Below are 135,864 nucleotides of genomic sequence, written 5' to 3'. Positions count from 1 at the left end.
ACATCTTTTTTTTGACACCATTTTGCGGTGACATATTAGATTTCTGTGCAAAAAATCATGGCCAATAGGGAAAATTTTCACAAAAAAGTAAGGTTCCATCAAACAGAAAGTATGCAATACTACTGCCACTACTGATAATGCGTTAATTGAATAAAATCAAGTGTGAAGTACAAGTGTTGTTATGTATACATAACCCATCGAATAGATTAGACATGCGTTTGGCGTAATATGTGCTCCCGGTACGAATTTGTTTGTGTTTTGTACCGTAATGATGATGATGTGTTTGAAATTAATTATCATGAATGGTCGCCTGAGCAGTTGCTTGCGGGGTTAGCCGGCCTCCTAGTGGTGCAAGGGTACGATCTATTTTTAAACGCAATGATTATTGTCATAAACACATAAACGCACACGAGCATCCTGATAAGCACGCCACCAACATCGCTTCCATTCCATAACAATTTGATACAAACTTCCGTTTGGCGAGGTAAGCCTGGGGTCGGTCTAATAGGTTTGAAAATAGACGAAAACGGAAAGCAAAACCTCTGCAACTCTCTGGTGAAGAGTAACTTTTCACTTCGGTTTGAACACTCGTGTTTCGACCCCCGTCGATCAGTGAACAACGTTTGATCGTTTCACATGCATTACCATGAAAATGCGAGCTTTAAAAAAAAACTGCTTGGAAAACGTTTTCCTTGTCAATTTCATTGCGCTTTTCGCACAATCAATAATTGGCTGTATCGCCTATACCAAATTACCAAACAGAAGAGTGGCACGCTAAACGAGGCTACACAAATAATGCGTCAAGAGGCGGATTTCGCAAGGCGGAAGTCTCCTGTGGCAAAAGCGGCGTTTCCTACGCCTGTTTCTCCATTTTCTTCACGTTACGTGTTGCATAAATTTTCTTTCTAAGCGCGTCGGTTCGTCATCAAATTGCCGAGCGGGCAGATATACTGGGTATTGCCAAAAATAAAAATCCTACCAAACGGTCAAAAAAGCGTTGCAGCTAAAAACAGATTCGTCCAAACGGCAGGAATGATGCTGCTGGAAGCAGTTGCTTGACCCGGCCCGAACAGAGCCTGAACGGGTGAGTGATATAATTTAATTTTACCATTACCATATGATCATTACCCCCAGAAAGCAAAACGCCCGGTTTCAGATGTTTTGTTTGTTTACTCAGTACGGAAAGTTGGAGAAAAAAAAAAACGCGGCGAAACCAAAAAAGAAAATTGAAGCAATGTATTGATTTTGGTTCCGACGTTCCATGCAGACATGGTTAATGTGCTTTTAAAAGTACTATTTTTAATCGTGCAGAACCGTATGACCTAGTTCCATAAACTTTGCCAATTTTGCGCCGATGGTTACGCTCTAAATCTTTGCTCCTACCGACGAGTGTAGGACCAAATCTTCGGCAACAAATTCTGCTTTCTATCCGGACGCCCTCCCCTGTTTCTCGCTCAAAAAAACGCGTTTATAAAACAGACGCAGCTCCCCGGACCGATCTTCTTCCGATTGTGCCAGTGGTGCGGGTGTTTGCTATTCAAATTGCCAAAAACGTGATACTATGTCTGCGTCTGCGATCGACACACATGGTGCGTCTCCATTGCGCATGCTGTTGTGCGCTCGTGCGATCATTATTAAACGGTGACTTAACGCGGGTTTGCCACTTGCCCAATTTTGCGCGTGTGTGTGTGTGATGGTGTACGGTCAATCGCACACAAACTGTTCGTTGTTACTATGGACTCGATCACACAGCTGGTGGTAATACTTACACTATTATACACCTGGTAATCGAACGATAGAACCGCTCAAAACACTAAGATAAGCACAATAGTACACAACCGGAAAAAAATGAAAGAAAGACACAGATCAAAACACATAGAAAACAAAACGAAAAAGAGGAAAAAAACAACACGCACATAATGCTCCCACCCCGTTTGGAAGAAGCGAACGCAGCGTTTGGCATTGACCATGACAGTTTCGTCGTCCGGCTAGAGTGACGCGATCGCGGAAGAGATCCGCGCAGCGCACACCGATCGATACCGAGCAGCCGAGTAGGTGTACGATGGTGCCTTGCGTTTGTATCGCTTGCCGCTGGCAGGCGCGTTTTTCGGTGATCCGTTATTTTATGCATTTCGTTTCATTTTCTCTGACCTTTTCGGCTGCCACTGTGAACGGACACTACGGGCGTGCGCGATCGAATACTGTTGGCACGGCTTAGGTGAACCAGTCTTACAGTGTGCACTTTGAATCAATAAGCTTATCATCCTTTACTTTTTACGCACAATCAAACGCCGACAGACAGGCAGCCCATACGCTGTAAACATATGCTTACGGGTCGTTTGATAATGCTCGACAGTAAGGGTTCCACGATCACCGACGTACGAATGTTTGGCACGTTTGCAAAGGAAGCCGCCGATTGCAAAAAAAGAAAGAAATGCGAAAAAGAATATTTACATATAATGGTACTGTTGTTTCGACTTTCGTTTGAGCGAATTGGTTTTATTTTCCACCCGATTGGGCTACGTGAGACTTTTTTGAAGATGCAGCCAGAACTGTAGCCACGACGGACTTTTGTTTTTCTACAATTATATAAAATTTTGTTCGTCATATATTTTTATTCAATTTAATCTCTGTACACGCAATGATTGCATTGAGGGTTTAAAAAATTCAATTTCCATACACAAGGCCACTCTCGTATTTGAAAATTCGGTTAGAACCTTGGACAAGGAAGCAATCACCTCTAAAGGTATACTTTAGCTAAACAGCATCTCAAGCATAACGTATCGCCGACTCCCATTCGACCAATGCATCCCATTTACGAATTGTGTTGAATGAAACGGAACGAAATCCCGACACTATGAAATATGATTAATGTGCAGTGAATGGGTCTGTTGAGCAAAACTATACAGTCTGCAGAGAATGCATATAAGGTTAACTGACGGCGGTAGACAAAGGACATCCAAGATGCTTTTGACTGATGGAACAATGCAACCTTCCTGGTCGAGAGAACTGCGCCGAATTTGAGTACTGGGTTTATGATGAAGAACGAAAAAAAAAACGACTGGGAATTGTTCTACCCACTCATATTTAACTTCTAGAAATGTGCCTTTTTTCACCATGCAGCTCGACACACCTCTGATTCATTGTTTTGAATTCTTAGGTAGGACTTAGGAGGAATTAGGTAGGACGCAGCTTGTGAGTGCATTGAAAGAAATCAGCATTGCAGGTCTAAGAATACGAATGGGTGAAGTTGCGATCGTAAAATGGCAACCTTGTCTTTGAAACTACCTTATCGCGGGTCTTTCGAAACGATGTTACACTACTATCAGTCTTGTGTTGGCTGATATTGCTGGGTTTTTAAGATTGCCCATCACTACCGCAAGAACAGATACACCAATAGCATTGACCTGTATAGCCAAGGTCTGTACATTTTGCATGAAAATCGCATACGAAAATAAACAATCGTGTTGATTTTTTAAATCAAGCAAAAATATCTTTTTCGTACTGTTTTTTTTTATCTAACTTTGTTTATTTTCATTTTTAGTATGCTTTTACCAAGATTTCGCATACATTCGATGCTTCACGACCCTCTCTTTGAGATCACGGGATCATTAGCCATCCCAACATGTGCGAATGAGTGGTATGTCATGTACAGTGCAAGAAAGCACACATGTTCAGCGAATCAGAAATCCTTGAAATGGCCATAGACTCACCCGACCGGGGTATCAGAACGATCTAGACTACTGATCCAGTGCAAGACTTGTAACCTCAACTAGTACAGCCTACGCGAAACAAATTGGCGATAGCGTCGTTTGCATCTCCGCCTTTGTGCGATCGACGAAAGGCGTATGTAGGGAGACCTACAGGTCTCTTGTTGCCGCTGTCACGGGTGGTACGGAAGATCGATCGCCGATGAATAATGCGGCAAACAGAAGTTGTGGCAATCCTTTTATTGCTTGTTTCGCAGTCTGACTGGTACTTGCTGTGTTGTGTCTCTGAATGTTTACGCCAGTCCCTGTAACGGAGCCCTTCTGCTGTGCGAGAATGACAAATGCAAACTTTTCTGATTAATTTGTTTACTTTAACTGGGTTTTGCACTTTTGCAAGAATCTTTGCGCCGCTACGTTCCTCATCTCAATGTTCGATATAGATCTCTTATAGGTTTATATAATGAGCTTAAGGAATTTTTAAAATAACTATTCAATGCTTCAAACGATCCGCTTTTAGAGACTTCCAGGAATCCTAGTTCTCACAAATTATTTTTAAACTCGACGTGACGAGAACTTATTAAAATTTCCAATTTATTTTGATTTGCATGTAACAATGTTTCCAAACAGATGCTCCTAAAACTGCTCCAGGCTTGCCAACAATATTCAAAGCAACCCTTAAATCGTTCTTAATGCGTGACTTACAACGTTCTAGTGCGACTAGTTTCTCAACATTCCATGAGATCACGTTCGACCCATTTCGGAAGTATGTTGCGCGTATATCGCTTCCCTAGCACACAGATGTTCTCCATAATCTGGACAGCTGAGTGTATGTTGTGTGCTATCACATAAAATCAAACCGAATTCATTCACCAAAAACATACTGACCTCATTCGGACTCTCTGGTACGGAAGAAAATGAGACTCCATAAATGTCAGGCAACCGTACCACAAAACTGGACTAATGTGCTCGATGCCGGCCGACGTAATTGAAAACATGCGTGCCACTGACAACCACTGGCAGCGACAAATCCTATTTAATCGGGACCACCATGTTGGGATGACATTCCCAGCATATACGCTAACGATGCGCACGATGCTCAACCGCGCATTTATGGGACTCATGTCGATGTGTTCAATTAGTCATCGTCGATTTTCGTCATCAGCCGTTTGTCTTTATGTTCGCACGGATCAACATCTTGCTGCATCGAACTGGCAGCTGAATAAATATTTTGCTTTCGTACGATGGTATCGATGTCTTTTGTTCGATGTCTACGACTCAGTTTTTTTTCTTTTCGTTTTCTTTGTGCGAACAGGAGTGTCCAGGAGAATGTATTGTTGGAAGGTTTATGGTTTTTTTTATAAATTCTCAGCATCCTTGTACTTTCTTCAAATGGTTTCCTGGGTGTGGAATTGCCTTCAACATTTCCATTTGTCGTGAGACATCATGCGTCTCCATTTGTTATTACCATACGAAAGCTACAATTACACGACGCTCGTAATACAAACCTGCAGGGTTGATTTCTTCCAGAAAAGGCACTTTAGGTCGTACTTGTTTCGATTTTATTTTACACGACGATAAAGTGCACTTAAACCAAAATATTGCGGTTATAGGAAAAAAGAAAAAAAAGCCCATCGTCTGGCATTCCGTCGACGGAAGCGACGGATCATAAAAATTGTAGTCTGCGGTTCAGGTATCAGCCAGTGCTTTGTTCTCCATTACATGAGTGACCCACTAGTTCTGTCGACATCAACCTTTTGCGGTGCTACGACCTGATTTGCGACTTTTTGTTTTCAATCCATTTTTGAACCGATTTGTCATACCATCATAGCTGCTGCGGTTGGCGGAGCTTGTGCTGCCGAGAATCGATCATGACATAAATATTGACAAAACAATAGTTCCCTTTCGCGATCGTTCGTAGCGATCCGCGTGCATTTCGCTATTCAGCTGCAGATCGACATCTCGCACCGGGCATGTATCGACATGTGTCCATCAAGCTTAATCTGTGCGGGATGTAGGACGGTTACGAAGGTAAACCATGGGTGTATCCTTCCCGGAGGTATCCTGTTGCCTTCGAACACTGTTGGCATCAAGTTGTTGTTTTTTTTTTTTGCTCAACCTCTTTTCATCTCGTAGTTAAAGTGATGTTTACTTAAAAGCCCTCTTCGTCCGGTAGGTAATGACTCGATGGCCCCACAGCCTTTGGGGGACGAATCGACAGATTGATGATCGGTTGTGATAGGGCAAAACAAATGTTGATCACTTCATCACTCACACCCGGCATCTCCATCATCCCAGACCTCCACCAGTCCCTGGGTTTACATTTCACTACATTGAAAGTGACATTTTGTGTTGATGGATTTCACTGCATTTGCCACTACCGAATGGTTTCTTCAATGGGGCGAACCATTCCCCAACGGCCGATGTATGGCTCGATGACAAGACACAATTTATAACACTTTCCGAAATCCCGATGCTCATTAATGACTTTCCTTTCGTTTGGAGTTGCTGCGGTAGGATGCATTGGCAACGAATCACTTTCCGAAGGTCAGGACGTTTTTCAGGACGTTTTTCGCTCCGCAGTGTTGCCATCTATCACTGCCGTAAAGTATTGTACTTCTTGCGTTACGGGCACTGGGCATCGCCCTGCGTCGTTGCGATTCGGTGACATTCAGCTGCCGCTGTAAGCAATTTACACGCACGTTGCGTTGGGCCACTTAAACTGGCACCAAATGGGCCAGCGTGCGCGGGCTGATAAAAGGGCCACACAAATGTGCTACAAGTATTACGCCATCTTTCATCATCGTCGAGCCATCGGGGCGGTCGGGGTGGTTGATATGGGACGAGTAAATATGCACATGAATTATGCTTGCGCTGGTCACTTTTTTTTTGGGGGGAAAATGGGGCGTACTTGTGCATGGCAGTACCGGTTGAAGATCTGTGTGGGTTTGAACCACTTTTTTAACTTGTTGTTTTGTGGTTTTGTGAAGCTTTTTTTAATTTTTCTCTTGCAAAAACGTATGTTTGAGACTTATATAAAAATATGTTTTTTTTTTAATAATTTCCCTTGAATCTGAATTTTTTTAAATATCAGCATGATAAAATCTCATCACAAAAGCCCTGCACCAATCATCATGCAAGCGGTGCCATTTCAGAATAAGAACAATTGCATAATTGTAACGCTCGCGCCGACAGGAATGATTAATGGGAAATCGGGTTCCCATTCCCTGTCGACGGAAAAGGCGTGCGTTTGCTGGTGATTTTGGGTTCGCTTGTCTCTGCCGGACTGATTTCCATTTCACCTTCATCGCGAGTGCGAGTCTTGGAGGTGTAGAAAACCGATCAGCGAATGCCGATCCCTTGATTAATGCACTTCTCATCCTTTCGCCGCCCAGGTTCGCTTTACTTTCTTGCGTATTGGTTTGTCCGGAATGAAGGTGCGTTTTTTTGTTGTTTGCTTAAAAACATCTTGTCTTTTCACTTTCGATCAAAAACGGTTCTGCCATTACATGTGTTACTTTTGTTTTCGTGCAGCCATGAACGCGGGACACTATAAATCGCCACCAAGGCTGAATTCGGACACGGGTTGTTCCACACCCGATGTCATATTTTTCCTTGCTGTCCCCCTTTTCCCAGGTCGCACTTCATACTGGTGGCATCATGTTGCACCGTTGCGTAATGTGCTGTGAGGCTGTGACAAAATGCGCACCGGGATGTGGCTGCGGCTGGTTGGATGTAATAACTCATCGCGTTCGCACCGCCGCGGACATGGGAAAAAGTACGGCAAATAATCGCACGTAAGGACGAAAGGCAGGAAATTGTGCTAAGTATGAAAAGAAACTGCCACTATCTCTGTGCCCTTGCACTATCGGCTAAGCGTAAAAGATGAAATCCAATTCACCAATGTCAGCGTGCTAGGGTGATGGGTGTCTTTTGTTCTTCTTCTCAAGATTCCTTGAAGTGGTCCTTGTAGAAGAAGTGTCCTACCGTGGCACTGTTTGTGTTTTGTTGCGAGATGCATTTAATCGTTGCTAGCAAAATTGATGATGACATAGGAATGTCCTTAAATACGTTGGCGACTTATTTTATTACTTTCAATAAATCCATAAAACGCTGTTAATGGAAGTCAGTGATACACCAACGCGAATAGTTGTGTCTGCATTGAGCCATGTTTTTGTGCGCGTGTGTGTGTAATAAAAATGATAAATTGGTCATCAAAAACTACCGACAAATGTACCACCACCGATTTACTTCCACTCTGCTAAATTAAATCCAAAACACCCTTTGCCCTTTTCAAATGTGTTATTGATTTAGTATGCACAAAAAAAAGTTGTGAAATTTTTCTTTTAAACTTTGCGCCCTCAAAAAATAACGTTTTAGTGCGAGCGTTCCTGTGTTGAGCAATACCGAAAAAAAACCCCTAGCTGCGTGGAGAACAATAACTCACGATTATTGATTATCATCCCATTGTTGCTGTGTGACCGGAATTCAATCCAATCGCGGCATTTCTGCACGGATACCACTTTGTTGCTATTGTTGTTTCATTGAACCGTAGTGGGACGTTGGCCTTTCGGTGTAAAATATCATCAAACAAATCATCACCTCTCGATGCACCGCGAGAGATCGGATCCATCCTTAATGTGCATTGTCCTGGCTTTTACGTCTTCGTTTTGAGTTGGCTGCTGGAGACTAACCGCCGCAAAAAAAAAAAAAAAATGGTGATAAAACTTATTTTGCATTGGCAAAAGGAAGATGTCCCATGGTTTGTGGAATGTCTCAATCCATTAAATAAAATCCATCGAATTATCTTGAAAGACATAAACATATCGGTGCGTGGTCGCCAAACGGTGCGTAAGGGTGAATCTTGGTCCGATCTTGGACAGTGTCCATAAATAAGTGACCCTGTCGAGTGTATGGTACAGTAATTGCAGAATCTCACTTAATCTACATAACTCTGCGGCCACTTCAACCGGTTGTCATGTGATGAGAATGTAATACCAATAAAGTTGTCCGCCGATCCCTCCTATTGCGAGGGATTCCTCTTCTGAAGGATGTACTTGAAGTAGGAATTTTAGTGTATCAAAAAGATATTAACATAAGCCATGCTTCATAACCCTTTAGCAATCGGTGGGAATAATTTCCCAGAGTTGTTGTTCGCTCGGGATGTGTTATGAAGACAGCTTCAGATGATACTGTACGCGATGTACAGCAGCATCCTGCACTACACATTCCAACCTGACGCCGCGACGGAAATGCAGATGTGCAAGAAACCAAATGGGCCGTTTTTCTTTTCAAACCGAATCTTGAGCTAAAACACTGAACATGTGCACATGTGCAACAAAGTGTTGAAAACCCTTCTTCGAACCAAAATCCTTGAAAACAGTTGTTTCCACTCAATGTCTTTCCTGTTCAATCTGTCGTAGTATCTCTTATATTGTGCGTCGTTTCAAGTTGCGGGTGTGTGGTTTTTTCTTTTCTTTCTCGTGTCATCCGAAACATCGCAAACCGTAGAAGCTTCGACTTGATGAGAAAATATTAATATAGATGTCGGACTCACTACCGTGCCGGATGAGTTTTGGCTGAGTCGGTTTGGGTGTTCCGGAGCCTGCGCCGCTCCGGAGACATCAGGATGAGTAATAATCGTAATCTTAACGCCGACAACGTTTCTGTCCGAGGTTGGTGCGTCTGGACGGTTGCGTCTGTCTACCGTGATCTGAGGCAGGTTTGTGTGTTTTCTGCTTTCACACTCCTTCTTTTTTACGAAGGTGGCAGTGGTGACAAGCAGACCAAAAGGACATGACTTAATTTATCGTGCCGATGAATCGGCTTCGGCAGAAATTATCGAATCTGTTGAAGCTTGAACATGATCATCAAGTATTACCATTGCCGACTATCGTTGGACGTAATATTTACAACACGAAAGCGACGCATTTTTTTATCGGCAGTAATGTAATGTTGCGAAATATGTCTCGTGTCTCGGTTGTACGATCGTACGGCTTTTTTTTTTTCGTCGCAGGAATGTTAGGACAAAATTTCCAAAGCGATGTCACATTTTTTGTTGACAAAAGGAAGCTAACGGTACCATAATTATTCCGAAAAGGTTTTATGATTAATGTACAGGTAGGGATGATTTGCTGGTTTATTTGGCCTCTTGTTAATGATTTTGTAGCTCGCTAACGAAGCTTATAATCTGTCAGCACAGTTAGACGCAAAGTTAGACAAATCGTCTTGACAAAACGATTTCTCGAGGCAAAATATCATATAGACGGAAGTCGACTGACGGATTATGCTATCAAATGATAAACGATTAATTATTCTCTGATATGTGTTTTTTTGTTTGTTTCTCAACAACCTTCTATGGTTTGTGAGGTGGATATTCGTTATGATAAAACAAGCTTGGTTTCCAAATATTATTCACGTAGACTGCATCGTCCTTCTGGTATTACTCATATCTTTCCGTCTGCTAGGCTTATCACTTTTTTACAAATATAATGATAAGTTAAAAGCTTAAAAATATGCATTTGAATACTGAAAAATGCCTATACTCCATCCTTAATTTATGAGACATTTTTATACCCGTTGCTTAATGCTGCATAAAATATGAGAAAGAATTTCGGAAAACATTGGATTTATTGGTATTTTGGAGAACGTTTTCGATGACTTCGAATGGTGGATGACATTCCAAAGAACTCGTTTTGTTTGCATTCGTTAAGGCTAGTATCGCGATCGGGCGATACTAAGAGTGTGAGGAATCTTCATTAAAAAAAAATACACACTCTTCGATATCGAAAGCATTCCAAGCATTCGCATTGTTTTCGCACCGTTAACGGTGTCTTTATGCTGCCATTAAACCATACTGTCAATGGCTGTTCAGCTGTGTCTAGGGTGCATGCCAAGAGCTCGATTACACCGAGGTTAACAGCAACAATTTGGATAAAGAAAAATGTTTCAGGAATTAATCTCGTCATTTAGCGCTCTCTGTTTTTTTTTTCTGCACCTATGTAGGAATTCGGTGTGTCAATGAGGAACTTGAATGTGAACGGTGTAGATTTTCATGTGCTTTAAAAGAATAACCGACGCTACCGATGCTACCGATGCTTGGTGGAGCGAGTAGAGAAGTGGACGTTTCTCGATGCAGTATGCACTAGCGGCCAAGAGTATCCACTCATCTCGGTTGTGTAGAGTTTAAGTCTCGATGAGACCAAAATGACAGCGACTTTATCGTTAGTAGGACACTATCGTTTCATTTCATCTTCATGCAACGTACGATCGTCTATAATTCCTTTTTCTCTCTCTCGCGAAGGAGGTACATTTGAACTGTCAACAAGGTTTACGAAAAATGTCAATTATAAGCTCCCACAGTGGAACGTTCGATGACAGATTGCAACTGAAGATTTTAAAGTCCACTACTACTACTACTAGCGGGAGCCAACCAGGTAAGGGTTGCAAGCTTAACCTTGCTGTGGATATTCTTTCGCACTATTATGGAAGTATCCGATTCCGTCTATGGTCTGTACGTGCTAGACACATGACAGCCTTCAGCATTCGTAACGTTTTATCATCGCTATACCCCTATTGACCTGTCTTCGACATATCGTATCAAATGTATGGAAAGGCAGCTGCCATCAAAGTGAATAATTTCAAAGGACTTCCATCGTCTAGCTGCCAGTGGATACATATTCTCAAGAGATAGTTCCAAACTTCGTTGATCATTTCTTTAGACCGAAGGGAAATAAAGTGAAATTTTTTGATAGGTGAGATAACATAATGCTAGACAGGTGAACACATGCTTCATTCGAAAAGCGCAAACGGTCTCCAGATATTTATTCCATTACTCAGCAGGAAATTTCATCCCAGATTCATCAGAGTGCCTCGAACGTTTAACAACAATTTGAGGCTAATTTCTTTCGTTTTAAAACAATTATTGTGAAATTATTCGCCTCTCTTTATCTTCCTCTCGCTCTCTCTTTGCAAATACTTTTTTTTCCATTCGGTTAGCCACTTTTGGGAAGAAGACTTCCTGCTTACGGTGTGAAATGAATGGCCAAAACGATGAAACGATTTACACAACCGACCCTCTGATCGTCCCTCTGCTTTCCGAGCTGCTAATTAGGCGTTCTTTAGTTTCACCATTTTGCGATGCTAATTCTGCCACTTGTTTCCTTCATTTTACTCGCCAAAGCTTGAGCGCGGGAAACAAAACTCTGGGCAGCGGTGGGCGTCATTCTTGCGGGTGGACCGATAAATTTGCGGATAGGCACATTTGCCAAACTTCGCGCGGTGATCTTCTCTTGCAAGTTAAGAGGGTAGGTATAGCTATCTATGAACTGCCATCCGTTGTCCAAACTAACGTCCGCTTTGCAAGTTTTTTTCTTCTCTCCTTTCACTTCCTTCTTTTGCTGGCTTCAGGTTCGTTGATCGGCAACACGGGATGTGATCATTTCTTCCCTCGTTCCAAATACATCCGCAATCGCAAGCCGCTATCGATCGAATTAGAAAAACAAAGCAAAATAAACCAATCTTCAAATTTATTGCCGATTATCATCGATTTTGCAAATACTTTTGAAGGCTCCCCAGCGAGCGGGAAGGTGATATGCGCGTTTTGGGCTCAATCTGCATTGGGCCAATTTTCAGACTGTTTTTTTTTTGCGTAAATTTTATTTTAGCTCCCGGGAATTAAGGAGAACACGGTCGAATGAAAGCGGCTCCAATCAGCTGCAACTTAACGGCTCCTAATCGAGCATTTCCTTTTGCCATTTTGATATCGTCTAGATAATTCAAGCACCGATGCATTTGGGTTAACTTTTTTTCGAACCGGTTGGTCCGTTTCTAGAACTGACTTTGAACACCTTTCGCGAGAATGTGACTCAATTCCCCCTTGCGGCGTGCAGCAAATGTCAATGTGAGGAACGTGCGCTTGTTTAGTCACGGTGTTAAAGTGGAGCAAAGATTAGACATACTCCCAACCCGACGATCGTAGGAGTTCTGGCGAGGGGGCTGGGTTAGATGGACGACTCACCGGCGAAGGATGATTCTAAAGGCACCGTAAATAACGTTCGCGAATCGTTACCCAAATGGTGGTCGAATAGTTTGGCGGGTGGCTGGATGCGGGTGCTATACAAGATTTGCCGGTAACAGTTCGCACGCACGCCGATTTTCGTGCGCTTTGGTGCCAGTAACGAGCGACTGTTGCTGCACAATCGTCCCCGTGAGGGAATACCGCAGCGCACCCGCGCACTGATCGGAGCGTTCCCGTGGATTCTGGACAGCGGGTGGAATTAACTTTTCATAAACACCATAAACTAACTGATAGAACTAATTTATCGTGCATGCCCTCCCGGGCACGAAGATTCTTTCTTCCCTGTGCCGATGTGAAATCGGCAACGTTATGGCTAGGTGCGGCATTTCTTCAAGAGGTGTATCATTTTTTTGTTTGTTGGACAGCTGTTCGCCGACACTTCGCCGACAAGGCAAAGACGCTGGCAGTGGTTGGTGGTAGTGTATTTTGATCGTACCCGAAACCACGGACCGGTTCCACCGCGGGCTGGCGGATTATTTATGCACTTCGTATTAGTCTTCCCCGTGGGTGTGAAGTGTCAGTGCAGTGCTCAGTCCTTTCAAAAATGGCCCTTTCGGGAGTTGGTGGAACTCTTCAGAAGCAATTACTTGCATAATTCCTGCGTGAATCGACCACACGATAGCCTGCAGTTGCACATGTGTTTAGCGAATGTCAGGTGATACGGAGATCGGATTCTTTCTTTGCGTTTCCCTGGAGCTCTCGTCACATTTAACACGCGGTTTCCGTTCCTACAATGGTTAGAGCAACTCTGACGAAAATCTACAATGGTGTGAGACTGGACATATTATACATCCAGCGTGACCCGTTCCTTAGAAGCGCACTCGTGCCAGATTACTCTCGGGAATGTGCCTCAGTGTGCATATCTAGCTTGATGGGTTAAATTCCTGTGAAAATATTGAGGTCCCCGATGGTTTTCGCATTACAGTCAACTACCCAAGCGTAGGAAACATAAGACATAAGCGACATATTTGCTGAAGTATGCTATTCACAGAAACACAATGCCACCATGGTTGATCATCCGATCGTCGCTATTTACACAAACAGCTAGAAAGTTCAGAAATTTTCATTAATGCGAAACATATCTGTTAGTAGTTTGAAATATCTAGAAGGTTCATACAGTTAAAGTATAATAAACTATAATAATATGACTAGGGCTTTTGTTCCTTAGCAAGAAACCTTTGTTGAAGTTGCTATTTTAATGTACAACTGCTAAACACTGGCGAACGATCCGGATTATCGAAAATTCGATGTAAAGATCGATAAAACGATCTTTCACCGACTGGCATATCGTGGGAGTATATTTAGGCTACGGTCACCTGCCTGGTCAACCAACCATCGATTGCGACATAAACGAAAAAGTAAAAGTAAAAGCGATGCGCGATTTTAGGCCAGGTAAAGTATGATCTAAATTGATCATACACCTTACAGAAACAAACTGTCCCTTAAAAGTTTGTCAATTCGCCACATAATGGGCGCCATTGTATCTGCCTAGCGGACGCATTCGTGCAACGACCGGCTTCAAAGTCTTTCCATTTTGGGACATTCCCTGCATCATCGCGCTGTGCCTAACCCTCCAATCTCCGTCCGCGTATAATGGTACGCACTTACGCGGCTAGTATGCGAGTATGCTTCCACCGATCGCATCGAAACTACACGAATGCGCATCGACGACTGAGGCACGCAACCTGATCGACTTCTCGAGCTTCATCGAAAGCGAACGCTATTTTAAATTTAGCTCCTCACAGTCAACCTTGAAAACTCGCTTCAAAATCCTCTTGAGGTTGCCTGTTTCCTCTGACTTCTGTTTTGCAGCATCCACTTGGATTGGAGTGTTTAACGTTACGTCGAGGAAGCGGCCTGTCAATAACCTCTCTGCCAGTAGCGTGAGACGGTAGCACGCGCGGTGCGGCAGTTCGGTTGTTGCTCATTTTTTTTTTTATTACGCGCAAATTTTATTGCAGCTACAACGTTTGTCTTGTTTTGTACGTATTGTGGTCTTTCTGTAGTTTCTGATTTATTTGAGATGTCATCTTGGGGAATCTTGTTCTGTTGTCAGTGTCTGTAGCAATACCGCACTGATACGGGTATGGTCCGACACGTCCTGGATCTCCATATAGGATCTCCATCCACGATAGGATCTCCATACCCTTCTCCGATTCAATACGTTCACGGCGTACAGAACGGTAACAACGGTCTCTCCAAATATTTGAGCTTGAGTATACGGGGAAGCCCAAACCCCAAGGGAGGATGGGTTATATGGCAAAATGAAGGGGAGGGGGGGATGATTCCATGTTAGGGGCGGCTGATTGTCCCTTCTGTCCTGACATCTGTAGGGACATTAAGCAAGGATGCGTAGGCCCTCCGACGAGACAGGGGGTTGGGGGAGAGGCCTTGCAAGCGGTCTCTTCAATTTCTTGGCTTCGCAGATGACATTAATATCAAGACGACAGCGAAGGTGTGTGAAGCGTACACCCTACTAAAACGTTAAGCAGTAAGAATTGGGTTGATGATCAATGCGACGAAGACGAAATTGCCGGAGGCTCTGATCGCAATAGAGCCCGAGCGGGAAGCAGTGTGTTAGTCGACGGCGACAATCTCGAGGTGATAGAGGAGTTCTGCTATCTTGGGACTGTCGTAACTTCGGATAACGATGTCAGCAGCGAAATCCGGATACGCATTGTGCAGGGGAATCGTGCCTACTACGGCCTTCACCGTCTGCTGAGATCCAGAAGATTTCGAGATCGCACGAAATTTGAGATATATCGGTGGTTCGCCCGATGGTACTATATGGCCACGAGTCTTGGACCATCGGAACGGAGGATACAAACGCTCTTCGCGTGTTTGAGCGTCGCATCCTCCGGTCCATCTTTGGCAGTGTGTTCGAGCATGGAGTGTGGAGGAGAAGTATGAACCACGATCTTGCTGAGCTATACGGAGAACTGGACACCGGTATCCTGCCGGTCTTTGGTAACAGTAGCAAAGATCGGCAGGATACGATGGCTGGGGCATGTTATGAGGATGGCGGATTCTTGCCCCGCCAAGAAGGTATTCGTCAGCGACCTCCAGTTCGGTACGAAGCGTCGGGGAGCAAAGCGAGTTCGTTGGCTGGATCAGGTCAAGAGATCCTGTCGGAGATCGGGTGTCTACATGGTTGGCCAGGGATCAAGTTTCCTGGAAATATATTGTTGACCGGGCCATGGCACGACGACGTGCTCTTTGAAAGAGCAGGCCAACATGATAGTGATGATGAATCTTGGGGAAGTAGTATTGGTTGGCTTAACAGCCATTAAAAACAGCCATGTGGATTCTTTTGCGATTTATACGCTATCGTAATCGCGATGTCTAGCAGTTCTTGTGTGCGATAGGCATCGTTACCGTTCCGGTGACGACTTTCTTTCACCACAGACAGCGGAAAAAACACGCACGAGCATACGACACTTACCCGCCCCGTAGCAGAAAGCGAAAGTCCAAATCTTGATGGCGTCAGCATCATCTGTCAGTGCTCCGGCCCCGAACGTCTGCAACCGTAGTGGTGAGAAATGCGGAAAACATTAAAAGAAAAACCACACCGCGCGATTTAAGCACGGACTAGAGAAGGATGGACAAAAAAAAGTGGCTGTTGAAGTAAAGTAACTAAAACAAAGTTCACATACATTCCGTAAATGGGGTGGCTAACGGTGGCCCCGGAACACGGGTGCTGTAATGTGTCTAGCCGCTCGTTGGCAAGCGGATCGGTCTAAAAGTAGACTGTAGCGTATCGTCTAGCCTTAGACAGAAGTGCAGACTCGTTGCCCGTCTCGTCACACTATCGGTGGATCCTATCGGCCAGATGCGAATCTAGTTTTTTGTTCCTTTACCAATCACCCAGCCAGTCCCATCCAGTTTCCATTTTCCCACCATTTTCCTCTTTGGAGAGTGCGAGAGTAAAATAAATATTCTGATAGCGATCGCACTGGATATGTTTCCTTTTCAGTGTGGCCACGGTATTGCAAGCGGTAAGACATATGGAGCAGTTGTGCGTATTGCAATCGTAGCACAAGAATGCAATCGAAGTGGTTTGCCAATTAGTCGACTTTGTTGAGGAATGAAGTTGCTCTATTGGAGGAGCGTGCGTTTTTGATACTTCGTAAATCACCGCCTATTGATAGGTCGGACCTAAACTGTACAAAATGCACGTACAAAACTCTTCATTTTCCTTGCCACTATAGTTGTAATAGTCTTAGCTACACTGTAATCGCTAGTAGTTGTTTAAAAGAATTGCTAGTAAAAGTTTATAATTTATACATTTTTTTTGTGGAAATAAAAACCCTAATTTGTTGGTAAGTGTTTTGATTCGGACGAATGTGTGTCGATAATTTCTTACAGTGCGTTTGTTCGTCTGATCTGTCAGACCTGCAAATCGTGTGCGATGTGTGGATCAGTATGGTAAGATAGTTCTATCATCTTACTCTCCTTCTTTCTCCACCTGGCACCATTTGCATTACCTCGTAGATCGTCGATCCTCTTGGGCGTAACCTAATCTGACTTTATCTAAACATTTATCTTGGCGCCCGGAGGAATAGGAGGATCGAATTGAATAAACTTTGCGAAATTTACTCGCACGCGTCTGGTTTTGGGAGTTGTCTAACGATCGGCGATGGAATGACGATCGAAATGGAACGTGTGGCTGACTCAAACGATGTGTTTACACTAAAGTTTCGCCAGCTTTGAAGCACTGGGAGGGTGCATTTTAGCAGCAAGCATTTAGAGCAAGGAAAACACTTCTTTTGCTCCCATTTTGGCACCTGTAACCAGTGGCAAACAAATGAAACTAGTTTTAGCTGGCGCCGTCATGTTACGTGAGAAATCGGAATTCAGTTTTAAAATAGAATGTTCGTAGATTGTTTAAAATACAGATATGATTTTGACGTTGGATTGATTGTAATTAATTGCTTTATTTATTCTTTATTCTGCAGATGTCGTTTCCTTTAACTGATGCAACAGAACGAGCAACTAGCTAGGTGATTCGATTATCGGGTATGTAGAACGACAAATAATATGGATTTGGAACGAACGAGGATTTCTTTGCTTTCTAGCTGTAAGTTGCACCTTTCCGTGGTGATTCGACATATTTATTAACTAAACAGAAGCTCAAAAGGCTTCAAACAGATAGAAAGACCGTAGCTGCTTGATATTATGGCCGTGGTATAAGTGCAGCAAGGTTCGTTTAAGAAGCATACTGATCGCGCTGTACGTTTAATCAGCATACCAGAAGCTTAAATCTGTGTCCCAGCTCCGTTGTAACGTTGTTTTTTTTTTTATATATCTTTGAGGGAAGGCCATACCGTAATGCTCTTCGATATAATGTTTGCATAAGTTAAATTTGCATTGCCACTCTGGTTCGATCCAAATACGTCCAACTGCTAAATCGGTTAGCTGATTAGGTTGTTATGGTAGTCTGTCCGTTAGTCATCTATATCATTAGGTCAACCGTTACTTCTCATTAGATCGACAGCCGACGCATTGCCACTACTGTATTCGAAATCCCCAACCCAGCTCTACCATGAATGGAGCTGTTCCATTGAAATCAACCATCGAAAGCACTAATAATCCTGCCCTGTGTATGAGAGATTGTAAAACGAAGAGAAAAAAAACTAATCCTCATACCGGTCAGGGAGCTGCTGGCCTGCTGACTATCGCGTAAAATGTCATTTTACGCTTAGGTCCATTTTAGGTGCCCCTGTGTATCCTGGCAAGTAATTCCCCTTCGAAACCTACGAATGGGAACACGCACAGCGAAAAGCTTGAATGAAATGCTCAAAACCAAGGGCTTTAGTTGATTGCGTTTGAGTTCGTTTCCATTCACGAAAAACGCGAAATGTTGGGCGTTTGGTGCAGACTGCATCCCAACATTTAAACGCTAAACTGACGGGTTCGTAGCTCGTTCGAACCTTCGTCAATTTGTGTTTTAACATTGATCAGCGTGTGGCGTGGGTTATGATTTTGTAGCTACGGAGAGAAGAGGACATCGGTGCCGGTGACTTATGTTATTGCATAGTCCGGAAGACTCACGTAATCTTTAGCTACGGGCAATCGTAGACAATTTAAAACTGGAAGTTTTTTTGTGCCCAGCTCAGGAAATAGTGTCCCAGTTATCTCATTTATGGAACTCCCGCTCCCGATTTATGGGTACGTTCAATGCCATTAGGTGCAGCATTTATTACATCGACAGTAAGGCCCATAAAAACCGATGACCATCGACTTCTGATTCGATTCAATTATAGAGTCTTCTGAAGTTGTGTCACCTGGAGAAGCTTGCGCATGGGCTATGGACGTAACGAGCTCGTTCTATAATATTGATCGCTGTGTCTCAGGGGCTTAATATCGATCGCATGCATAAAGATTGTTAAAGCAGCAGTTTTTTTTATGTATCGCTTACCACCAATAACTCATTATCATCCGTACGTAGCTAGAGTTAGTGAGCTCTAGAATCATTTAGAGATCGTACTACGCAACCTACCGCAGCCTGTCGCATATTATACGGCTGCAGGTCCTGACCCGATCATAAATTACTCGATCACCGGGTCAGACCGAGTTCGAGGGCGTCGATTTGGATTTTTTTCTGCATCTCCAGGTGCCTTTAAGCTTATTTGTAGTTAAGAGTTTTTGTACTCTTCTCAATGGGTGCAAGCGTGCTAGGATGATGATCTCGCAATTGCTTCAGGACAGTTGTCTGCCTGTTGGGGAGGGGACACGTGACTGATGAAGGTTGCGCAATCGTAAACGCAATCGAATCGAAATTCACAGTACACAAAATGACAATGCATTGCCGATACGCAATCGCAGTGCCAGGAGAACTGTATTTAATGCCAAAATTAATTCGACGCCCATTTTCGGGATGCGGCAGCATCGCGTTCATCCGTTCCCGCGGGCCTATTCATTTGTGGGATGCATCCTGCCGTTTGCGTGACCCGGTACGAAGCATACACCCCACGCACTTTTGTCCGCCCCAGTTCCGTCGTCTGATTAATGCGACAATTGATGGATTATTGACGTTTGTGTGCATCGTGCGTAGGACTTTCGGATGTCGCGTGAGAAACGGTACTTTAAGCTCCGTGTGTGTGTGTGCGCGGGGCGCGTGGTTTTTTTTTTAATGTTTCCCGCATCCCACAGTTCGGCCAAAAGATCTTCAAGATTACTCTAATAAAGACACCCATTAAAGGGAGGGCGAGTGTGGGTTGAGGAGAACCGGTGGGGGGGAATGGGACCATTTATCTTCGTAGGTTTGTGCGTTGGCTGGCGTCATAAAGTGTGTACCACAACTTACCGGGGGCCACGCGTCTAGCCCGCATTTGTGCCTGCCTGGTTCCCTCCAAAAGGACTAAATCTATTCACGCCCGGGCCCGGGCGGAAAACTGACAGCGAAAGTCACGACCTAATAATTTAGATTTATCGATCCGCGCGCTCCATCCATTCAGCACAATCATTGCACCCTGCTCCTTATGCTCCGATTGTTTTCGATTTATGCTGCCAGAGGCCGTTCGTCGGCCCCGGACAGTTGTCCAACGGGCAAACCGTGCACGCATCGAACCCAACGGTGGTCATAATTGGATGGGATCATCAAAAACTGATTAAACGAAACAGGCCGGTGGTCGTCAGTTTTTGAGGGGTTGCGTTTGGGCGGCATTTTTCGCTTTGTAGAGCCGTCCCGGTTGTAGGCCGGTGCCACCGGGGAGAAGATGTCGTGCTTTCGTGTGGACGTGTTGGGAAAAAAAGTCTACGCTACCGGTTTGCCACCATACGTATCGGGGTAGCCGCTTATGGTATATGTTCACCAGCATCGGTGTGGAAGTAGCGAAACGGTAGCATAAACTAGTCGTCGCCATTGACCATCGGGCCTGCGTTAGAATTGACCGGCCTATCGGTCGCAAGCAACTTTCAATGTGTCAATTGATGTCGTGCGTTTGATCAGCTGCATGTACCGCCAGCGTTTCGTTTAAATTGATTCCGGAGTTGTGCGTGCGTAGTTGGCACCGTAGCTAGACGTGTGGCTCAGTGCGTAGATTTTAATTCCTTTAGTAGCAAACCATACAGTTTAATGATCTTGATCGCTGATCAATCCATCTCCATCCAGTTGTCAGCGCGGAGCAATCACTTAACAGGCGATTCAAACATTTCTTTGACACGATCAATCAAAGTGCGATGCATTTGGCAGAGTATATTATCATTTCACACGGCCAAATCAATCGATTGAAAGACGGCACCGTAAAGATTGATGAGCTTGGGCAAAATATTTGGCAGAAAAAATAATTCGCCTAGCATATTTGGGCTGATTCTAGTACTACAGTTGTCTATTGATCATGATCTGAACCGATCGTGGCAGCATCTTGATTGTTGCTCCACATCTTCAAACCCTTCGCAAAGCATCAGGTCCACTGACAGCTAGAAATGGTCGTAATTCTCGCAACAGTTTTTCTATCTTCACCCACCGAAGCCAACACGATGCTGCCGGACGCAAGATAATTGTGGCAGAAATAGATTCCAAGCATCACGCATCTAGCATATTTCAACGCTCGACGCAAAAATGCTTGTTAGCACTGGCCACCATACCGTATTGGGGCCGGTCGCCTTGCCGTCCTGATTCATCGCCCTCGTTTTCTCCACCCGGCACTCGGTGTCTTTGGGAGATCTAATCTATTTCACTATTTCAATTATGCAAATTGCATTTTTATCGTTCACGTTCCCGAGATGCTTCCAGCACGCGAGCCAGCCAGTCCACTGGACGCCAGTGGAAACGTTCGTCGGGGGCTTTGCGGGAAGTGGGAATAAATTATGTTAAATGTCGATATATTTCTCTATTAACCGGTCCACTCCCGGGGCTGGTCCGCGTCATGACCTATCATGTTCACCCGATACTAAACCGATCCTGAATGCATCCCAAAATGTATGCCTACGAATGAGAAACGGTGCCAGCGGAGACGGACCCAACCAACCAGCCCGGTTTGATAGTAATTCTTGGCGGTTTCTCAGCTCCAGCAACATCTTCGTGCTAGCCTCGATACCACGATTGCGGGGGCGTACCACTGACGCGCCTTCGATGCGCAATTGACGTCTGAACTAGACAACCGAGCGTACTAAATTAAAATAGATGTTCATTATTCTGCTCCGTTGCTCGGCTGACTTCGCTCCAAACAGTGCCAGTGTGTGCAAACCTCACACCGGTTGATGGGAGGAAAGTACGTACGCGTGAGCAGATCGTACCTGCGGGTTTTGCAAATTGCAGATCGTCCTCGGGATTATATACCAACCGTCCGCCGCGATGTCTGTATTTCAACCAACCAACTGACAGGCCCACGCGATGCTGGGCAGCATTTGATGAGCTGTGTTTCGGGGGGGGAGGAAGCGGTGGAAAACATAAATGCAATCGTGCGTTCGGGATAGATAGATCGTTTCGTTCAAAAAGGCATTTTGATGAACTCTAGTTCTTTCCAGTTCCTTAAACACGCCATCACCAACGTAGAGAGGCTGAAACGATCGTCATTCCTCACGTTGCACGATGCAAACTCCTTCAACAGACGATGTGTTTCGCGTTTATGACACACGTCTTTCAACAACTTTTGACTTCATTATGGGCGCGATGTTAACGTGCGAGTTTCATGCGTAGAATCGGGGAGGTTTTTTTTTCGTCAATCAAAATATGGTGTTAATTTCCTTTCAAATCGTACCTCGGCTCTGCGGCAAATGTGGCGCGTTGATGGCGGTCTTCGATCGATGCAGTTCGGCATCTGATGAGGAAGCGTTACGGGATTTATGGTGCGTTCCCGTTAGGTTGCATTGGTTCGATGATCACCTCTGGCCTTATAACTTCTCTAAGAAAGCTCAACGGGCGGGATTATTCTGCATCAAGAATGATCTTTAATTTCTGCATTCGTCCGTCGGTCGTGCATCAATTCTTCTCGGTCACTCGGCTGACCGGTCTGTCGTGCGGTACTAATGAGCTAACGGGGTATATGAAAACATATATAAACCAACTGTGACGGAAGTGGACGGCTCGAAATGCGTACCAGTGTCAGTCAGGATAATAAAACGTTGCTTTATGGTGGTTGTCGCGATGGGAGCTTTTATCACATTTTATTATCTTCCGCAGAGTTTCTAATGATGTGAACGCGTCTCATCTTTGTACTGTACGGTGAAGGTTTCTGATAGCTTACAGCCGTCATGGCTGCAAGGAAACATTTTTTTTGCTTCAAGTTTGTTGTCATTAAACAACTGAGATTGTTTACTCTGTTTGTTATAAAATGAGATACTGATTTTAGCACTTGATTCAATGCAAGTTGTACAATTTAAAATTTTACTTACAATAAAATGTGTGCAGCAAAAATGTAAATCTTTAATAATTAACGATCGTGAGTAGACATCCAACTGAACGTTGTTTTCGATCACTTACGTACGATAAATTTTCTACCATTCGACATGAGAACGTGTAAATTGTTCGTCTTACATAATTGATCGCCTGTTTTCCAGTTTTCACACCAGGTTCATTCGCATACGGCATGAAGTGTGCTGTAACTGTGTTGTTTTCATTTTATCCTTTTATATTTCTCCCTTTATTCGTTTGCTCAGGCAGTTTGATGGCTGTTTCTTCTCTTCATTTTGGAAATAATGTTTTCAGGAAGGTTTATATTATTGACAGATCCATGGGACAAATTTTTAAATTTATTTTCATGTTACTTCACAATGAACGGTGGTGACATAGATGTATAGCAGTTACAGAACTGTAGGTGCAAAGAAATATAATGCGCAATCACCGCAATTTATTACAAACTAAGGAGCAAAGTTACAAAATGAAAAAAATAATGAGCTTACTGATTTTTATTATACGATTGTGAATTTTGGCATAAATCAAACGCTAAAAATCGCATAAAAATGAACCTCAAAATGATTACTATGCAATTGAAATTGAATTCGGTGAGTACATTACAAAATTGAGTATGTCAACAATTCGTTTTCATGTTTGTTTCGCAGTTATTCTCGATGCAATCGGTGCGATACGATATGAATTTCTTCTGCATCCAATCTGTAAAATGGTACATTGTTTAAATATTAAACATTTTGGAGCAGGTAATCGTATCTAATTTCCGCCACATTTGGAACGCATCACTGGCAACTCTAAGCACGTCCAGGGTGTTGCGAAATTGTTGCAAAAATGGAGCAAAAACACAACACAACATCTCGTGTCGAAAATGTGCAACCTGCTCGCATTATTATTGAAACCATGTTGCTCACAAAACTACCGTGTGATATTAACGATCGACAAGATGTTTGGCATCGATTTCCTGTTTCCCGTTAGCGACACGTGCTGAAGACAACCGTTGCGACCAGTGTTTAGCCTACGCAATGGAATTTTTTTTCTTCTAAATTTTCTGCTTCCACGCTGGACTGGAGTACATTGTGTTTGCCGGTCGCCAGCGCTCTCCGAATGCAACAAACTCTGGTTTCATGCCGAGATATGAATAGAAGCAGTAAGCGCGTTGCAGTATAAAAAGCAAAAAGGGGAAGATCTCCCCCAGGAGGAAATATAAGCGTGTTCACAGTTTTGACAGTTTACGCTTGGCGTGTGTTGATCGACACGTGAAATTAAACAGACTCCACTTCCCAATGCATACCAACCTGCGGGAATATGGGATATGTGAAACCAGTGTATGCGTTCTTATTCCCGGTGCTCGATATATTGGAAACATTCAAAATCTTAACCCCGCTGAGTGACTCGTAGGAAGCACAAGTTTTGGTTATGCTGTCAATAGTACATAAACTATCAAACGATGGGGCTCGTAGGTCTCGCGGTGAATTTGAAATATCAAAACAGTGCCCGGGGGACCGGTTTTTTGGAGCAGTGGTGGAACTCATTCTCGATTGAAAAGCAATTTTTCTAAGCTTCTAAGTAAAAGTTGCTCCAAGCGTACAAAAAAAAAAAAGCAACTATCGTCTAGTACGACCGATGCCTACCGAGATAAAGTGAGGCCATATGCTTAAATTTTGTCCATAATTCACAAGCTCCAGCTCGAGTCAATTAAAGCCCATATGGTTTCCACATTTGCTCGCTGGAGTGCGGCATCAACCGGGGCACTGCGTCGGTGGATACGCACTTCATAATGTGGACACGTATAGCCAAGCGTAATGACATCAGTTTCGGTAAAAAGCAGAGTCAAGGTTAGTTTGCACACCACTCTTGGGCAGTGCTCACAAGTTCGTAAGCCCATTCGGTCGATTCGAGCAGTGTCAACGCGACAACATAACGCGCTCAGATACAGATATATTTATACGCATTTCATTTTCGTCCCTAATGGTCGTCCCTTCAATGACAGTTGGCGTGAAACATTAGATAAAGTCGTTTCGGGGTTTTTTTTTTTCGACAATGCTCCTAAACACATATGCCTCTAGTGTCTAGTAAGTCGGTGTAATCTAGCGAAAAGTTAAGAGGTATTGTTGCTAGACTTCAGCATATGATGGTAAATTTCTGTCCACTTTTAATTAACGCAACACATGATGAATGGATCCCGGCACAAAGAGCACAATCTGGTCCAGATAGCCATCTTTTGGCAAAGCACTTCCAGAAACCATGTTGCGACGAAATCCTTCAATCAGTGATCAAGTGTGCTAATGTATGGCAATACGTCAAAAACCATCACAAAGGCACATCTGTTCTGTTATCCATGATCCTGACAGAATCGCGCTTAGAATCATTTTCGCTCACGATCGATGGGTATGGAGGTTTCGCTAATGATCACACTAATCAATTAACGATTTTCGTACCACAGAAGCGCGAGTGAAAAAGAAAAAAACCAAAATCAGAGTCTCTGGTAATCGATCACATGAATCATAGATACGCAGCAAAAGGGATTATCTTTTTTTGTTACTAAACTTTACCTTAAACTGTGAAGCGTGAGCACTTCAAGTCGCTCTGTCGCTTGGTTGCTTTCCGGTAACGATTCGGGTACTATTTTGGATAAATGACCGCACAGCGGGTAGCACGTCCAACGTTAAAGTTTGTTTCTTTAATTTTTATTCATCCACTGTATGCTTTCCGTTTCATTCATACATTTTTGTTTTGCTTGTTGGTGGCTGTGGATTCATTCAAATATTAACGCAAACTAAACAACTCATTCACACTGTGCTTTTGGGGGCGGTGGGTACGGTGGAACAGGCTGTAATCTTGTGGGTTGGCAGTGATGAGAAGAAGCAAGATTCATGAATGGTGACATAAAGGAAGCTCCAGCAGCGTAGGACGTCTAGTGGACTGGAAGACGAAGAAGGAAGTCAGCGAACGTGTCTAACGTGCGGACCTGCGTCCCAATCGTGCAAATCAATATGAAGTACGACGAATACGTTTCACAATGTTACCTAATTGGCAACAGATCGGATTAACAGAGTATTAAAATTGATGTACCTTACGGTCGGACAGTGATTGGACATCGTTAGGTTAAATGTTTACGGATACAGCGAGCGAGTCAGCAAATTTTGTCGCGGTGAGATGGAACTTTTTATTGTTTTTTTTTATTCGATGTTTCGTGTTTTTATATTACAATTTGTTAAGCAGAAAGTCTTTCAAACATTTAATTCTGTTGAGTTATGTCAAGAAAGTATTCAACGTATCGTATCCAGAACGATGTGACACATTCTTCCGAATAACTGAAACATGCAGTACAATGCAGCACATGCAAATGATTTGATGTTTAATTCTAGATAAGCATAAAACTGTCCCTTCATCACTCGTTCCACACAATCTATTGAAACCGATTGTTCCTACTAATGCACGAGAACGCGAACCAGGCATAATCCTGTCCCGACGCCTCCCATTTCTTTTCCTTCATTTCTCCACAGCATCCGGATGCGAAAACAATCTCGCAACCCGCATACTGTGTAGCGTGGCGAACCGCATACCATGATTTACAGATGACAATGATGCGATTGCCGTATTCTGAACTCTTTCTTCCAACCGCACTCGCTTGCCCACCGTGTTAGCCTTCACAAGGGGAATGCTCTTAGCTATGTTTTCGCTTTCGCATGCGTTCGCCGCTGCTGATCCGCGCCCTCCGCGCCCGTTGGTTCGTGATTGGACTCAAGCTCTTGAACTTGAACTTGACTGGCGCTGCGAAGGCGGAGCAAAGCAAGCGTCAACGTACTCGACCGTAGGCAACCCACTGCGAGCAAACGCTATGGACCGTTGGCGGGTTTGACGATGAAAATTTCACTTGATCGTAACATCACACGAACAGCGTACGCTCCAGGATTCCGGCGGAATTAATACTTTGCAATGGATCGAAGATTTTGCGACTTGCGAGTTGGGTTGAAGAGCAGACCTTGAATGGTTTTGCTGCATGTGAACGTCGAGATCTAATGTTGTTTCCTCCTGGGATGCCTTCCAGCAATAGTTTTTTGTTTGCTGTTGTGTTAGATAATTGATTATTAATTGGCGGGAATCAGTTTTTCCATCTGGGTATTTTTCAACTCATCGAAGAATAAGCCTAACGACACACAGCTTTATATTGGTCACTGGTAGGAGGCAAAGATTCTTTATTGGTTACCGTACGTTGATCCTAATATTCTGTGAACATGCGATTGTGCGTGTAAGTATAAAGTAACGCATTTTTGATCCCAGCAGCTGGCCATTTAATTTTTGTTTGTTTCTGCCATGAGCAAGAGCATATTCGGGTGGATCAATTAGAACTTAGTGGGGCTGTACTTCTACACTCCTCCGCGTGTTGGCCCTTTCAATCGACAATCGTTTGCGTTTTTGTTCTTTCCGAAACTAACGAGATACTCTCGAACATAAGAACGAACGCCAGAGTTCCCGAACTAAACAATCCAGACCATTCTTTACCGGCTGCACTCGAGCGGAGCAAATGGTTGAAAGTGAATTGTATTCGTCGTACGGCGCCAGTCCCGTATCGCTGTCAGATTCTAACGAAATGGTTCCATCGGCTCACGCTACAAACAGTTGACGCCCTACATTTGGTGCCGTGCGTAACTTGCGTACACGCTCCGTAAGGCGTATCGAAGCGATCGTGCTTTAGTCGACTAACCTATGATGCTGAGATGGCGCAATGGCGCCAAATTAAATGTAATCGGACGACGTTAAGGAGAGTGCTCACGCTTGTTGTTGATAGAGATTCGTTTTTTTCCCCGGCTACCGAACTTTACGATCTAGATTTTGGGTACAACATGCGATGAACTCAAACAAAACCGTCGTTGTGATGTTTTGTTGATTTTAATTAAATTCAATTAGTTCTGCACTGCAGTTGATTGGACCAGGCGCGTGATCTTTGATGGTTTACAAAAGCAAAAAAAAAAACATCAATCAATTCGCTCGTACGGTTAAAATCTAATAAGCTACCGGTTGTATTGAAAGAGAATTTTCTTATTAGTATTAACAATACTACTAAAATTAAATCATCTGCATTGTTTCTTTTCTACGATCCCAAATGTTTACTCATACATCAGCTAACGATCAAGTGGTGGTTAATTGCGAGAAATGAATTAATACAGAGAAAAAAAACCCAATTCATGCGTCATTTGGATTTATTTTTAAGTTTCTAGCCCATGGCCTAGACCTTCGGCTTCGGTGACAAGTCTTTGTTGGTGGTAACCGTGCCGTAGTTTTGACCAGCGCTGCGTGAGTATCACCAGGTCGCGTGCCAATTTTTTGAGGAAATGACGCGTTCACTGACGATTCGTTTAGCTCCTTTTTTAAATGAAAGAGTTAGACCTTCGTTGGGTTTTTCGAGGAGTAAATATTGTGTCTATGAAGAATGGTTAAGCCGTAGAAGACAATTTATATTTTTTTTTTTCAATTCATGTAGAACGGCCTAGCCGTATTGCTGATAATTTATTACTTTGCATTAAGAAATTTGTTTAACTGCATTTAACATTTACAGTCAAAGTAGGCATGTCATATTTTCACATTTGTTTGCCAACTCGTGTATCCTTAATTTTTGCTCTATTTTCTCAATTTCAGTTTGACAGCTGCAACAACGATTCACGATTGGAATGCACACAGTGAAGCAAATGAAGAAAAGCCAGCAAACGTGTTGTCTACGTACGACGTGCAGTGCAAGGGCGGTCCGTCCGTCTCGACTGGTGACAAAGTGGACAGTTCCAAGTTTCGTGTTGTATATAAGCGGGTAATGCAAAAAGTGACGCGTTCCGTTGCATATTGGCACACATCGAGTGTCCGTTTTAAGCATAGAATTATTTGAAGCGTGCATAGTGATTTCGGTGCATAGTGATCCACACCGGTGCCTTTATCGGTTAGAAACGCCACCCCAGCAAGGGTTGTGTTTATGGTAAGCACTTTTACGCTTACGGTGGTATATTGTGCTAGTGTGTGTGAGTGTTTTTTTTTATATAATTGTGTGCAGTTTACTACCATTAAGTGTAAGTACACCGACCCAGAACGGTGTACTTTTCACGATTGATTGTGTTTCACTACGATAGCTTAAAGCATTATTGGCGGTAGGTATGACCAGCCGATGGCATTCATCCAGCAGGAGCATCTGCTACGTGGTGGTAGGCTGTGTGCTCATCATCATCGTACTCATACTGTTGCCCTTTATTGTGGGGATTAGTTCGGCACCTTCACCACCTAAAAAGTGGCCAAAGCAACCCACAACTGATCCGCCGGATACGAATACGACTGAGTTTATGAGGCAAAATTCATCATCTGTACGTTTTGGCTCTGCGGTGGAGTCAGAACGCGTTCGACCATTCGAGACACCGCCCAACGACACATCGCCGGGTGGCACGGTCGATGGAAAAGGTACGTATATTGTGTACTAGCTGGAAAATTCTTCAGATGCTTTTGTTCGTTTTTCTTAAGAGAGTTTATTACATCGGAACGACTAATGTTTATAACATTTCTTGAGTATCCCCGTGAGTGCCCCTGCAATCAGTCCGAATGTTCGTCTTCGCTGATCCGATCACCTTGCGTCGATCGCGCTCGCGTTTATAATAGCAAAGTAGGAGTTGAGTTTGAACAAATTGTTCAACAAACATTCAAAAATCAGTTCTATCCCAGTGTAAAACATAATCATAATCATCATAATTGGTACAACGCATTGGATCATTGTAGGCAGTGACACGCTACCAATGGTTCTTAAATGCTGCTTGTTCCTCCGAATGTCACTTCCAAGACGAATTGCGGCAAGAAATATGAAGAAAAATACAGGAAAGCAATCAGCGCTTCTTACCGAAACGCATTTAATTGCATTTCCCTCTTGACACTTAACGATCGTTGCAACCTGTTCCGACCCGGCCGACGCAAACATCGATCATCCTGCCGAATGGTTCAAACTATTTTGTCTTCGAATGTTCGAAGTCGTTCCACCCCAAAATCGTTCACTGTGCGCTGCGAACCATTTATCTTTCAATTGCAGCGCTTATACGGTGTGCGTGGTCATGTGAACTAACGCTTGACAGTATCCTTCACCGTTCCGATGTTCACCGACATCATGGTCTTCCGTATATGCCTTCCAAGCCATTAGTAGCATAAGCAGTGAGACGCGCACTGATTGGTGCAGTTTCGCTTTGCAACGGCTTGGTGTACAGTGCGTTTGGATTGTTATAATGCTTTCCGACACACTTTATCGTTTTTTTTACGCTCTCTCGTGTTTTCATCTGTATCGATGCACCAACCAGAGCAAGTTTGCACCTTCAAAGTGGCGAGGATATTCCATCTGCGCCGATCGTTACCACCGTCACCCGATAGGTGCCGCTTTTGGTCACGATAGTGCCGGCTTCCTCTGCGAGCTGCTCACGATTGCGTGATGGAGCATCATTTTATTGATTCATTAATCTCAATCAAACCGTCAATCTGCGGTCATTTTGCCAACCGGGTCCGGTCGTGATTCGAACGGTTCGGGTTTTTTTTTAAATATAAACTGAGTGCGAAGCCGAAAATCAACAATCAAGCGTAACGTAAACACCAAACATCGGCAACAATTATCATAGTTCTACGCTCGATAATGGTACCGCCGTGAAAGAAGTATGTGCCAAATTCCAGCGCATTTGCAGTGCACTCGCCACTGGAGTATTGGTTCTGTTGATTGCATTACCTGGTGATGCTTTTTCACTCGCCTTCCTTGCGGTAACAAAGTAAAATATTGCAGCTCTTAATTATGAGATGAGATTATACCGTGCTCAAGGTAACCGCATTGAATAAATAAACGAACTTCCTGCAGCGTGATGGCGGGATGTTTATCGTTGGATTTTGTTTTTGTTATGATACATGAGAATGCAATCGATAATCCAATTCAAAATTGGATAAATTGCATCAGCTCTGCTTGGAATAGAAACGATGATGCTGCATGCAATGTGCCAACCACTTCCTGTTCAAGATTCGTTAACGAGAGCGAAAATAAAACCTCTAACCTTTAACAATGCAGTTATTTTGTCTTTCTTCCTGCACAAAAAAAATCAAACATTCCAGATTCTAGTGCAATTGCATTTGCTTCAAAACGAGGAGCACAGCTCGTTAAAGAGAACGGGCCAAATAAAAACACGGAAACATAACACAGCTAAAACAATGATAAACATTCCATTCCGGGGCGGAATGGTTGCAGCTCGCACCGATTTGACCGGTGACCGGTGGCCTCACCATGGCTTCGTGCATCATTAAAACATCATTTTTGTGTTATTTTGGGCAATGACTCTCGCTTCACCGGGGCCGTAATCACCATAAACGGTATGAAATTGTGAACTGCATTCCTGCATTCCTTTCGGGCAAGTTGCTTCTTTGCACGCTGCCCAAACTGCTGCTTGTGTCCAGTTTTTGTACAATGCTGACTTGTTTTCTTTACGTCAAAAACAGTAGCAAACAAATGAGCAGTTTGTCTGCTTCAACTCTAACGAATGATCAATTTAATTGATAAAACCATTTAATGCTTTTTTCTTTATTATAAATATTACTCTTCTCTTATGTACATAAACTCGTTTTGCGACTTAAATATCTTAAAGGTTTTTTACAGCAATTTTTAATACTATTAGTTATATTGTTAAATGATCGCTTGTACTATTCAAACTTATCGGAGTCTTTTCTTATTTTACAAAATGATGTTCAAGAGTACATTGCACGTCGTAACACAACATTCCTTTGCTTGCTCATTAATCAGCCGCTGAAGATGAGAGTGAAATCCTAAATGCATAATATTATGTTAACTTTCGAGAGTTTGTTATTTTTGTTTTAAAATTCTTACCACCTTTTCCACAGCAGCCGAACTTGTTCGAAGCACCGAACAATCAAGGCCTGAGGCTTCTGCTCTCCATTTTGGGAGACGATGTGTGCATCTCATTAAAATATGCATTTTGTTAAAACAACACGGAGTGGTTTGGCGATTCGAATATTGGCACAAACATGATGTTTTGTTAATTATAGTCCTGTTTGAAAATTCTGCACCTACCCAGGAAGATAAAGGTAGGATGGGAAATTGTTTTTAGGAGTTATTTCTCGTAAAAACGCAAACAGCAGCCGCACTGGGACGGTGTTATTCGCATTCCTTCACGCCCAAAGCAATTTACCGTGCGCTTCTGCGGAAATCAATGAGAAATAAATTCCATAAATCCTAACCCACCAGTATCCGGTTGCATCGAATGATTAAAAGTATAAACCACTATTTATCACCCCCACTAGCAACCGATCGGTACGCAACTGGGCTGCGCAACATTACCAGCATGAGCTTCGCGCTCATTACCGATGCGGTCACTGTGTGTATGCGGTGTCGGCCCTGCCGGTTTGTTTGCCAGCGGAAATTGGTTTTAATTTGTTTATCTTACGATTTGAGGTAACCGTGTGGTGCTTTCTCTTTATGCATTTCCCCTGCAGAAATACTGGCCAAGTATCAGGAAGGATGCCTCTGTTTCATCTCCCCTGCGCCATAGATCATACCTTTGGCTTCCGAGGTTTGATTTAGGGCGGTATACTTGAAGCCTGTTTTGTTTTTTTCCCTTGGTGGCGTGAACTGTTAGACACAAGGGTTCACCACATCAACGGACTTGAATTTCATAATCACGCTGGTAAAAGGATTTTGTTGTTGTCTGAGATTGATTTGTAGGGAAATTCCAAAACATAAATTTTAGAAATATCAGTAGTTACATCAACAATTTTTTTTTATGTTCCATGTAGAAAAGAGCGCAATTTGTGCTAACTTATCGCAATACTTTCATAAGTAATCATTTGAATTATCGGATAATCAGGACATAATAATAATGATCACGTTACGATATCTCGTAGAAAAGGGCATTAATGCCTACGTTTGGTGTTTGCGTTCCATTCATGAATTAAAAACGACAGCAAGGCGTCGAATGTTTTATGTTGGCTTTGTGGGACAGCCTTTTTGTTTATATTCGATTTATTCATCGAATGCAACTCGCACATTTTTGCTGGCGTAAGCGTCTTTCTTATTCTATTTGCTTTTCTATTTGCTTCTTTTCTTTTTGGTCATAATAAGCATAACGAATGAAATTGCCCTTCGTCGACGTGTCGTGCTATCGAGTTCCGTTGGATATCCCATGCAAGGCATAAATGCACGAACACATGTACATATTCGAATGCAATCGATAACAGAGTCTGCCACTGGGAAAATGAACGTAGTTGGTTGATTCTTACAGCCGTTGAACTATCCTACGCTATGATTTTCTTGCTATGTTAGAGACCGTCTCATGTACTATTTCTGTAATTTGAGCTGTCGTAGCGAAGTCATCGGTCGTCCGCTTTGGTGCTCCATTTGTCGCGTATCTTATATCAGCGTTATTGATTTGGCGGAAAAATGGAGGCAGTGTTTTCTAGAAAAAGCAGCCCGGAAGCCTAAATTTCGTACTTGAGCAGCATCATGAAAACTAGGCGATATAAGTTTGGCACAATCTTTTCGTTCAAGGAGATCAAAACAGTTACAGTACTAATTAATTTAAAAAAAAATCTTGAATTTTCAAGTGTTTTTTTAAACAAAGAATATATTCATAAAAAGTGCATACTTGCTGATGAGGTCACGTGAATTATATACACTCCATATAATATGACACACGCCCCATGCAGCGCCGCTACTATCTGATGACACTGTTAGAAGAATATAATGATTTGCCTGACCATCCTGTTTCTTCATGTTGGGGTTTGATGAGCACATAAAAATAAACTGCAGTTCGTTGGAGTCACGTCGATCATCCTACACGTCTATTGCGGAGGTGTTTAAATTGCGAACGTAACGCACCCCACTTACCGAACGAATGACAGGTTGGAAGACTTCACACTTTACTTTACTATGCGTTACTCTAATGGCAAATGTCAGAACCCGGACCTGGAGCCACGCAACCGCGGTGGACGAAAAATGTAAATAAACACGATCAAACAGCCGATTACGAGCGTCGTAACGATTCTGCTGCTGATGATGATGATCGTCAAAGTGGTGGGAGACGCACGCGTAACGAGTGGGTAGAATCGGCGGCCACATAGATCTTCCATATACTGCACGTGAGGTCGATTCGCGTTTGCTTAGGAAGCAATCGATCCCACGATGTATGAAATTCCTGCAAGAAGAAACACATGGTACAAGTAGCAAAGTCAGTGTCCGCTCGGTGAGGGTATACTGGGCGTTTACACGGCCACACAAATCATTCCACGCGCGTCGCCCAGAAAAACCGGTAAGGAAGTGCGCGCGTATTCGTTAATTCGTGTGTTAGCCGCGGTGTACAATTATCACTTTGCAGAATTTATCGATTGACGGATAGTAATTTATGGAGCAAAGTTGGGTGCCACGCTAGCGCTCGACCATGGGTTGTTGTTGTTCGACCCGCTGCCACCATGGTGCGGCGGGATGCTGTGGTGCAGATTTGTACGATTCGTGCACGTACGGGAGTTAGACGAGTTGAAAAATGGCCCGACTGCAGCTCGTTGATCGGCACACAGAAGTCGTCGTGCCGCCGTGCTGTCTGCACACCCTGTGAGTAATCTCGGAATCTCGGCAGGCATCGAGGACCACCCTAAACCATTCGTAAAAGGAAGCTCGTCGACTGCGAGCTGGAATGATAATTTATTACGACTATCGGTAGTTGCACCGGCTCGACTCGAATCATGTCCGGTTCTATCGATTTTAGATAGCAGCAAGCAGTACAGTCTGTATTCGTATGGCGCTCGTTCATTGGTCTGAAGAAATTTGCTTTCAGAATCGACGAGTTCAAGTGCAAACATGAACTCTTAAGGTTACTCGTATAATTTGTTTACATTATTGTGAACGAAATTTACACTTATGATTTAATTTACTTTGCATTATTTGCATCAAAAGTAAGTAAAAGTAAGTCACAATAAAATAATACAAAATCGTATTTAAAAAATGTGCCATAAGCTGCACATTGAGGGTTTAATTTCGTCGTTGATGATTGAACGTTCGGACTAAATGAAAAATGTGTCCAACTTCACTCGACCACAACCATGTCCGATGACCGTTAATTGCGATTAACAATCGCACTGTCTCCCGCGCCGCGTCTGTGCGTACCCTTGCCACACCCCTGAATTTCTAGAAATCTTCTTCCACCATCGTTTTTTAGGCCCTTGAACTTCTACGCAAGATGTTGATCAGCAGTGGCGTGCTACAGTTTCTGACCCCCGTGCTTACTGGCTAGCAAAGGGAGCTCAGCAAAGCAATAGCATCCTCTGCACTATGCAGAAGTGAAGCAGTAACTGGTGCAGTTACCACCAGCACGGTTGGATCGTGTTTCTAAGTCCCTTGCATCTAAGTCTGATCGCGATAAGCCACCGCACAAACCTGCTTCGGTCTGGTGACGTTCGTTAAAGCTTGGGATTATTTATGTTCCGTTCGACCGTCCGTCCTTCTGGTATCGGTTAGCCCGTCGTGAGGTCATTACGATGGTTCACCTCGGGCTCGAATGTCAACAACGGTAGTTGCTTCACGTGTACCCGTTCCCTGACCACGATTAGCCCAACCGGGACGGGACCTGTCTGCTCAACAGATCTTGGACTAGCTGGAACCATATATCAGAACCAGATTACTAGACAAAACATGGCTCACGAAATGGCTTCGTTGTTCCGGGGCGATTGCAGGGTGCTTCGAAGTTTCGTTAATCCGTGACATGGTTGCCCGACATACCACAGCTAGTGAGAGTATTAGAGCAGAAGCAGGCCCGCTCACAATGCTCACAAAATGGACCGGGTGTTCCAGACATTCTTCGTTGGAAAGTCGGTAAAAGTTGCTGACTAGTCTCGACCAACTCATGTGCAGTTGCAACCCATTAGGGTTTGTAGATAAACTTTGCACCACAATCACCACCACCACCAACATCACACGGAACAGTCCGGTCGTGGTTGTTTCCATTTGCGCCACCATAACAGTGTAGAGTTGCAGTTTTCATGCAACGGGAACATACTTAAGTAAGTTATCAAAATAGCTCGCTGAATTATGGAGCAATTAAGCCGTTACTCGGCCACTGAGATGTGCCTCGGTTTGGGTCTGGGTTGTGCCGCAAATTTGTAACAACACCACAACACCGCTAGCACGAAATTCTACTTTCGTTGCATGTCGTCATTTCTGCGGTTGCCTCTTGAACTCTACCCCGTTAGCGGTAGTGCACCATCGTCTGACAAGTATCAGCACGCCATTGTATTTCCTTTGACCATGCAGTTACCCTTGGTACATGTATTGCGATGAAACTTATTTATACAGGTGTTGTAGACGCAGTGCGTCTGGCTGCATTGGCCAAGAATTATGTTCTAAACACAGCCCCGAATTATCTTCTAGTCTGTGTGTGGGTCAGGCTGTGCAGGATGACTTCATCACTTATGATGTCTGTTCCAATGCTGCCAGTGTGTGCTGGGAGATCTTTGAGGTCTTTACTTTCTGTTCCAGAAAGGAGGGAGACGTTTACTGTGCTATTCTGTTCATTTTCATCAACCAGAAGTTTACACTAGCTCGCCAAAGCGATTGCTCCTTGGCCTTAATTGGTTATTGTTCTCGTCTCGCCAGACTTAAGCTAATTTACTGTGGTGCACCAGTTCAGCGTTGCTCCTAGTGTGCCCCAGCGCAACTCGATTGAATTTAACGCTTTATTGCACCCGTAATCGGGTTGTATTTTATTTTACGAGCCAATTTCTAAGCAATCCTCCTCTGCCGCCGACGGCCGAGTGCTCAGATTTAACTAGGATGGCCTCCACTGCTGACAAGGATCAATTTGACTTCGCCTGACGCTAACACACAGTGGAACGACCCATCGCATTCTCTAATCCTGCAGAACGTGCCAACTTTATGGCAAACGACAAGTCTAGACATGAACTTTTGATCGTATTATTGTTGCAAAATAAAAGAGATCAATTTTCACCTCGTTTGTATTGTCGGATTGTGGCTTATATGACGTATTCGCTCGGGCATATCTTATCGGCGTAGCAGGCCTTTTTCTCCAGTAGCCAAGAGCTTATCGACTGTGTCTTATGTAATGTTGCGTTTTGCGGTATTTGCCATCTAAGCGCCTTGGCAAACGATCAATCTAGCTTTCTGATCCGATTAGCGTTGTGTGTCTTCCGGTGATCGGCCCACGATTCCTAATTGATACCACCATTCCTGTGTAGCGAAATGCGTGTAGGCGCAAAATGGCACCGTGTAAAAGTCCGGATTGTAGGCCCGCCGGGTCGCAGCTTACCAACCCAAATGCGGTACCCTGAAGGACCATCAGACTTTAAGCCAACTATAACTATTGGTCGCGTCTCGTGCAGCGTGCCAAATGAGACTCCAACATTATTTGTTGCCGTCGGGCAAAAATCTTCGCCGGCTAATGTTCGCCCGGTTCAAAAGTGGGTTTTCATGTACCGTACAAACGCGGGACGTGAGTGTACCGTTCTGTTTGCGCCCGTCTGTAGATTGTTTGACAACAAGAAATAGCTAGAAATGAATTCGACAACGTGCAGAACAAAGCGTGCGATGCGTTCAAAACACAATTCCGATCTTCAATGAAGCCGCTGTCAATGGCACAAATCGCGCCGCGCCAAACTGTAACCTGTTGACAATCGGATTGCCGCTTGAGCATCTTTTTTTTCGCCATTCGGGGCCAGAGCGGAGGCGATCTTGACTAATGGATATATGGTTTGTTTTGTTCGCCGTTGTCGTGACGGTGGACACGGGTGCGTACGGCAAGTCAAGTGGAACAGATTAGCGAATATTTATTGCGCGATCAACTAAAAATTGATTGTCTTTGTCCGCTGCCATCGTGAAATTGTACGTAAGAAGGATATTTCAGCATGACATTCTTTGGAGTTAATAAAAGACTTTAAATTGATTCCAATTTTTTAAATGTTTTAATAAAAATTAGAAAGAATACAAAAATTCACGTTAAATAATTCCTGCTACAAATTCACGTAAAATGCTTGCTTTCTTAGCAAATCTAAATTACATTTGCATAAGTGTTTGCATGAGTTTAATTCTTCTTCTCGTATCCGTACGACATTGTCGTCGTCTGTGCATATAATTGATGGCCGTCTCACATGCCGTGTAGAACGAGCAGAGTGGCTTCAGCTAATCGATCAACAAGCCATTTCAGCATGTCAGCACCTAAGGCTGCCTAAGTGCCCCAAAACTTTCCCACAGTAACAGTGCGTTCTGGCTTGCATCACGTTTCTGTACAGTCTGTTTCTTCCGAACGAATTAGTGCGACGCATCCATAAGTAGGATTCTGCGTTACTCTTTGCGTAATGATTCTAAGAATGGTATGCTGGTACCATTTATCAACCACAACACGTTCACGAGTGCATAGTTTTCAAGTGAAGCTTGAGAACAAAACAAAACGAGAAACAGTCGGCATTTTAAAAGCTCCGCTTCAAAAGCGGGGTAAAGAAAATTGACGAAAATTCAGCACCAGTCCTCACATCTCAGTGATATGGCTAAACATTTATCTTTAGCTTTAGAAGTCGTTATAATGTTCGGTTTCGTGTGTGGAGTCGGGTAACATTAGTGAGGTTTTAGCAGCAACATGCTGAAGTGAACGATTATGCACACATACGTTTTGTTCGGAAATGTATCATTGCATTTATCAATCGCTGACAGACGGTGTTTGTGCAAAGGATGCACGTTATAGCTCAAAGGACGCATCAACTTATGCTTACACGTTTCTCCAAGCCTATAAATATCCTATTAGTCGTTACCCATTTTACCCCATTAGCCATTACCACAGTAGTTTTCGTATCGACCCCTTCTTATTAATGGCCAATTACTAGCATGGTAAAAACGTGACTTACCTTCAGTAAATTGAGCTCATTGATGCAGTTATTCATGCCACGGGTTATGCACTATATGAAAATATTTGGAATACGGTATGTGCAAAGTTACTAAATTGAAAACGTGATAACACTACGATGTTGGCAAGTTACAAGGATTTCTTACTCACCCGTGCGCTGTCGTCCATTGCGCGATGAGATTTATGACCGATAAAATGCAACAGGCTGCACATTCCTATCGGGAGCACTTGCATCAATCACGACGCCATTAATGTCAGACAGAATTTATTATACAATTATCGGAATTAGAGCTACTTGATGCGTTTATTTATGCGTCGATGTCAAGTAGTTTTGCGGTACTGGTTACATTAAAGCTCCGTGTCGAGTGCGCTACTTCAGACAGCGAACCGTTGAATCTTCACACCTTCCGGAGGCACTGCGGGTTTCGAACGTTATGACAGGTAGAAGTACCGGTTTGAAGGAATTTTTAAAGTTGTAAAACCTTTAATAACTTTAATATCTCTTTAACGATCCTTTTCCAATACGGGAATTATAAAATCAATCAATTCTTTGTAGATGTGCTATTTGCTTTGCTTCTTACACCGTCGATGATTAGATGCAGAGTTGTACACTTGATCTTTCCGCAAAAAGCTCTACGGTTTTTACGGACTGCACATGCAAAATGCACCTAAATCATTGCTTTATCACGGTAGCCGAGAAATTATAGGCCTTTAGTTTCAGTTCGCATCAGTACAACAGGGCTAAGCTCGGAATCGGAACGGCTAAACGAACAGTCCGTCGAGCCACGAGTTCGAGAGCAAGAGTTGAACGGACCAGAACCATCCTGCATACATTAGTGGGTGCGTTGCAACATTGTCCGTCGGTCAATCTCTCAAAAACCATCTCTAGCCGACCGTATGCTGCGCACCGAGCCGCATGCTACTTGGAGTAGCAAGATTTATGTTTCTCATCGTCGCCCCGTACTTTCGCGTCGAGTGAAATCGGCAGCACTTGCATCACCGTCGGCTTCGGAATGCAGACACCCACCACAGCTGCATCGTGCCAAAAGACAAATAGTGTCGATATGCGTGATCTTAAATGGAAAGAGTCGGTAAAATAAATTGTACCGCGATAACGAATCGATTTCATTTGCATTTAGAAAATAAATACGTCGCAACAATATATCACGTTATCTATTTTAATCGGATCATTAGCTGGATGTTTGGACATGTTTTGTAAACAGTTTCCCGATTCACTATACTTTCGATTCGTTCGGAATCAAATGTATTTTATATTGATATACCAAACGGCCTCGTGGCACAGCTCATTAGTCTTCATCTAATTACGTTCGCACAAGAGCGGCTACAAAATGGTAGCAGTAACACTGTTGCTGCTCATGGAGCCTGCATCCAAGGACTTTGTGATGTTATAGTTGTTACCGTTCTAACTAGTCTCGACGGTCCATAATTCTGTGGATTTAAAGAGCTGTCCTTTGGTGGTCAGACATAAAGGTGGGTGCATATAAAGAATGTGCTAGGCTATGCACATTCAATGTCTGTTTGCCGATGTCGATAGTTAGAACGTTACCTGGTAGAGATTCATGGGTATGTCTTTTCTGACTGATCGGTCGACTTGTCTCGCCATTTTACGATTCAATTAAGCCACAATATTTGCATTGCATGCTAGTGAATGGGTAGCCTTTCTGAAAAAAGTATCAGTATATGAACATGTCTCATTAAATAATAACTATTATTGAAACGTAGTATGATAAAAAATAACTTTATAGGGTTTTCAATCGTACACAAAAACTTATCCAACAAACCTGTAGTAGTTAAGTGACACATTGTTATAAGATAAGTAACTGTAAGTACATTTTGCATTGTTATAAGATAAGTAACTATAAGTACAGTTTGATCTTGTCATAACATGCGATTATTTGTGCTAAAGTTTATAGCTCCGTTGATCGAGCGCCAACAACAATTTGAAGGCGTCTGAATTCATGTTCACTAATGCTATTTATTTATAAACACTTAGCGTGAATGACTCTCACAAACCAAAGCAAAGCACTAGGACATTGCTAAACCCAGTGCAATTCTTCGACATTGAATCATCGTTTGCATAAAAATAGCAACGCCTTTTTGTCGATAGCGGATGAGACGCGACAGCATATCTTGCACTGAAACATCACTCTACTCGTCCACATTGGCCCGGAGAATGTGGTGCACCAACGAACGCACACTCTAATTACTGTAATTTCAAAGACTGATTGTTGTCTAGAAGACCAAGTTCACTGCACCCGTCCGAGGTTTAGATGCATAGCACTGAACCGTATTGAACCGTTGGTGAAATGTGACGCATTAGGGAATTTCTGCTAGTACCGAATGTCTACGCTTTGGTGATCGAACGACATGCTACGTTAACCTTGACTTTCACGGCAACGACCACCGGCCGAATTTAGCAATTCAATTCAATGAATGAATTCGATTTTTTAACTGCTATTGTCACTGTTTCCCTTCGTTTTGCGCTGTTACTTTTGGCAAGAAAGAATGATTTTGATAAGCTGCATGTAAAAACACACAGTGGCTACAAGAAAACCCTGAATGATGCCTTTAATTTTTAATCGAGAAAAAAAACATATGCAAAAAAGTTCATGTATAATTTTCATTCAATCATCAATTTATTGAATTCACCTCTGCATTTTTTTTGTACATTTTCTGAATGCTATGTTTGGAATGTTCATAAATAATTGAAGCCTGTCATCATTGGCCTTAGTTGGCGAAAACACACTTCTTGGGGAAGTAGTACTTGACGGTCTTGGTGACCGACTTGTTGCTCATGTCCGGGTTGACTCCCTTGCGGATCTGCTGCTTGAACAGCTGGGCAGCCGAGTCGGAGGCGTCACGGCAGTGGACATCGACGTACTTCTGGATCTTCTCAAAAGCTTTGCATCCAGATGAGCAGGTCGGGAGCGCACGATTCGTGAAGCAGATCTTATCGCCCTGCTCGATGTACTGGACACGATGCTGCATGGCGCATTCCTTCTCGGTGTACTGCTGCTTTTCAAAGAAGTGCTCACGGTTCGGTTTCTGTTCCTCCGAGGACGAGTCGTTAGATTCGTCCGACTCTGACGAAGACGACGACGAGGACGACTCCGACGAGGACGAGTCCGAAAAGTCAAAGTCCTTGTAGTAGTAGTTGTAACGCTGACGTCCAGCTTCCTGCTCGCTGATGACATTGCCGAAGTAGTACTGGGGCTTCACACAGTGCTGCTCCGCCTTCTGGTGGTACTCGGTGAAGTAGGCCTGAGCCGGGCCGCTGCAGTTCATTCCAGCGAGCGCGTACGAGGCGGCAAAGTATTCGGGTTTGCGCATGACGCATTGGTCGGGAGTGATGAAGTCGTCCTCTCCCTCGCCGTTGTTGGTACCGCAAAGACCGACAAAGTTGTTGAAGTACGACTGGTCGGCGAAGAAGCGGGCACGGTATCCGTCGAACACGATCTTGATGTCGTCGTCGCGGAAGCTAATCTCCAGCTCGTTGCCAGGGAGGGCGTACACGCGGATCAGCGGTTGATCGCCACCATCATCGTTGGTGTACATTTCGACGGCGTACTTTTCGTGGATCTGCTGGGGCTTGCCGTTGATGTAGACCGTCGGGAGCTCATGTCCTTGCGGGATGATATCGATGTTGTAGTCGTTCTGCTTGTACTGTCCGAGGATGGCCTTCAGGAAGAGTTGGTTGTTGTCGCCATGACGCGCCAGAATGGTGATCTGTTCGTCCTCGCCGAATCCGTTCTTCCAGTTGTATTCGTAGTCCGAGTTCATGAAGTGCGAGTCCTGAGCGTAGAAGTAGTAGTCGGGCTTGACGGTGTGCAGCACAACATGCCAGCAGTTGCCAAGCTCGTAGTCGTAGGTCTTTCCATCGAAGGTGTTGACGAATTTGTTCGACACAACGCAAGACGCTGGAGAGAAAGAAAAATGTTCATTAGTAATCTATTGCAATACATCGCGCATACGGCAGACTTACGGTGGTAGTTTCCGCGGTATGCGTAGTTGAACATGCGCTCGTAGTAATCGAAGTCTGGGTGGATGGAGAAGAAGTAACGGGCGTACTCGCTTTCGATCGGGTAGTTCTGGATAGCAAAGCTACGATCGGTTCCGTAGAAGGAAGCGTTGTAATAGTCAAAGTACGGGGCCAGCTGGAAGTCAATCTGGAACTGGTTGTGCTTGCCCTGGAAGAAGTAGTCCTCGCTCCAGTACGGGAAGGTGAAGTAACGGGCGTAGTCGAAGAATTGGTAGGTCATGTTCTTGGCATAGTTGGAGACATCCTTGTACTCAAAGTTGAACGAGTACTGGTCGAAGTAGCCAGCCTGGCGAGTTGCGTTTTGGCACGCGGGCAGTTGGAAGTAGCCCTGGTCCATCTGCTGCTTGCAGCGTTGGCCAGCCTCAGAGATGCGCAGGAAGTGGCGGTAGGGTTCAGACTGGATCAGTTTACCCTTCATCGAGATATGCGATCCTCCCTGGCACTTCTCGCCGTATGCGAGCTCCCAGTTCATGCTTCCAATCTTGTCGAAGTTCAGGACGTTCAGGAAGTTGAGCTTGGGCATGTTCGGGTACTGGTTGGTGGCCGAGAAGCACATCTGGAACTGCTTGCCAGAGAACGGAATGAACTGGTAGAAGGCGCTCGACGAGACGTACGGGCTGAAGGAAAGGAACATCAGCAGACGCTCCTTCTCGTCGACCGGGCTGTCGGCGTAGGCGGTGGTGAACACGAACTCGGCCTTCTGCTGCTTGCCCTCAAACACAACACCGAAATCGAAGACATTCACGTCGCTATTACGAATACCGGCACCGGCATTGCGCATGAACTGCTCCTGGCGGCGCTGGCTTCCGGCGTAGTATACGAAGGGTTGGGCGTAGTTGAACTCATTGTAGTATCCAGAGTATCCGTGGCGACCCTTCGGGTGTTTTGCTTCGGCGGTCTGGAAGTCCTGGTCGTAGTCGGCCTGCTTGTGCTGCAGCACAAACTTCACATTCTTCACGCTGGTACGCTGAGCATCGTAGTACAGGTTCAGTTGATGGTAGTGGTAAGTCTCCGAAGCGAACGGATAGACCAGCGCGGACCAGTAGTCGTGCTGTTCAATGTGCTTCATCAGGTAGGCATAGTCGATGAAGTCCTTGTCGTATTTGGCCTGGAATCGCAGAGCAACACCGGTCAGCTCATGGCCGAACGAAGTCTCGAACGACTTGGTGGTCTGGGCGCGATCGTGCAGGATATGCACGCTCGGCTGCTCGGCCATCGGGCGCAGATCGGTGATGTCCTTGTATCCGGTGTACGGCCACGAGCTCATGTGGAAGAGAAGGGCATCCTTCTTGGGTTCCAGCGGCTGCACGTTCACTTCAAAGTCGTTGTTCTCAAAGTCGAAGCCAAAGTCGAAGCTGAACGGCAGGTATCCCTGGAACTTCTTCTGGTATCCGGCGACGTAACGCTGGTGGTCGAAGGGCGTGATGAAGCCAACCTTGGCATCAACCAAGCGAGAGTAGGCCATGTTCACATCGGCCGATCCGTTGAACCAACGTGGCAGATGGATGAAATCGTCGTACTCCTTCTCCGGATAGCCGGTCGGGGTCTTGTAGATGCTCGGGTGGGTGGTGGCGGTGGCCTCGAACTCAAATTTCATCAGAGTCGGGGTCTTCAGGCTGTAGGTGAAAGGCAGACCGGTGGCCAACGGGAAGGCCATGGTGACAACGTTCTGCTGGTAGAACTTGGTCACGTTGTACGCAAAACCATCTTCGAAGTCTTCGAAGTACTTCTTGACAAGGCTCGGGAACTGCTCGATGGTCTGGTTGTTGAAGGCGAAGAAGCGCTCACCGTTGAAGATCTGGAACATGAACTGACCCTCCAGCTCTTCAGCCTCCTCGGGGTCGATGTTCAGCAGCTTGGCAATGCGGGTGGTGGACCACTTCTGGAACTCCTCCTGGTTCTTGTTTCCGAACTGCTCGTAGTAGTCGTTCTGGTACTTGTGGTTCTTGCTGTACTGGCTGAAGTAGTCCTTGAAGAGGGACGGGTACTGCTTGTAGTACTTGTAGTAGTAGTCGCTAGACTTGTACTCCTGGTGCTTGTTGTAGCTGTCGTATTGCTTGTCGAGCAGATCGAAGAACGTCTCCATGCTCGAGACCAGGTAGTAGAAGGTCGAGAAACGCTTCAGACCACCCATGTTCTTGCGCAGATGGAAGAAGAATCCGCTCGGGACGTAGTGGTCATCGGCAGCGATCTGGGAGAAGTACATGCGGTACGAAAGCTCAAGTTCCTTGAAGGCAAAGTCGCGCAGGTAAGTTCCCGAGTACTGCAGGCTAAAGTCACGCGGGTTCAGGTGCTTGATGGCGGCCTGGGCGTTCTGCGAGAACTCGTAGTCGTCATCGAACTCATCGGCTTCAGAAGCACTCTCCAGGGCGGTCTTGACGGCGGCGCGCACGTATGTGCTCGGATCGTAGTGGGTCTGCTCAGCCATGCGCTGGAGCATGTATACCGGGGGCTTCGTGCGGACCAACAGATAGACTGCGGCACAACGCACCTCATGGGCATCTCCGGTGTTCTGGTACACCTTGAACAGCACAGAACGGGCCAGACGAGGGTAGTTCTCGACCAGACGGTCCAGGGCGACAATGAAAGCCAAACGCTGGAAGTGGGTCACTGGGATCTTGCCCTCCAGGTACGGCTCGAACACGTTCAGGATTTCAGGGTGACCCAAATGTCCCAGACAGCGGATGTACACCTGCACCTTGACGCTGTCACCAGCCTTGACGGCTTCACGCAGCTGATGCGCGAACCACGGCACGACCTTGTGAGCAACGATCTTGTAGTCGGCGTCAGCCAAACGGCCGAAGCTGTGCACGGGGTAGTAGTTGTAGGCAGAGCGGTTGTTGACCTGGGCGCGGTTCAGGAAGTCACAGAAGGAAATCATAGCCGTCGTGTTCAGATACTCCTGGTGCTGGACGGCGTTAGACGTCACCAGCAGGAAGTACTCGTGCATAACGGTCTCGGTCGGGTAGCGGATGGTCTTGGGCAGAGTAGCGATGACGCTGGCGGCTTCATCACCACGCAGTTTCTTCTCTTCGATCAATTCCTTGATCACCTTGAATGCGGGCGGGGTACCGGCCTGGGCCAAAGCATCACGGAAAGTGTTCCAAGCGTCACACTTCTTAGCGAACGACTCACTGTGGTTGCTGCCTTCCTCGCGCTCCTTTTGCGAGACGAACAGCTTCTGGCAAACATCGTAGATGTCTTGGTAGTGCATGGTGCGCAGAACACGGGCCAAAATGGTGAACTTGTTCAGCGTGTTCGACTTGGGGACCTGGGACATTTCCTGCAGTTCGTCAGCAATCTCGTACGCCAGCTTGTAAGCGTAGCGGGAGGCATCAACGTTACGAGCGTACTGGACGCTGTATCCCTTGTATCCGGTGAAGTAGGGAAGGAAAGGAGTCTGGGGGGCTTCCTTCATGCTCTCCGGGATCGGCTGATAGAAGTCCTCCTCGCTGCTCAGGGAGTCAGAGTCCGACTCGGAAGAGCTGTAAAAATCATGCTCATCAGACTCATCGGACGACGAGCTAGACGAGGAGCTGCTGGAATCGTCAGAGCTGGACGAATCAGACGAGCTGTTGTTTTGCTTGTGCAGACGATGCTGATCGCGCTGGTACGCTTCGTAGTACTGCTTTTCCTTGAAGGCATTCAGATCACGACGGTTGCGGTTTCCACGGTGCTCGACTTCCTTCATCTGCTTCTTGTACTGCTCAGCAGGGCTGATCTTGAAGTTTTCATGCTCTTCCTCCGAGCTAGAGCTCGAGTCCGAAGAGCTGGACGAATCGCTGGAGGAATCCGAGGACGAGGACGAGGACGAGTCATCGGTCTCGTTGGCTGGACGAACGAAGTTTTTCTTATCGTGAGCCATGTTGTAGCTGTACACCAGGTCGACAAACACCTGGCGATCGTCAGCCGGACCTTCGGGGTACTTCTCGAAGGGCTTGATTTCGTTGAGAGTCATGTTGACCTGAGCGTAGACCATGGCCTTCTGGCTGTTAACCAGAGAGGGGCTGACGACAACCTTGTTGACGGTGGACACCGACTGGATGGTGTAGTTGTACCAGTTTCCGGTCATATACATCTGGGTCACCTCCGACTTGGACATGATGTTGCCCATCTGGTTGGTGTTCGGCTTGAAGTCGCTGAATCCGCTGAAGCCAAAGTGGAAGCCCATGCGCTGCTCGCAATGATCAAAGTTGCGGGACTTGACGACATGGAAGACGTGCTGGTCTTCCTCGAGCCACTGGGGCTGAGGAACCCATTCCTTGTGGGACTGGAAGTGGTATTCCGGGACGGGGTTAACGTCGTACAGAGTTTCACATTCGCCGGTCACCGATGGTTCCATGGTCTTGTACACTCCGGTGAGGGTGTTGTTCTCCGGGAACTGGTTGAACTCCGACTTGATCACGTACGCTCCCTGAGTGTCCAGCTGCAGCTGGCTGACCCAGCCCTTGAGCATGTTCACTTCGTGGTTGGGGACGGTCTTCTCAACGTAGAAACCCTTGACGGCTCCCTTGTTGTAGTAAATACCGAAGGGCTTCGAGCTGAACGGCATCGGCTGCCATTTCAGGTTGAAATGCGCCAGTTCAGTGCGGTATCCGCGGGGCAGATACTCGTTGAACGCGGCGTACATCGGACGGTCAATGTAGGCGACGACATAGTTGTGATCCTTGGGACGGATCACCAAGTAGCCGTGCGTCACAATGCCGGTCCAGTAGTCCTCGAGGTCCGGCAGAGCGGTCATGGTTTTCGTCGTCACGTTGTACACGTACTCCCGGTTCGGCTCCCAAGCGCCGAACTCGAAGCCCGTCTTGTTGAACGGGCGGGAGTAGGGGAACTCATACTCGTACGAGTACTGGTACGCCGTACACAACCCCACTGTAAAACAAAATTCAACACGCACACACACACACATAGATTAGTAATGCTGCACACCTAATTCACGGAAACACTGGATGCATCCTTTGAATGCCGGAGCAAACGAGGACTAAGATCACTTACCAAACGTGAGGAGAAGTAACTTCGCGATCATGGTTCGGTTGTTCTCAGATGCCCGGATGCTTTGATTGCACTCCAAAGCTCGAATGTGCCTTCTGGTGGGCACAACATTGCCTTTTATACCTGAATTTAGCTGATTTCTTTTAGCTTTTCCTTATCAATAATTTCTTTTAGGAATTCTGCTCAAATCGCAGTTGAACGATCCGTATCAACAGATCTCTGCGCCAGTTATCAGTGTTTTGTTTATTATCAGTGGAAATCAGATGTAATGTGTTAAACGGAATAAGAGTAGTCTTTTTTTGCATTTTAAGATTTTCTTAAATGCTGTGTCCTTTAAGACAGCGTGACCGACGCTACTTTTATTTTTAGCACAAATCTCATGTTATACGACTGGTGTAAACGGTGTATCGGCTTTTGAAAGTCATTGCCGTGTATAAAATTGTTTCTCCGAGAAACAAGAATTTTTAGCATGATCTGTAAATTGTCTATCCCTTTTTCTGCACATATTTGTTTGCTGGTTGGTTCTCTCATTGAAAGCAGGAGGCATTTTTGCCAACATCACTTCACAATGCGATCATTCGTACGATCGGCTTAAAATAGATCACGTTCGCGTGCGGTAGCACTACTCGCAAGATTTTTCTTAGGAGACCAGCTCGGAGATGAGCGATTTTCACGACAATTCTCTCTCCTGTTTGACTACTCACGTTCTTGTTTTTCCGGCTGCGAAAATTCAGTTCAATGTGAGCTTCATGTTATATTGGTTCGTTTTTAAGGGTTACGTTTCAAAACGTTTAAAATTTGTTCAAAAATCGATAGCATACACTAATTTTCACTCAAGTGCATTCAGAAGTAAAGCAACAACGTGCAACAACAAACATCTTGCAGCTGATAAGTACTTCGTCGCAACAGCTGTTCAGTAAAAAGTATTCGTGATAAGCATACATCGCGGTCGATGGCCTAGCTGATTGGCGCAATCGAGATCAACAGTCGCTAATCATTAGTTCGATCACTACCCACCTGCGGTTTCAATGGCATCCGGTTCAGAAGACCTGCCCTTTCAGTGCAATAGTGAAACGCTTCAGTGCCTGATCTGCTTGAAGCATATTGAAGATCCTCGGCTTTGTCCCCAATGTTCCAAGCTGTTTTGCTACGGTTGCATTCGCCAATGGTTGCAAAAAGCGAACAACGAAAATGGCAATCCGACATGCCCGTATTGTAGATGTGTGTGTAATATAGATAACTTCGTGAAAATTCTAGCAGGTAGTCCACTGTATCCATGCAAACCGATTGCTAACGAAAGCAGTGCAACCGACCAATCGAACAAGGACGCAGGAAAGAATGATCCTGAAAAAGTTCTACAACGACTCGACAAGATACTGCTCGAAACACAAGGTTTCTTTAATGAAACTAATAAACGCGTCGTACAAGAGCTGGACAAGCAGCATGCGCTTGTGAAACAAACGAAAGATAATCTGATAAAAACTGTTAACTTAATGGTGCAGCAAGAGCTGAAAGATATCCACCAGCAGTTTCATGCCAAAATTGCCGAAATCAATGCATGGAGTGAAATATTGACAAACAAATTGGATAAGCATCAGTTTGACATCTCATCCGTCAAAGCCACCGTAGAGCAAAGCTCTCCTGCAGAGCGTGTCGCAAAGCAGTTTGAGATTGAAAAATCTTGCACAAAAGTCTCCGAAGCCCTTAAGTCAATTTCGCTGAACGTAAAACCCCTTAGTTTTAACAGGTATACTTTGAAAATAAACTAGTAGCAGCTAGAAAACGTGCAAATGGTTCTATATTACTTGTCCTGTATATTTTCTCATTCAGTAAACTAATTCCGGAACCATCAAGCTGGAAGTTCGCTGTGACAAGATACTCCACCATAAGACGTACTAATGAAGTACAGTACTCTGATCTTGTCACCGATGATATTGGTTCAGTGTGGCGGTTGGAGGTGCATCCGTGCGGGTTTGACGATGCCAAAAACACATCCCTAAGCATTTTTCTCCAGCTATACAATGGGATCGAGGGGCGGTATCATTATTCTTTCGAGCTGCTCGGTCCCACAACGAATCACTTCTATGAGGCGGAAGATTATTTCGAGCTACGCAAAGGCTGGGGACAAAATCATTTCATCGACCTGAAGTCATTGCAAGAATCGTTTCTTGTGGACGATGGATTCGAGGTTAAATTTTCTATCCGTTCGCTCAACCTCATCGACAAGTATGGAAAAATGAAAAAGCGAGCCGAGCTACTTACAACCGAAACGGAACAACTGAAGAAGTGAGTAAAGGAAAACAGCATTGTGGAAAGATCAAGACAGTAACGTGGCTTAATGTTTTCAGATTAGCCTATCCGATCAGTCTAGATGAAGTTGTCACCATCCGAAATGTGGTGGAAGCAGCCAAATCATCTACCTGTCTATACTCTGACATTCTGTGTGATGATATTGGTGGCCAATGGCGCCTACAAGTCTATCCGGGTGGCAATGCGGAATGCAGAGGGCAATTTATCAGCATTTTTCTGGAGCTATATTCCGGCATTCCTAATAAGTGAGTTTATGGGTAGCGAATGAATCTGCTGGTTAGTAAAGCGAGCATACATTCCTTCATAACAGGTACGAATTCACCGTTGCATTGCTGCATCAGAACGTGAAGAAGATTGTTAAAAAATCGCTAGAATATTGCATCCAGCCTTCATTACCATTCGGATGGAAAACGTTTTTGGGCCGCGAGGAGTTGATTAACAACGGCTACATACAGAAAGATTCACTCTCGATTCGGCTTACTGTGAAGCCACCTAACGCCACCCAGAAGCTTAACTATCTTCGGCAGCAAATGGAACATAACATGGAGCATAGTATAGAGCATAGCATGAACCCGACACGCAAACAGTCCGTGATCTCGAACGATTCCAAGCCTTCCACTTCGCAGGAACCACTTGAAACGCGTCTACGCAAAGCATCCATAAGTATTTATAAAAAATTTGTCACCAAATCATCCAGCACTGAACAACAGTGAGAAGATGGCTTCAAATATAATGGTGATCATGAATAAATGTAGGCTTTTGGTAGAAAATATTATTACCATATTTTAAAGTAACTACTGGTTTAATGTACCTTATTTCTTCTTGATTGTATGTACAAATTTCGTTTGAAAAATCACACAACTTATCGCTCACAGCCAACCGGTATGGTCGGTTTCAAGCTAAACAAGTACATAACTTCAAACGTAAAACAGGTAGTTTATGCCCACGTGAGAACCATAAAGCCTGCGTTACAACAACTTTAATCTCAATTTCATTGAACTTGATCTTACCGATACTGGGTAGTAGTGTGCGGCATGATCGGTGCTGCGCAAGCGTTGAGCGTAGTGTTCCGCATGCGCATTAGGCTCATCACCCGTGCATGCGAGAGCCGTGCTGGGGGGATATGCGTTGCGGAGCAAATGATTAGACGGGCGTGGTGGGAATATGAAAAGATCAACATCGTAAAAATATGTTATACGTCACGATTTTCAGAGCTCTAACATCCTACCAAACGTTAGACTTGGCATTCGTTGTGGCGTCTGTTATTATGTCCGAATCGATCGCAATCACGCGAATATTTAATTTTGCAGCCTAATATTATGATTCTGACAAGATTTGCAGTGCTGTCAACATAGCCCACAAAATCTGTATTATGTGTGTAATTGCTCGGATATTTCATACGCTCTTGTAGGTTATTGGGAGTCATGTTATCATGCTATGTGTTGAGGTTGAGTGGGAATAACTCTTTAGGGATCACTAAAAATAATAAATAACAAACGTGTAACGTGTTGTTATGAGAATTTCCAAAACAGATTGTATAACCTCTTTAAATTACGTTTGATAAATTCCAATGACGGTGGTACAGGCGACAGCAGCGCCGGTCTTTCAAAGGCAGGACCGAGGTTTAAATCCTATCCGGATCGTTACACCGCATTGAGGACTGACTATCCAACTTTCGGCAAGTCTAGTAAGCCATTCGATGAGCGGCGTGACCTAGAAGGTCGTTAAGCCAAGAAGAAGAAGAAATTCCCATAAATATATCACAACTCTTTCGGGAGCGGGCCGGTGATAAGGCGATCGAAGTGCTGGTCTTCGCATGACAGGACTGGGATTCAAATCCCATCCGAATCCGTTGCCTCCTAGCGAGGACTGCTTATACAACTGTATGTGGTATCAGCAAGTCTAGTAAGCCATTCGATGGCCCGCCCGGTTTAGTAGACCGTTAAACCAAGAAGAAAAATAACTTTTATTCCTGTATATATTCCACGAATTTAACCAACCTATCCTTCATCCATTGACAGCTGCACGGAAAGTGAAATCAGCAGCATCGGTAGGGCACGACCGCTGTCTCGTCATCTGCTCATTGATGTGTATGCAAATCGCATGTTTATTTCTTTTTCACCTCCATTTGCGCGCGTTCTGTTGCATCTAGAATCGAACGAGAAGTAAATCCGACATTCACAATCCAATCATAAATCAACCGTTTAGTGCCACACAGTTATGCAGTCCATTTGTTTGCAGACGATCTTAGGGAAGTGATTCCAGTCAGTCACGAACTGCGGCGCCTCATGAGTGCACAGACGCTTAGGGAAAACCCCGCCAGGCTTCGATGCTAGTTCTGAACGAACGGATATTTTTTGTTTGAATTTGCTCAACTTTTCTATCTTTCCTAAGCATGCCGAGACCACACACTAGAAACGTGCTTCATTTCCTACAACTCACCAATCATGCCCGCGTAATGCACCGCCTGGTGTTGCGTGTTTTAGTGACCGACTTTCCGGGTGTCAAGCCGATCACGCTATGCCATCGTTTGGTGACAGGCAGTCGGATTCGAGCCTGCCGTCAGAATTGGTCCGACTGACCTCGAAAATTTGACGCCGTACGGACACTTCTCATTTCCTCGAACGATTCACGTCAACCAGCCATAGTGGCAGGGCTGCGGTGCCTCCGGGCAAAGCAAGTTCATCGGAAACAAATTGTAATCCGACCGGGAAGGAGTAAATGACAATGATTTGCTGCATAATAATTGCATTCCGCTTATCGTGCCACAGCGTCCAGTGACACACAGCCCCACTTCGGAAATTGGAGTGTGATCGAACGCAGCATCTGGCACGGGAATCTCGGGACATGTGCAGCAACAAAGCGCCTCGATAATTTTACCATTATCCGCATTAACACTGCGATCTGCGCAGCACGACGTAATTATCATTATTTTCTCCAGCGTAAGTCGTGCTTCATTAGGGGTTCCTGAAATTCGTATAATAGTTCTTTTTTTTTCTTGCACTAACGTGCAACAGTGTACCGTTGAACGTGCTACAACGCCTCTTGAGACGCTCGACGTAGATCCACAGCTATCTGCACGACAGCACTTCTGCTCGCTTTTGACCTGACGTCCAGCGTTCAAGTAATTGATACTTCGCCGATGAAGCCTTTCCAATTGGCTGCGAACTGTGTGATCGCAGACGGTCTGGAAGGGCCCTACTAAGCTGAGAACGCAATTGAGCGGCTTTATCAGATTGAAATATTTAAATGCGAAAGCGGCCCGCGGAGCTGCCTGCAAACGCCACCTAACGACCGATAATCGGAATCGATTAGTGTCGATGATGAGGGTGAAGTAGGCTCATTTGGTGAATTCCTTCAGCCTGTTTATCTGATCGAATCGAATGGGGTGGTTTTTAAAAATGATCGAAATTCAGGGTTGAGTGTTTGTTTATGAGATGGCTGATAGCGAAATGGCTACGATTGTTTTCGCGTCGTTTTTTATTCATGTTTTTTTACGAACTGCTGCTCCAAGTGCTTTTTGAAAGAAAAAGATATTTGGAGGTCATATAAACAAACAGAATGTCCTCATAAATTCGTAAAAGGACCTAGAATGACTGTTTTAAATTGTTTTATATCACATAATTCATCAAGCTGAAGCTTAATTCGAAATTGCACAATATTACTCCTGCACCGCGCAAAAAAAAATAAAAATATCCCAATTGTATCCATGAAACAACGAACAAATATCCCGGGCCACTACTACTGTCTGTCAATCATTTCCATTTATCTGCTGCCATAAACCACCGCCGCCAATGTCAACTAACAATGGGCCTTGGAGTACCAAATGGGCATTTAAAAAAAGAAATTGGCCGTTACTCGAAGAGGAATCATCAAGTGACCCATCCCGCGAACGAGAACCGGCCTTGAACTTTTACTTCCGCCTAAGCACCGCGTACACAAAACGACGTCGCTGTTAAACGAACGACAATTTGCTTACTGTTTTATTCTCTTCTGTCGGACATAACAGTAAGGATATCGTCAAAGTTGTCTCTATAGCATGCAAAACGACTTGGTAAGAGCACATTCCGCCGTTCCTTTTCACCAAACACTACTGGACACATACCACTAACACTTCCTTACAATTCCTTTACGAAAAAGGTTAATGGGTGCCAGCTTCTCTTTGCTGGCGTGTGCCCTCGGCAGGCTTCGAACCTTCATTTTTTTTTCTTTTGCCTTTACCGTTATGGCGGGGGGTAGGTTATGGAGGATAGCAGAGGCTGTGTATGCCGAGAGTCAATGACTATCTCGCTAAATCAATAATGGTATTAATAAAAGTGGCAGTGGCAAAGAAAACGCCGATAAAAACAAGAGACATTTAAATTGTCAGGAATCTGTCGTGGCGCCATTCGTTGCTTACTGTGCGCCCCAAGAGCAGCTACAACAAAAAATAGCCCGATACAAGGGATGATGCTTGCACGGGGCGCAAAGGTGTTAAAGGGTAAGCAAACTAACAGGAAGCGAGACACTTCATATATCTCTCACACTGCACCCTTGATTTGAAACTGGCACGCTGCTTCGTGCACCTTCCCGATGGGGCGGTTAAGCCCACTTGGGCTGTTGATCCGGGAAGTACATGTGAACGCATTCAAGCGCGAAAAGGTGCATCTTGGAAACGCTGCATCGTACGCTGCTCTCGTGTAAATAATGCCAGCATCGAAAGAGCACTCCATGCACAAACGGTAGGACAAGTTAAACAAGCTGATCGTATTCGATGCAAGCTCAAGAAAAAAAAAACACACACAAAATCTCGAAGAACACGGGCGGCAACCCGTCCTCGTAGCGAACGGGAAGAGTCGAGAGAGCGATAAAGCAGAAAACCATCGCCTGGACGGAAGAGAAAACAAATCAGTATCAATTAAATACTGCCGCAAGCCGATAAGCCATTAGCGCAATTAACATAAACAATATTGATTTTCAATTGAACAACCTTATGATCACGTCCAAGCACGGCGCGGATGGAGTTACGCGTCTTTGTTTTCTCCTCTTTAAACTTTAAACTTTTCGTTTAAACTGGGTGTCATTTGATTTTGTTTCCTTTTAAATGTTAGTAACGAAATAGGTGGATCCTTGGCTTGCAATATTACACAACGGCATTAAACTGTCGCTTTGAAATGTGTTACTTATGAAATGCGTAAAAAATTTTATATATCATTTCTGTATTACTTAATTAGCAGTAGCAATGCTACTCAACTCACCGTCTGTCAACTACGCTCTGAACAATTCAATCCAGTAATATATTACACTTTTTTATTTTTGCAACTTCCTTCCAATGTGATTCCAAGTGTGGAGAATCTAACAGTTACAGGTGTAATGCTTGTCACCTCTCAAGCCACGATCCTTGAGGTTAATTAATTTTCAGCATATCACATTAATATTCAACGCCTCGCGTCAGTTCGTTTGATTAGAGTCGATTATGCCTAACAGCATTAATAATTTCCCTGGTGTTTTATGGAGTCGCTCGTGTAGCTCCGCGTCTTGTTGAGCTAAGCAGGATTGTTAATTTATTTTTCTAGCTGAGAAAAATGAGAATCATAATAATAATTCTGCCATATATCGGTAAGTTTGTAATTAATCTTTTCCCTTCGCTAACCGTGACTTTGACCTTAGTTGAATTTGCTATCTGCATTTCTGCCCTTCGTAATGCACCACCTTCTCGCTTCTTAGAACTTAAAGAAGAGAACCGTCCTGCATGAGGTGGAATGCAATCTTTCTGCAATGATTCCCGCAAGATGCACGTAGCTAACCTATCGCGGAGTCACGACCACCAGTCACCGAAGACGAGTGCACCAACCGAGTGCCTAGCCAACCGTGAAAAATTGCAAACGTTAAACGCAGCTCTGCTCAGCGTTTAAGGCGCAACGATTCACCGCCAAACAAAGTCGAAATCCTTCCTGAAGGTTCGTTAAACGGACGATCCACAAAAGGATCATGATTTCACTGCACTCCAAGTCAAAGGGGGGGATGATTGCGTGCAAAACAAAAAAGATTACAAAAACCCATTAGAAATGCTCGCAACCGCAGCCCGTCGTTTGGTCAAAATTGTTATGAAACCGAAAACGTTTTCCGCTTTTCCCCGAACGAAAAACGCTCCGTGACCGCTTAACCCGCGCGTGGTACGCAGCAGTATGGAAATGGGGAGTAGCTTCGCATGGCAGCAATGTGGTGCCAAGCATGAGCTCAAACAAACACGAGGAAAATTTAGAACTCCGGGGGAAAAAGTGCATTCTTTCGATTTGTGCTGCATGTGCTTGATGCTGACCGGTATTGTTTACGGCGCGTTTTAAATGTTGTTATGGTAATAACTTAAACTGCATGCTGCTGCACATTTACCCATCGCAACAGGCCGGTTCGGGTTACGGTTGCATGCGCTTGTTCTATGGCTTTTGTGTGGGCAAGTGCATCCCGAACGATCTCGTAACTATGGTCGGTGTTAGTCAGCGGCAATTAGTTACACGGCTTCTCGTACGCTTGCCAGTGTGTGTTTCTAGTTCGCTCGACTGGTGTAACATAGGGCAATCGGGACGAACCTTCTGCACTCTTCCTAACCCAGCCATCTAATCTTGTGGGAAAAGAACAATGTATCAATTTGCGGTTCAATTTGAAACCATCGATCGTCATTGTTACACTGTTTCTGCGATCACGTGTAGGCAGTTTAGATTTCCAATTACTCTCACCAAATTAACCTTTTTTCCTATCATTGTTCCGCTCTGTGAAGCTATCGGCACAAAAATAACCGATTAACCAGATTAAGCAAGAATGAAAATTCGTAAAGACAGAAAGAAAGTCTAATGCTCACTACATAAGCTTTAAGCGAAACAACTTAACCATTCACGGCGGTACGAAACTCAAGACATCTTAACCATTCTTAATTAGATACTATCGTTCGTCCTTCCCACGCGCATTTGTGTTTATTTACGCAATTGACGATAAAACAATTTGCATCGCACATTAGCGTCACTGGCTCTGCAAATGACAAAGTGCCGTCCAACAGCTAAAGCCACGGCGAAACACATCTGTTGAAAAGAGAAACGATGCGATGTGTTTCGTTTATCTCTCGGTTCAATTGCTTGCCCTTAATCATACGAGAGCCCACCCGTGGCGTTCGATTGAGCCGTGTCCCGTGCACGGCCCCATTCATGCTGTCGTCAATAATGTGGAGAAATTATTTTGAGCAGGAAATGTGGCACGGTGGGAGACAGTGGGAAAGATGTTTATGATTCGAATTTATGTGCTTCCCTGCACTAACAAACCTGGCCTGGCAATGGTGCGATATAAAATGATATTTTAAATGTTTGCTTGTGCCATGCCCCCCCTCCCCCCCCCCCCCCTGGCAATTGAACAAAATACTATTTTTGATGCTTAAAGTTGTCATTGCCTCGACCACCCATTACGTTACGTCGGTTCCAATGCACGCCGACAGTACTGCAGTTCAATTCGAATGCATCATTAAGCATATTTCCTTCTTTTTTCCATTGTTTCATCGCCCAGACGCCATGGAACCGACAATGTTGTATTGCTTATTATTTTAATGTTTGTCTACTCTCCTACGTTCGTCGGTATTAGTTGGCTCTTGGATCCTCAATCTCAGAGCAACTTGTAATTCTATCAGTACGGATCCATTCATGCGAACGAGCATTCTTCTTGCGCGTTACTTCGCTCTGCCCATAAACTGCGACGATCGAACGATCGATGGCAAACGTACGGGATCTAATCGAAGTTCGGTTACGGCATCGGATCGACAACATGGCAGTAATGTACAAATTATGCTAATGATCATGTTTCCCTAATTGTGTATTGTTTTTTTTTTCACATTCTAACGATTCTACGAAGATTTGAGGGTCCGGACGTGTAATCAATACGAAGAAGGTAAACGCTATAATATACAGGTTCAAATTTGTGGTAAATTACGGATATGCTTTATGGATTTTCAAAGCAAATTTTTTAAATTATTTGAAATTAGTTTTTTTTTAAATCGAGAATGGGAGAAATGTCAGAGTTTTCGTGTTGCATAAAATTGCTTAAAAATGCGTATTTTTAAGGACATTCTAAGACAATAAACGGTGCAATTTATAATCGTTTTAATTGAAATCGCTTCACTTTTGCACCGCTTAATTGACACTAACGGCAATCCATTAGCAGTCATTTAGATAAAACCTAACGAACGAGTTCATTTCTCCATGCTCCCTCAAGGAGGTGTCTATAAACTGAAGTACTCAAAGTGTGCTCGTTATATGTTGCACCCGGCAAAACCCCCTAAGGAATGCAACTTTTTATCTTCCCCGAACAGGCTGTGTAACTGCATCGTTGTCGCAAAAAGATGAAAGAAACGATCAATTTAGCCATCCAATGCTACACACCACCTAAATTGGTGGTCGTTTTGTGTGTGCACTTTGTTCATCAGGACGATTTTTCATCCCAACGTACATTTTTAATTCCTTTCCAGCATCGGCAGCCTGTGCGGACGAGCTTTTAATCTGCCCGACCGTACACCCGGACCCGACCGACGCGTAAGGATATAGGTGGTGCGTCGAGTTTTTGTTTAATTTCAAACTTCACTCTGGGTGGATGATAGACCGTGATGGTGTTTTAATTGAGTAATGTTATTACAGTTGATTCAACCCGCTTTTGAAGTCGCCCTAATGAAAACTTCGTATCACCACCGCACTCTGCATGCACGGCAATGGCAATCCTTTCCTTGCGTCTGGATCGCGGCTGACGTTCGCTGACCTTCTGTCTATGTCAGCGTTCAGATTTAAAGAACGAAAGATGGGATATTTTTTGGCAATGATTCCTGGAAGATTAGAATACCTAATCAGACCGTTTGTGATGTTCGATGCGCGCACGAGAGCCTCTGTGTGTATTTTTAACAGTTTCTCATTCTCGCTTTCGGTAAACGGTGAACCGCAGGTTTGGTGGATTGCCAAGTGCGCCAACTCATCGACCCGGTTCATCGGTTTAGCGTTCCAATCCCTGCTGCCACCCCTGGCTGACGTCAGATGAGCTGTGAAAAGATGGTAATCTTCACATATTTTCCCTTTTCTTTTACCGGTTCGTTCGCAGTTCTTGGTGTGATCCGGTTTATGACAGATATAAGCAAAAAAGCACACCAATCGGCATAGCACATTCTTCATATTGTAGCGGTACCGTCTTCTCTTTATCGGACCACCTAGATGTTAAGAAGGGATTGAATGTAAATGCAAGTTTTAAGCCGATTCGAAAATGCACACACGTTAGCATTCTCGCGAATCAGTCAAACCTTTATCAAATTCTTCGGAAGTCTGAGGTTCACGAGCTTTTGCAATTGCAAGTTTGACTTCGTTTCCTTTTATAGAAAGATTAAGAAGATTTTCTGTAGAAAATTAGATACGTTTTTCAACTTTACAAATAGAATTTATTGTAATGAACTAATAATTTCGTTTTCATTCTTCTGTATGTTTTTTGACCAGGAGCTGCAGAGCGAGAATCGACCATGCGGCTACCCGAAGTCAGCAATGGTAGTGGGAGCAGTAGCATAGTATCATCAGTATCTGATGGCCACATTAGTACCAATAGTATTATTAGCAATAATATAGATAATGACGATGAGTCGCGGGCGCACGAATTGAAGAACGGTACGATCGAATACGCGTACATAACAAAGTTGGCGCGAGACTTGCACCAAGACGATATGCTGTATGAGCCAGGTAAGATATTTTAAATATTCATCGCATTCAATATGTCTGTAACTGGAACTTGGGACACTATGAACACACAATCCCAACGTACTTTAACGGTGGCCTTAATCTAATTAATCTGTTGACATATTGTTTTCTCATTATTTTTTGCATCTCGTTCATTTAAGCATCTTTATTAGCATCCAAGCAATTTGAAACCGAATTGCCTGGTGCTTCCGAAACCGAAATAACTCACTGCATCTCTTGTTTTCCAGATGTTTCTGACGGACGACGTAACCCACCAACCCATGCCACTGGTGCGTTTCGAAGTAGATCATCAAAAATCTGGGATCCTCATCCAGAGTACGAGCTCATTGCATTCGGTATAAGAATGCATTTAAAGCTATCACACAACGTAGAATTTATTCAGAAGGATATGAAGGTAGTTACAATGTCCACTGTTGGAGATACGTTTCTACATCTTCACAGCAAAATTTACCTTCAAAGTTGTGTCTTCCCTGTAGGTGACTCATTTTTGGCCAAATGAAACACTACGTAAACCTGAGGATCACGATGAAAGCAGGTTACTACAGGGGTGTTATTACAAAGGTATCGTCGTAGGAGATCCACAATCGACCGTTAGTGTGTCATTATGCGAAGGAATGGTAAGTGGGACAGCTAATCAAGCTCATGGTATTTAACAAACATTAGATAGATTTCGATTTTTTTGTTGCATTTATGTTTATTAAACTGCTTCCTTGTCAAAGGTCAAATATGATCTTTGGTACACAATACCTTAGACGTACACACGGACCAAGCAAATGGGGTGTAAACTTCAATTCTAAAACCAGACTTGCTGCTTTCAATCGACCAGCAATGAAATCTATTTCGGTTCGCTGGATAGCATAGTATCTCGGTTATCCCATTAGTGCTGAATTTATAAACCAATATTCCAGGTGAGAGAACAGATGCAGCATTTCCTGCACCCAAAACAGACGGTAACGGCACATTCCAGATGTACAGTTTTTAAGTTACCCGTCCAGCATCTACACCTGTTTGCCAGTGCTGAAATAGTGGCCGAGTGTTTGTTTACAATTTGCAAAATGATTTTTTTCACTTCTTTCATAAGACATTGCCGCTCAATCTGAGGTATGTTTAGTGAAATCATGCTATTAATGTGTTTATGGACGGTAGGAACCACACCGACAGCGGTGTATTGAATAGCGTGCTAGTTGACGAATTAATATTCGCTTGATATCAAATATTTTATTTTTCTATTGGAGTTTTTTTTTGTATCATCTTCGAGAAACATTCTTTTTGCTTTCAACATTCTACACCTGTTTCACCACATGTTTTGATTTTTTTTATTTTATGACACCACATTTTTATTATTATTGTTTATGAAAAAATAAATTTCCCGTCCGCCATACAGGCTTAACGAGAGTACCATGTACAACATTTCCTATTGCAGTTTAATTTTGAAACTCAAGGGGATTGATTTTTTTTAAATTTAATTTTGCAAGGCCACTAAACTATTAGCCCATATTGCGGCATAATGGCACCATATGGAACGGGGTAGAAAAGTAATAATCTTTATTTTTATTTTGAGCAATTCGGTTTAAATTGGATTGCAGACAAAAAGTGTTTGCAAATTGCAAATTTGCCAACACGAGAACGAGCTCGTTTTTCCAGATAATGTCTAAAATAGCTACATGAACGTGTAGAGACCAACAACAGATTACGCTGAATGCTGAATTTGAAATCTATTTTTAAGCTATTCAAATAGTGCCAAAATACCAAATCATTCAGTCTACCACGGACAATGTTGCAAACTTGCAGCAGACATTGGCAGAATTGATTCTCTTAAAAGGTCAATACAAGAAAACAACCGAGCACGCCCAGGATATGGTGCCCTTTTACGGCTCGGAGAAGCACATGTCTCACAGCCAAAATGAAAGGAGTACATTTAATTTCTTTTTTCAAGGATTTATCAATTGTGATGAACATGACTGAATTTTCTCAATGACCATAATCTAAGAAAGAGCAATTTTTTTTTTTTGCTTTAATAAATACTCCTTTATTTTTTTGTACATTTTCTGAATGCATGTGTTTGCAAATGGTTCATTTTGTTTGGTTGTTCGAATCGGGTTTGGTTTTCTAGTAGACGTGCACGCACTTCTTGGGCAAGAAGAACTTGACGGTCTTGGTGACCGACTTGTTGCTCATGTCCGGGTTGACTCCCTTGCGGATCTGCTGCTTGTACAGCTGGGCAACGGAATCGGTAACGTCACGGCAGTGGACATCGACGTACTTGGGAACCTTCTCGACAGCCTTGCACTGAGAGGCGCAGGTCGGGAGCGGACGGCTGGTGAAGCAGATCTTATCGCCCTGCTCGACGTACTGGGCCTGATGTTTCACGGGGCATTCCTTCTCGGTGTACTGCTGCTTCTCGAAGAAGTGCTCACGGTTCGGCTTCTGTTCCTCCGAGGACGACGAGTTGGAATCGTTAGATTCGTCCGACTCCGACGAAGACGACGACGAGGACGACTCCGACGAGGACGAGTCCGAAAAGTCAAAGTCCTTGTAGTAGTAGTTGTAACGCTGACGTCCAGCTTCCTGCTCGCTGATGACATTGCCGAAGTAGTACTGGGGCTTCACACAGTGCTGCTCCGCCTTCTGGTGGTACTCGGTGAAGTAGGCCTGAGCCGGGCCGCTGCAGTTCATTCCAGCGAGCGCGTACGAGGCGGCAAAGTATTCGGGTTTGCGCATGACGCACTGGTCGGGAGTGATGAAGTCGTCCTCTCCCTCGCCGTTGTTGGTACCGCAAAGACCGACAAAGTTGTTGAAGTACGACTGGTCGGCGAAGAAGCGGGCACGGTATCCGTCGAACACGATCTTGATGTCGTCGTCGCGGAAGCTAATCTCCAGCTCGTTGCCAGGGAGGGCGTACACGCGGATCAGCGGTTGATCGCCACCATCATCGTTGGTGTACATTTCGACGGCGTACTTTTCGTGGATCTGCTGGGGCTTGCCGTTGATGTAGACCGTCGGGAGCTCATGTCCTTGCGGGATGATATCGATGTTGTAGTCGTTCTGCTTGTACTGTCCAAGGATGGCCTTCAGGAAGAGTTGGTTGTTGTCGCCATGACGCGCCAGAATGGTGATCTGTTCGTCCTCGCCGAATCCGTTCTTCCAGTTGTATTTGTAGTCCGAGTTCATGAAGTGCGAGTCCTGAGCGTAGAAGTAGTAGTCGGGCTTGACGGTGTGCAGCACAACATGCCAGCAGTTGCCAAGCTCGTAGTCGTAGGTCTTTCCATCGAAGGTGTTGACGAATTTGTTCGACACAACGCAAGACGCTGGAGAGAAAGAAAAATGTTCATTAGTAATCTATTGCAATGCATTGCGCATACGGCAGACTTACGGTGGTAGTTTCCGCGGTATGCGTAGTTGAACATGCGCTCGTAGTAATCGAAGTCTGGGTGGATGGAGAAGAAGTAACGGGCGTACTCGCTTTCGATCGGGTAGTTCTGGATAGCAAAGCTACGATCGGTTCCGTAGAAGGAAGCGTTGTAATAGTCGAAGTACGGGGCCAGCTGGAAGTCAATCTGGAACTGGTTGTGCTTGCCCTGGAAGAAGTAGTCCTCGCTCCAGTACGGGAAAGTGAAGTAACGGGCGTAGTCGAAGAATTGGTAGGTCATGTTCTTGGCATAGTTGGAGACATCCTTGTACTCAAAGTTGAACGAGTACTGGTCGAAGTAGCCAGCCTGGCGAGTTGCGTTTTGGCACGCGGGCAGTTGGAAGTAGCCCTGGTCCATCTGCTGCTTGCAGCGCTGGCCAGCCTCAGAGATGCGCAGGAAGTGGCGGTAGGGTTCAGACTGGATCAGCTTACCCTTCATCGAGATATGTGATCCTCCCTGGCACTTCTCGCCGTATGCGAGCTCCCAGTTCATGCTTCCAATCTTGTCGAAGTTCAGGACGTTCAGGAAGTTGAGCTTGGGCATGTTCGGGTACTGGTTGGTGGCCGAGAAGCACATCTGGAACTGCTTGCCAGAGAACGGAATGAACTGGTAGAAGGCGCTCGACGAGACGTACGGGCTGAAGGAAAGGAACAGCAGCAGACGCTCCTTCTCGTCGACCGGGCTGTCGGCGTAGGCGGTGGTGAACACGAACTCGGCCTTCTGCTGCTTGCCCTCAAACACGACACCGAAATCGAAGACATTCACGTCGCTGTTACGAATACCGGCACCGGCATTGCGCATGAACTGCTCCTGGCGGCGCTGGCTTCCGGCGTAGTATACGAAGGGTTGGGCGTAGTTGAACTCATTGTAGTATCCAGAGTATCCGTGGCGACCCTTCGGGTGTTTTGCTTCGGCGGTCTGGAAGTCCTGGTCGTAGTCGGCCTGCTTGTGCTGCAGCACAAACTTCACATTCTTCACGCTGGTACGCTGAGCATCGTAGTACAGGTTCAGTTGATGGTAGTGGTAAGTCTCCGAAGCGAACGGATAGACCAGCGCGGACCAGTAGTCGTGCTGTTCAATGTGCTTCATCAGGTAGGCATAGTCGATGAAGTCCTTGTCGTATTTGGCCTGGAATCGCAGAGCAACACCGGTCAGCTCATGGCCGAACGAAGTCTCGAACGACTTGGTGGTCTGGGCGCGATCGTGCAGGATATGCACGCTCGGCTGCTCGGCCATCGGGCGCAGATCGGTGATGTCCTTGTATCCGGTGTACGGCCACGAGCTCATGTGGAAGAGAAGGGCATCCTTCTTGGGTTCCAGCGGCTGCACGTTCACTTCAAAGTCGTTGTTCTCAAAGTCGAAGCCAAAGTCGAAGCTGAACGGCAGGTATCCCTGGAACTTCTTCTGGTATCCGGCGACGTAACGCTGGTGGTCGAAGGGCGTGATGAAGCCAACCTTGGCATCAACCAAGCGAGAGTAGGCCATGTTCACATCGGCCGATCCGTTGAACCAACGCGGCAGATGGATGAAATCGTCGTACTCCTTCTCCGGATAGCCGGTCGGGGTCTTGTAGATGCTCGGGTGGGTGGTGGCGGTGGCCTCGAACTCGAATTTCATCAGAGTCGGGGTCTTCAGGCTGTAGGTGAAAGGCAGACCGGTGGCCAACGGGAAGGCCATGGTGACAACGTTCTGCTGGTAGAACTTGGTCACGTTGTACGCAAAACCATCTTCGAAGTCTTCGAAGTACTTCTTGACAAGGCTCGGGAACTGCTCGATGGTCTGGTTGTTGAAGGCGAAGAAGCGCTCACCGTTGAAGATCTGGAACATGAACTGACCCTCCAGCTCTTCAGCCTCCTCGGGGTCGATGTTCAGCAGCTTGGCAATGCGGGTGGTGGACCACTTCTGGAACTCCTCCTGGTTCTTGTTTCCGAACTGCTCGTAGTAGTCGTTCTGGTACTTGTGGTTCTTGCTGTACTGGCTGAAGTAGTCCTTGAAGAGGGACGGGTACTGCTTGTAGTACTTGTAGTAGTAGTCGCTAGACTTGTACTCCTGGTGCTTGTTGTAGCTGTCGTATTGCTTGTCGAGCAGATCGAAGAACGTCTCCATGCTCGAGACCAGGTAGTAGAAGGTCGAGAAACGCTTCAGACCACCCATGTTCTTGCGCAGATGGAAGAAGAATCCGCTCGGGACGTAGTGGTCATCGGTAGCGATCTGGGAGAAGTACATGCGGTACGAAAGCTCAAGTTCCTTGAAGGCAAAGTCGCGCAGGTAAGTTCCCGAGTACTGCAGGCTAAAGTCACGCGGGTTCAGGTGCTTGATGGCGGCCTGGGCGTTCTGCGAGAACTCGTAGTCGTCATCGAACTCATCGGCTTCAGAAGCACTCTCCAGGGCGGTCTTGACGGCGGCGCGCACGTATGTGCTCGGATCGTAGTGGGTCTGCTCAGCCATGCGCTGGAGCATGTATACCGGGGGCTTCGTGCGGACCAACAGGTAGACTGCGGCACAACGCACCTCATGGGCATCTCCGGTGTTCTGGTACACCTTGAACAGCACAGAACGGGCCAGACGAGGGTAGTTCTCGACCAGACGGTCCAGGGCGACAATGAAAGCCAAACGCTGGAAGTGGGTCACTGGGATCTTGCCCTCCAGGTACGGCTCGAACACGTTCAGGATTTCAGGGTGGCCCAAATGTCCCAGACAGCGGATGTACACCTGCACCTTAACGCTGTCACCAGCCTTGACGGCTTCACGCAGCTGATGCGCGAACCACGGCACGACCTTGTGAGCAACGATCTTGTAGTCGGCGTCAGCCAAACGGCCGAAGCTGTGCACGGGGTAGTAGTTGTAGGCAGAGCGGTTGTTGACCTGGGCGCGGTTCAGGAAGTCACAGAAGGAAATCATAGCCGTCGTGTTCAGGTACTCCTGGTGCTGGACGGCGTTGGACGTCACCAGCAGGAAGTACTCGTGCATAACGGTCTCGGTCGGGTAGCGGATGGTCTTGGGCAGAGTAGCGATGACGCTGGCGGCTTCATCACCACGCAGTTTCTTCTCTTCGATCAATTCCTTGATCACCTTGAATGCGGGCGGGGTACCGGCCTGGGCCAAAGCATCGCGGAAAGTGTTCCAAGCGTCACACTTCTTAGCGAACGACTCACTGTGGTTGCTGCCTTCCTCGCGCTCCTTTTGCGAGACGAACAGCTTCTGGCAAACATCGTAGATGTCTTGGTAGTGCATGGTGCGCAGAACACGGGCCAAAATGGTGAACTTGTTCAGCGTGTTCGACTTGGGGACCTGGGACATTTCCTGCAGTTCGTCAGCAATCTCGTACGCCAGCTTGTAAGCGTAGCGGGAGGCATCAACGTTACGAGCGTACTGGACGCTGTATCCCTTGTATCCGGTGAAGTAGGGAAGGAAAGGAGTCTGGGGGGCTTCCTTCATGCTCTCCGGGATCGGCTGATAGAAGTCCTCCTCGCTGCTCAGGGAGTCAGAGTCCGACTCGGAAGAGCTGTAAAAATCATGCTCATCAGACTCATCGGACGACGAGCTAGACGAGGAGCTGCTGGAATCGTCAGAGCTGGACGAATCAGACGAGGTGTTGTTTTGCTTGTGCAGGCGATGCTGATCGCGCTGGTACGCTTCGTAGTACTGCTTTTCCTTGAAGGCATTCAGATCACGACGGTTGCGGTTTCCACGGTGTTCGACTTCCTTCATCTGCTTCTTGTACTGCTCAGCAGGGCTGATCTTGAAGTTTTCATGCTCTTCCTCCGAGCTAGAGCTCGAGTCCGAAGAGCTGGACGAATCGCTGGAGGAATCCGAGGACGAGGACGAGGACGAGTCATCGGTCTCGTTGGCCGGACGAACGAAGTTTTTCTTATCGTGAGCCATGTTGTAGCTGTACACCAGGTCGACAAACACCTGGCGATCGTCAGCCGGACCTTCGGGGTACTTCTCGAAGGGCTTGATTTCGTTGAGAGTCATGTTGACCTGAGCGTAGACCATGGCCTTCTGGCTGTTAACCAGAGAGGGGCTGACGACAACCTTGTTGACGGTGGACACCGACTGGATGGTGTAGTTGTACCAGTTTCCGGTCATATACATCTGGGTCACCTCCGACTTGGACATGATGTTGCCCATCTGGTTGGTGTTCGGCTTGAAGTCGCTGAATCCGCTGAAGCCAAAGTGGAAGCCCATGCGCTGCTCGCAATGATCAAAGTTGCGGGACTTGACGACATGGAAGACGTGCTGGTCTTCCTCGAGCCACTGGGGCTGAGGAACCCATTCCTTGTGGGACTGGAAGTGGTATTCCGGGACGGGGTTAACGTCGTACAGAGTTTCACATTCGCCGGTCACCGATGGTTCCATGGTCTTGTACACTCCGGTGAGGGTGTTGTTCTCCGGGAACTGGTTGAACTCGGACTTGATCACGTACGCTCCCTGGGTGTCCAGCTGCAGCTGGCTGACCCAGCCCTTGAGCATGTTCACTTCGTGGTTGGGAACGGTCTTCTCAACGTAGAAACCCTTGACGGCTCCCTTGTTGTAGTAGATACCGAAGGGCTTCGAGCTGAACGGCATCGGCTGCCATTTCAGGTTGAAATGCGCCAGTTCAGTGCGGTATCCGCGGGGCAGATACTCGTTGAACGCGGCGTACATCGGACGGTCAATGTAGGCGACGACATAGTTGTGATCCTTGGGACGGATCACCAAGTAGCCGTGCGTCACAATGCCAGTCCAGTAGTCCTCGAGGTCCGGCAGAGCGGTCATGGTTTTCGTCGTCACGTTGTACACGTACTCCCGGTTCGGCTCCCAAGCGCCGAACTCGAAGCCCGTCTTGTTGAACGGGCGGGAGTAGGGGAACTCATACTCGTACGAGTACTGGTACGCCGTACACAACCCCACTGTAAAACAAAATTCAACACGCACACACACACATAGATTAGTAATGCTGCACACCTAATTCACGGAAACACTGGATGCATCCTTTGAATGCCGGAGCAAACGAGGACTAAGATCACTTACCAAACGTGAGGAGAAGTAACTTCGCGATCATGGTTCGGTTGTTCTCAGATGCCCGGATGCTTTGATTGCACTCCAAAGCTCGAATGTGCCTTCTGGTGGGCACAAGATTACCTTTTATAAGACAATTTTGCTGATCCCACGATCTTGCTATCATCGAATCTATTCGTCTACGACGATTAGTTTATTGACCGCTGTGTTGCACGATTGAGTAATTTTTACTGCTCACATGTTTACTGTCTGATGCTTATCAGTTTAATCCGTATGCTTATGTAGCAAATTGTAAAATGGTGGTATATTGTGGAATCTTCCTACAGTTTTTCAATGAATTAGAGCTAGTGGTACCAGGATCAATGGGATCTTTTTCATGATCTTGCATTTGTGTAAGAAATTGTTTTTAATTGATAATTCCTTAAGCCCATTCTTTGTGTTGCATTTTATTTTTCACCAATGAAGCACAATTAGTTGCTTGGTACATGTTGTTTAAATGTATGCATTTGTTACTGATAACCCATTTTCCTAAAGCATTCTTAAGCCATTTGATTTTTAGAGCGAGTATCTTTACAAACAAATTAACCTTAAACATTTCTCTATCTGTCTATCTCTCTTATTGGCTTAATGACCTATTAAAATATGTTGGAACGACGTATTAGAACATCAGTACCATGTAGTTGGATAGCGCCTCCCTGTATTTGAATGGATTCGGGGATTCTTAAGAAATTCAAGCGTGTTTTGTGATGGGGAATCCATAAGGCTCCAGGTATTGGGTCCATTTTACTAAATTAAGTCCCTCCTGAAGTTTTGGAACAGTATTGGTATTCGGTGGAACTTATTTAACCGTTTAGATTCACGGCGAAATTTTATAGTTGATTTTGGAACAGCGTGAAACTTGGACCATGTATTATTCCTTTAAGTCTAACAGCAGCAACGCATTTTTGCTGTGCCTCTTCCATGTATTTTTTGGTTCTTGGACGGTAACCGAAGTGGTGCAATGAGCTTGAGCTGAGCTGAGTGTTTTTCTCTCGAACAGTATTTTGGGTAGTATGAAACGCGTTTTCGTTATATGTGTGTCCATGGTTCATGGGTGATGTGTTCAACACGAAATTCCGCAAGATCAGCAGAAATTATTCATCAGCTGCTGTTCAGAAAAAATCTTCTACCACTGCTAGTGAAACTGTTAAATATTTTTACACGGTGAAAACAAGATGTTGGTTTGGGCAATAGCAGGGATCGATGAACTTTTTTTTTATCCAAATATTGAACAGGTAGTCAACTGTTCACTAGTCACTATAATGTTACTAAATCACTTTTTATGTTATCTTTTTTTTAATTATTCATAAGGGACGGCCAGGCCGTATTGCTACTTATGTTATCTAATCGTAATAATTTACTTAATTGTTTGTTTCCTTATTTTGTAATACAGGATTCTTAACTGTTTGAGCTTAGAAACCCATTTGTTTTGATTCGGTGCCAAAGTAAATACTTTCATTGGCATTTAAAATTTCGGCAAAGGGTTTTGATTTTGAGTATAATATATGCATCTACAGCAGAAATCTTTATTTTTTCAAGAAAAAACCTATGTTGGTTATTAATATTCACTAAACAATAAGACATTTAGCAATTTTCTACATAGTGTGCAATAATTGGCAACCTAAGCAATGTATCATAATGGCTTTATTTACTATTTTATATTTACTATTCTTATAAACATCAGCCGATGTAACCTACAACATCCGACTATATTGTAGTTTTTCAATTGTTGTTCAAACCGGATATCGACATCAATCCCAAAGGTGGAATTTTTATCTAGCAGCATTATTTCAAATCCCATCCATACCTTTCCAACGACACAAACAAACAGGATCTTTACCCCGTATAAAGAAAGGTTAAAGATTGAATCATCCCATGCCATTGTAATGAAAAAAAAAATTTTCTTATCACCGTATTCTTACAGATGGTACATTTTTTACATTTCTGACTTCCTTTATTTACTTGTAGCTGGAAAAAGGATTTCATACCAGTGGTGCGATAGGCCGGCATCATTGCAAAGACTTAGTCTCACTTAGCCTTAGTGTAATGACTAAGAAACGTGCAGAAATCATACAGACAACTATCCAATTATTTTTTACTGCAAATGCTCATTTTATTATAAATACTCCTCCATTTTTTTCGTACATTTTCTGAATGCATGTGTTCGCAAATGGTTCATTTTGTTTAGTTGTTCGAATCGGGTTTGGTTTTCTAGTAGACGTGCACGCACTTCTTGGGCAAGAAGAACTTGACGGTCTTGGTGACCGACTTGTTGCTCATGTCCGGGTTGACTCCCTTGCGGATCTGCTGCTTGTACAGCTGGGCAACGGAATCGGTAACGTCACGGCAGTGGACATCGACGTACTTGGGAACCTTCTCGACAGCCTTGCACTGAGAGGCGCAGGTCGGGAGCGGACGGCTGGTGAAGCAGATCTTATCGCCCTGCTCGACGTACTGGGCCTGATGTTTCACGGGGCATTCCTTCTCGGTGTACTGCTGCTTCTCGAAGAAGTGCTCACGGTTCGGCTTCTGTTCCTCCGAGGACGACGAGTTGGAATCGTTAGATTCGTCCGACTCCGACGAAGACGACGACGAGGACGACTCCGACGAGGACGAGTCCGAAAAGTCAAAGTCCTTGTAGTAGTAGTTGTAACGCTGACGTCCAGCTTCCTGCTCGCTGATGACATTGCCGAAGTAGTACTGGGGCTTCACACAGTGCTGCTCCGCCTTCTGGTGGTACTCGGTGAAGTAGGCCTGAGCCGGGCCGCTGCAGTTCATTCCAGCGAGCGCGTACGAGGCGGCAAAGTATTCGGGTTTGCGCATGACGCACTGGTCGGGAGTGATGAAGTCGTCCTCTCCCTCGCCGTTGTTGGTACCGCAAAGACCGACAAAGTTGTTGAAGTACGACTGGTCGGCGAAGAAGCGGGCACGGTATCCGTCGAACACGATCTTGATGTCGTCGTCGCGGAAGCTAATCTCCAGCTCGTTGCCAGGGAGGGCGTACACGCGGATCAGCGGTTGATCGCCACCATCATCGTTGGTGTACATTTCGACGGCGTACTTTTCGTGGATCTGCTGGGGCTTGCCGTTGATGTAGACCGTCGGGAGCTCATGTCCTTGCGGGATGATATCGATGTTGTAGTCGTTCTGCTTGTACTGTCCAAGGATGGCCTTCAGGAAGAGTTGGTTGTTGTCGCCATGACGCGCCAGAATGGTGATCTGTTCGTCCTCGCCGAATCCGTTCTTCCAGTTGTATTCGTAGTCCGAGTTCATGAAGTGCGAGTCCTGAGCGTAGAAGTAGTAGTCGGGCTTGACGGTGTGCAGCACAACATGCCAGCAGTTGCCAAGCTCGTAGTCGTAGGTCTTTCCATCGAAGGTGTTGACGAATTTGTTCGACACAACGCAAGACGCTGGAGAGAAAGAAAAATGTTCATTAGTAATCTATTGCAATGCATTGCGCATACGGCAGACTTACGGTGGTAGTTTCCGCGGTATGCGTAGTTGAACATGCGCTCGTAGTAATCGAAGTCTGGGTGGATGGAGAAGAAGTAACGGGCGTACTCGCTTTCGATCGGGTAGTTCTGGATAGCAAAGCTACGATCGGTTCCGTAGAAGGAAGCGTTGTAATAGTCGAAGTACGGGGCCAGCTGGAAGTCAATCTGGAACTGGTTGTGCTTGCCCTGGAAGAAGTAGTCCTCGCTCCAGTACGGGAAAGTGAAGTAACGGGCGTAGTCGAAGAATTGGTAGGTCATGTTCTTGGCATAGTTGGAGACATCCTTGTACTCAAAGTTGAACGAGTACTGGTCGAAGTAGCCAGCCTGGCGAGTTGCGTTTTGGCACGCGGGCAGTTGGAAGTAGCCCTGGTCCATCTGCTGCTTGCAGCGCTGGCCAGCCTCAGAGATGCGCAGGAAGTGGCGGTAGGGTTCAGACTGGATCAGCTTACCCTTCATCGAGATATGTGATCCTCCCTGGCACTTCTCGCCGTATGCGAGCTCCCAGTTCATGCTTCCAATCTTGTCGAAGTTCAGGACGTTCAGGAAGTTGAGCTTGGGCATGTTCGGGTACTGGTTGGTGGCCGAGAAGCACATCTGGAACTGCTTGCCAGAGAACGGAATGAACTGGTAGAAGGCGCTCGACGAGACGTACGGGCTGAAGGAAAGGAACATCAGCAGACGCTCCTTCTCGTCGACCGGGCTGTCGGCGTAGGCGGTGGTGAACACGAACTCGGCCTTCTGCTGCTTGCCCTCAAACACGACACCGAAATCGAAGACATTCACGTCGCTGTTACGAATACCGGCACCGGCATTGCGCATGAACTGCTCCTGGCGGCGCTGGCTTCCGGCGTAGTATACGAAGGGTTGGGCGTAGTTGAACTCATTGTAGTATCCAGAGTATCCGTGGCGACCCTTCGGGTGTTTTGCTTCGGCGGTCTGGAAGTCCTGGTCGTAGTCGGCCTGCTTGTGCTGCAGCACAAACTTCACATTCTTCACGCTGGTACGCTGAGCATCGTAGTACAGGTTCAGTTGATGGTAGTGGTAAGTCTCCGAAGCGAACGGATAGACCAGCGCGGACCAGTAGTCGTGCTGTTCAATGTGCTTCATCAGGTAGGCATAGTCGATGAAGTCCTTGTCGTATTTGGCCTGGAATCGCAGAGCAACACCGGTCAGCTCATGGCCGAACGAAGTCTCGAACGACTTGGTGGTCTGGGCGCGATCGTGCAGGATATGCACGCTCGGCTGCTCGGCTATCGGGCGCAGATCGGTGATGTCCTTGTATCCGGTGTACGGCCACGAGCTCATGTGGAAGAGAAGGGCATCCTTCTTGGGTTCCAGCGGCTGCACGTTCACTTCAAAGTCGTTGTTCTCAAAGTCGAAGCCAAAGTCGAAGCTGAACGGCAGGTATCCCTGGAACTTCTTCTGGTATCCGGCGACGTAACGCTGGTGGTCGAAGGGCGTGATGAAGCCAACCTTGGCATCAACCAAGCGAGAGTAGGCCATGTTCACATCGGCCGATCCGTTGAACCAACGCGGCAGATGGATGAAATCGTCGTACTCCTTCTCCGGATAGCCGGTCGGGGTCTTGTAGATGCTCGGGTGGGTGGTGGCGGTGGCCTCGAACTCGAATTTCATCAGAGTCGGGGTCTTCAGGCTGTAGGTGAAAGGCAGACCGGTGGCCAACGGGAAGGCCATGGTGACAACGTTCTGCTGGTAGAACTTGGTCACGTTGTACGCAAAACCATCTTCGAAGTCTTCGAAGTACTTCTTGACAAGGCTCGGGAACTGCTCGATGGTCTGGTTGTTGAAGGCGAAGAAGCGCTCACCGTTGAAGATCTGGAACATGAACTGACCCTCCAGCTCTTCAGCCTCCTCGGGGTCGATGTTCAGCAGCTTGGCAATGCGGGTGGTGGACCACTTCTGGAACTCCTCCTGGTTCTTGTTTCCGAACTGCTCGTAGTAGTCGTTCTGGTACTTGTGGTTCTTGCTGTACTGGCTGAAGTAGTCCTTGAAGAGGGACGGGTACTGCTTGTAGTACTTGTAGTAGTAGTCGCTAGACTTGTACTCCTGGTGCTTGTTGTAGCTGTCGTATTGCTTGTCGAGCAGATCGAAGAACGTCTCCATGCTCGAGACCAGGTAGTAGAAGGTCGAGAAACGCTTCAGACCACCCATGTTCTTGCGCAGATGGAAGAAGAATCCGCTCGGGACGTAGTGGTCATCGGCAGCGATCTGGGAGAAGTACATGCGGTACGAAAGCTCAAGTTCCTTGAAGGCAAAGTCGCGCAGGTAAGTTCCCGAGTACTGCAGGCTAAAGTCACGCGGGTTCAGGTGCTTGATGGCGGCCTGGGCGTTCTGCGAGAACTCGTAGTCGTCATCGAACTCATCGGCTTCAGAAGCACTCTCCAGGGCGGTCTTGACGGCGGCGCGCACGTATGTGCTCGGATCGTAGTGGGTCTGCTCAGCCATGCGCTGGAGCATGTATACCGGGGGCTTCGTGCGGACCAACAGGTAGACTGCGGCACAACGCACCTCATGGGCATCTCCGGTGTTCTGGTACACCTTGAACAGCACAGAACGGGCCAGACGAGGGTAGTTCTCGACCAGACGGTCCAGGGCGACAATGAAAGCCAAACGCTGGAAGTGGGTCACTGGGATCTTGCCCTCCAGGTACGGCTCGAACACGTTCAGGATTTCAGGGTGGCCCAAATGTCCCAGACAGCGGATGTACACCTGCACCTTAACGCTGTCACCAGCCTTGACGGCTTCACGCAGCTGATGCGCGAACCACGGCACGACCTTGTGAGCAACGATCTTGTAGTCGGCGTCAGCCAAACGGCCGAAGCTGTGCACGGGGTAGTAGTTGTAGGCAGAGCGGTTGTTGACCTGGGCGCGGTTCAGGAAGTCACAGAAGGAAATCATAGCCGTCGTGTTCAGGTACTCCTGGTGCTGGACGGCGTTGGACGTCACCAGCAGGAAGTACTCGTGCATAACGGTCTCGGTCGGGTAGCGGATGGTCTTGGGCAGAGTAGCGATGACGCTGGCGGCTTCATCACCACGCAGTTTCTTCTCTTCGATCAATTCCTTGATCACCTTGAATACGGGCGGGGTACCGGCCTGGGCCAAAGCATCGCGGAAAGTGTTCCAAGCGTCACACTTCTTAGCGAACGACTCACTGTGGTTGCTGCCTTCCTCGCGCTCCTTTTGCGAGACGAACAGCTTCTGGCAAACATCGTAGATGTCTTGGTAGTGCATGGTGCGCAGAACACGGGCCAAAATGGTGAACTTGTTCAGCGTGTTCGACTTGGGGACCTGGGACATTTCCTGCAGTTCGTCAGCAATCTCGTACGCCAGCTTGTAAGCGTAGCGGGAGGCATCAACGTTACGAGCGTACTGGACGCTGTATCCCTTGTATCCGGTGAAGTAGGGAAGGAAAGGAGTCTGGGGGGCTTCCTTCATGCTCTCCGGGATCGGCTGATAGAAGTCCTCCTCGCTGCTCAGGGAGTCAGAGTCCGACTCGGAAGAGCTGTAAAAATCATGCTCATCAGACTCATCGGACGACGAGCTAGACGAGGAGCTGCTGGAATCGTCAGAGCTGGACGAATCAGACGAGGTGTTGTTTTGCTTGTGCAGGCGATGCTGATCGCGCTGGTACGCTTCGTAGTACTGCTTTTCCTTGAAGGCATTCAGATCACGACGGTTGCGGTTTCCACGGTGTTCGACTTCCTTCATCTGCTTCTTGTACTGCTCAGCAGGGCTGATCTTGAAGTTTTCATGCTCTTCCTCCGAGCTAGAGCTCGAGTCCGAAGAGCTGGACGAATCGCTGGAGGAATCCGAGGACGAGGACGAGGACGAGTCATCGGTCTCGTTGGCCGGACGAACGAAGTTTTTCTTATCGTGAGCCATGTTGTAGCTGTACACCAGGTCGACAAACACCTGGCGATCGTCAGCCGGACCTTCGGGGTACTTCTCGAAGGGCTTGATTTCGTTGAGAGTCATGTTGACCTGAGCGTAGACCATGGCCTTCTGGCTGTTAACCAGAGAGGGGCTGACGACAACCTTGTTGACGGTGGACACCGACTGGATGGTGTAGTTGTACCAGTTTCCGGTCATATACATCTGGGTCACCTCCGACTTGGACATGATGTTGCCCATCTGGTTGGTGTTCGGCTTGAAGTCGCTGAATCCGCTGAAGCCAAAGTGGAAGCCCATGCGCTGCTCGCAATGATCAAAGTTGCGGGACTTGACGACATGGAAGACGTGCTGGTCTTCCTCGAGCCACTGGGGCTGAGGAACCCATTCCTTGTGGGACTGGAAGTGGTATTCCGGGACGGGGTTAACGTCGTACAGAGTTTCACATTCGCCGGTCACCGATGGTTCCATGGTCTTGTACACTCCGGTGAGGGTGTTGTTCTCCGGGAACTGGTTGAACTCGGACTTGATCACGTACGCTCCCTGGGTGTCCAGCTGCAGCTGGCTGACCCAGCCCTTGAGCATGTTCACTTCGTGGTTGGGAACGGTCTTCTCAACGTAGAAACCCTTGACGGCTCCCTTGTTGTAGTAGATACCGAAGGGCTTCGAGCTGAACGGCATCGGCTGCCATTTCAGGTTGAAATGCGCCAGTTCAGTGCGGTATCCGCGGGGCAGATACTCGTTGAACGCGGCGTACATCGGACGGTCAATGTAGGCGACGACATAGTTGTGATCCTTGGGACGGATCACCAAGTAGCCGTGCGTCACAATGCCAGTCCAGTAGTCCTCGAGGTCCGGCAGAGCGGTCATGGTTTTCGTCGTCACGTTGTACACGTACTCCCGGTTCGGCTCCCAAGCGCCGAACTCGAAGCCCGTCTTGTTGAACGGGCGGGAGTAGGGGAACTCATACTCGTACGAGTACTGGTACGCCGTACACAACCCCACTGTAAAACAAAATTCAACACGCACACACACACATAGATTAGTAATGCTGCACACCTAATTCACGGAAACACTGGATGCATCCTTTGAATGCCGGAGCAAACGAGGACTAAGATCACTTACCAAACGTGAGGAGAAGTAACTTCGCGATCATGGTTCGGTTGTTCTCAGATGCCCGAATGCTTTGATTGCACTCCAAAGCTCGAATGTGCCTTCTGGTGGGCACAAGATTACCTTTTATAAGACAATTTTGCTGATCCCACGATCTTGCTATCATCGAATCTATTCGTCTACGACGATTAGTTTATTGACCGCTGTGTTGCACGATTGAGTAATTTTTACTGCTCACATGTTTACTGTCTGATGCTTATCAGTTTAATCCGTATGCTTGTGTAGCAAATTGTAAAATGGTGGTATATTGTGGAATCTTCCTACAGTTTTTCAATGAATTAGAGCTAGTGGTACCAGGATCAATGGGATCTTTTTCATGATCTTGCCTTTGTGTAAGAAATTGTTTTTAATTGATAATTCCTTAAGCCCATTCTTTGTGTTGCATTTTATTTTTCACCAATGAAGCACAATTAGTTGCTTGGTACATGTTGTTTAAATGTATGCATTTGTTACTGATAACCCATTTTCCTAAAGCATTCTTAAGCCATTTGATTTTTAGAGCGAGTATCTTTACAAACAAATTAACCTTAAACATTTCTCTATCTGTCTATCTCTCTTATTGGCTTAATGACCTATTAAAATATGTTGGAACGACGTATTAGAACATCAGTACCATGTAGTTGGATAGCGCCTCCCTGTATTTGAATGGATTCGGGGATTCTTAAGAAATTCAAGCGTGTTTTGTGATGGGGAATCCATAAGGCTCCAGGTATTGGGTCCATTTTACTAAATTAAGTCCCTCCTGAAGTTTTGGAACAGTATTGGTATTCGGTGGAACTTATTTAACCGTTTAGATTCACGGCGAAATTTTATAGTTGATTTTGGAACAGCGTGAAACTTGGACCATGTATTATTCCTTTAAGTCTAACAGCAGCAACGCATTTTTGCTGTGCCTCTTCCATGTATTTTTTGGTTCTTGGACGGTAACCGAAGTGGTGCAATGAGCTTGAGCTGAGCTGAGTGTTTTTCTCTCGAACAGTATTTTGGGTAGTATGAAACGCGTTTTCGTTATATGTGTGTCCATGGTTCATGGGTGATGTGTTCAACACGAAATTCCGCAAGATCAGCAGAAATTATTCATCAGCTGCTGTTCAGAAAAAATCTTCTACCACTGCTAGTGAAACTGTTAAATATTTTTACACGGTGAAAACAAGATGTTGGTTTGGGCAATAGCAGGGATCGATGAACTTTTTTTTTATCCAAATATTGAACAGGTAGTCAACTGTTCACTAGTCACTATAATGTTACTAAATCACTTTTTATGTTATCTTTTTTTTAATTATTCATAAGGGACGGCCAGGCCGTATTGCTACTTATGTTATCTAATCGTAATAATTTACTTAATTGTTTGTTTCCTTATTTTGTAATACAGGATTCTTAACTGTTTGAGCTTAGAAACCCATTTGTTTTGATTCGGTGCCAAAGTAAATACTTTCATTGGCATTTAAAATTTCGGCAAAGGGTTTTGATTTTGAGTATAATATATGCATCTACAGCAGAAATCTTTATTTTTTCAAGAAAAAACCTATGTTGGTTATTAATATTCACTAAACAATAAGACATTTAGCAATTTTCTACATAGTGTGCAATAATTGGCAACCTAAGCAATGTATCATAATGGCTTTATTTACTATTTTATATTTACTATTCTTATAAACATCAGCCGATGTAACCTACAACATCCGACTATATTGTAGTTTTTCAATTGTTGTTCAAACCGGATATCGACATCAATCCCAAAGGTGGAATTTTTATCTAGCAGCATTATTTCAAATCCCATCCATACCTTTCCAACGACACAAACAAACAGGATCTTTACCCCGTATAAAGAAAGGTTAAAGATTGAATCATCCCATGCCATTGTAATGAAAAAAAAAATTTTCTTATCACCGTATTCTTACAGATGGTACATTTTTTACATTTCTGACTTCCTTTATTTACTTGTAGCTGGAAAAAGGATTTCATACCAGTGGTGCGATAGGCCGGCATCATTGCAAAGACTTAGTCTCACTTAGCCTTAGTGTAATGACTAAGAAACGTGCAGAAATCATACAGACAACTATCCAATTATTTTTTACTGCAAATGCTCATTTTATTATAAATACTCCTCCATTTTTTTCGTACATTTTCTGAATGCATGTGTTCGCAAATGGTTCATTTTGTTTAGTTGTTCGAATCGGGTTTGGTTTTCTAGTAGACGTGCACGCACTTCTTGGGCAAGAAGAACTTGACGGTCTTGGTGACCGACTTGTTGCTCATGTCCGGGTTGACTCCCTTGCGGATCTGCTGCTTGTACAGCTGGGCAACGGAATCGGTAACGTCACGGCAGTGGACCTCGACGTACTTGGGAACCTTCTCGACAGCCTTGCACTGAGAGGCGCAGGTCGGGAGCGGACGGCTGGTGAAGCAGATCTTATCGCCCTGCTCGACGTACTGGGCCTGATGTTTCACGGGGCATTCCTTCTCGGTGTACTGCTGCTTCTCGAAGAAGTGCTCACGGTTCGGCTTCTGTTCCTCCGAGGACGACGAGTTGGAATCGTTAGATTCGTCCGACTCCGACGAAGACGACGACGAGGACGACTCCGACGAGGACGAGTCCGAAAAGTCAAAGTCCTTGTAGTAGTAGTTGTAACGCTGACGTCCAGCTTCCTGCTCGCTGATGACATTGCCGAAGTAGTACTGGGGCTTCACACAGTGCTGCTCCGCCTTCTGGTGGTACTCGGTGAAGTAGGCCTGAGCCGGGCCGCTGCAGTTCATTCCAGCGAGCGCGTACGAGGCGGCAAAGTATTCGGGTTTGCGCATGACGCACTGGTCGGGAGTGATGAAGTCGTCCTCTCCCTCGCCGTTGTTGGTACCGCAAAGACCGACAAAGTTGTTGAAGTACGACTGGTCGGCGAAGAAGCGGGCACGGTATCCGTCGAACACGATCTTGATGTCGTCGTCGCGGAAGCTAATCTCCAGCTCGTTGCCAGGGAGGGCGTACACGCGGATCAGCGGTTGATCGCCACCATCATCGTTGGTGTACATTTCGACGGCGTACTTTTCGTGGATCTGCTGGGGCTTGCCGTTGATGTAGACCGTCGGGAGCTCATGTCCTTGCGGGATGATATCGATGTTGTAGTCGTTCTGCTTGTACTGTCCAAGGATGGCCTTCAGGAAGAGTTGGTTGTTGTCGCCATGACGCGCCAGAATGGTGATCTGTTCGTCCTCGCCGAATCCGTTCTTCCAGTTGTATTCGTAGTCCGAGTTCATGAAGTGCGAGTCCTGAGCGTAGAAGTAGTAGTCGGGCTTGACGGTGTGCAGCACAACATGCCAGCAGTTGCCAAGCTCGTAGTCGTAGGTCTTTCCATCGAAGGTGTTGACGAATTTGTTCGACACAACGCAAGACGCTGGAGAGAAAGAAAAATGTTCATTAGTAATCTATTGCAATGCATTGCGCATACGGCAGACTTACGGTGGTAGTTTCCGCGGTATGCGTAGTTGAACATGCGCTCGTAGTAATCGAAGTCTGGGTGGATGGAGAAGAAGTAACGGGCGTACTCGCTTTCGATCGGGTAGTTCTGGATAGCAAAGCTACGATCGGTTCCGTAGAAGGAAGCGTTGTAATAGTCGAAGTACGGGGCCAGCTGGAAGTCAATCTGGAACTGGTTGTGCTTGCCCTGGAAGAAGTAGTCCTCGCTCCAGTACGGGAAAGTGAAGTAACGGGCGTAGTCGAAGAATTGGTAGGTCATGTTCTTGGCATAGTTGGAGACATCCTTGTACTCAAAGTTGAACGAGTACTGGTCGAAGTAGCCAGCCTGGCGAGTTGCGTTTTGGCACGCGGGCAGTTGGAAGTAGCCCTGGTCCATCTGCTGCTTGCAGCGCTGGCCAGCCTCAGAGATGCGCAGGAAGTGGCGGTAGGGTTCAGACTGGATCAGCTTACCCTTCATCGAGATATGTGATCCTCCCTGGCACTTCTCGCCGTATGCGAGCTCCCAGTTCATGCTTCCAATCTTGTCGAAGTTCAGGACGTTCAGGAAGTTGAGCTTGGGCATGTTCGGGTACTGGTTGGTGGCCGAGAAGCACATCTGGAACTGCTTGCCAGAGAACGGAATGAACTGGTAGAAGGCGCTCGACGAGACGTACGGGCTGAAGGAAAGGAACATCAGCAGACGCTCCTTCTCGTCGACCGGGCTGTCGGCGTAGGCGGTGGTGAACACGAACTCGGCCTTCTGCTGCTTGCCCTCAAACACGACACCGAAATCGAAGACATTCACGTCGCTGTTACGAATACCGGCACCGGCATTGCGCATGAACTGCTCCTGGCGGCGCTGGCTTCCGGCGTAGTATACGAAGGGTTGGGCGTAGTTGAACTCATTGTAGTATCCAGAGTATCCGTGGCGACCCTTCGGGTGTTTTGCTTCGGCGGTCTGGAAGTCCTGGTCGTAGTCGGCCTGCTTGTGCTGCAGCACAAACTTCACATTCTTCACGCTGGTACGCTGAGCATCGTAGTACAGGTTCAGTTGATGGTAGTGGTAAGTCTCCGAAGCGAACGGATAGACCAGCGCGGACCAGTAGTCGTGCTGTTCAATGTGCTTCATCAGGTAGGCATAGTCGATGAAGTCCTTGTCGTATTTGGCCTGGAATCGCAGAGCAACACCGGTCAGCTCATGGCCGAACGAAGTCTCGAACGACTTGGTGGTCTGGGCGCGATCGTGCAGGATATGCACGCTCGGCTGCTCGGCCATCGGGCGCAGATCGGTGATGTCCTTGTATCCGGTGTACGGCCACGAGCTCATGTGGAAGAGAAGGGCATCCTTCTTGGGTTCCAGCGGCTGCACGTTCACTTCAAAGTCGTTGTTCTCAAAGTCGAAGCCAAAGTCGAAGCTGAACGGCAGGTATCCCTGGAACTTCTTCTGGTATCCGGCGACGTAACGCTGGTGGTCGAAGGGCGTGATGAAGCCAACCTTGGCATCAACCAAGCGAGAGTAGGCCATGTTCACATCGGCCGATCCGTTGAACCAACGCGGCAGATGGATGAAATCGTCGTACTCCTTCTCCGGATAGCCGGTCGGGGTCTTGTAGATGCTCGGGTGGGTGGTGGCGGTGGCCTCGAACTCGAATTTCATCAGAGTCGGGGTCTTCAGGCTGTAGGTGAAAGGCAGACCGGTGGCCAACGGGAAGGCCATGGTGACAACGTTCTGCTGGTAGAACTTGGTCACGTTGTACGCAAAACCATCTTCGAAGTCTTCGAAGTACTTCTTGACAAGGCTCGGGAACTGCTCGATGGTCTGGTTGTTGAAGGCGAAGAAGCGCTCACCGTTGAAGATCTGGAACATGAACTGACCCTCCAGCTCTTCAGCCTCCTCGGGGTCGATGTTCAGCAGCTTGGCAATGCGGGTGGTGGACCACTTCTGGAACTCCTCCTGGTTCTTGTTTCCGAACTGCTCGTAGTAGTCGTTCTGGTACTTGTGGTTCTTGCTGTACTGGCTGAAGTAGTCCTTGAAGAGGGACGGGTACTGCTTGTAGTACTTGTAGTAGTAGTCGCTAGACTTGTACTCCTGGTGCTTGTTGTAGCTGTCGTATTGCTTGTCGAGCAGATCGAAGAACGTCTCCATGCTCGAGACCAGGTAGTAGAAGGTCGAGAAACGCTTCAGACCACCCATGTTCTTGCGCAGATGGAAGAAGAATCCGCTCGGGACGTAGTGGTCATCGGCAGCGATCTGGGAGAAGTACATGCGGTACGAAAGCTCAAGTTCCTTGAAGGCAAAGTCGCGCAGGTAAGTTCCCGAGTACTGCAGGCTAAAGTCACGCGGGTTCAGGTGCTTGATGGCGGCCTGGGCGTTCTGCGAGAACTCGTAGTCGTCATCGAACTCATCGGCTTCAGAAGCACTCTCCAGGGCGGTCTTGACGGCGGCGCGCACGTATGTGCTCGGATCGTAGTGGGTCTGCTCAGCCATGCGCTGGAGCATGTATACCGGGGGCTTCGTGCGGACCAACAGGTAGACTGCGGCACAACGCACCTCATGGGCATCTCCGGTGTTCTGGTACACCTTGAACAGCACAGAACGGGCCAGACGAGGGTAGTTCTCGACCAGACGGTCCAGGGCGACAATGAAAGCCAAACGCTGGAAGTGGGTCACTGGGATCTTGCCCTCCAGGTACGGCTCGAACACGTTCAGGATTTCAGGGTGGCCCAAATGTCCCAGACAGCGGATGTACACCTGCACCTTAACGCTGTCACCAGCCTTGACGGCTTCACGCAGCTGATGCGCGAACCACGGCACGACCTTGTGAGCAACGATCTTGTAGTCGGCGTCAGCCAAACGGCCGAAGCTGTGCACGGGGTAGTAGTTGTAGGCAGAGCGGTTGTTGACCTGGGCGCGGTTCAGGAAGTCACAGAAGGAAATCATAGCCGTCGTGTTCAGGTACTCCTGGTGCTGGACGGCGTTGGACGTCACCAGCAGGAAGTACTCGTGCATAACGGTCTCGGTCGGGTAGCGGATGGTCTTGGGCAGAGTAGCGATGACGCTGGCGGCTTCATCACCACGCAGTTTCTTCTCTTCGATCAATTCCTTGATCACCTTGAATGCGGGCGGGGTACCGGCCTGGGCCAAAGCATCGCGGAAAGTGTTCCAAGCGTCACACTTCTTAGCGAACGACTCACTGTGGTTGCTGCCTTCCTCGCGCTCCTTTTGCGAGACGAACAGCTTCTGGCAAACATCGTAGATGTCTTGGTAGTGCATGGTGCGCAGAACACGGGCCAAAATGGTGAACTTGTTCAGCGTGTTCGACTTGGGGACCTGGGACATTTCCTGCAGTTCGTCAGCAATCTCGTACGCCAGCTTGTAAGCGTAGCGGGAGGCATCAACGTTACGAGCGTACTGGACGCTGTATCCCTTGTATCCGGTGAAGTAGGGAAGGAAAGGAGTCTGGGGGGCTTCCTTCATGCTCTCCGGGATCGGCTGATAGAAGTCCTCCTCGCTGCTCAGGGAGTCAGAGTCCGACTCGGAAGAGCTGTAAAAATCATGCTCATCAGACTCATCGGACGACGAGCTAGACGAGGAGCTGCTGGAATCGTCAGAGCTGGACGAATCAGACGAGGTGTTGTTTTGCTTGTGCAGGCGATGCTGATCGCGCTGGTACGCTTCGTAGTACTGCTTTTCCTTGAAGGCATTCAGATCACGACGGTTGCGGTTTCCACGGTGTTCGACTTCCTTCATCTGCTTCTTGTACTGCTCAGCAGGGCTGATCTTGAAGTTTTCATGCTCTTCCTCCGAGCTAGAGCTCGAGTCCGAAGAGCTGGACGAATCGCTGGAGGAATCCGAGGACGAGGACGAGGACGAGTCATCGGTCTCGTTGGCCGGACGAACGAAGTTTTTCTTATCGTGAGCCATGTTGTAGCTGTACACCAGGTCGACAAACACCTGGCGATCGTCAGCCGGACCTTCGGGGTACTTCTCGAAGGGCTTGATTTCGTTGAGAGTCATGTTGACCTGAGCGTAGACCATGGCCTTCTGGCTGTTAACCAGAGAGGGGCTGACGACAACCTTGTTGACGGTGGACACCGACTGGATGGTGTAGTTGTACCAGTTTCCGGTCATATACATCTGGGTCACCTCCGACTTGGACATGATGTTGCCCATCTGGTTGGTGTTCGGCTTGAAGTCGCTGAATCCGCTGAAGCCAAAGTGGAAGCCCATGCGCTGCTCGCAATGATCAAAGTTGCGGGACTTGACGACATGGAAGACGTGCTGGTCTTCCTCGAGCCACTGGGGCTGAGGAACCCATTCCTTGTGGGACTGGAAGTGGTATTCCGGGACGGGGTTAACGTCGTACAGAGTTTCACATTCGCCGGTCACCGATGGTTCCATGGTCTTGTACACTCCGGTGAGGGTGTTGTTCTCCGGGAACTGGTTGAACTCGGACTTGATCACGTACGCTCCCTGGGTGTCCAGCTGCAGCTGGCTGACCCAGCCCTTGAGCATGTTCACTTCGTGGTTGGGAACGGTCTTCTCAACGTAGAAACCCTTGACGGCTCCCTTGTTGTAGTAGATACCGAAGGGCTTCGAGCTGAACGGCATCGGCTGCCATTTCAGGTTGAAATGCGCCAGTTCAGTGCGGTATCCGCGGGGCAGATACTCGTTGAACGCGGCGTACATCGGACGGTCAATGTAGGCGACGACATAGTTGTGATCCTTGGGACGGATCACCAAGTAGCCGTGCGTCACAATGCCGGTCCAGTAGTCCTCGAGGTCCGGCAGAGCGGTCATGGTTTTCGTCGTCACGTTGTACACGTACTCCCGGTTCGGCTCCCAAGCGCCGAACTCGAAGCCCGTCTTGTTGAACGGGCGGGAGTAGGGGAACTCATACTCGTACGAGTACTGGTACGCCGTACACAACCCCACTGTAAAACAAAATTCAACACGCACACACACACATAGATTAGTAATGCTGCACACCTAATTCACGGAAACACTGGATGCATCCTTTGAATGCCGGAGCAAACGAGGACTAAGATCACTTACCAAACGTGAGGAGAAGTAACTTCGCGATCATGGTTCGGTTGTTCTCAGATGCCCGGATGCTTTGATTGCACTCCAAAGCTCGAATGTGCCTTCTGGTGGGCACAAGATTACCTTTTATAAGACAATTTTGCTGATCCCACGATCTTGCTATCATCGAATCTATTCGTCTACGACGATTAGTTTATTGACCGCTGTGTTGCACGATTGAGTAATTTTTACTGCTCACATGTTTACTGTCTGATGCTTATCAGTTTAATCCGTATGCTTATGTAGCAAATTGTAAAATGGTGGTATATTGTGGAATCTTCCTACAGTTTTTCAATGAATTAGAGCTAGTGGTACCAGGATCAAGTGATTCTGTTTTATGAATCTTCTTATCATATTATGCTCGCTATTCTTTTGTGTAAGCAATATCTTTCTTTTGATATCTTTTCTGACTTCAACTTTTTTTGTTTTCAATTGTACTTCATCGGCTTTTATGTATTCTTCCAAACAGTCTTGAGTGTCAAAAAAATTCTATAGTTCTCAGGTTTGGATTGTTCAAGTGTACATGATTCGATGGTTTATCACCAGAAAAATGTTTTATTTCAAACAAACGGTTTTAAAATGGGGACTTTTTAACTCCCCTTACCCATGAGGTATATTCAGATTTTGAGATGCTATTTTGTACTACACTACTTTTGCAAAAAGCAGTGTTGTCGTAGGTGTTATGCTGTCATGTCCTGTTGTTATCGTTGAACTGCAAGTTACAATCTCAACAACTGCTTTAACACTATCTGAAGATTGCGTTCCCATGTTAATTTCCTTTTACGATCGTGTACTTCAAAATATATTATCTTTTTTTAACGAACTTTCCACCATTTTCTCGTTTGTCATTCGCAGCACGGGCACATTAAGATCACTAACGCCTCCTTTTTTATCGAGCCAACGAAGAACGTGTCAAGCAGCGACGCAAACATTCTACACCGTATCCAACGGCTTATGGCGGATAAAACGAGTCCCGGGAACGATGGGCGAACATTGTTCGATGGATCGAACACACCGGCGGAGGATTGTGCTGTACGGACAGATCATGAAACGGGTAAGTAGTCCCCTCTTTATACTCTTATAGAGTATGTTATGAGAATCCTCTAATTAAATCTACCAGATGCTTTGTTGCTTAGCCATGGTAATTTTGATTTTTAATTGGTCATCTGTCCGGTTTGTCCTTCTTCAGTTAGTTTAGACTGCCTTAAAGCATTTTTTTTATTGAAATTATTATCTAAAAACTTTTAAGGGGTTGTCCGGTGGTAGGACGACAACGATGACAGTCTACCGGGCTGTATCGGGGTTTAAATCCTATCCGGACCGTCCTCCCGTAGTTTGTTTCTACAGTTTACGCTGGTTTACAGCTCATTATATTCGATAAATTACTTTTACCATTTACCGGAAAATAACTCTTAAAAAATATATCTTCACCAATGTCCGGTTGTAGATACCACAGCATTTTTTAAAAATATTTTTAAAACCTGTAGAATAGATCATGCACGATATGCCAAAAAGTATTGAAACCCCTTCAGAAGTTTTGATGCTCTATAAACGTAGCGTTTTCATTTGTACCTCATTTCTTTTAATCGTATGCGGTCCTTTCAGGGTTGAAGACTTGCCTGGAATAAAGTTGTGCATGCATGTACGAATGTATGTATGCATGTGTTTGAAAAGGCACGTTCATGATCTCTTATTATCTTAAACGTTCGAGATGGTTTGTGACTAATACTATGCTAGAAAAGGCTCGGCACCATGATGCGCATACAATCTTTGTGCCCAATTCAATGGCCCGTAAACGTCTTGTCCCATTCGGCACGTGTTCATCGATAGGAGTTGTAGCGCAGAATAGAAAAGAACGCCGGGACTTTTCATTATTTTGTGTGTATTGGCCTGTTGGAAGTAATAAATCGCGCTGTCTGTCGAATTGGACATCGATACCGTGAATTATTGGCGTTTGGCCGTCGTGCGACACACGGGTGGCGAAGTATCGCTTCAGTCTGGCAGCTGTAGTCTTCTAAACTAGCTAGCTGCTGACCACTATCCCCCTCGAGCCACAGCCAGGAGTAGTTTGTTCAGGGCGAGTACCGACCGGCATAGCATATTATGCAACTCTCGCCAGCCCACTTTGTGGATGAGTATGCATTACAAAATTCTGACAAGCCGCTTACCGCGCGTTCACTAACGTTTATTCCAATCATGCTTGACATTATTCCGTTCAGTTCGATCGAGAATGTGGCGCAGTCGCGTCTGTATCACAAACTCATTTATCCAGCCCAACGGTGACGCACAGACAGCACGTAATAAAGGATTGCAAGTAGTGCCAGTGCGTGGTCAAACCTATCACAACATACGATACGAACTCATTAGTTTGTATCACCTTTACCGATCATTCGATCGGTTGATCAATTTCTTATAGACGCCGAGCTGTGTTGCCGGGTGCTGTAGTTCCATGCACACTGGGGGCGTTCGACGTATGTTTGGATTTCTGGTGGAATTTCAACTCCACCACATCTCCTCGCCCACAAAGGCTCGCCCTTGCTTTTGACAAAGGAATCGTAAGATTTGGGCAAGCGTTACTCACTCGCTCCGTAGCGTATCGTTCGGAATGTACCTGGACTGCTTGGAATGCCTTGTTTACGTTACTATCACCAGCATCATCCTCATCATCGTGTCGGTAGCAGCATCTCTACTGCGGCTAGCGAGTAGTCAGCACTTACCAGTACATTTGCCTTGCCGACCGGTTACGTGTTTACCAAACATTCAACATCGGTAACACTACATGTAGTTCTAAAATCGTGATATTTTCCACCACATCTTCAGTGCTTCGGAATCCTTCCACCTTCCTTGTGCGCCACGGGTAATGCTTGCTTTAAGGCACGCCTAAATGTTTACCCATTAAACGCCCGATTTCTGGCGAGTGATTGAGTGAGTGTTCACAAACTCGCAAATTTTAAAATAGAGATTCTTGATCGTGACCCTGGGCTTATAAGTACGTACGTTCGTATGCGGTAACCGGCTTCCATATTTACTGCTCGACTCGATTTGACCCACGCGCTAATTTACGATAAAAGCAGATCGATGATGTCAGTGGTACGAATCGTACTACGCTATCACATCAATTCTCGCGGCAAGGTCATGGCCATCGCTCGCATAACGATAGTTGGAACAAATTCAGTTTTATTACTGTCGGTTAGAAGAGCATTTATATTTCTCTTAAACGAGATGTTCAATTATTTTTTTTTTTTTGTTAGAGATTGTCAGGAGAAAACAAAAGCTATGGATAAATTTTGAGCCTTTATTTCCTTCAATTCTTCCAATAAACTGCAGCTCAGCCCTCACTGTTGTGATCGGTATTTGTTCATCCAATATATCACATTTCGTTTTCTATTTTCCCTCAACTGATGCTTGCACTAATACGCAACATTGTTGCCTTAACGAGCGCTTCCTTCCTTGCTAGAGCTGCCTTCATAGCGGTGATAGCTGGCTAAGCTAGACGTTTCGCCCGGCAGTGAAATAGTAGTTATCATAATTAAGCTAAGCACGCCCTCTCTTTGCCCTGCCCTTTTCTGTCCCTGCCTCACTATTCACTCCGGCCCTACGTATCAGCCGTAGTAATCTGTGGTTTGAGGCGTATGAACCGCAACACAGTTTGCCGAACCGTCGAGACGTTGGTGCTGGGCGAGGCGTTTCATTACATGGCTTCAGATTATCAGCGACATGATCGAACGCAACCAATTTATGCTTATTTTTTAATTTCGATCCCTCAAGGGTGTGCAACCTCTGTATGCAATGCGTCACCCCTCCCGTTTTGTGCACTTAATAGATGATACAGATAATCGATCGATAAGCACAAAACAGGCATCCTGCGGCATCCGGCGCAGAGGGTTCCGGAATAGTTCCCTGTCTGAATACACTCACCCAGAGGTGTAACGGGATGTTGTAGTTCGTTCGTAGAAAAATCGTACCTGAACAACTTAATCAACACAGTATCTCGGGGGATGATTGCGATTTGTCTTCTATCCTTTTCTTACCATCTTCATTCATCTTCACAATCAAGTCAACGTGCATCGATGTTCGCGATCGTGTAACCTTTCCGTGCGATGCAAAAATAAATTATGAATAAATAATAAATAACCTATAAGAACAAATTCACTCACTGCAAGCAAATCGCAAGACGCTACAAACACCAAAACTTTAATGTTTAATATATGTGCTTATAATATAGAATTATTTTTAGTAAAGCTTCGTATTATCAACCTTGCACACCCGGGATATGGTGCCCTTTCACGGCTCGGAGAAGGAAATGTCTCCCAGAAAAGATGAAAGGATTATCTTATTTTTAAGTTATTGTAAGCAATACGGCCTATTACGATTTTATTCTCATAAACAGTATATATGTGTGTCTATTATACACAAATGAATCATTCCTCGTTACCATTGTCCTAGCCACTAAGATGGCGTGAAGAGTCTGTATCTGCATCTACTCTACCCAGGTGCATTTCTGATTTATTAAACACAAACCCTTTTTCTCTTCAATCAACGAGAGCTACCTCGTAGTTATCCAGACATGCTGGCGGCATATTTGCATAAAAAGATTAAATGTACCCACTGTGGAGGTGCGTATTGTTAGGCAATCACGAAGCCCACGTACATGTCTCGTGCAGCAGAAGCGTGCTGAGTCGTGCTTTCATTCATGCCTTTCAGTTCAATGGCAGAAGATGCTGAGGAAGAATGTACCCCGAGGGACAATAATGGACGGGCATGGCCTTGCCGTAGAAAATCGCGTGATCGTGAAACCTAATCATACGCCATTTTCCATCCAAATAGATTGGATCCATTGTGAATGAAGGTATATTACGTCCTTTGGATGTTCTACTGGCTGTTGGTGTATTTTGTATCCTCAACCATTGCATGCGTTCGAGAAGTGTATCGCCTGTGTAGGTTTTCGCGGCAGTACCTTCAGGGACGCGTTGCATAATTTGCATGCTAAATGTCGCTGTTGTTGATGGTACGAAACATGCATTTTATCATATCCACCCGTTGGGACTAGTAATGAATGGAAAGAACTGTTTTCATCCATGCAGGAAGTCGTCTACCTTCACTTTCGCCCACATCGCAGAAAAAGGTGCGTAAGCTTGAACACGGGACAAATAATAAGGAAATAAATATTCTCCATCCACCCTCGAACCATGAATGGGTCTATGATTCATGTAATTTCGCCGGCGAGGTTTTGCCTTCAGTATTTGCTGTTTGCTTTAAATTATTGTATTTGTATCATAGTTGGCAACTATTACCATCAGTCGATTGATCTGAATAAACAAACTTCAAAATCCCAGAATTGATAAAATCTGTCACCATTTTTTCAGATTAAGCGAACACAAACATTATAAATGAATTTTAACCAAACACCCTATGGTCAATTGATATTATGCAAGTTAAAGTTAATGTATCGAACGTCTCACAGGTCAATAGCTTCAGCAAATATCAACCAAAATGAATTGATTTTGTTTGCTGATCAATCCGTGCATTGATCTCCAGGGTGAAACGATTGACTCATCGCGATACGATCGGTGATCTTACAATTTTCTAGATATTTGCCTATATTTAAAAATGGCACAATCCTCACCTCACTTAACCCAGAACGCGCTATGATATGACACTTCTATGCGTAACATCGTCGATCCGCATCATGCACGTCTATTATGGATTCATCTATTTCTACAGCGCCCATGCAAACCAGCACGAGGGGCGTTTAGTTATGCTTGTCAATCACACAAAAATTGATCACTTTACCATACTTCGCTGGATACTGGGAGCCAGCATAAGCAAGGGGACCTAGTGTAAACGGTGCATGTGTGGTGGGAACGCTTGAACGTGACAAGAGCGACAGAAATTGATAAGCAAACAAATTGCGCTATGTTCGATCCAATTGGGCAGAGAGCATAGCAGCGCGTGTACGCGGAGCGTATCAAATGCGCGTCACTTTTTTTTTGTACACATCACTCTCTTATAGCCTTGTGGATGGATCCTACGCATCTACACGAGGATCCAACAACGCACATGTGTTCGCATCTGGTTAACACTGATGGTCGTTCACCGAACCCACCGATAGATGATAAGTCAAACAATCGAAATCGCCGCCGATCTCGGGGTATTCCGGGACGGTTCAGCGGATGAGCGCATGAAGATGTCTTCTCCCGAAAGCTGACCTTCGCTAGCGATCAGCATGCATGGGCCGGCTAGCAGTTGCTAACTGTTGGGCAACGGTCGCGCGAGGGCTTCGGAAGACCCAACCCCGTTTTTTTTTTTGTTTTTTTGAGAGCAACAGAACCGAGTCCGCACACGATCGCCGCTTCACGATCACACTGTTGATAGGCCATAAATGTTAAGGTTGATTAAATAAACCTGCTCGAAGGGCTTTGCCGCACGTTTGCCACCTGCGATGCGCTTCGCTGATGATTATCAGCCGCCAGCCGTCATCCGACGCCAACACGCGGGCCCTTCGGCGCAATATCTCTCCCCCCCCCCCCCTCAACTCGACCAAAGGGCAAAACCTTCCCTCCACGCTGGTGGTGTGGAGAAGACTCTGGCGTGTTTTGCGCAAGCGTTTAGCCACGAATGTAGGACTCCCTATCGAAAATTGTATGAGTTTCATCGGCACCTGCACGACCAGAAGGAGAAGGCTATGAATCAAACGCAGTGAGCTTAAACATAAAACCTATCAGTACATAATTCATCGATCGATTATTAAATCTTGCCTCGCTAATTGATGATAAAGCTAAGCGTCATTTGTTATTCCGATCGATTGTGTCGATACTGATACTGTAGCTGGGTGACGATGAATTTTATGCTCCATCTGAAGCCGATGGAACGCCTCTAAACATCTCGCACGTACACCGAAAAGAACCAAAGATCAATCCAACAGATCGGTTGTGTTGTCATGCTGTCGAATAGACGTGTCGATGCAAGAACGTGTTAAAAATTAATTTTATACATTTTTGAAATTCTCGATCCTACAACCATCACCTGTTACCCTGCATGGAGAATCTGGTTGAATCGTGTATGGATGACCTACGTTCCTTCCGTGATGAGCTGGGCACCGAAAAACACCGGGCTACACCTTGTAAGGAATTTCATTCACGACATGTCTGTACGGCCTGCCAGCCACTTCCAGCACGATCAGCAACGATCCTTTACCGCAACCCGAATGTGATGGCTGTCGTTAGGGTGAAACATGAAATCTAATTATGTAAATTGCCTGCTAAAATCGTTGACTGACGTGTAACAACAGTTTTCGAGGTTTCTTTCGGGTTCCTGTTTTCCTTCTTGGAAGCTCCTTATGTGTGTGATTTTTTTTTTGCCAACTTTACTGAGAGTTTCTTCTTCCTAGTTTAAGCGAATCACACCCATTTCCACCCGATGCTGGGTCGTGTGCGGTGATGCACAAACAAAAAAACTAAATGAGAGAAAAAAAACGTACACTCGCCCAATAAACAACCACTCCGGTAGACGACGGATTGAACGTTGTATGCGGAGCATCGGGCAGTATAGCTAGGCAACTTTTCGGCAACCCTTTCGGCTGCTAACGAACGCACGAAACAGGGGAATGATGAAAACAAGAACGCACCATACTAAACTGGTTTCTACGAATTCGATGATTGATCGAACAGTCGTCAAATGGTAGCCCCGAATGATCGACGGTTCAGGATTGCGATAAACGGGGCAGCAAACGAGCTCGAGCCGGGTTGGTGGGTGTTGGGGGTATGGGAAGGATAAAAAGGGATAAAAGCTAAAAAGCCGCCCGCCGAATGCCAGCTGACACGGCACAACATCTCCATCAAGCACGGGTGAGAAGGGCACGTGCTAGCGATAGACCAAATTGTTTCAGCACGATTCAGCCTTTCGCGCGGTTGGGGCTTCATAAATAGATGATCCGGGGATGAGATGCAGCTTGTACAATTGTTGCAAAAAAAAATCATCGAATTTTTTTACTAGAATTCTAGCATTTTTGTTTATTGTGTAGTGCTTGTATAGCAAAATAGAGCTATTTTGGTTTTTAACTGTTCTGTTCAATTATTTATAGTGCTGTTGCTTTACCTTACATTATGTACATTCGGGATTACGGAATGTGGAAAGAAATATACATCATAAACACATGCCAAAAGGGATCGATGGTGCTGTAACCATGAATTTTACTGGCTATGGGTAGCAGTCTGGAATGATCACATTTAATAGGTTATGTTAGGTTTTAATTTGTACATTTTAATAATATAAACCCTTTTGGCACTTTTTCAACCCTCCGAAGCACGATCCACAAACAAGGTGGTCATTTAACTGATCATCGATCCCACCCCTAAATTATCTGTCGAAACTGTCACCAACCGACCAAAGACTTTTCGTGCAATCGATACACTCATCGTGGGTCAAGTTCATGAACTCTTTCGGTAATCAAGATTAATGATGTACAATATGATGCTCTTCCCGCATGAACACGGGACTCATGACAAAGTAACATGGCGAGAAGAAAAATTAAAAACTCACCATTTATTGGTCCCATTTTTGTGAATCATCTTTGCTTTTTTGCTTAACTCTATATCCTCAGCGAAATAAATGTGATTAAATCTAGCTAGCAAGAAACCGAATCGGACCGTCTCCTTTACGCTTTTAGCACACAAGTATCACTAACAACACCCGCAAACAAAACCCATCCGCTGAATGGAGATAAATGTCCCCATTCACGCTTCCGTGATGATTGCGTAATTTCTCGCAAGGTCGTTCCATGATGATTCGCATTATTTGTTCCTATCGTTCTTCACTGCTTTGCCGCTGCTGCTGTCTCACCAAGTGCACCCAGGAAGCGCGTCACAGAGTAGACCGACTTGTCTCAGCTGACGACGGTTGACGGCTTCTGATCTGCCCGAGAATCTGGCAGCCGTCGAAACCGTTGACAACAACCTAACAACAACAAAAAAAAAACATTCCATACTGTCATTTAAAATTCACCGTCGTCAGTGGTTTAGCTTCTCTGAATCAACAACAACTCTCTGCTCGGCTGATAGTGTTTGCCTTCTGCTTGGGAAACCAATAAACGGGAGAACAAGTTGTTGACCGCTCCCAATGTAAACAACGTACCGAGCGTACCTGAAACAAATCGGAAATCTAACCTAACTGACTCATAGATTGCAAGCTGGATTGCTACCGAGGAGCAGGTGTTGTTTTGAAGTCTACTTTTGTTAGCAACGTGCCACTTTGTCTGTGTGAGATAGGGGTTTGTAATAAACTGAAACACATTTTTTCAAACACAGTTTTTTTGGCATTCGTCGTGATGCTAATCACTTGAAGAATGTGGTAAGAGAATATGAATAATTTAATTATGTCCTGTTCCCTTTAACGGAGCAAACTTGTACAGGCAAAATTTCTAATTTACTTGTAAATGAGCGAACATCAATCAACAATCCTTCACACCTCCGACACAACAAATTTACGGTTGTAATCTGCATAGATTGTTTTACTCCTGCCCATGCCAGCCGGGCGGTTAGGTTGTACTTACATCTTTACATAAATTACAGCACTGCACATAAAAAGAGATCAGGGCAAACACAAATCATGCATCACTGATCTTCCTACTCAACCATCCTCATGCTATGTAAAGTAGCACCCGAGAGGCAAAAGTGATTTCAACCACCCGTCAAAAACGCTAGCAAACTGCATTGCACACTGAAGATGAAATGCACACAACACCACCATTCGTGTACAGCAACATAAACCCCATTTACCACATGGGGCTGCTGCATCCTACGCTGGTGTGTTTGAATCGCACATCATTTACTATTTTCGGTTTGAAGTTGTCGACTGTGTACGCCACCCTGAACCGTCCCATGGTGACATGGTGACACAATTTCCACGCTACACAAAAAAATGGCTGAACTTTTGGTGACACAGTTTGCTTACCGTGCGGGACACAGTCAAAAACCTCGGTCACGTGATTCTGAACAAAGGATGGCTGGCATTGAATAATGATCTTTCTGTTAGAATACCTCAGAACACTAAATGGCACACCAGTGTTGCATAGAACAAATTGGCTGTTGCATTGTTCCACACAATGCTACCATTGCCTAGACTAACGTAAGTAGACAGACAGTGGAATCGAAAGTGAATTCTTGTGCAGTACAGAATACAAACCAAAAAACAATTTTCGCACTCATGTCTCATGTCGGCAATAACTTCCCTTGCAAAAACCTACCCAAAAACCCACTCAACTCTGTGGCTCAATAAAATCGCCCCTTTACGATGCAGTTTATGTGATATTTTGTGTTATTTATTTTATGTTACTGTTTGTTTTTTTTTCAACCATTGGGACACTTCCTTTTTTCATCAACTCCTCACAATGCTCGTGATGTTTGCCTAAATTTCCTTCACACCGGTTTACGTGAGTTTTATGGTGCGGTGATCGTGTACAACATGATCCCCAAAACCTACTACCGCACCCATTTGCACGAGTCGTGTTGCGTGTTTTTATTGTTATTATTTGTGCCCGGTGCCACAATCAACTTCCAAACATTCTTCACTATCATTCACACTCGCGTTTTTTTTTTATCTTCGAATGGTACTCTTCCGGCTCTGAGTCAGACCACGAACGGGAAAGCAAGGTGTTGTTTTTTTTCTGCCGTTGTCGTCGTCGCCGTCGTCGTGTCTGCAAAATTCGTAAACTTGCCCATATCGATGGTGGATGCTGCCTGTGAAGAAGTGTTGTAAAATCAAGGATAGTTGTCTGCTGTGCGCGCCGTCGATGAACGTGTGACTGATTTGCATAAAAAAGCTCCACGACACAAACCAGCACAACTTGTTCTGCCAACTACCGGAAACCGATCTGTTTCGGGAATTGAAAAAAAAAAACAAACGGGCAAGAAGGTTTTCGGATAACGCTTTGAGCAGTTGTGTAAAGAGAAATAAATTGACGATACTTTTTTATTGATCAATTTTAACCGTAGATAATTAATCTGACGCTCTATTATAGTTTGAGGAGAAAAAAAACGATCAAGAGATCTTTTTCATGAAAGATTTTGCACTTCTTATAACTTATAACAGCTTCGGAGACACAAATCATCCCTCATTAGCATAATGTTTGTGTGTGTATTGGGAATCGTTTTCGACAAAAAGATTAAAATAACCGGTATTTATTCATGTAGCATATATTTTTCTGCTCAACAGGTGAATATTGTGCTTCGCTTTAGTGCAGACATTTCATGAGCGATATCTGAGCTGTGCTCAATTTTCGATACATCTTCTTTGCAGACGACGACGACGACGACAACACAACGCATGTGTGTTATCGGGAGAGATAAAATCAATATATTTAAAATTGGTTCCCATTCTCACGACACGAAATGAAAATACAAAACGGCTAGCGAATCAAATAGGCTAGGCCTTCTGGTCAGTTAGTCCTGATTCGTCGTAAAAACCACGCGTGATAATTTATGAGCCGCATTAGACGACGCAACTATTAAGCGTTAACGAGCTTTTTTTGAAGGAGCGTTATCGTCAGCATTCGGATGTGTCTCGCGTACCATTGATCCAGATGTGCTATATCAGCGCCAAAGGCAAAACTTCGATTTCGACGATGATTTATGACACATATTTGTAAACAAATTTCCTGTCTTTAATTAACCATCGTTCGGCCATCTGATCACACATTGATAATCAATGTATGTCAAGGACCATCAAGCAGTGGTCGAAAAGCATTTCCTGCGCTCATTTTGAGGATTTTTCTCCACCTCCATGCTAAGGACTACGGTATTTTGCCTCTTGTGACCCCCGTAAAATAGAATCGTGAGAAGCGGAAGGTTCACTGCAACACGACCCCAACGCGTCCACCATAGTGCAGTTGACGGATACCATATGCTTCGGCAAACACGGTAATGCAATTTTCAGTCTGCTGCATGTTGCTAGTAACAAGCTTTTCCTTCACTTGTTTGTGTTTCAGATCCTTCTAGTACACAAGATGAAATGCCTCGTCGTAAACTATTGTCGATATGCAACAGCCGGGGAGGGGAGAATGGATTAATTTATTTCGAACAGAGATTGCTTTTGCTGTCCGTACTGGCGCGATAGGAAAGTAATTGTTGCTCTAGTGGTTGGTCGTGCGCTCGCCCAGCAAGCAGTCTGCCGCACACAGCATGGTTTAATTAATTTCAACATCGTAAAACAATTGTACAACGAAACTGCTTTCCTGTAAAACGGGGGCTCGCCCTCCTGCTCTCCCGTGTTCACGTGCCACGATGCTGTCGTTCCTTGTAGTTACGAGCCGATTGGCGCTTATCGCAATCGAATATCTTCAACAAAGGTGTTTTACAAGCGTCGTTTGTTGTTTTCGTTGTTGGTTTTATATTAATTCTGTCCCTCTTTTCTGGTGTATGCAGCTGGTTTGAAAGATTGAAACAGGCTTCACAAACTTACCGCGGCCGAGGAACACATTACACTACTACTGTGGGAACGATAGTTCAGCGCTGATCAGCTGGGTTAATGGATTAACTTCTTGTGATTAATTAAACTGTCGATAAACCGATCTCGTTTCCATTACCAGGCCAGTGTTGATTTTAAAAGCCAATCGGTCCGATTTTTACGAGCGTGCTGCTCGGTATGAGGTAGAATAGGAAACGGGTTCGTGTCTTATGCGCGCGTTGAAATCGTTTGTGTCTCGCTTGGCTCAGTCAGCGGGTATCCTGCACGCTGTGGTTACCGCTACCCAAATACCTTTTTTAATTTCTTTAGACACACTTTTTTCAAATAGTTTTTTCAATTAAATCTGTTCAATATCTCGATTTTGCTTTAATTACAAACGGTTGAACATGATTATAATTTTGTTATAAAAATCATTGATTGAACGCTCGTAGATCGCATTTTCTGACAATGTAATTTGCAAACAAACTCTGTTCATTGAGTGGATAACAATGTTACCGTACGCTAATTGGCAACACCTTGCCATTACCTGCTCCATAATGTTCTGTTTCTGTTACATACAGGCTTGACTATTTTATTTCAATTACTTCCCAAATAGCCATTTAATTCTATAAACGCCTGTCAATACCACTTTAGTCCTACTTACACCTTCAGCAATTCAGCAAAATACCTACGTTGCACGATAACCCTTTCTATCAATCTGCGGTTAAGTGGGAGCATAACAATTTACACGTAGAAAAACTTGAATCCGTTCAACCGAGACAACGTCCGCATAATGTTCTCCTCGGGTGCATCTTAATTATATGCCACATCATCAGGTGCTGGAGGACGAACGAGAAAGAAACACAATTGCAAGCAGACGTTGACACGAAAAATCCATTTCAAGGGCAGCGGAACTGACACTCTGTACCTGCGGGAAACTAGTTTGCCCATGCACCATAATTGGTTGCTAATAACCTTTTGTAGGCAAAAAAAAACAGCGGAGAAGCAAAAACTTCCAGATAGAATCTGATCTCACGAACTCGTGCCGCATGCAATGACTCAAAATTAAGGTGTGAACATTATGTTGCAAAGCGGCTTCAAACGCTGAACCGTGTTCCGTACGAAGTGGGATGTATTAAATTCTTAGGTCAACAACGTTCGATTGCCAATATGTAGTCACACGTGCATGATATGTTTATCGTACCAGAGAAATAACGATGTTTGGTGATACGTTATAATGTTCCTTGCGCGGTGTTAGTAAAACTGAACACTGAAACTCGTTTTAAGTTGCTGCAGCAAGTGCGCTAGTGCAATCTTCTTTAATCGACGACACACGCCAGCTAGAGCCGTTGATGGGGACACCATCTTTACCATGCGTGTGATAGCATGCAAGCGGAGGTCTTTAAGTTGCGTGGCACATAAATGATAAATTACCATCGGCGCCTCCACGCAACAAATGGCCAGCTTCCTGGATTCCTGTCTACTCCTCAGATCGTCCACAGTCGGGCTGCTCTCCCTTTTATCGCTGCCAAACGAAGCGACATGTCAGTGCTGGAGTACAATCATGTTACCTACGGCTACAACCTCCCCCTTCTGTTCGATAAGATGCACGTACCAATTAGCTTAATCGCCAATTAAAACCTAATCAATTTCCCCGTGCCAGACAAGGAACAGCGCAGGCGTGAGCAATGCGTATCAACGACTGTGTTACCAATTAGCGCGATCTATCATAGCACTCGGCTTGACGGCATCAATTCATGTACGGACTAATCGTTTGACAAGTCTAAAACGTAACATTAAAAGCGATGTGTTGGTTTTATCTCCCGTGAGCTCCAGAGAGTGAAAGGGACACATTTTAATGATCCTTTCGAAGCATAAATTATGTTAATGGTTGTAATTAATACAGGATTACGTTTTTCAAATGTATGTTGTCGTACTTTCCGCGTCATACTGACTAAACTAACTGTCCTAGTCAACTTCCTTCGAACGCTCTACAAGAAACTGATTCGACTGAAGACGATGCTGGTTGAATTGAGCTGGATTTCGTCACCGGTCGTGAATGGTGATCATTCCAAACACCCGTACCGTTTTCCCTTTTTTTCTTTTTGAATTCTTCATTACACCGGTGCACCTACTGACCCCAAGTACACTACTATGCTGCGCACAGTACAACGCTCCCCGACAGGTGACTAATCGCAACACTCGAACAACTCTTCACCGCTTGCGCAACGCGATTCATACCCGAAGCACACCACAGGATGCCGACCCCGGGAATGCTTAAATCAACGCGGCACGGCAGACTCCCTGGCGCACACGAGTCGGCTAAAGCAAGGCCGAGATTGACGAGCCGGTTTGGCAAATTGACCGACCGGTTGACAGTGAGTTAGTTGGTGACCGCGTGACAGGGGCGCCTCCACCAACCACCACCGGCAGGCAAACATGCAGGTGTGCGCAAGTGACAAAATCAACACGCACTCATAAATATCTATCAAACGCGCCAGTTGTGCGGCGGGTAACAAATCGGCACTGCAAGCCCAGCTGACAACGGTGAGGGCCCGCCTTAGCCGAGTGGCATCGGACGGTTAGCTTTGGCTGCACTTTTCTATCTGCTCGCGCGCAGCAAAGCTGACCGAAACCCTCTTTCACCCGTGATGCGGACAGCCAACAGCAAATTATCTAACAAAATAAGGCGAGTCCAAGTCAACGAGACTAATCGTCGGTGACTAGAGCGACAGGCCTAGTCGAAAGAGGGGGGAAAAAACTGATCGACCGGTGGTGGACAGGTTGTTTTCGGTTGTCCGGGTAAAAGCTCGGCTTCTCGCTTAGGGCTTTGTTCCAAATCGTTGGGACAGGAGGCGGACAGCTCGTCATAGTAGGAGTTTTCTTTTTTTTTTTCTACTTTATACCAGGCGCTGTGGCGAGTGAACCAAGTGGATTGCAAGTGTCGGAGGTGCTAAGCATTAGAAATCATTAATTTGATTAGCATAATATTTTAATTTTAAAGAGTGCCACTTGACTCGTGTTAAGGAGTCACCAGGCAAAAAAAAGCATAAAACAAAGAATGAAGAAGTAAAAGAGAGGGAAAGAGATGGGGAGATAGAGTAATGGAAAACGGCAAGCTTTGAAAGGAGTAGAGTGAAGCTGTTGCAACTAGCACGTGCTAGTGAAGTCGAAGGTAATTGATTGAGCAGAACCATTTGTGACGTGGCTAAGAGGCTTCTAAAAATAAACAATTTGACAGTATACATAAACATGGACAGATGGACAAATATGGACATTGGAGCAAGATTTCAAGGGATTGTGTTGACTATTAATATCTCTAACGATTTCTATTTGATAACTGAAATTTATCGAAATTAGGTTAAGGTTCGTAATTGTTGCTATATTTTTTTACATTATTTCTTATCTTTACAGCTGAACGATTACTTGGCTCGGAACCGACGGCTCATCTCAGGCCACTCAGTCGAAGGCGGCGCAGCCTCGAACCCTTTTCCAACAATGAGTACACACTCGAGGTGCTGGTTGCGGTCGATAACAAAATGCAGCGATACCACGGCAGTGCTCTCAAATCCTACGTTCTAACGCTGATGTCCATTGTGAGTAGCAAACGTTGGGAGTTGTTCTTTATAAAGAACGGTACACCACATTAAAGTTGTATTTTTACAGCTATGCTTTGCCTATTATACACCATACAGCATACAAGGTTTATAATTTCGTTACGGTGCAGTACAAAATATGAACACGCGTGTACCTCTTTTATGATCATGATATCCGACACGTTTTCTTGCAAATTCCATGACGCCGATAGTTATCAACAACTTGGCACTACTAAAGGAAACGATTTCTCATCGTGCTTCCAGCATAAACCAGAATACCCTCACTAGCAACGAATGTACGATCGTATCGATTCCATTCAATTACGCACTGCAGATGCTACAGCAGTGCTAACGGTAGCATAGTTGGGCAAGATTGGCATGATATTTTGCACGCTAAATCCCTTCAGTTTACGATCAGACAAACGATCGTGCATAAAAATGCTCTGTGCAAAGTATTTTCTTATCGCATGCACCCCAAAGGCTTGAAAATTGAATTGTTCTGCCGGAATGCGCTGCAAACAACTGGGTGCTACTGTACGTTCCCTGTGCAAGGAAAGTGCAAGACAAAAACTGCTTCTTGCAGCTGCGCAAATCGCACCGGTTGCAACCGGTGGACCCGATCGTTTTGCCTATCGGAATTGCTTAATCTCGCGCGTCATAAATTATGCTACGGTTATTGCGGGTGCAATTTGTGCCGAGATGGTGTTTTCTATTTTGTTTTATTAATGTGTTATTTCACTTAGCATCACGATTTGCGGTGCCCCCCCTTATTTACCGGTGTGGCTGCTAGTTTTACCGTCGTTATTTACCTCCTTTCTGCTTCCCTGTTTCTCCCGACTCCCGACATAGGTTTCCAGTGTGTACGCCGATGCTAGCATAGGGAGTTCAATGAAGATAGCTGTGTCGCACATATCCTACATTCATCACGACCTTAATGCACAAACCAACGCCGTTGAGAAGGGATTGGAAGGTAAGCATCTGGTTGGAACAGCCCTACGAGTGAATATTATTTTAAAAATCTCTTACCAAAACTAACTGTACTTGGTATCGGGACACGCTATATTTGATAGGCTTTTCGTAGCTTCTTTCTCATTTGCCTTTAATCGAACCATCCCGCTTGTGATGGAGAGTATTGTTAGTGGCTTGACATTGTTGCTAAATACCAAACCAAAGTGAACGATGATAACCAGCATGTTTTACAATCGCGTTGAAACGATAGCTGCTTTGAACAACGCAGCCTTTTGCCAATCCGCCACCGCTTCAAAAGAGTTATTTTTCATTGTGAAACATATGACTCCCATGATGGGGGCCGCGGCACGTGGGAGTATTACGCGGTTGGATACCCCTATGTGAAAACTCTATTACCAGTCCCGATGACAAATGGGACAACTCTTGTAAACATTTGTCTAGACTCCGTTAGAATGTTTCTGCTGCATTGCCAGCATTTTACCAGCTGCAGTGTATGGTTCAAGTAAGCGCTATGCAAAAAATGTGATTTTTTTGATGTTGGTAAATGTCTCTACCACTGCGTAAACAAACTATCCTGCTGGTAACGAGAAGGAAAAAAAAGATTGTGCGCTCCTTTTACTGCGGTGGCGTGTGAAAATTTGTTCAATGCATCACCCCTACTTGCTGCTCCGAGTCCTTCGGTATTTAGTTGCTCACGCTCGTGATGAAAATTGTTTTCTGCGACCCCGCTGGGGATAGCTTAGCGAATAGGCAAGCTTGTTGCGAACCTAATCGCCTTTTGGGCTCCATTGCTGGCCGCATGCTGCCGGGAAGGAGAGAAAAACAAAACATCGTGTAATGAATGTACTATGCCACGAGCTATTTTAAATTAATGAAGCCATTGTGGTTAGTTTATTAAATGGGCATTTTCTAACTTCTTACTCATTATTCTTGATTGTGAAGCTAATGGTATAGTCCACAGCAGCGATGGCTAAGTCAGGTCAAATGTTATATTTTTCATACACTTTTGTTTAACAAAATTTAAGAATTTCTTGTAGGAGCTTTTTGGGAAAATTCCCCATACTCTATTCTCATCGAACTCATACGATTGTTCATTTCCCCAGGGGTGTCAGCTTCCGACATGCTGCAAGACTTTTGCCGATTTAAGCAAACCACCAACATCCACCATGACGTAGCACTGCTGCTGACCCGCGAGCAAATCTGTCGCAACCCGGCCGAAAACAACTGCGACACGCTCGGACTAGCGGAGCTGGGCACGATCTGCCGGGAGACGGCATGCGCCATCGTGCAGGATAATGGACTGTCGGCATCCTTTACCATCGCTCACGAGCTTGGCCACGTGTAAGTATCTTCTGGTAGGGTAAGCTTTGTTTTTTTTTTTTTTTGTTTCTCTACGACGATGTCCGATGCGAATAACAAAAAAAGAAACCTCGTTGAACAATCCGCGTAACACGAGCCAATTACTCATCGGACGTACCTGGCGTAGGTCTGGCCCTGTACACGGGTGGATGCGCCGAGTAATCCGATTTTATGCACGGCTTGCAGATGCAGCTATGGAAGATTGCACATTACTTATTTCCTAGACACGGGCATGATAAATGGCGGCTGCAGACGCATTGCGGAGTGCTTAGATACATTTGCCGCGACTTGCGCACCACCTCTCTTTCTCCTATTAATCAGCAGACAACAGAAACACGGATGAAAAATGATAAATAGGATGCACAATAAAATTTATTAAATACGACGCGAACACGCGATGCGGACTAAAGGGAGTCAAGCGCCGCATTAAGCTCGCCACAACAAATTGGATCGCCCAGCAGTGTCCTCCGGATGGTAACGGAGGGCAGCGTGCGCTGCCCTACCCGACACTTAATGCCCAATGACCAATTGTAGAGTGCCGTGTCGATGTTCAAGTGAGTTTCGAGACAGATGAAGCGAATTGCTGCAGTCTCGGTCTGGCGTTTGCCACGATTAACGGGGGTAACACGTTTTGCGGAAGATCATCGTTTTTATAGCCTTTTGTTCTGCTACTGTCAGCCGTGGTGTAGTTTATGAACGAGGTGAGGTTTCTTTGCGAGAGGCGTTAGTGTCAGCCAGTGTCAGTGCCAACCCGTCAGACGGGAGCACGTCATTAATTAAGCACCGGCTGGGTCGTGCGCACATTGTAGCACACGCGAATGTAATAAACTCACGATTTACCGATACCGGTGATCTTTTGGCGTCAGGCGCAGAATGACACAGAGGAGATAAGTGTTCCAGTGTTCCTTAGTATTCAAACGTAATAGTGAAGCTTTTAAGAGAGATTTATAAAACTCTAAACAAAGCGTCGTACATTAGCGACATTATTGGCATGATCATGGTCAACTCTTACAGGAAGAGTAAACTAGTGCACCAAACAAAGTATAACGACAACAACCTCTTTGTCTACAACAGCGCTTCTAAGAATTGTTAGCTATCTTCCTATATCGTACCCATCGCAACTTGGCACCAGCAGTTTGTTCAAAATCAATCTCATGTGTATGCATAGTCCGATCCAAAAAGACATGTTCCAATGCTAGATATGGTAGTACCACTCCTGACATTCATCAAACAATCCCTTTCGCAAACTTTTTGAAGGGCTAATTTGCATGACTTTTGCACCTTGACAACAGCTGTAATCATATGAATAGATTAGGGTATCCAGCGGTATTTTTTTAGGTGTTCCAGTGACCAAAACAGAACACTATGCACAATTCAATTGATGGCGACAATTTGCCTACGAAACCACATTTGGTCACGAAACTATTGCATCCGATCTATTTGTTCAACGCCCCATCCGGATACGGATCGATTTGTTTTTCTTTCTCTCTAATCCATTCGATTGTTTCCATCCTTAACTCGTTGCTTCACAGATTAGGAATGCCTCACGATGACGACAACCGGTGTCAGCGGTATCGGGGCGATTCGTCCGGAAACAATCGAATTATGTCACGCACGATCGATCATAACACGCATCCCTGGCAGTGGTCCAACTGTTCGCGACAGATACTGAGCGAATACTTTGAGTAAGTAAATTTAAAAAATCAATATATGTTTAACGTCATTTCCAAATCGTCCAATATATTTTACAAAGTTAAAAAAACCGATCTTATTAACCCATTTTATGTCCAAGAGTTTTATCCATCCAACGCATTTGAATGATTTTAAATGTACCAACCATCCTTTCTCAACTTTGCCCGTGTGTGTGTGCGTGTGTGTGGTACGTGTTATAAATTATGATATCGACAAATTTATCGACGATCAAACGCCACATGCCGTGGGCCATCGCCACCAAACGCGATTGAGTGCCGTTCATGTTAGTCCATTAATCGTATATCCCACATGTGCTGTGAGGCCTGAGCGCAGGCCAAAAAAAAAAAAGTCTCGTTTTGTCTTTTTGGCCTCCAGCATATTAGTTAAGTTGAGTTTCAGAACGGCGTCGCACACACAAACTTTATGCAATCTCGCTAGCTGTTCCCTTTCGTTTGACTCCACACGATTCAACTTTGGTGATGGTGGCGTGGTTGGTCCAACTGAAGAAGGGCCGAAAACCTACACACACACACACACGTAAACTGGCGTGCTGAGTGGATTTATGATCGTGCGATAATTAATGAAATTAATTTACTGTTGAAATCGATGACCACCCGATAGATCGATGAAAGCGAAAGGCAAATACAACGGGGCGCAAGTTTTATCCTTGCCGGCTTCCTTTCCCTTTGTAAGACGTGGAACTGGTGTCCTGTGTGTAAGACCAACTGGTCATTGACCGATGCTGATTGTTTTAGAAACGATAGTATGGTTCGTTAATATTGATAAATGAACTTTTGTCTTTGCTATCTTTGCTGTCTTCAAGTGTTAAGTGGGACGCCCCGGTGGTAGAGGCGACAGCGGCGCCAGTCTTTACACGGAAGGACCGGTTTCAAATTCCATCCGGACCGTCCCTCCGTAGTAAGTACTGACTACGTGGTATCGGCAAGTCTAGTAAGTCATTGGATGGCAGGTGTAACCTAGAAGATCATCAAGCCATAAAGAATAAATGTTAGTGTATCTGATTATAAAAGTACCAATGAAGAACCCTGAATGACTTTTGCTGGACGTGGTGTAAATTTGTAACCTTTATTTTAACGCTTCACATTGCAAAACTTACTGGCTTTACTGGCAAACTTGACATTGGCTTCTCTATACGAAGTTTTTGTAAGCCTAGATCAAACTAATAATTAAATTCATTGCATACATCGTTAGCACAAATGCACATATGTATGGATTTTGGAAATTTTTTTTTAATAATTTGAGTTCTCCCTCAACATTCACTGAACACTGTGAACTTTAATACGTCCCATGCCCTCATACACCTGAACACTGTTTGCCTGTTATTGTTGAACTCCAGCACATGGCTTTCACCAGCATTATGTTTGTGCCATAAACAAACGGCACCAATTGCTGATCATATATGCTGCTTCCTGGGCGGTCAAACAAGTGCATGTTTCATGAATACGCAGCATAATGTAACCACTTGTGTCGTACAGCACACAATCTTAATGCAGTCTGTTTTTGGTTTTTCTTCCTTTGGCTCGATCATTCAGTGAAAGTCGAACGACCAAGAATGACGAAAAAAAGAAAATCAATAAAAGTTCTACACTTTTTAAAACAAAAAAGCAATAACAATGCACCATTACGCTTGACTGGGTGGTCCGCCTGGGTGTATCATCCCTGATCAAGGTTCTGAAGAAAGAAAGGTTGGAAAAACGTCTTGATTTATACCATTTTTTTTTTTGTTGAAGTCGTTTTCACTGGCAAAATTCCTTCAGTTGCTGGCGTATCGATCCCGATCGTAACGCCCAATATTGATCGTTCTGACGATAACGACAGACATGGTTATGTTCAGCTTCTTTTTGGAACACGGTATGATTTATGTTGTTAAAGCTTAATAAAAATACAAGACATGGTTGAAGATTGTTGTCAATTGGTCAATTATGCGCTTTTTATTTTTGTTCTTCGTTACATCTCTACACGCTATCAAGTATAATAATGATATAATAATTAGTTTTAAAACAAACCATCAAGCATTATTGTTACATAGTTACCCTTAAAACCGTCTCACTGTAAATATTATTGGAACTTAATTTTTTCTATATAAAATACAAACTTTCTTTTGTAAACCATACAACAATCAATTTGCGGAACTACTATCCCCCAGAGACATTTGCACAGCTCGCCGGCTCCACAAAATACCGGCTCATATTTTACAACTAATCAAATAATTGATCAACAACGATCAAAACAATCTCGGTGCAATCCCTTTTTTGGTGGGAAGAAAATACGGGCTTGCTCGCATCAAAGCGAGTAAAACCGAGTCCCGACACGCCGACAACCGAAATTGATTGAAGCAATTTGTTTGAAGTGCTTTCTCAGCTACACAGCCCGCAGGATAAAATATGTGTATGCAATTGCTGCATCGTCCAGTCCAGTTCGGTACAATCAGGAATTGCACAAAATGCAAAAAGTGCAAGCAAACAGAAAAAGCAAAAACCCACTCCTGTTACACTGCGAAGGTGCGTGGTGGGATGCTAAAGGCCGGCAGCCTTTAGTGGGAAAGATAAATCACCTTTCCTTACGCAATTCTCAGCGCACTTGCCTTACGGAAGACATGGAAAAAAAATTAAATGTTGACCAGTCGGCAGCCGGTAACAACAACAAAAAAAAGGAAGCCGAAATCCGAAAGGAAGTCGCATCTTTATCCGATGAAATCTTCATCGCGGCAGTTGGCGTGGAAAGAGAGTTTGATTTACGCCCCTTACACAACGTGCTTCTCGCACATATTTTTAACACATTAATATGCAGTTCCTGAGGGTTGCGTAAATGGATCTGTTTTCTGTTTTCCGTTTTGCATGACTACAAAACAAAGTTTTTCGTTGGATTCTTACTTTGGCGAATCGTTCTGAAGCGGCCTGTCACAACGAACTTTCAGCTGAAAGATAATTCTTTTTCGCCATTATAAGGTTCTTGTTTGATCTTTCACAAATTTGGCACTCCAATCATGCACAGCTCAACTCAACAAGGAAAGGAAATGTGCAATACTGCATTCAGGACGTTGGCGTTGCCTTACCTGAAATGATTCACTATGCGCCCCAAAAATCCACATGCCTTGCTAATTGCGAACAAAATGCATATCAATTACCATAAAAAAGGTAAGTGCCGGCGCCCGCTAAGGGCAACCGGAGCGAGGATTTAACGAACCTATCTCCGGACGCACCGTGACGGAATGTTTGGGGTCATGTTACTCTTTTGATTGCTCCGGTTTGCTGTTTATTTGTTGGCCAACCCCAAGTTGACGCAGGAGAGCAGCTTAGATAAAATGGTATTACATCGTGATGACAGATAAAGGTGCTCCTTCCACCGGTGAAACGATACGTTCAATCCGCTTACTGAGCGGCGTACGGACGCAGGATTACCTGCCCCACACAGGCACACTAAAAAGGGGTGAAGCAATTTCTGGCTTTTGCTAGCTTTCTTTTTTATCGTCACTCGTCACGGGCAAGGAACGCGCTTTTGTCGAGTGACCGCCATAGTGGGAGCATGTTAAATCCTGCCAAAAATGTTGCTATCGCGGTTTCGCCCGCTCAAAACTGGTCCACTCATGCATCTTTCACCCAATTAGTGTGCCTTGCGTTGACGGTTGTGGTTCGAGGTCTCGTGAAGCATTTCTTCTGCACGGTTTGATGTGTTTGTAACCCATCGCACTTAACAGAGTATTATTTTTTGCTTTTCTTGCCCGACAGTTGGTTTAACAATGCTTCAAAGTGCATTGCAAGGCTTTACCACCCTGGTGCGGCTGTCTTAACTTTCAAACCCGTAAGAGTTGCCACGGCCTGTCCCGTGTATCCCACATGTTAGACCGAATCACACGAACTGCAGGCCAACTTGGGTTGCATCGCAAGCGCACCAGCACGGCACACATTCCTCACAGTTGCTGTCTTGCCAAAAATAAATCGCTACATCATTGTCGGGATACTTTCATTTCAAAGCATTATTGCCGGCCTGTGCGTTGTGGAATGGAGTGTGTCGTGGCTGGAGCATATGCGAAACGGTTTTGGCCTCCGGGCTTGTGGAAAGAGGTAAAAAAGCATCAGCCTGCATGCCCAATTTGGTGTGGCGAGGCTGGAAGCAAAGGGTTATAGAACAATCACGCGGTGCGTTTAATTTCCGTGACCATCTTTTGTCGGTGGCTGTTTGCTGCGCCATGCACCCAGCACACCACACGAATTCATTTTGGCTCGTTTGGCTCAACTTGTCGTGGCCCCCCCCCCCCCACACCAAAAAAAACGACTGCTAGCCTAAGGATGATAAAAGGTCCTGACGAACGATCGATTCCGAAAAAAACCGCCCCATATTAGGCGTGGAATGACTTAATCAACCGTACAGTATGTGCATCCCTCGGGACCTACCGGTTGTACCGATTCATTATCGAACCGAAAGTGGCATGTTTTTATCTTTTGTGATAAGTTACGCACATTGAAGGGCGGTACAAGATGTCGATGATGGTAGGAGAGATAAATTATCGATTGTGTACCTCTGCGGGCAAACAATATATGTAACTTATGGTTTTTAATGTTCGTTGTACAATCGATTCCGTTGTACAATCCTTTAATAATGAATATTTATTGCTCCATTTTTTATCTAAGTTACAACAAAAAAAGTTACTTTTTTTTCGAGGATATATCTTGATACAAGAAGATTTTAATTAAGCATTTTTTGGTAAACATAACTTTAATTCGATATGCTTGTTTAGGATACGATTGGTTTAACATAAACGCGACTGATCATTTATCATCAAGTGCTAAACCTTTCACGACAGTACAGAGAGAAGGAGAGTCATTTTTCATAGCTCCTTTCGAATGCCACTTGTTGATTATTTCGCGGGGTAATTTTTCATGCTAATTCCTTACGATGTGCAATCAACACTTTCTAATCCTTTCCATAACCGCATCTCCTAGTTTCACCGTATCGTCAATTAAACCATTTAGCATTCATTCACCATCAAAACCCATCTCTCTTGACCCCCTCTCACATGCACATACAGCAAACGCACTGTCCCTTCACCAATCAGTAATCTTATCGCTGCATCACCACGTCTTTTCATCTTAAAGTCCGCCTCTGGTCAACGGCCCAGCCACAATGGTACCGCATCGGTGCCGACCCACCGATCCACCAACCGGCGAACGGGTTTAATTTACCGGCCGGCGAATGTCAACTGCAATTATTTTCCTGCCACAAGCATCCTCCTCCGCCACCTTTCGAGGCCTTTCCTTTGGCACCCTAGACGTGCATTTGCGAAACGGTCAATCGCATATTTACGATTTCCTTCCAGCGTGGATCGCATGCACAATTGATACCGAAGCTCCCCGACCTAGGACACGACCGTTTTATGCGTCCGAGGGCCGCCAGGATGCTTATCGGGGGCACAGACCGCGTGCATAATGTCATAAATATTCCAAATCCCAACACCAACACAACACCGCAGTCAGTCCGGCGAGAGATGAGATTTTTATGGCCCCCTTCCCAATCAAATATTCACCATGTCTTGGGTTGATGTTCTTCTGGCCATACAGACATACCGATAGTAAACAAGGCAACAGGTTCGGATGCAATAAAATCTGAGCGCCACTTACATCCATATGGTTCAGAATGATAATGTTTTAAAGTGATACTTTAATATTGTCGCTTTGAATGAGCCTACTGACACGCTTATGGGCTTTACGATTTGCTACTATTTTTAGCTTTAGAATCGTATTTTTCAATATAAATTGTTAAGTATTGAGTTTTTATATCGACGGTTTTTTATTTTCTTTTCTGTATTAATATAAATATTATTGGTTCAATTAATGGTTACGCACAGTTGTGCGACAAATTCCAGCACTGGATATGGTAAGGTATGCCGTAGAGTGTAGGTAAACGATTGATCAATCGATCGCATCTCTCGGGCTCTGATCAAAAAAGGTCAAAATTACCATAATGCCGCCACTGTGCTGCATTTTTATTTTATTTTCGCTCTTGTTTCATACTGTTTTGTCTTCCCTTTCTTTCTTTACATCCTTTAACGACACAACCCCATCTAGAAAACATCCAGAAAACTGCATGCTAAACCATCCATCGAACGATCTGATGAAGCAAACCGATTCGGACAATATGCTGGCCGGTGAAAAGTTTACCAACAACAAACAGTGCGAGCTGGTGTTTGGCAATGGATCGAAGATCTGTTCCTACATGCCAACCTGCGAACGGTTATGGTGCAGCTGGGAGAATGAACTGTCCGGCTGCAAAACGCAACACATGCCCTGGGCTGATGGAACCGAATGTATGGAGGGTCACTGGTGCCAGAAAGGTCGGTGTGTCCCGATTGATCGGACAGCCCTGAAACCCCAGAACGGTGGATGGAGTGCGTGGAGTTCGTAAGTAGCAACCTGAAAAACGTTCGATTTTAATGGAACAGTTTGCAACTGCATTATTGTACTTTCTTCCTTCTCAGCTTCGACACTTGCTCGCGAACTTGCGGTGGAGGCGTCCAGAAACGTACGCGCGAATGTGACTCACCGAAGCCAAAAAATGGTGGCAAATTTTGCACGGGATTGCGGCTTGAGTATCGTGCCTGCAATACACACGCCTGCCCGAACTCGCGGTACAACTTCCGCGAGGAACAGTGCCACGAGTGGGATGGTCAGAACTTTGATGTGCCCACGCTCGAGCCGAATGTCCGGTGGATCCCGAAGTATGGCGCGCCGGTCGCGGATCAGTGCAAGCTGATGTGTCGTGCACAGGACAAGAGTCTTTACTTTATGCTGCGTGAAAAAGTAATTGACGGTACGCCGTGCACGTTTCCCGAGGACAGTTTCGATATGTGTATTAATGGGCAGTGTCGCAAGGCGGGTTGCGATTATGTGCTTAATTCTGACGCTAAGCTTGATCAATGTGGTGTTTGCAAAGGAGACAATTCGACCTGTCGCCCTGTGAACGGATTGTTGTACCTCGGTAAGCAAAACAGCGTACATAAGGTGTCGGCTGACAATTCGATGGAGTTCCACATACCGGACGGAGCAACCAATATTAACATCATACACACGGGTTACACGAAGGATGCATGCTTTTTGAGTGAGTTGTAACCTTCATGGACTTAGATTTTTGTTGGAGAATTGCTTCCTGATTTAAATTCTTCCTGTCTCGCCCTTTTCTCGATAGGTTTAATGAGTGGAAATGAAATCATCTTCAACGATCCGAAACACCCGACGGCACACTCCAGCAAACATCGACTGTTTGCCGGTGTGCGACTCGAGTACACCGTGCACGGAACTCAGGAACGCATTACATCCACCTATGGACGACCGCTCAGGGAGAAGCTTACGGTGCGAATTATCCGCAAGCCGAACAACGATAAAAACTATAACGGACAGGTGGATTACAAATACATGGTACCGATACACCCGTTCGGGAACACACTCTCTAACGCGATATATTCGAAGCACGAAAACGAGCCCTACCATCATCCACACCATACGCAGCACAGTACCCATCACAGTACTAATAGCGTGAAAAGGCATCAGCATACGGTATCTTCGCCGCCCGAATCACCGTACCGATGGGAAAGGACACAATGGATGGAATGTGATCAGCAGTGTACGGGCCGGAGACGTCGAACATCTATCTGTATCAACACCGACAGCCAGCAAGAAGTATCGCCGGAAAACTGTCACCATTCGGCTAAACCGCAGGACATGTACGAGTCCTGCAATACGGAGTGCAAATTCACGTAAGTCTTAATGCAGTGCCGTACTGTCTTCTCTCTGATCAACACTAACCGTTTTTATTCATACAGCTGGAGGCAAGGTCGCACAGAGTGTTCAAATCCTTGCGGAGATGGTTACAAACAGATCGAGTACCTGTGCGTCCGGTTGTATCCTCAGCTAGAACGAAAGGAGGAATATGTCGATGAGGCAATGTGTGCGGGTATTTTAAAACCGATCAGCAATCGTGACACACCCTGCAAAGGCTCGTGCAAGAACGCAACCTGGAACTATTCGTCGTGGAATAAGGTTACAAGCAAGCTCTACAATTTACCGGTTAATATTAAACCTTCGATACCGCGTTACTTATCTGGGTTTCCTGTCTCTTTCTCTGTTTCTTTCTTTCTCTACTTGCTGTTTGTGTAATATGTTTACCGCAACGCACTGTGAAACCTTCAACGTCGGGTCTCGGGGAATATCTCACACCAACGCTTGGGATGTTCCGTTTGGCGGCTGTCGGGGATGGAACATGTTCATGTTCTTTGGTTTGTGTTTTGTGACGTCTACCGCCATACTTGTTGTGTCCTGTCCTGTATCCGTGTGTCCGTGTCTGTACATCGATCTCATTGTGTATCGTCCCTCTTTCGGTGCTAATGTGAGCAGTGCTCCTGCTCGGACGGTACGCAGAATCGTACCGCAACGTGTCTCTCCGACCCGAACGGTTTCCGGATCGATGAGGAATACTGCGAAGCGAAGGAACGCAAAATGGTAGTTCGCTCGTGCGACACGGAGGAGCAAGAATGTGCCAAATGGGTTGCAGGAGAACTTACACCGGTAGCTACTTGTTGCTTTATCCTACTTCTTTCTCATGCTCACCACATCCTTTCAGCTCCCACATACTGTTCTCGCAACATCAAACATTGCCTACCTTCGGGCGCTTTGATACAGAACAAACCACGCAATCCAAAACCCTTACAAGATAGGGATTACATGTAGATGTACATATATTCGCCATTATTCCAATAGTCGTGTAGTACTTGTGTGTGTGTGTGCGTTGTTAAATTGTTTATATTTCTCTTTCTTTAATACGTTGCGCACTTTGAAAGCAACGGATTGATTTATGTCCTAAATCATTTTTAAAATTAACTACTGTGCTACCGATAATGGTTTTGAGGTAAACCTTTAGCCATTTAAACTTCGTTGATATTATTTCCATACTCCTTGCCATTAGAGTAAAGAATCTAGCAATGAAAAATCATCCAATTCATACGTTGTATCTATCGCCATCATCGATCGATTTGCATATGATAAAACCTGCGCTTCTCACCAATATTTACTAGATTAATTTCCTTTCTTGCTAATCATTCTACCTAATCAATCATCGTATCCGCAAACGTCTTCTGCATGTGCTTATAAATGTGTTTGCTCCTACTATCATCATGCTTTACTTCTTGCGTACGTAAATGATTTTCATCTCAATTTCATACTTGCTATATCCTTCCAACTGCTCCGTTTGTCAGTGTTCCGTTACCTGTGGCGAAGGTCAGCGAGCGTACGCGCTGCAATGTATGCTAAAAAATGTGAGCGTCAATGCTGCCTTATGCGGTGCCCGACCAGTGCCTGTCATAATGAACTGCACCATGCCGCCCTGCGAACCAAAGGTTTGTGTGTTTCTTGTAGCTTTTCCTCTAACCCACCCTGTTCGCGAGAGTGCCACTTTTCTTTCCTACTCACCATAATGTTCCATGTTCCGGACTAAATCATTCGTCTACTGGTGCTTACCACAAAAAATTGTTCAACTTGTCATACATGAGCTGCTTATTGCTTTTGTGTTTTTAAATGTTTCTTTTTATTTTCATATTATTTGTTTGTTGATCGTTGCTTTATTTATTATGTCGTATATGTTTATTCGTTCGTTTTGTTCTATTCAACACTATGTTTTACTTTTACTTTAAATGTGCTTTGTTTTTGTTCTCATATCATTTTCTATTAAATTTATACAAATACCATTTTCTTTTAAATACCATACCGCCATTGTTACTGGTTAAATACTGTGCAATAACAGCACCAACGAAGTTTACTGTATCGAATTCGAATTCAAAATTTTCCCCCTCCCTTTATCTATCTATCTTTCCCGAAAAAAAACCAACAAAAAAAAACACGGTGCCAACAATATTTGTAGCAAATGCCTAACACCCAATACTCATCCTATCTGAACGACGTACACCCAAACCAGAGCATGAAAAACGGCAACTACCAACCGAACACGGAATCTAGCCCTGTTCTGCGCGGACAGTGGCGCACCTACAGCTATTCCAACTGCAGTGCCGAATGTAAAGGGGGCTTTAAGAAGCGTGTCGTGCGCTGCATGTCCGAAAACGGTCAGGTGCTGGAGGAACGCTACTGCCCGCATCCTAAACCTCCGACACAGATCAATTGCGCCAACTTCCGCTGTCCCACATGGACCTTTGGCCAATGGAGCAAGGTAAGTGCATAATGCGATCGTTACGATCGTTCCGTCCGTTAATATCCCCAGAACTCCGACAGTGTTTTCGTGTCTTATGCAAAGTTCGGTTTTGAAGGAGGTAGGAGGCATAAGGGACGTTATACAGTGAAAAAAAAAAAAAAGTTCATCCTCACATTAGACACATTTTGCTGGTAGGAAAATCCTTTTAAAGCTTGTAGGATAATCGACGGAATGCAGCAGTGAAAGCTTGTTTCTTTCAAAAGTATACATAATTGACGTTTGTGCTTCACATTTCCTGTTCGAGTTATACGCTGCCATACACACTTATATCATACATATCAATATTCACACTTACAACACTGAATGTAGCGATTTTTTGCCTGAGCAGTATGCTAGGATTCTTCTGTACACATTTATTTGCTATAATTGTTTTAAAAACAAGCTTCTATATTCAGCTTAAGCAAGTTTTCTAATGTTGCGCTTACGATCACAAATCACACTCATTCTCAATCACACCACCATTATCCGAACCATAAACCCTAAACACACCATACAACATGAAGATCAATTGCAAAACACCACACATCGCAACGTGTTACATCGTGTACACACTGTACATGTCACTCTTTTCTGCCTCCCAAGAGGATGGTGATGATCCATGGTGATCCACACTACCTATGCTGCAACTTCTACACAACAACACTGCAACTTTTAAAATTGTATAGTGCAAATTTTAAAGGCTAGAAATGGTCGAAGTTGGCACCAAGATCTACTACACGCATGCCAAGTTATGTTGAAGTCAATTTTCAATGAATCAAATTTCTTACTACAAATACACTACCGTGGAAGATATTTTCTTTAAATTTTCATCAGTGTACTCATTTAAACATCGTCCTCGTTAGCGAAAGATTTCCCCAGAACTTATTATTCCCACATGCGATATCCCTTGATCCTTTACCGCAACACACCGCAAACTGAGGCTAAGGTGCAAACTTCAATGACTGTATTTTCTCTTTTAGTGCAATCACGAATGCAAACGCTCCCGTCAGGTCCTGTGCCAGGACCATCGTGGCAAAGAAAGCGACCAATGCTCGACGGAAATGAAACCGCCCGATGTGGAAACGTGTTGTAATTTTAAATGGAGAATTACCGTAAATATCGTCCCAGTGCCATTTGTTCTATTCTTTTGCTATTTTTCTTTCTGTTTGTTTTTTTTTCAATTTTTCTATTTTGTTTTTGTTTGTTTTTTGGTTTGATTTTGTTATGTTTTATTTTTAAGTTTGTTAGTTTCATTTTTTGGTTGAAATTATTTTTCTATTCTGTTTCTGGTTTTCTTTTTATATTCATTTGTTTTCTTTTTGTCTAAAGTCTCTTTTCCAACTGTATCGGTAATTTCTCGATACAGTTACCCAATTGGCAATCGATTTTAGTTATTGCGTGTGTTTCTGATGTACATTTTTTTCACTCCCGAGATCGTGTATTAACGATGCAATTGTGTTTCTCTTTTTCTTTCATATCTTTCTCTCTTTTTCTTTTTCTTTAAAATATGTTTCATCAAATCACCAACATGGATTGTGTACCTTTGTTCTTTTCTTTGTTTCACACGCATACACATTACCTCGAAATATGAAAACGACTACAACAACACATTTAATAATTAATAACTCTTCCATTACGCTCATCGCTGTGCCCAATATGCGATTCATAAAATAAATATTTTAAAAAAAACTACACACACATACACTTGCACTCTACAACTACATACATGCAAAAATATGTGTACCGTTCATATACGTTCAATGTGAACATCCAACAACATTCGCCACCAAAAAAACAAAATAAAACTGACGATCATCATCTACGCCTTACCACCATCATCACCATCATCTATACGCTGCCGCGATCGCTTACCGGTGTCCGTGTGTGTGCTGTGCTCGTGCCGTCGTGGGTGCCGTGCGTACTTGTCGCGTTCCTTCCCCTCCCCCGTACAATGGCCAGTGCTCCGGAACGTGCGATGCCGAGGGACGCCGCCGGCATCATAAAATCTGCAAGCGGATATTCCCCAAGTCGATCGATAATCCCCATCCGTACAAAACCGGCCGCAAGGTGGACCCGAAGTACTGTGCCGGTCTTAAAGAGCCGACGGAAAGCAAGAAACAGAAAAAATGTAACAAACCCTGCTCAACCTACTGGAAGGCCTCGCCCTGGTCTAAGGTGTGCTGCGTAACTATGATTGTGTTTTGTGTTTTTTTACCCCCAAGACTTTATCCTTAGTCCTTCAATGTTTGTAGATAAGCGTCCCTTCACTCCCCAGCTCCATATTACCACACAGCCCATGGAGCTTTGGCTTTACCTCGCCCTATCAAAGTGTAGCATCGAACGACTCTGAACCTCGTATCTCCAGAATAGCTTATCATACGCCATGTAAATTCGATCATAAACCTCTCGATCTCTCTGACGATCCTTAGCTAGATGCGAGACAAGCTGAGAATGTTTCAGACGTTCTGTGTTACACTTTTGCCTACATTCCTGTCCACATTACAAACATTGTCTAACTTTCTATTGCTACTTCTATTGCAGTAATTCTGTCTATCTTTCTAACGATCCACAATGTTTTGTCTTCCCACCTGTTTTTTTTTTATCTGTCATGTTTCACATCTCTCTGTGTACATCAACACCCGAACCAACCAACACCAACCGACCACACACACACACCGTGCTCTCTGCCATCTTCCCGTTTGGCTCTGGACCGTTTCAAATCCATTTGGTCACACTTTCCGCTACATCCGCTACAACCGCAACTGGCCATTCGAATATCGGGTTGTGTAAAAAACCCACGATTCTGTTATTTACATTTTTGAATTCTTTCCCACTCCCGAAAAATTTCCCTTCACACCTTTCCCCTTCACTGTCCATACTCAATCATCCCGCCTCGATTGAACGCATTTTCCCACGTTAACAAACCCCTAAAAACACACACACAACCCACACTCTCACAAATTGTCCCCACAACAATGAACGCGGGTCGGGCACAGTGTTCGGTTGGGTGCGGCACCGGTAGGACAGTGCGAAACGTGACCTGCACCGATGGCCGCCAAATCTTGCCGGGAGCCTGCAACAAAACGACGAAACCCCCCAATACGAAGGTCTGCGAAGCATTCGATGGCTGTAAATGGAAGATAACGAAGTTTGGCAAAGTATGTGTCGATCGTATCCGTTTGCGCGGAACATATTCACTTCACTAAGTATCACTTCTATAATTTTATTCGGTTTTTGAAATATGTATTTCCATATGTATTCTCTCATGTTTTTTTTTAATCTCTCGGAGGGATCATCGAACTGATTCCCTCTGCCGTAAATTTATTAAATCTTTGGCTCGAACTGCATTCGATACCTTGCCCAAATACAGCGTACAGCACAAATCGACTGAGTGAGGGAGCACAACAAACAATATTAAATTCAAAAACAATTATGTTCCTATCGTTGCTTCCGCTTTGGGTACTAACCGCATTCATCCTCGTTCACGGCAGCTGCTTACCGAAAATGTCCTGCTAGGTTGGGTTGAGGATCGAATGCACCTAGTGCAGCGATGCTTTAGCACTCCTGAGAGTAGAACCAAAAGGCACACAAAAAAAAGAGCGCAAGTAGTTCAACTGAAACGCAGCTAGAGAAAAGATTTTATTGATAAATGGCTTAAATTTTCACATTACTTGAAGAAGAGCAGCACTTCAAGCAACGCTACAAATCTTATAAAACACCCTCCTTTCTAAACTCATATTCTTTCTCTCTTGCTCAATGTTTGTATCTACCTCTGTGGTCCTCGATTGCGATTCTGTTTAATAAGCAAAAAAAAAGCATAAACTCAGCATCAAACCACACCACAAGCGTCGGGCAACTCTCACACATCACGGATCATACCCGACCAGTCTATATAACAGGTGGATAGATAAGTTATAGTCCTGATTAAAAATAAAAAAATTTCTGTCAGTTTGGACCAATCTTGAAGACACCTTGTATGAATTTGTAGCTGATTAGATGATGAGTTATAATTTTTTGAGTAGAGCAGCTTCTGATATAGAGCAAGGCATAGATAAAAACGGATATGCTAGGCTAATCCATCCTTGATTTATGATGAGTTCTCACTGTTCAAACCAAACAGTGGCTTGATAAGTCTTACCCGGGCTCTGCCCAATCACCTACAAACATTAAGTATTTGTTTTGTGAGTTTAAAAGCGACCGTATCGACACTGCTGATACAAAACGCACGTTTTGGTCGGGAGAAAGAGGTTGTTTTGCCAGAAAATCCATAAAATGATTTTGAATAACCGTAAAACAACATTGCAGAAAATAGCAGAAGCTCTGAGGTCCAATGATGATGAAATCGCTTAAACAGAAGCCTATCTAAGGGCTAATGCTAACTATATTTTAAAAATAACGTCGAAAAGATAGTCGATTGCTATTAGTACTGCTTCGCACTCGGAGGCAAATAAGTTGAGTAAAAAAAATTAATTTGGGCACCAAAAAATCCTTTAATCGTGGTTAGGACTTAGACTTATCTACCCAACTGTCGTCAATCTTGTCTCTCGATGCTCAAGCACGCAACCTCACTCACCACATCTACCTATCTTCTGCATTCATCCTCCTCATGTGCGTTATAGTGCAACTGTAAGGGTAGGCAGAGTCGCACGGTCAAGTGCTTCGACGAGCTGCTCAACACCGAGTCGAACCGCTGCTCCGAGAGCACACGACCGAACAAAACGATCGCTTGCCAGAAGCCTGCGGGATGCCGTACCCTGTCGCGCGGTCGCCATCATGATCCGGTGTACCGAAATTGCAAGGATGCACAGCGGAAGCATCGCACGGACGGCGAATATACGATGAGTGTCAACGGAACGAGGACAAAGATTTACTGCCATGGAATGGGGACGGTATCGCCTACGGAATATCTTACCCTGCCTGCTGGTAAGTATAGGAGATCCTTCTTTTTTTTTGGTCCATACAGCAACCCGCACATCTTTCATATCCTCTTTTGCTCCCCACGTGACAGGTCCAACGGAAAACTACGCCATCTACATTAACCGGCGTGCGGGCGATGCAAACAAATGTGAAAAATCGGCACGGCGCGATTGGTTGGACGAAAGCATTAGCTACGGTGCGACACACTACCGAAAGATCCGCATCAACGTTATCACGCTGCTGGTGCAAACGAACGACTTCCGGTTCACTACCAGCTCCGGTAAGGGCCAAGCGTTGGGTTCGGCCGGTGACTGTTACAGCAATACGGGCCGTTGTCCGCAGGGTGATTTTGCGATCAATCTGAAGGGCACGCCGTTCCGCATACGACCCAACACGTCGTGGGAAACGGCGGGTGTTAATTCCGTGATAAATTTCCTCGTGCCGGTAAGAACTCTGCAGCATTTAAATCGGAAATGGAATGGAACTTATCTCAGCTTTTTTTTTTGCTCCCTAGCTACAACCGCCCTATCAGAAGGTGCGTGCCCTTTGTGGCGGGTACTGTGGAAGCTGCTCAGTGTCACGAAATACCAACCTATATCTAGAGCTAGTATAGTACGCGGTCAGCGACCATCAAAGGAGCTCAGCTCTCACTAGGCAGCTAGTCCGACTCAACCACGAGGACGAGATTCGAAACCCATGACCTTACAGTGTTAGTGTTCAAGGACTGGTGTTTCCACAGCGATCACGATCAAACTTCGCCATCAAGAAATAATTTATCATGGCTTGCATAGTTCTCTACTCTACCTGGCCTGGTCTGCACTTGTGGATGCGCTAGCTGATGTCTACTTTAGCGGCATAACACTGCCTTCCCAATATTTCCCATTTACTCGTACCGTCCTTAACCGTGAATAGTGTACACATTTTTCCTCGATTCGTGTGTTATGTGTGTTTGTATATGTGTGGAAAAGTGTGCGTGTGCCTGTGTGTTTGTTTGTATGGGTGTATTCCCAAAGTTTTTCTCCTTTAAAAACCACTCGAATTAGTCGAAACCCTCCAAAATGTGCCAAAACGATCAAAACAACACTGATGCTGCAAAAACCCATACTACAGCGAACACGTAGCATGATCGCAGGATGATCGTAATGTTCGTAATGAAGCGTCAAACATTCCGGAGCGATCAAACTTTACTGCCGGAAGTTCTCGGTTTTGTGGACATCGTGACAGCGAAAATGAAGTTCTGTTTTAAGGACCCAAGCAGCACCCCTGTCCATTGTGCGGCGGCACAATTGGCGTTGAATTTGGAGATAATGTTAGCGCTTAGTCAGAACGATCGGATTCATTACCCATTTAGTTTATTGTTAGGCCTCGTTTCATGCCACACTACTACTCATCGTCATCAATGATTTTTCATCCAACTGTTTGCGACTCGTTCTCACTGCCCTTTCGTTCTTCGGATGCTATTACTGCCAGGTGGTCATTTTCTTTAGATTTGTTATACTTGGTTACTTCCAAGCCCATTTCTCTTTCAGATAAACAGTGATCGCCAATAAAATAAGATCGCCAGCTATTGTACAACAGGTGAGAAAATTAGATTGTGAAACCAATTTTCAACGAATCTACTTAGTATTTTTGTTAAATTTAGTTGAACATTTTGGGAACACGTTCCTGTCATTGGATGAATCATGAAATTGATTATTGATCCTAATCCATCCCATCAATAAATTAATATAAAATGATTATTCATTAATTAACGATGCTACAGATAGTTCAGATGCTGATGATCATTCCAGCAAAATTCGGTAAAGTTGTCTTATATTATTGGCGATCACCGCACCGCACCGTATCAGTGCCGGACGCTTAAACAAATGATCAAAACATCTCAACAAGTACAAACCCAATTCGAAGTAGAACTCAGCTGAAACGTTTCGTGCCGTTCCATTCCTTGCGCTAAAGTTAAATCGATGAAGCAACAAAAAAAGCGAAAAAATCGAAAATGAAATGCCTTCAACATGTTTGAAAAAAAAAATCTTATCTACAGCAAAACGATATACGAAAACAAAACAAAAAAAAAGAAGCACCAGGAATGTTTAGAGAAACCAATTCGAAACCATTTGGATTGGAAATTTGGTGTATTTTTCTCACAAAATAAGTTTACATAAAATGTGTCAAATTTCCTACACACATCCATCTACTGCTGCTGCCCGAACGTATTAATTTTTAAAAGCTACCAAGAGCCATAAAAATCCGTTTCCAAATATTGTACTGCTTGGCACTGGCCGGAAAGTGAATCCAACATGCCAAGCAAAACACCGAACACGAATAGAACCGTTAAGCAATGATACCCGAAAAATACTCAATAGTGATAACAACAAAAAGGAAGAAGAAGAAAACAACTATAAAACCAAATCGTTAAATTATCGATCATTGAAGCAGAAGAAAACGAGAAATGCTACAAAAAAAAGAAGCTCGAAGAAGAAAGGAAAGCTTACTAAATTAATTGATAGTATAAGGCTGTCGTTGCTGCCACGTCGCACAAGTTAAAGAATGAATCTCAAAAGAAAAAAAAGAAGCAAGGTTGATGGCCGTAGCTTTTCTCATGTTTCTAATATTGCCGAAATGGCTTTGCACCGAAAGCAAAACAATAACCTTTTAAGAGAACAATTCAATGAATGCAACCTACCACTCTAATTTACCCTACAAAACTGCTCCACTGGAAAGGCTTGTGTTTGTGAATGTGTTTGTGTTTCTGATCGTAAGTGTATGTTATAGTATAAAAAAATAAATAGTTTTTTTTTATTGCTCTGTGCATGAAAAGAAAGATAATGGATGAAAACTGCCATATTATTGTTAAACGTTCCTTTGCCTGGACAAAACAACGCTGGATACGAATCCGCACGAAACAGAGAGCGCAAATTCGCAGCCCCGAAACGATCGTGTAACACTAATGAACAGATCTGTAGGACGGATCCGCTCGCTTGTAGTAGCTTTGTAAGTAATAGTTTTTTGATATTTTCCACTTAATTCTTAACTCGTGGCGCTTGACACCGTTTATTTCTTCCCATGAAGTAGAGTTAAACAAACGCAACTGGCAAGAGATGATCGTATTACAATTATTGCATACTGTTGCATCTGACAACGGACGTTAAATAGTGGTAGTGGTAGTAGTAGTAATAATAATAGTTTCACCCAGCATCGTACTCATGTGTTGCAAGTATTACTAATAGAAAAATTGAAAGTGCCGATATCGCATCCCAGGCGGGGGGAAGAAAAAAAAAAGCTACCGACAGAAAAGGATAAGGATAAGCATTGTTATGTGACTTTGATTATGCTCGTTTATAAAAAGGGGAACGTTTAGCGACTAGGCCACGTACTAAAACTAATCGAACACTATTTATTTAAACACTGCCGGAGAAACTTAACGAACGCAAAATGGAAATCGGAAGTATATAACAATACACTAGTAGGAAAAATTGTAACGAGCGAAAAACGTGTGCACTCGGTGAGATTGGGTGATTGTGGCGGATTTAGCGTGCTGTTGCATGCTCGCAATTCACGCCCTCCTTTCCACAAATCACGCGCACACAATTATGCACAAAAGGTAATTTTTTTTTAAACAAAACTATTGTAAATAAATGAATCCACATGGAGCGGTTGATATGGTCGAGTGGATCTAACCAGCCTATTACAAAGTTTTGCGCTACATTGCTGCATGCATTGACACATCAGCTATCCGCTAGGCTAACCGTCTATTAAACTGCCAACGAGTGCACACAGCATTTTACAAGCGTTCGTTACTGTACCGAGGGTTTGCCAGGTCATCTGACTTGTGATCTGAGGAGTGATTCATATTTTTGCGACTCGTTTGAAACGCTTTCCGTTTTACAGGATCTGTTAAACACGGCAAGCATGTTAGTTTCGTAACATAACGTAACATTTTTCTCCAGACTTTACTGTGTAACTTTATAGCCGTATTATTTGCCTTGTTATGTATCGAAGCGCATAATAAACACCGAACGCCTTTTTTGAAAGCATTTGAACGAAAGTAATGTTTAAGGAGCTGGTTTGTACTGTGTTTTCTATGCATTGTATCCGAAAGAGGGGTTTTTGATTTTTTTTGTTATTAGCAAATAGGTTTGTTCATGCTTATTCGCTTTTCGCTAGGGGGGGGAGTGGAGGGGGGGGTTGATGAGTTTCACAAAAAGATGCGTTATCCAAAGACGCATCCTACGATATGCGGAACACCCCGATCGAATCAAAACTGAGAGAGTTATCACTGATTTCCCACGGGAATGATGTAACAAAATGGGTTTTTCAGTTATAACTGGACGAGTGGGTGGCGGGATCAAGATGAGGTGTCTCACAAAAAGATCCGTGGTCTAAAGACGTATCAAACGATATGCGCAACACTCCGATCGGACCAGGAATGGCCGAGTCATTGTTGATTTTCCACGGGAATGCTGTCATAAAAAGGGTTATTCTGTTATAGCTTTAAGCGGGGTGGAGGGAACGGGTTGGGGTGTTCCACAAAAAGATGCGCGGTTCAAGGACGCGTCTAATGGTATGCCGGTCATCCCGATCGGACCAGGAATTGTCGAGTTATCGATGATTTTCCACGGGAAAGCTGGTTGCAGATTTTCGCGGAAAATCTTCCTTAGTTCCCTTTCATTAAAAAAAAAACATGTTGTGGAGGTCTTTTTAGAAGATATTTAAAGAAAGAAACAAAAATGAGAAAGAATAACATAAAATTGAAAAACACACTTAAATAGGACGGAAAAATAAGTTTTTATGTCGGAAAGAAATTATTTTCCTATTCCTTTCTAAAACTTCCATTTGCTACCTTCTCGAATTCATGCTCTCCTGTTACTCCTGGTCGAATTTTGCTGCAATGAAATTTTCGGATTTTTGCACAAATTTCCTACCAAAACCGGCTGGTAGTAACAAGAGAGCATCCAAACTAGGAGGTAGCAGGATCAGTTTCGCTGCGGTGCTTAATACCTTGACAAACAGATGGCGCTATATGTCAGGTGTGAAATGTGTCAAAATTTCGATTATGTTTGGTACTTTCGCAAATAGATGGCGCTTTGATTGGCGAAAAGTTTCGCCGTCTCTTTTTTTGACTTGAGCGCCCTCTATTTGTCAATATACTAGGCACAAACGAAAATTTGAAACCTTTCACACTTTGTTATGTGGCGCCCTCTATTTCACACTAGCTATAGCTCCGCAGCAAATCTGATCCTGGTACATCCTAGTTTGGATGCTCTCCTGTTACTACCAGCCGGTTTTTGGTAGGAAATTTGTACAAAAATCCGGAAATTTTTATGCGGAAAATTTCGTCCACAGGAGTAACAGGAGAGCATGAATCCGAGGAGATAGCAAGTGGAAATTTAAAAAACCGGTTGAAAAATAATTTCTTTCCGCCATGACAAATATTTTTCCGATCGATTTTAAGTTTGCCTTTCAACTTTAAGAGTTTTATTCTCATTTTTGTTTCTTTCTTCAAATATCGTTTAAAAAGACCTTTACAACGTGATTTTTTGAAATTAAAGGCAACTAAGGGGGATTTTCGAGAAACTCCCGGGAAATTCGGTCAGCAGCATTCCTGTGGAAAATAGGTGATAACTCGGCCATTCCAGATCCGATCTTGATGGCCGGCATATCGTTGGATGCGTCTTGAGGTCATGCTTCTCTTTGCCCAACACCACAACCTGATCCCTCCTCCCCCCACCCATTTATTGCGGAAAATAACTGCATTCCCATGGAAAATCGGTGATAACTCGGCCATTCCAGGTCCGATCCAGGCGTCCGGTATACCGTTGGATGCGTCGTAGGGCCGCACACCTTTTTGTAAAACACCCCAAACCGATCCCTCTTCACCCCGCCCAGCTATTGCGGAAAAACCAAAACATTCCCGTGGAAAATTGGCGATAACTCGGTCATTCCAGGTCCGATCCAGGCGTCCGGCATACTGTTGGATACGTCGTAGGGCCGCGCACCTTTCTGCCGAACACTCCAAACCGTTCCCTCATCACCCTGCCCAGTTATTCCCGAAAAACCCAAAACATTCCCATGGAAAATTGGCGATAACTCGGTCATTCCAGGTCCGATCCTGGCGTCCGGCATACTGTTGGATGCGTCGTAAGGCCGCACACCTTTTTGCGCAGCACCTCAACCCGATCCCTCCAACCCCCGGCCAGCTATTGCGGAAAAACCAAAACATTCCCGTGGAAAATCGGCGATAACTTGGTCATTCCAGGTCCGATCCAGGCGTCCGGCATACCGTTGGATGCGTCCTAGGGCCGCGTACAATTTTTGCGAAGCACCTCAACCCGATCCATCCAACCCCCGGCCAGTTATTGTGGAAAAACCCAAAACATTCCCATGGAAAATCGGCGATAACTCGGTCATTCTTGGTCCGATCCTGGCGTTCGGTATACTGTTGGATGCGTCGCAGGACCGCACATCTTTTTGCGCAACACCTCAAACCGATCCCTCCTCACCCCGCCCAGTTATTCCCGAAAAACCCGTGGAAAATCGGCGATAACTCGGCCATTGTTCGTCCGATCCTGGCGTCCGGCATACCGTTGGATGCGTCTTAGGGCCGCACACCTTTTTGCGCAGCACCCCAAACCGATCCCTCCTCACCCCGGCCAGCTATTGCAGAAAACCCAAAACATTCCCGTGGAAAATTGGCGATAACTCGGTCATTCCAGGTTCGATCCTGGCGTCCGGCATACCGTTGGATGCGTTTTGAGGCTGAGAAACTTTTTGCCGAACACCCCAACCCGATTCCACCACCACCACCCAGTTATTGCGGAAAATAACTGCATTCCCATGGAAAATCGGTGATGGCTCGCTCAGTTTTGGTCCGATCAATGCTTTCCGCTTACCGTTGGATGCGTCTTTGGACCTGTCATCTTTTCAACATGCCAATTCGATCAATGCTCCCCCTCGTCCAGTTATTCGACGAAAAAGTAGTTTTCTGCGGAAAATCGGCGATACTTCGTTCATTTTTAGTCTGATCAAGGTGTGCCGCATACCGTTGGATGTTATCTGGAACATCTTATCACCTATTCTTACCACACTGTGACTCTGAAAGAGATGAAAAATGGCAAGCATTTATTTTTGCGTCAGCCATGAATGAAGCATTAGCTAGCTATCAAATTACCTCAAAGTTTGAAGAACACTTTAAACCAAATAGTCTTCTGCTTCTTCTTGGCTTAGCGATCTTTCAGGTCACGCCGTCCATCGAATGGCTTACTAGACTTGCTCATACTACATAGTTGGATAGTCAGGCCTTACTATGGATCGACGGGGAGGGACCAAATGGGATTTGAATCCCGGTCCTGCCGTTTGAAGACCGGCGCTGCTGTCACCTTGGGTCGCCCCAAAACCAAATAGTACGTCACAGTTTTGAGATATAAGATAAATCAACAATTTATCTCACTGAAGGCTATAAAGAAACAAACGATATAACATGCAACAAAAAACAAAAAAAAAACTTTAATCGTTCTTTCTGTGGCCGTCGGTGTCGTCGTGCATTAGGTTAATGGGACAAGAATGGTTAAAGTGCGTCACAAAACCACTTGTTTCGTGTTCGTTTTTTTTTATCTCTGCGATCTGCGATCTACATATTGCCGACCACGCTAAACGTCCTTCTAATGTGAATTAATCCGTATGACATAAAACAAGTTAACTAACTGCAATAACCAGAAAACACCCTGTAAAACATGTTAACCCTCAAAGCAGTAAAAAAAAAAGCTTGATTCACGCAGTGTTTCTGATCTGGCATAGAAACTGAGTAAAGTTGTTGCCTCTCATTCTACCTAGCTTTGACCCTTGAAGGGTTATTTGCAATATTTCCAAGTCCTTCGACGGCAAAGTATTTGCGTTAATGGAACCGGAAGTTCAACGGCCAAAAAAACCAGCGACTTGTACAACATATTCTTGATACACATTACTCGTCTTTAAGTTTGCGTGATCATCCATGACCATGTGTAGAGAAGCTCTAGACTCCAGTCCGCAAAAGCACTGCAGCGGATGTGGTTCAAGTTTGTTCGCCTCAATCCACTCTGCTCCAAGAATTGTCCTACGATGAAATCTGTCCAGTTTGCAAATGTTCAGGAACAGTATCGAAAGTATGCAGGCGAGCTGCGTGCTTGCGATGTGCAAAAATTACGCGAATGGGCCAACAGGCAACCACATTTGCCACCGGTCACCGAGTTGGAATTGATCCTATTTCTTCACTCCAATTACTACGATCTGGAGGCGGCCCAGCGTACGATCGAGTGTTACTACTCGTTCCGTTCGAGCTGCAAGAATCTGTTCGGGAACCGAAACCTTGAAGCAAGTGTGATACAGACGGCCATGGATGTTTTGTAAGTTTTGTAGTAACGGAAAATAATAGCAATTGTAGAAAATGACTAATAAAAAATCACTCTTTTTTACAGAGATCTCTCCATTCTACCCGAACTAACCCCCGAAGGTTATAGAGTCATGCTGGCAAAGATCGTTGATCCGGACGCCAGCAAATTTTCTCTCAGCTCCATTCTTACATTGTACGTATCACTCTTCGCTAGGGTTTTTCTTTCTTTGGTATCATCCAGCTAACAGATTTGACCATTCCAGTGCGATAATGTGTGTAGATATACAACTGTGGGAGGAAGGATGCAACAACGGGTCGGTCCTTATCATCGACATGGACGGCATACATCTAGGTCACCTTCCCAAGCTTGGCATATTCACACTCAAAGATCTGCTGTACTTCATCCAGGAAGGGCTACCGATACGGCTAAAGGGATTACATCTGGCCAATGTGGTACCATTTATCGATCGCATCATGACCATGATCAGACCGTTCATGAAGAAGGAATTGCTAGAGATTTTTCATTTGCACACCAGCATGCAGACACTTTTCCCACATGTCCCCCAGCAGCTTCTACCGGTCGATTATGGTGGTACGGCAAAACCTCGCAAAGTGCTGAGAGGTAAGAGCTGAGAAATCGCACGATAAATAAGGTAACGTGGCGTTTTTTTACATTTATTTTCTAATCATTCTTTTCCGTTTAGATGATTTATACAACCATACCATAGAGTGTGGAAGCTTTCTGGCTAATTATGACATGTTGAAGCGCGTGGACGAGAGCAAACGTATCGCGAAACAGCGTACCATGGGTAATCTTTTCGGATTGTTCTGACCTTCAATTTTCACTCAATTGTTTCGCTGAGAACTATTAAATTTACCTACGTTAAGTAGTGGATTTATAGTGAAAGCAACACATATTATTTTTTAAGTACACACATATTATGTAAATAAAGTTAAATCCTTTCATTATACATCATGTACGGTGTGGAAAGAAATAGTTTTCCCCTATCTAGCACATCTGCTTTCGAGTTAACTCTCAATAACGGCCACTTTCAAATAGTTGTTCGAGCGCCTCAAGGTATGCAACCTTTTGTTTGAATCACGATTTTATCATGCATACCTACGGTGTAGGTACTTTGTCTATTCATAAAGCTAGTTATCAAAACTAAATGACTCCCAAATTTAGGAATCATTTAAAACTCATACACGTGTAGTAGCAATTAATTCATTTATTCGGAAAAAATTCTACACACATTGCTTTATGGCATGCCGTGTACATTTCGTTGAAACCGAATTATCCGTGCCCGTTCTGTTGTTCGTGCCTCTCTGCCTTAGCACGAATAACCGGACACGCATTCCATTATTCGAGACTTCTCAGCTGACGGACGTACACCCGATGTTTCGGTAGCGCTATTTTCTTGAAGCTTTTCCGGCGAGAATTTTTCCACCGTCAGGAAAACTCGGTTCGATTGTGATAGAACAGGATAGTTAAGTCGCGTCGAGACCAACATAATCCTTTCCATACGTCAGCATCATATAATTGTGGTGTTTGTAAAAAGTGTGATTCCGCGTCTCATTGAATGTGAAAAGTGTTTTCGGGAGAAATTTTGAAGCTCCATTCCATTCAACCCTCTCCCCCGCCAACGTATCTTTCATCCAGCGCGTGGCCACTTAAATTGTGTGCGTTTGTGCGTGTTTACAAAGGCGTTCGTGCGGACGTACCTTGGCGGTTGACCCTCATCAGCCGTGCAGTACCGACGGGAACGGCGATTGCGTGTGACGATGTGGTGTTATATGTGGCGTAGAAGAAGCGAGTAGAATTTGTTATTTTTAATTCCTGTGGTTCCTTTCGCCGATACTTTGCAATGTTGCACATGCCACTGTTTCGCACGCTGCACACCATCTGACGGGTGCATGTCTCTTGCAGTTTACGAGAGCGTTCACCATAGTTACGGTAAGCGGCCGGGGTGTGCAGAAACAACCGAAATCGTCTGTTTATTTGCTAGTAAATGGTCGGTAAGGAGACGACGAGTGCTTGTTAGTGCCCCAAAAAATGGGGGTTGCTTGTCTCCAGCCCTAGTGGAAGTCGGTAAAATTTATTAACCTCCAAATTGTGATTAGTAATCGTTTATCAGTTGGTTGTGCAAACCAAAGGTCCGACCTGCGCAGTGTGATAGGGAAAACGGGAGTGATTGGTTTTGCTGGGCAGCAGCGGTGATTAACAAGGCAAGCAGAACAAGACCCTTTCCCGTGTTGTTTTGCAGCCAAAGGGTACTCTGGTTGTGATCTAGCTGCTCGATGCAAGGGCAACGTTGGTCGCTCCCCGTCAGGCGGTACATCGTTTCAAAGGTCACACCACGAAGTGCGGAGCATGTTAGTGTTGAAGCTGTCGTCTAGCGTGGTTGGGTGTTTTACTCGCTGCACGTGCACGAAGCAAAACCACCTTCATTAACCAACCCCCATCTAACCGTGAAAGTTTGTGTGTTTGTGTATGTGCGCGGTAACAACTTCCAACGTCATACCAGCAGTGCCTACTTATATAATTTGGTCCGTATGCCTAAAGGGATTGCGTGTAAGTAAACAAAGTAATCACCAGCGCCATCAGCATGGTGGTGTTATTTAGTGAAAATTTGACCCATCCAGTTAAGTGTTGTGTAGTCATCGTGTCACGTGACGTCATGCCCATGCCGATTCAATAGAACGGGTCCTCCCGAAAAGAAAAAAAGGGCAAAAGAAATAACGGAGTATTTCATCGCGAGCACGCGGTTCATTTCGTCACAACCGCGTTACAAAATGCACAAGAAAGACAGAACAACTTCTCTCGCCTTTCTCTCTGTCTTTCCCCCTTCTCATAAAAACATTCTTATCGTTTGGTGGGTGTATGGGTAGACGACGGCGCATGCAGTTCGTTCGATCAATGAAACCGGGCGCCACTAGCTGTCATATGACAGCGCCACACAACAACGTGCTGTTCCTTCATACACGCGGAGCATGCGTAAATTCAAGGTCGATTTCCGTTTTGTTTAGTTCGCTCTCCCACTTTTCAGTTTGATAAGCGATTCCACAGGCGGGAAGAATGGTTGGAAAGGGAATGTAACTCGAAATATCAACACTGTTTACACGCGATTTAGAAGGGGTTGATGATGGACTGGAAAATTGTTTTCAAATTTTACTATTTACATTCAAGTACTTTCGTTTTGATAACGATCTTTTCACATTATTATTTTAAAAACTTTAGCGATTTTGTAATCTTTCATCCAAATTGCTTCCTACGAGTTGATTTTGGATTAAGCTTCCTGACCGGCTTGTCTGCCTCAGTGTGTTGTCAGCGCCTAGCCACACCAAGCCAAGTTTCAACTATTCAGGGAATGTTTATTAACACACATCGCAACGTTGGCAAGGCATACATCAGGGACACTGATTTATGTTTCTATAACAAAAAAAAAAAATTCCCCACATCGGTCGGTTAAAATAGAAGCTAAACGATCGAGGCCGCGGAAAAGCGAAACGGTCGACGCAACAATGTTGCTAAATGTGTTTGCAAAAGTAATGTGTCATTAGGTATGAAATTGGCCTGCAGCTCGGGCAACGAGGAAACGCACGAAAAGAAAACATAATTATTTTGATAAAAAACAATGGCAAGTGCGTTTTGGCTAAATAAAGTGGGTGAATAATCAACCATTTTCTTCCGGGAAAAAATTTTTTTTTGTGTAGTTTTTTATTAAAATTGTTGGAAAAATTATTACCAAATATAATAAATAATGATATGAAAATTAATTCAAACCAGCCAAGAACTTTATTTCTTTTACTGCTGCTAATAAGGAATGAATCAAATTTACACATTAATTAGATTAACATTCGCATTTGAAAAAGGATATTTCAATTTGTCCCAATGCTTATTCCAACATTACCCATGGTCTGTTGTATCAAGTCTTTTTTGCAAGGAAAAAAATCCACATCGTTTTAAGATGATTCGGAGCTAAAGACCCTAGAAGAACCCAGCAGAGTTTTAGAACAAAGCTGATACAGTATAAGAGGAGGAAACTAAGGTTTTATTAGGTCGGTAGTGTAATTGTTGTAAACGGTTGAACGCTCTGGTGATGGAAGGGACAGCGGTGCAGGTCTTCACACGACAGTACCGAGGTTTAAATCCCATTTGGACCGTTCCCCCGAGTAGGGACTGACCCACCAATTACGTGGTATCATCAAGCCTACCAAGCCATTCGATGGCCATCCTGAGCTAGTAGATCTTTAAGCGAATAAGAAAAAGACGTGTGATCGTCGTGAAACTTCGATCCACAGGAGAGAAAATTCATTTAAAAGATAGAGAATATAATCGATAAAATTGTCATTCAATTGAAGTGATCTATATGACAACCATTTACATCGTCGATCGAGGGGATTCCTTACCAATTTCAGCAGCACAAAATGATCGTTAAAATCCAAAAAGTTTTAAAAATATATAAACATTTAATTTTGCAACAGATAGTTGCCGTAAAATTGCTTGCCACTTACTTGTAAATATTGTTATAGAATGCTTCCTGAATGTTGAAATTGGTAAAATTAAATCCACGAAGATCTTTTTTGTAATTTTGTAAAAACGCTTAAGCAATCTGCCTGCTTTTCGTTTGACATGCCGTGAACGGTTCATAAGCCTGGTACACCAACGTATTCTCAAATCGAGCAAATTTATTGCAAATACGCTACGCAAAATAGTTCTCCTTGAATTAATCACAGCACATGTAGTATTACTATTCCCGATTCGCAATGGGAAGAAGAAGGCGAAGGAAACCTTATATTAACAATAGTAAACCGAGCTGTTTTCAATAACATTTGCATACGTATCGCTGTACCGGATTTAAACGCTAACAATGTAAGCACAATGTTATTAAAATGCACAAACAAATGTACAATCCAATCGAATCGTTTGTGTGCCGTGCCGTGAAATGAACACTGGCCCCTATCATGATTTAACCCCGACCTCCAGTAGGCCTCGCTAGGTCCTGCTCATTCAAAATCCATTCAGTAATAGCCATTTTTCGGTTTGAGACGAGTGCGAGTCTTTCGATTATCTTGCTGAGATTGGTAACATTCCGACCCAATAAGCACCACTCAACGAGACGTCTAATTAAATCGTCCGTTTTGTGGCTTCCTTATCCTTGTCATCCTTGTCAAGTTGAACGTTCGCAGATTGCCGATTGCTTCCTGTTTGGAGCGAAAATAAAAACCACACTGTAACCTCGTTGTATCTGCAAACCTCATTACAAACAATCTTACCCACAATGAGGTTGCTTATCTGCCGCTTACATTCTCATCTTACGGTCCATCGTCTTGCGGTACAATTGTAGTACAATGCGAAAGATACGCAGATCATCATCTTCAGGCGCCCCAGGCGCTTATGTAGATGGTTCTTATCGGGTGTCATAATGACACTCGCTCAATTACGGATTTTACAATATGCTTCATCCTGTTGATAGCAAGGCTACCACTACTCTCCGATACGGACAATGTTGCAACCGGCCCATCCGGCCAGCGAGTGATCGATCATTCGCTGTTACTAATCTGTGGGTGGTCAGTGAATTGGGATACATGGTCAGTTTTCTTTCAATCGACCTATCCCAATTTCAGTCGTAAGTTATTGAGCGCAGGGAACGGAGCAGGGTAGTGGTTTGCACCGAAAAATGACCCATGGATCAAAGTCTAGCCAGTGAGAGCGTGTATGGTAATTGAAGCAATAAACCCATACTGCTGTCTCGCTGGGTACGCTGGGCTCAGCCAACCATTGGGGCGGTGGGTTTCACAATGACCGTAGGCTGCTGATGTACGACAAACCTCATTTGAAGCTTGGTGAGACATTTAAGTGTCTTTAATTGCTGCACTCGAGAGGTGACAGAAGATCGCTGTACATTAACATCAACGTAAAGCTTCCATATTCGAACTCTTTTCGGTATTGAATGTGTGACAACAATTGCATTTGATGATGATGTACTTTTACAACGCCACAATTGGATGATAAGACAACGATCAGCTGATGCTTTCGTGTGTAGTTAAAAAAAATCTGTGGTGTTGGTTGTGTCAATTTTAACGTCTGCTGAAAGATACGGAAATGACTAGGATGAGCTTACCAACGAAACCTTTGTTGGTGGGTATTATCAATTGCATCCCGCTGAAGTGTGTGTGTATCAAGCGTTTCTTATCTTTTATAGCTTGAAAGACTACTTAAACCACACTTTTATTAGACCAGCTGTATACCACTGTGAGGTGACCGGATCAAAAGACTTGCCTGAAACCATGCAAGGCACGCGTTTGAAATCTTTACCCCTTTAAAATTTCTCTCCCGTTTGTAATGGCCGAAAAGGGAGAAAAAAGGGCACAGCCCTTAACCTTCTTGGCATGCATCGTATATTTTTGGGCTTTACCCTCATATAAAACGCACCCATCTTGAAAAGCCGAATACCGAATAAAACTTGCGTTCCCGTTGTGTTTTAAAGAGCGGGAACCCTCATTGATCACGACCGTTGTCCCGTGTGCGCACACTCTGTGCGCCGGTTAAATCCACTC

General features: G+C 44.9%; 6 protein-coding genes across 8 annotated transcripts; 3 read left to right on the top strand and 3 right to left on the bottom strand.

Annotated features, from left to right (window-relative positions):
• The first annotated feature begins 29,283 nt into the window (after nucleotides 1-29,283).
• LOC126559641 (A disintegrin and metalloproteinase with thrombospondin motifs 9) lies at nucleotides 29,284-121,563 on the top strand. The gene is made up of 22 exons (XM_050215811.1): nucleotides 29,284-29,581; nucleotides 59,899-60,135; nucleotides 60,381-60,547; nucleotides 60,630-60,770; nucleotides 86,572-86,770; nucleotides 101,572-101,753; nucleotides 102,603-102,723; nucleotides 103,826-104,063; nucleotides 105,614-105,766; nucleotides 111,860-112,192; nucleotides 112,270-112,889; nucleotides 112,977-113,544; nucleotides 113,611-113,827; nucleotides 114,182-114,352; nucleotides 115,039-115,179; nucleotides 115,701-116,003; nucleotides 117,005-117,136; nucleotides 117,984-118,199; nucleotides 119,021-119,182; nucleotides 120,644-120,947; nucleotides 121,033-121,385; nucleotides 121,456-121,563. Exons 1-22 carry the CDS (start codon nucleotides 29,284-29,286, stop codon nucleotides 121,552-121,554), a joined length of 5,355 nt encoding a protein of 1,784 aa, XP_050071768.1. The 3' UTR covers nucleotides 121,555-121,563.
• Nucleotides 41,684-68,728, bottom strand: LOC126556607 (vitellogenin-A1-like). Of its 3 annotated transcripts, none has more exons than XM_050211948.1 (4): nucleotides 68,580-68,728; nucleotides 63,527-68,458; nucleotides 62,425-63,461; nucleotides 41,684-41,955 (listed from the first exon to the last, which is right to left on the bottom strand). In XM_050211948.1, exons 1-4 carry the CDS (start codon nucleotides 68,608-68,610, stop codon nucleotides 41,794-41,796), a joined length of 6,162 nt encoding a protein of 2,053 aa, XP_050067905.1. In that variant the 5' UTR covers nucleotides 68,611-68,728; the 3' UTR covers nucleotides 41,684-41,793. The 3 variants fall into 3 exon arrangements, with proteins under 3 accessions (XP_050067905.1, XP_050067907.1, XP_050067906.1); XM_050211949.1 differs by lacking the exon at nucleotides 41,684-41,955 and having other exon boundaries at nucleotides 62,171-62,602; nucleotides 62,648-63,461; XM_050211950.1 differs by lacking the exons at nucleotides 62,425-63,461; nucleotides 63,527-68,458; nucleotides 68,580-68,728 and adding exons at nucleotides 43,049-47,980; nucleotides 48,104-48,258 and having other exon boundaries at nucleotides 41,684-42,983.
• LOC126559796 (E3 ubiquitin-protein ligase TRIM37-like) lies at nucleotides 49,129-51,123 on the top strand. Its single transcript, XM_050215970.1, has 4 exons — nucleotides 49,129-49,847; nucleotides 49,931-50,386; nucleotides 50,449-50,655; nucleotides 50,721-51,123. The coding sequence occupies exons 1-4, from the start codon at nucleotides 49,129-49,131 to the stop codon at nucleotides 51,121-51,123; spliced, it is 1,785 nt and encodes a 594-aa protein (XP_050071927.1).
• Nucleotides 70,695-77,241, bottom strand: LOC126556606 (vitellogenin-A1-like). The gene is made up of 3 exons (XM_050211947.1): nucleotides 77,135-77,241; nucleotides 72,082-77,013; nucleotides 70,695-72,016 (listed from the first exon to the last, which is right to left on the bottom strand). Exons 1-3 carry the CDS (start codon nucleotides 77,163-77,165, stop codon nucleotides 70,818-70,820), a joined length of 6,162 nt encoding a protein of 2,053 aa, XP_050067904.1. The 5' UTR covers nucleotides 77,166-77,241; the 3' UTR covers nucleotides 70,695-70,817.
• Nucleotides 79,250-85,839, bottom strand: LOC126556605 (vitellogenin-A1-like). The gene is made up of 3 exons (XM_050211946.1): nucleotides 85,690-85,839; nucleotides 80,637-85,568; nucleotides 79,250-80,571 (listed from the first exon to the last, which is right to left on the bottom strand). Exons 1-3 carry the CDS (start codon nucleotides 85,718-85,720, stop codon nucleotides 79,373-79,375), a joined length of 6,162 nt encoding a protein of 2,053 aa, XP_050067903.1. The 5' UTR covers nucleotides 85,721-85,839; the 3' UTR covers nucleotides 79,250-79,372.
• Nucleotides 121,564-129,032: 7,469 nt separating the features above from the next.
• LOC126558771 (alpha-tocopherol transfer protein-like) lies at nucleotides 129,033-130,135 on the top strand. The gene is made up of 4 exons (XM_050214834.1): nucleotides 129,033-129,316; nucleotides 129,389-129,496; nucleotides 129,567-129,925; nucleotides 130,008-130,135. The coding sequence occupies exons 1-4, from the start codon at nucleotides 129,033-129,035 to the stop codon at nucleotides 130,133-130,135; spliced, it is 879 nt and encodes a 292-aa protein (XP_050070791.1).
• The last annotated feature ends 5,729 nt before the right edge of the window (nucleotides 130,136-135,864 follow it).

Source organism: Anopheles maculipalpis, chromosome 2RL (assembly GCF_943734695.1).
Source record: "Anopheles maculipalpis chromosome 2RL, idAnoMacuDA_375_x, whole genome shotgun sequence".
Classification (NCBI taxonomy): domain Eukaryota; kingdom Metazoa; phylum Arthropoda; class Insecta; order Diptera; family Culicidae; genus Anopheles; species Anopheles maculipalpis.
Note: the sequence above shows the minus strand (reverse complement) of the source record. Positions and strands in the feature narration are given on the sequence as shown.

Coding starts and splice junctions, on each gene's coding strand:
- LOC126559641 (XM_050215811.1), top strand. CDS start 29,284: ATGACCAGCCGATGGCATTCATCCAGCAGGAGCATCTGCTACGTGGTG. Junction 104,064..105,613: donor GCTCACGAGCTTGGCCACGT/GTAAGTATCTTC, acceptor GTTGCTTCACAG/ATTAGGAATGCCTCACGATG. Junction 116,004..117,004: donor CCTTTGGCCAATGGAGCAAG/GTAAGTGCATAA, acceptor TTTCTCTTTTAG/TGCAATCACGAATGCAAACG.
- LOC126559796 (XM_050215970.1), top strand. CDS start 49,129: ATGGCATCCGGTTCAGAAGACCTGCCCTTTCAGTGCAATAGTGAAACG. Junction 50,387..50,448: donor GAAACGGAACAACTGAAGAA/GTGAGTAAAGGA, acceptor TAATGTTTTCAG/ATTAGCCTATCCGATCAGTC. Junction 50,656..50,720: donor TATTCCGGCATTCCTAATAA/GTGAGTTTATGG, acceptor CCTTCATAACAG/GTACGAATTCACCGTTGCAT.
- LOC126556607 (XM_050211948.1), bottom strand. CDS start 68,610: ATGATCGCGAAGTTACTTCTCCTCACGTTTG. Junction 63,462..63,526: donor ATACCGCGGAAACTACCACC/GTAAGTCTGCCG, acceptor CTTTCTCTCCAG/CGTCTTGCGTTGTGTCGAAC. Junction 41,956..62,424: donor AGTGCAAGGCTGTCGAGAAG/GTTCCCAAGTAC, acceptor GCTTTTGAGAAG/ATCCAGAAGTACGTCGATGT.
- LOC126556606 (XM_050211947.1), bottom strand. CDS start 77,165: ATGATCGCGAAGTTACTTCTCCTCACGTTTG. Junction 77,014..77,134: donor GTTACTTCTCCTCACGTTTG/GTAAGTGATCTT, acceptor TTTGTTTTACAG/TGGGGTTGTGTACGGCGTAC. Junction 72,017..72,081: donor ATACCGCGGAAACTACCACC/GTAAGTCTGCCG, acceptor CTTTCTCTCCAG/CGTCTTGCGTTGTGTCGAAC.
- LOC126556605 (XM_050211946.1), bottom strand. CDS start 85,720: ATGATCGCGAAGTTACTTCTCCTCACGTTTG. Junction 85,569..85,689: donor GTTACTTCTCCTCACGTTTG/GTAAGTGATCTT, acceptor TTTGTTTTACAG/TGGGGTTGTGTACGGCGTAC. Junction 80,572..80,636: donor ATACCGCGGAAACTACCACC/GTAAGTCTGCCG, acceptor CTTTCTCTCCAG/CGTCTTGCGTTGTGTCGAAC.
- LOC126558771 (XM_050214834.1), top strand. CDS start 129,033: ATGAAATCTGTCCAGTTTGCAAATGTTCAGGAACAGTATCGAAAGTAT. Junction 129,317..129,388: donor CAGACGGCCATGGATGTTTT/GTAAGTTTTGTA, acceptor TCTTTTTTACAG/AGATCTCTCCATTCTACCCG. Junction 129,497..129,566: donor CTCAGCTCCATTCTTACATT/GTACGTATCACT, acceptor TGACCATTCCAG/TGCGATAATGTGTGTAGATA.